At 37.5% G+C, this 144,179-nt stretch overlaps 1 protein-coding gene across 1 annotated transcript; it reads left to right on the forward strand.

Moving 5' to 3' along the window:
* Positions 1–63,629: 63,629 nt before the first annotated feature.
* On the forward strand, positions 63,630–66,268 carry LOC131636120 (protein NRT1/ PTR FAMILY 5.10-like). The gene is made up of 4 exons (XM_058906770.1): positions 63,630–63,907; positions 63,992–64,209; positions 64,356–64,900; positions 65,001–66,268. Exons 1-4 carry the CDS (start codon positions 63,781–63,783, stop codon positions 65,821–65,823), a joined length of 1,713 nt encoding a protein of 570 aa, XP_058762753.1. The 5' UTR covers positions 63,630–63,780; the 3' UTR covers positions 65,824–66,268.
* Positions 66,269–144,179: the final 77,911 nt, after the last annotated feature.

A 144,179-nucleotide genomic window follows, 5' to 3' on the forward strand; every position in this document is an offset into this window, starting at 1 on the left:
AGACTCTATCCTACGCAAAGACTGCGCAAACAACTCAAGAACCCTCTGGTCTTCAGTTTGTTCAGCCATGAAAGCTTGAAAACTCTTCATGCCTGTCCAGACTAGAACCTCCACTGTAGGAGAGATCCAAGAGACCAAAGAGGAAGTGAGGGACAGTTCATAGACAGGGAGCTAATGTTGCAAACGGGCTCCAGTGACTCAAGAAGGTCTTCTTCCTTTGGATAAATGTTGATAACAGCATTGAAGAAGAGATCTGTCTTGAAAGAGACTTGGAGAGCCATCCCAAGATATGCTTCACATCCTGTAACTGATTAACCCTTCCATCTGTTCTCATTGAGTTGAAAGGATTCATGATGAACGCTAGGTTGAAGATGAATGAACTAGGGTTTATGCCAAAGAAAAACTTTGTTGGACAAGAGAGAAAAAGAAACAGAAAGAGAGCCAAGACTTATTGAAAAAAAAATGCAACGAAATGAAGGAATAAATAGAGGGAAAAAGAAGAGGGAAACGTTCGAGGAATATAAAAAAGAAAAGAAGGACAATGAAAGAAATGATGAATGACATTTAATGTAACATGACGTGAGGAGAGATAATAATGACAAAAGACGAGATTTGCACAGTTACCTAAGTAGACGTCCCCTCAACTGCACGCACGCTTGTCCAGAAATAGTGAACACGTGTTTACCATCTGGATAGCCAGTTACAGCTGTTTTGCTTTTAAAGAGATTCTGAATCAACTTAGACAATGAAACGTTAGTAATAACTGAATCACAATTTCTAATTGATTTCAATCAGAACTTCTTAAAAAAAATCCAATTTCATTTCAGAAGATACTCATACATAAGATCTTCTCATCTTCTCATTCTGGGCATAAATCCATACTGATATTCTTCAGAATGAACTTAAACCTATCTTCAGCAAGGAGTTTTGTAAAGATATCAGCCCATTGATGGTCTGTATCCACAAAGTTTAAAGATATAACACCCTTCTGAACATAGTCCCTTATGAAATGATGTTTAATCTCAATATGTTTAGCTTTTGAATGTAAAATAGGATTCTTAGATAAACATATAGCAGAAGTATTATCACAGAAAATAGGAATGTTAATCTCATATATCTGATAATCTTCCAGCTGACTTCTCATCCAGAGCATTTGTGTGCTACAACCAGCAGCAGCAACATATTCTGCTTCTGTTGTTGAGAGGGCAATAGTAGCTTGCTTCTTGCTGTACCATGAGATCAGATGACTTCCAAGAAATTGACAACTTCCAGAAGTGCTCTTTCTTTCTATTCTATCTCCAGCATAGTCAGCATCACAGAATCCTACTAAGTTGTAGTCTTTAGATCTTCTGTAAACTAAACCAACATTAGTAGTACCTTTCAGATACCTTAGAATTCTTTTAACCGCTATTAAATGAGATTCTCTTGGATCTGATTGGAATCGAGCACACAAACAAACACTAAAGAGAATGTCAGGTCTAGAAGCAGTTAGATATAGAAGAGATCCAATCATACCTCTGTACAACTTCTGATCTACCTTCTTACTTACCTCATCCTTACCCAGTACACATGTTGGATGCATAGGAGTTTTGGCTTCTTTGCTTTCAGAAAGATTAAACTTCTTCAGAAGTTCTTTCACATACTTCGTTTGATGAACATAGGTTCCATCGGAAGTTTGGTTGATTTGAATCCCAAGGAAATACTTGAGTTCTCCCATCATGCTCATTTCAAATTCAGCCTGCATAGACTCAGCAAACTCCTTTCCAATTGTAGCATTAGATGTTCCAAAGATAATATCATCAACATATATTTGACAAATTAAAATATCCTTTTTAAATGTTTTACAAAAGAGAGTAGTGTCCACTTTTCCTCTAGTGAAATCATTTTCCAGAAGGAAAGAACTCAAACGTTCATACCAAGCTCTGGGAGCTTGTTTCAGTCCGTATAATGATTTCTTTAATTTGAAAACATGATTTGGAGACATGGAGTCTTCAAAACCAGGAGGTTGGTGAACATAAACTTCTTCATCTATATAACCATTTAAGAAGGCACTCTTGACATCCATCTGATAAAGAGTGATGTTGTGTTGAGTGGCAAAAGAAATTAATAGACGAATAGATTCTAACCTGGCCACTGGTGCAAAGGTTTCTGTATAATCAATCCCTTCTTGCTGACTATAACCCTGAGCAACCGGTCTGGATTTGTTTCTTACCACTTCACCTTTCTCACTTAGCTTGTTTCTGAAAACCCACTTAGTACCGATGATGTTAAATCCTTTTGGTCTAGGAACCAAGTCCCATACATCATTCCTTGTAAACTAATTTAGTTCTTCTTGCATGGCAATTATCCAGTCTGGATCTTCTAGAGCTTGATCAACAGAAGTTGGCTCGATCAAAGAAACAAGACCTAATTGACATTCTGCATTGTTCTTAAGGAATGCCCTTGTTCTGATGGGATCATCTTTCTTTCCAAGGATCACATCTTCTGAATGAGCTGAGGCAAGTCTAGGTGATCTTCTGATAGTTGGTTCTTCAGAAATCCTAAGATTCTCTAAAGATGCAGCAACTTGATCTTCTGATCCATTGCTTCTGAGACTGCCAGCTTCTGCAGCTTTGCTTCTTGATTCTTCAACTTCTGATATATCAATATCAAAATCTGCAAAATTCTCAAACTGCTTTGGTTTTTCAAGACCAAGCTTATCATCAAACCTGATATTGATTGATTCTTCACAATCAATGTTTCAGTATTGTATACTCTGTAGCCTTTAGAGCGTTCAGAATATCCAAGAAGGAAACATTTTTGTGCTTTGGAATCAAACTTACCAAGATGATCTTTAGTATTCAGAATAAAACATACACATCCAAAAGGATGGAAATATGAAATGTTGGGCTTTGTGTTCTTCCACAACTCATAAGGAGTCTTATTTAGAATAGGTCTGATAGAGATTCTATTCTGAATATAGCATGCAGTGTTAATTGCTTCTGCCCAGAAATGCTTAGCCATATTGGTTTCATTGATCATGGTTCTGGCCATTTCTTGTAGAGTCCTATTCTTTCGCTCTACAACTCCATTTTGCTGTGGAGTTCTGGGGCAAGAGAAATCATGGGCAATACCATTTTCTTTGAAGAACTCCTCAAAGAATCTGTTCTCAAATTCGCCACCATGATCACTTCTGACCTTTATGATTTTACACTCTTTCTCAGATTGAATCTGAGTGCAGAATTCAAAGAACACTGAATGAGACTCATCCTTGTGTTTCAAGACCTTTACCCACGTCCAGCGGCTATAATCATCAACGATGACTAATCCATATTTCTTCCCTCTGACATATGCTGTTTTGATTGGGCCAAACAGATCAATGTGTAAGAGTTCTAACGGCCTTGAGGAAGAAACAACATTCTTAGACTTGAATGCAGGTCTGGAGAACTTGCCCTTCTGACATGCTTCACAAAGAGCATCTGATTTGAATTTCAGATTGGGGAGTCCTCTGACCAGATTTAGTTTGTTAATCTGAGAAATCTTTCTCAAACTAGCATGTCCTAATCTTCTGTGCCAGACCCATTGCTCTTCAGAAACAGACATAAGACAAGTCACCTTCTGATTCTTAAGATCCTGAAGATCTGTCTTATAAATGTTGTTCTTTCTCTTGCCTGTAAATAGGATTGAGCCATCCTTCTGAATTACAGCCTTGCAAGACTTTTGATTAAAGAATATGTCATAACCATTGTCACTTAATTGACTTATGGACAATAAATTATGAGCTAATCCATCTACTAGAAGAACATTAGAAATAGAAGGAGAGTTACCAGACTTTATAGTTCCTGAGCCAATAATTTTGCCCTTCTGATCTCCTCCGAATTTCACTTCTCCAGCAGATTTAAGCACCAGGTCTTGGAACATAGACCTTCTTCCTGTCATGTGTCGCGAGCATCCAGAGTCCAGGTACCATGACATGTTGTGCTTTTCCTTCTTTGCAGCCAAGGATATCTGCAATAGGAATAATCTTTTCCTTAGGTACCCACATCCTCTTGGGTCCTTTCTTGTTAGTTCTCCTCAAGTTCTGATTGAACTTGGGTTTAGCAAAATATTTAGCAGGAGGAACAGTATGATACTTCTTATTCTTAGTTCCATGATATTTCTTAGGTTGTGTCACATGCTTCTTGGTGTGTGTTATGTGAAAACTTTGTGCATGTGATGTGTGCTTAATATCATGGGAGTGGCCAAATTTAAATTGGTTATACAGAGGCTTGTATGATATTTTCATATCATCCACATATTCAAGCTTGTATGGGATTTCACCCTCATAACCAATGCCAACTCTCTTGTTCCCAGACACAGCATATATCATAGAAGCTAGCTGAATTCTGCCAATACTTCTAGATAAGAACTTCCTGAAACTTAAATCATATTCTTTCAGAATATGATTCAGATTGGGAGTGGATTTTTCTGAATCAGAAGGAGATCCAACATTATTGGATAATTTTAAAACTTTTTCTTTTAATTCAGAATTTTCCAACTCAAGCTTCTTAGTTTCAAATTCAAATTGCTTTTTCAGCTTTTTGTATTTAATACTAAGATGAGCTTTTAATTCAAGAAGCTCTGTTAGACTGGAAACTAACTCTTCTCTAGATAGTTCAGAAAATACCTCTTCAGAATCTGATTCTGATGTAGATTCTGATCCATCATCTTCTGTCGCCATCAGCGCAAAGTTTGCCTGCTCTCCTTCAGAGTCTGATCCTGATTCTGATTCAGAATCATCCCATGTTGCCATAAGACCTTTCTTCTTATGAAACTTCTTCTTGGGATTCTCCTTCTGAAGTTTCGGACACTCATTCTTGTAATGTCCAGGCTCATTGCACTCATAGCAGACAGCCTTCTTCTTGTCAGATCTTCTGTCACCAGAAGATTCTCCTCGTTCAAATTTCTTTGAACTTCTGAAGCCTCTGAACTTCCTTTGCTTGCTCTTCCAGAGTTGGTTTACCCTTCTGGAGATCATGGACAGTTCATCTTCTTCTTCAGATTCTGATTCTTCAGGATCTTCTTCTCTAGCCTGAAAAGCGTTAGTGCATTTTTTAACATTAGATTTTAAAGCAATAGACTTACCTTTCTTCTGAGGTTCATTAGCATCAAGTTCAATCTCATGACTCCTCAGGGCACTGATCAGCTCTTCCAAAGAAACTTCATTCAGATTCTTCGCAATCTTGAATGCAGTCACCATTGGGCCCCATCTTCTGGGCAAACTTCTGATGATCTTCTTTACATGATCAGCCTTGGTGTAGCCTTTGTCGAGAACTCTCAATCCAGCAGTCAGAGTTTGAAATCTTGAAAACATCTTTTCAATGTCTTCATCATCCTCCATCTTGAAGGTTTCATACTTCTGGATTAGTGCAAGAGCTTTGGTCTCCTTGACTTGAGCATTTCCTTCATAAGTCATCTTCAAGGACTCATATATGTCATGGGCCGTTTCCCTGTTAAATATCTTCTCATACTCAGCATGAGAGATAGCATTCAGCAAAACAGTCTTGCATTTGTGATGATTCTTGAAATCTTTCTTTTGATCATCATTCATTTCGCTTCTCGTGAGCCTTACACCAGTAGCTTTAACAGGATGTTTGTAACCATCCAACAGAAGATCCCATAGATCAGCATCCCGACCAAGAAAGTAACTTTCTAATTTATCTTTCTAATACTCAAAGTTTTCACCATCGAATATTGGTGGTATGGTGTAACCATTGTTACCATTACCATTGTAGTATTGCTCAGCTGAGCCAGATGTAGATGTTTGAGTTTCACCAGCCATCTTTTACTGAAGCGTTTTTCTCTTCCTGAATCTTTTCTAAACACGGTTAAGTGCTTGCACCTTAGAACTGGCGCTCTGATGCCAATTGAAGGATAGAAAAACACTTAGAAAGGGGGGGGGGGGGGGGTTTGAATAAGTGTAGTCTTAAAAAACTTGAACGGTAAAAATAAATTGCACAGTTATTTTTATCCTGGTTCGTTGTTAACTAAACTACTCCAGTCCACCCCCGCGGAGTGATTTACCTCACCTGAGGATTTAATCCACTAATCGTAACAGATTACAATGGTTTTCCACTTAGCCCACGACTAAGTCTTCTAGAGTATCCTGATCACAACCTGATCACTCTAGGAACAAATGCTTAGACACAAGCTAAGACTTTCTTAGAGTATCCTGACCACCACATGATCACTCTAAATACAACTGCTTAGACACAAGCTAAGACTTCCTAGAGTATTCTGATCAACACTTGATCACTCTAGTTACTTACAAATTAATGTAATCAATTCTAAGAGTATTACAAATGCTTTTGAAAAGCTATAATCACAACAGTGATATTTCTCTTAAAGTTTAAGCTTAATCTCACTAATATATTACAGCAGCAATGTAGTGAGCTTTGATGAAGATGAAGTTTCTGAGCTTTTAATTGAACAGCGTTTCAGCAAGTTAATATTCACAGAATTTGGTTCAGAGTTGTTGTTGTTGTTCTCCTTGCTTCTCATCAGAACTTCATATATATAGGCGCTTGAGAAGATGACCGTTGGGTGCATTTAATGCTTTGCGTATTCCGTACAGCATTGCATTTAATGTTTCACGCTTTTGTCAACTACCTCGAGCCTTGTTCACGCTGTGTCTACTGACGTTGCCTTTAATAGCTTCCAACGTTCCTTTTGTCAGTCAGCGTAGCCTGCCACTTGTACTTTCTTCTGATCTGATGTTTGAGAATACAACGTTTGAAAATCATCAGAGTCAAACAGCTTGGTGCAAAGCATCTTCTTGTCTTCTGACCTTGAAGTGCTTCTGAGCGTGATACCATCAGAACTTCAGTGCTACTGCTTCCGATCTCAAGTTCTTCTGATGCTTCCATAGACCCATGTTCTGATTTTGCCTTGACCATCTTCTGATGTCTTGCCAGACCATGTTCTGATGTTGCATGCTGAACCTTCTGAGACAAAGCTTCTGAGCGCTGATTTGTGCATACTCTTTATATATTTCCTGAAATGGAAATTGCAATGTATTAGAGTACCACATTATCTCACACAAAATTCATATCCTTGTTATCATCAAAACTAAGAATATTGATCAGAACAAATCTTGTTCTAACACATTGTACATACACCTTTTTGTACATACCTCGATCAATTTGGTTTTTAACTTCGAACGACAAATCAAAAAATGAAGGTTTTCTTTAAATCTTCCCAAAAATACCATGGGCCTCCACATAGGTATAAGTCCCAAGCCCTTTTGTAAATACCTGTTTACATAGCTTTTGAATAAACTCAAGTGGGTCTCTCCTCGAGTATAAGTCCCGAGCCCCCGTGTAAACAAATGGATCATGCTTACAGGTATATTTCCTTCATAAACTCCATTATATACACACACCTTGTCATATATATGTGCTTGTTCATACTTGTTCATATTTGTTCATGTACTTGTTCATATTTGTTCGTACTTGTTCATATTTGTGATTGTGTTATATATATGCTTGTTCAACTTAGTACAACACTAGGTTCCTGTCATACCCTAATTTTTGACCCCCCTGAGATGACATATCTTTAGGATTTTCATCAGGTCAAAGCAAGTACCCAGAGCAGTCACTTCTTCATCTGGCATTTAATCAAGGATGCTCAAAAACAAGAAAACTCAGGCAAAGGATCAATCAATAGAAGGATTAGTCTCTAAGACTCAAGAGCTTCATTATTTCACCTATGATTGATTAGACACCCAGCCATCTAAGTACAGAGTTACTCAGGTCACCAGACTAGGGCTTTTTTTTTTGAGCCTATCAAGGACTAAACTCAGGGATCACCTTTGGGAAACCCTAAAAATCCTTAGGGGACCATTCAAAGACATCAATCATCTTCAAATAACTCATATGCCAAGATCCACTGGACATTACACCTCAATTCAAAGTCTACAGTCATCATTGTCCTCTGGTCGACAATTAGGGTTTTTGACCTAATTCCCCAAGATAGTTGACTTTTTAATCAGGGCATGGATCCAAAACTCAATAAATGATTCAAGAGTCTCTACTACCTCAATATAATCCATTTACATCATTCATTTGAGGAAAAGATCTTGATTCTACACAAAAGTCCAAAATCTCACCATATCTGGAAAAAGTCAACTGTATGGGATCACCATTGACTTTTGAGATTTTTGGTCAAACCATGGCTTTCAAGGATCAATATCATCAATATATGGATATTAAAGTCATTTGACCAAAGAAATTCAAAGAAATTCATCAAGGAGCGAAAAGTCGGGAATTAGGGTTTTTTGAGGCATGGTGAGAACTCAAAATTTCACCTACACAACTCAAAAAACTTCCAACATGAAAGTTGTAGATCTTGCAAAATAAAACAACATCTTACAATGGAACTTTTTTCAAAAGATCAATCATTTAAGAGTTTTGGAAATTTTGAAGTTTTAGGTCATAAACACTTAGAAAATTTTCTAAGTGTTTTAACCTAATTTTCTTCCAACTTTGGCCTCATTTTTCACAAATTTGCCAAAGGATTCTGAAGAAACTCCAAACTAATGATTTGAAGTAGATGTTTAGGGCTTTCCAAATTGTGTTCAACCTTCTCCAAATTCATTTTGAGCTAGGAGTTATGCTTGTTCAAAGTTGGCCTCATGAAGTAAAATTATAGGTCATGCATCATTTTGGAACTTTGCAATTTTGTGCATATGACCTCAATTATGGATGCTACACGACCCATAACACATCTGAAAACATGCCATGCATTCATTTTCACCATGCCATGATAATTGAGGAATATTCTAAAAACAAGAACATGTGATTATGTAATGATTACATTTGAGAATTTATGGCAAATTGATGAATCACCCAAGGAATCTTCTCACCAACCAATTAGAGCTCACTTTGTATCTGAAATGTTCCCTAAGATCAGATAGAATCAATGGATAGGGAGCTGGCTCGAAAATGCAATGATCACACTTGGATATTCTTTGAAATTTCTTCATGGCTAAGAAACCAAATTCACTTCACTAAGCAAGCTCACTCTCTCAATCAGTACTGAATCATTTGCCTATAAATAGGAGAGCATACCTCAGTAGAAAAACACACCAAAGCAACCATATTCCTTGCTTTCTCTTTCTCTTCTCATGCTTATTATTTTTCAAAGTTCTTTGGCAAGAAGAATCGTTTTCTTCAAACCAGAGCTTATCTTTGGAAAGTAAGCATTCTAACATCTCAAGGGAGGTCATTTGAGGTGATACAAGCACTTGGATCACTTCTGTAAGTGGAGGAACACCATTGTTGCTCTCACTTTGGAGCAGTTGCAGTTGGAGGTCCATAGTGCAATTCAGAAGGTTTCCAATCAAGCCAAGCATCCAGGCACGTTCCATAGGAGGTAGTGAAGCTGTTCAGATGGTTGCAGCTCATCTGTAACTCAAGAATCATCACTCTCCATGTTCACTTGAAGCTCAAATCGAGGGAGGTCCATAGAACAATTCAGGAGGATTGAGGTTACAACAAGCATTCAGTTAGCATCACTGAGTCACAAGGAAGCTTTTGGGATCATTCATACAAGCCCAGTTGCTCTCTATCATCCTCACGACCTCCATTTTCAGAGGTAAGTTTCTGAACTCCACCTCTTTAATTTAAGCATTCTTTTAGAAATAGCTCGATTCTATCTTGTTCAGCATCATCAGAGGATTGAAAACCCTCTATCATCATTCATTTATCTTTCAGTATAGTCATTTAATTTGATTTTTAAATTTTAGGGTTCTTCACGATTTCTGGTAAATTAGTTAGATGTAGTTAATATAAATATATATTAGTTATACATTTAGAACCATGAGTGAATTTAGAACAAGTTTCATGTTTACACCTGGACCATTGGTTGAGATTTGAGAGAATCAGAATTTCAAAAATGTTGGAGCTTGAGGTTGAAGACGAAGATGGAGGGTGGCGCCATTTTTTAAATCTCTGAACAAAGTTTATTTTATTTTGAATGGAATGCGTTTTACAAACGAATTCATCGTTTGCCCTAGTGGCCTCACATACGCCCTTAGTCTCCTCATGCCTCAAGTCTAGGGTTCGAATCCCCCTCGCCCCAGACTTTTTGATTCTTTTATTTTTCAATGATTTATCACTTGTTTTGAAACATAACCAAATGAGTGAGAGTTGCTATCACCATGCGCGCGTTGGCTCAGTGGTGTGGTTTTGGGTGTGTGACCTAAAGGGCGTGAGTTCAAGCCTTGGTGGAGACATTTCTAAATTTTTTATCACTTTTCACACCTATTCTCTTCACAACTTCACATGATTATTTAACCTATCAAATTAAATCATTTTCACTTCATTTTTCACACACTTTTTATTTAATATACCTATTTTGTGAATAATCAAAAAAATCATAAAAATATTATTTATTTCATGTATTTTAATTAGGTTTAACATAGTATGTTTTAAAGTGTTTTCTTAAAAACTTTAAATATATATATTCATTTTGTTTTAACCTAATTATTTTGAAAATAAGTTTATGATAAAACCCTAATTGTTTAGGTCTTAATTAGGCATAGATCTTTATTCTTTACCTTAATTAAGTTGACTTTTTGTCAATTTTCAAAACTGTTTTCAATCTCCGTTTAAATCAAATGATTAAGGTTTTCAAACAACAAAACCTTATATCATTTCAAATCATTTTCAAAACTGCTTTTGTAACCAGTACTGTAAAGTACTGGGCCTCTAATAGAGTGTAAGTCCCAAACACCTTCTCTTCTTAGCTTGTTTTCAAAACTGTATTTTCAAAATCTCCTTTCTGTTTTCAAAACATTCTTCTGGTATTTGAAGGGCATTATTCCCGGTGAAACTCTTCAGATACCTATGTGACCTTTGTCCATCTTCACTTCTTCTGTTTTCAAAAACCCTTAACTATTTATAATAAATATTCAATTGTTATCAACAAAACAACAAAAATATTGTTGAGGCTCTGTACATACTTCTTCAAAGGCCTCCACTCCATCCAGGTTAGGCTTTACAAGCTTTCAATTTACAGTCTTTGTTTAAATTACTGTCAAATATAAACTGTGCATATATATTAGTTTAGAACTACGTTTGAGTATAAACCTTAGGACAGTTAAACTATATATATATTATAGGAATATGACCTAGGATTGAGAATGTCTTCCCGGTGAAGGCTCTTTCCTAATTAGAGATCTGTAGTTCAAACCCCCAAGATGAATTATTCCCGGTGAAACATCTTGGCAAAAACCTTAGAATCCAAAAAAATAGGACACATCCACCCAAAGAGGAATTATTCCCGGTGAAACCTCTTACCCATTTGCTTAGAGCCAAAATAAGTTCAAAACTACATAGCTTTCTCTTGTGCTATAACAAGGACCCTCGATTAGCCTCCTCTTGGGCTTTGTACAAGGACCCACAGGCTTCTTAAAAGCATTTCCAGCTTCCTCTTGAGCTTGTATACAAGGACCCATCAGGTTTCTTATAAACATAGGAACAGGTCTTTAGTCACCTTTTAGCCTACCCTGGTGAGTTTCTTCCAATTTAAACCAGACTTTAAACAAGCTAAGATTGTCTCAATTTTACATTGAGTACCCCTTTTGGAATGAGAGACATGGACAGTCTCTGTCACCCTTATCTTCATCAATTTTTCCTTAGCAGAGTCTAGGATCCATGTTGGATCATCCTCAGCATGTGTCAGCCTTCATCTTGGGCTTTAAACAAGAAGTCTCCATTAGATAATCTTTCTGCCATCATTTTAACAAAAACCCCTGGAAAGGGTTAGCCTCCAAAGTCAATTAAAATCAATCTATCACTTCAGTCAAAAACCCCTGGAAAGGGATAGCCTCCAAAGTCAATTAATAAAAAATGTCAAAAAAAACCAATTAATTCATTCTCTTAGGAGATAATTTCCCCAAAAGAGTCAAAACCCCTGGAAAGGGTCAGCCTCCAAAAAACATGATAAAGTCAGTCTTTTAACAGACAAATTCACCACCTGAGTCAAAACCCCTGGAAAGGGTTAGCTTCCATCAAAAAACAGTCTTTTAATAAATAAAATCTCAATAGAGTCAAAACCAACAAAAACAGTTAGCCTCAACCTTGGGCTTCATACAAAGCACCAAACAATAAAACTCTCATGTAAAGAGTCTGCCACAACCTTGGGCTTTGTACAAGGCAGAAAAATAATGTTTTCCCTAGCTAGAGTCAGCCATAACCTTGGGCTTTGTACAAGGCACACAAAATAGAGTCATTCATAGTCTCAAAAATTCAGTTATCTTCAGCAGTCAGCCACAACCTTGGGCTTTGTACAAGGCACACAAATATAGTCTCCCTAAGTAGAGTCAGCCTCAATTCTGGGCTTTGTACAGAACACCAAATAAAAATCCATCAAATAAACACTCTCCAAATAGAGTCAGCCTCAATTCTGGGCTTTGTACAGAACACAAATACCCTGTAATTAATCCCCAGTGGAGTCATCTCCCAAAGTCAATATATTAATAAATCAATCAAAAAGCCTCAAGCTTGGGCCTCATACAAGCCAGCTAAACTCAAATATTTTATACAGTAGATAGACATAGCTTATCTCTATAGAGAGATATTTTTACTACTCTACCACATTCAAACAAACAAACATTTCAAACATTTCAATTTCAATTTCAATTTCAATCAAGTCTCCCATTTAGGATTTTGAAAGGCATGAGCTGGCAGTAAAACCCAGACATGTGGTAACTTTCCCTAATTTGGATGAGCATCTTTCTTTCATTTAAGAGGCATCTGACTTGCATACTTGCACACACACAAGTAAGGTCCCCCTCTTGAATGAAATGAATCCAGTTATTCTGTCACTCTTTTAAATGTTTGTGGTAGAATAGTACAAATACCTCTCTGTAAAGATGATTTCATGCCTCTTTACTGTAAACAGAGATTTAATTCAAAGCTTCAACCTTGAGCTTCAAGCAAGGCACCAAAAATAATTAATTTCCCTAGTTAGTTCCCCGAACTACATTAAGCTCTGACTTCCACTAGGGATATGTAGGCATGAGGTTCACAAGGAATCTCAGCGAGCTAATAAAATACCAAAAATAGTCAGTTTGTCTGTCTGTCAGTCTTTCCAAATCAATTCAATTCCTTCTCCTAACACAAAGGAGAAACTTTCCCAATCATTAGCAGCAAACACAATCACAATGACACAGAGAAAGTTCCTGTAGAGTACTACAGATATGTAGGGTGTTTAAACACTTCCCTATGTATAACCGACCCCCCGGACTCCAGAATTTCTAGTCTAGGTGAAATCCCCACACTTAGCAAACTCCTAGGGTTTAGTTGAGATATTTTTTCCCCTTTCCTACTTGTAGGACAATAAGAAAGTTCGTGTGATATCGTAGGAAGAACTGAAATAAAATTCATCCCACCACGGGCGCATTCTCCTTCCAAATTTCGCGTGAAGGGTCTAGCGTGCCGTCCTCCCAAGTGAAACGGGGAGGTAAAAAAAACGACAACCACAGAAAAATGGAGACTCTGTTGGGGATATAAGTGTTCAAAACCTTGGTTTTTCATCCAAACCAATGGTTGACCTGTTGCTGGTCCAGCCCCAATGAGGAATTAGGGATGCCAAATTCCCCCTCAAACAAGAGAGGTCCTGCCTAACCTCTATGTCATTTCATGTGTTTGCTGCATTTATATTTGTTTATTTTGTTTATTCTGTATCGGGAAAGGGCTTGATTCCCCCTTGTGGTGAGAAATCCTATACCCGGATTTGAGTGCAACATAAGATAGGATGGAGGATGTCTTCCCGGTGAAGACCCTCTAATCTTGGTTTCCAAGTCTACTCTTGGGATTTGCCTGGCTGGTTGTGATTAACTGCGCCACTGCATTCCGAGACTGATTTGTACCAGGAGGACCTAGAAACACATTAACCCCACTTAAAGCCTTTTTTAGGACGTAGAGCGGTGATTATGAAAGTAATTGTCACGCAGATACTACACTCAGAGAAAACTCTCTTATAGATACCAATCAACGTATCTTTAAGGTTGAGCAAAAACTCTGAGACCCCTAGAACCCGTTCTACAGGTACAAAAATCCTTAACCTTAGTTTACCATTGGGGCGAGGTTTGCGTTTAGACTTCATGACCACTATACCCTTCAACGCCATGTTTGTTTAAAACTCTTATGTGTGCATTCATGCATTCATGCATCATTCATTAATAAACAACCAAAAAACAAAAAGAGTCTTTTTCGAGTCGTTTTTCAAGGAAACTAAATAACGAACATTTTGAACTTCAGAGAAAGAGAGAAACGGAGAAAGGACTTAAGGATCTATACCATAGATTATGGGAGAAAGAGAGCTAGGAAATATACCTTCAAGATTCCCCAGGTCGAGGAACTGGGAAAGCTCGGAAAACTGGTGGTCAACCCCCAGGCTTTCAAGGAGAAGTATGGAAAACTTCTGCCTTTGCTCAATACCAACATTGTGGATGGGATCCTTCCCACCTTGGTACAGTTTTACGATCCAACGTATCACTGCTTCACCTTTCCAGATTATCAGCTCATGCCTATGTTGGAGGATTACTCTCGTCTAATTGGAATACCCGTGTACGCGCAAGATCCGTACTCCGGTTTGGAAAAGAATCCTGACGACATTATCATCGCTGCAACTACTCCTTTGAACGTAGTCGACATCAGAACTCATATGGTGAGTAGAGGAGGAATTCAAGGATTTCCCTCCAAATTCCTGTTTGATCAAGCTCGGTACTTCGTCAGCATCCAAGATATGAGCGCATTTGAGGAAGTCTTGGCTTTGCTTATCTACGGATTGTTTTTGTTCCCTAACATTAACGATTTCGTCGACATCAACGCAATTAAGATCTTCTTAATTGGAAATCCGGTTCCAACCTTGCTTGCGGATGCTTATCACTCTGTGCATTCAAGAAACCTGCAGCGAGGAGGATTAATCACATGCTGCGTACCGTTGTTATACGAATGGTTCGTTTCACACCTACCAAAGTCTAGCACTTTCTGGAATATGAGGGATGGCCTTTACTGGTCACAGAAAATCATATCTCTCACTCATACGGACATTGAGTGGTGTAGTCCTGACAACGACGAAACCAAGATCATCTTCAGTTGCGGAAGTTTTCCCAACATACCCCTTATTGGAACTAAGGGAGGAATCAGTTACAATCCAGCTTTAGCCCGTCGTCAATACGGCTATCCCATGAAAAATATACCAAGTAACATTCAATTGGAGGGTCTGTTCTTCAAGAACATCGACGATCATGGCAACATGCTGAAGAAGGAAATTGTCCAAGCCTGGCGTCTTGTTCACAGCAAAGGGAGAAGATTGTTAGGAAAACATCTTTGCATCTCCCTGGATCCTTACCTTCAATGGGTACGCGTCAGAGCATTCAAGCCCAGGATGCCATATCAACATCAAGAACCTATTCCCCTAAGGGAACCAATTTACCTTTTTTCCACCGATGTTGAAAAACTGCAAGCGGCATTAAACAAGGTATGCCAAGAAAGGAATGCTTGGAGGAACAAGTATCGAGTCGTCAACACGGAAAATGTTGAGATTCAAAACATCCTAAGAAGGAAGGATGAGTTACTTGAAGTGCTCGATCGACAAGTGACACAATCATCACTTTCTCATCATATCCCTCCTGCTTCCTGGATTATTGATCAGCTCACGTCAGAGAACGCTCAACTCAAGAAACAGAAGAAGATGTTAGAACGTGAAGTCGGCTCTTCGTCAAAGTTTTAGAGTCCTTTCCCTCTGTTTCTCTATATTTCCCTTTTCAAAGTGTGTAAAAAAACGGCGTTTTCGCTTAATTAATAAAAGTTTGATGTTTCATAACGTAATTATGGTGTTTCCTTGAAAAATATTAACTTAATTGCATATCATACATCGCTTTAGTCGTACGCACTGACACGAGAATTGTCGCGGATCTAATAGTCACTTTCCTTTCTCCAGAAAGAGAGGAGGAGAAGGAGGTGAACCAAGACTTTCAAGCTGTCTCATCCATACAACACTCGTTCAAGTCGCAAGAAAAGAATGGAAGACTTTGAGCAAGAGAATGGAGAACTCAGAGAAGAGATTAATACTCTCAAAGATACTGTTGAAAGACTCAATAGTATGGTAGAAGCCCTGGTAGTTGCGCAGAATCGACCAACGCCAGAAGAACCACAAAGGACTGTGGTTTCCGAGATCGTTTCTACTCCTATTCCTCAGTATACCATGCCGCTTGATCGACCTTGGGGCATGCCATATAACTTTACTCCAGAAGGGTACATACCTCCAGCTTATGAAGCTCCAAAAGTCACCATGGATATGCGTCCACCGGAGGGTTACAAACCTCTGGAAATTGAAGTTCCAAGAGCAACGGCAATGGGTTTCGCACAACAGAATACTGAGATTCCAAGATCTGCTGTCATGGCTTCTCCACGACCAATTATGCATACTTTTCCCTCGCAGGGCGGACAAGTATATCATCACGCTCCCAGTGAGGATGCTGGCGTGTATGAAAGATTGGACGAGTTCTAGGAACAGTTTATGCAAATGCAGAAGGAACTCAAGACTCTCCGAGGACAAGATCTATTTGGAAAGAATGCTGCAGACCTCTGTCTAGTTCCAAATGTTAAGATTCCTCACAAATTCAAAGTACCGGATTTCGAGAAGTACAAAGGGAATTCATGCCCACAAAGTCATCTCGTGATGTACGCTCGAAGAATGTCAACTCAGACTGATAATCAACAATTACTCATTCATTATTTTCAAGACAGCCTGACTGGTGCTGCACTCAAATGGTACATGAACTTGGACAGTTCAGAGATTCGTACTTTTCGAGACCTTGGAGAGGCCTTCGTCAAACAGTATAAGTACAATCTGGATATGGCTCCCGACAGAGATCAACTCCGGGCCATGACTCAAAAGGATAGAGAAAGCTTCAAGGAATACGCTCAGAGATGGCGTGAAGTTGCTGCTCAAATTTGTCCACCACTTGAAGAGAAAGAAATGACAAAAATCTATCTCAAAACTTTGAGTCCATTTTACTACGGACGAATGGTTGCAAGGGCACCAAGTGACTTTACCGAGATGGTAAACATGGGTGTACGTTTAGAAGAAGCAGTTCGGGAAGGACGCTTGAACAAAGAACCAGAATCTTCTATTGGTCCAAGGAAGTATGGAAGTTCTTTCCAGAAGAAAAAGGATCAAGATGTCAGCAATGTCTTGCACTAAATCAAGAAGAAATTTCAACCTCAAGTTGCAGCAATAACTCCGGTGGTTAACTCAGCGCCAGCTTATCAACCTCAGGTTTCGCAACAACAAATTCAACAAAGGTCGCAGCAACCTCAGCAGCAGGTTCGACCTCCAAATTACAACAATCGGGCTCCAAGGTATCCTGCCTTTGACCCCGTACCAATGCCGTATGCAGAATTATTTCCAACATTACTGGCAAAAGGACTCATTCAGACGAGAAGTCCTCCAAATCCTACAAACAGTTCCTCACCATGGTATAAGGCTGACCAATCTTGTCCCTATCATCAGGGGGCACCAGGTCACAATATTGAGAACTGTTTCTCTTTCAAGATTGACGTCCAACGATTAGTGAAGAGAGGAATGCTATCCTTCAAAGATACTAGTCCAAACGTCCAAGCAAATCCTTTGCCGCAGCATAAAGAAGCTTCAGTAAATCTGATAGATCAACACCCTAACGTCATTCAAATCTACGACATTCGTCAGATAGGGGAAAATCTTGTCAAGATGCACGCTAAACAAGCTGGGTACGGCCACGTACCACCACACAACTACTTCACATGTGAAATTTGTCCAAAGAATAATCAAGGATGTGCCGTAGTTCAAGCTGCATTACAAGAACAAATGGACTTAGGATGGATTCAACATATCCGAGTCAGGACTGAACATGACATCAACATGGTTCAAGGATGTCCAGGAGAATACAAAATCTACAAAGTTGAAGATCTTGAAGGATCGGTAGTCAGGTTCCATAAAACTTTAAATGGACTTGCCTACTTTGGAACAGATTTCCACGCTTACAGTAGATGTAGAATTTGTCGAAGAAATTCACGAGGATGTTTGCGTGTTCGCAACGACATTCAAAAATTGATGGATGATAATACCATTACTGTTCTTGCCAACAGAGAAGATGATGAAGTCTTTACCGTATCTCCTCAAATTAATCAAGTTGAACTAATGCAAGTTAAGTATGATAGCAGGAAGACAGCAATTGCTCCGTTAGTCATCTACTTACCAGGTCCTGTACCATATGAGTCCAGCAAGGCTATACCATACAAGTACAATGCTACATTCATTGAAAATGGTAAGGAAATACCATTACCGTCTGTTGTCAACATTGCTGATGTTAGTCGAGTCACCAGAAGTGGACGAGTCTTCAACAGAGCAACAGAAAATGTGGAGAAACCTTCGGAGGAAGTACCACATAGGCAAGACAATCATCCGACCAATGCTGTTCAAGCGAAAGAAAATGATGAGATCTTGAAGTTAATCCAGAGGAGTGAATACAACATTGTAGATCAATTACTACATACTCCGTCTAGGATATTTGTTCTCTCCCTGCTATTGAGTTCTGAAGCTCATAGGGAAGCTCTACAGAAAGTTTTGGAACAAGCTTTCGTAGAACCAAGTGTTACTATAAGCCAATTCAACAACATCGTTGCCAACATTTCCGCCGGAACTAACCTAAGTTTCTGTGATAAAGATCTTCCTGAAGAAGGAGTAGACCATAATCTTCCACTTCACATCTCAGTTGGCTGCATGGGTGATACACTCACAGGAGTCCTAATAGATAATGGATCCTCTCTCAACGTCATGCCTAAATCAACATTGTCAAGATTATCTTTCGAAGATTACCCTCTAAGAAAAAGTCATGTCATCGTCAAAGCATTTGATGGATCAAGAAAGTCAGTTTTTGGAGAGGTAGATCTTCCCATAACTATTGGACCTCAGACGTTCAAAATCACTTTCCAAGTTATGGATATTCCAGCGCAATACAGTTGTTTGCTAGGTCGCCCGTGGATTCATGAGGCTGGGGCAATTACTTCAACACTTCATCAGAAACTGAAGTTCATAAGAGATGACAAATTGGTAACCGTATGTGGAGAACGAGCTCTGATCGTCAGCAACCTGTCATCATTCTCCGACATAGAACCAAAAGAAGTTGTTGGAACTAAATTCCAAGCACTTTCCTTGGACAAAGGAAAGGAGAAAGCAGCGTCTATCTCTTCATACAAAGATGCAATCCAAGTTGTAAAGGATGGCACTACCAGTGGTTGGGGGCACATTAATATTCCTACCAACAACAAGAACAGAACAGGAGTTGGATTCTTTCCAACATCATCAAAAGCTATCCCAGGGATTGAGGTAGTTCTCCCTATTCAAGAAACTTTTAGCAGTGGAGGTTTTCTTCAACCTGTTCAACAAACAGTCAATACCATCGGTACGGAAAACACCGATGAAGAGGAATGGTTATCCTATCTTAACAAAGCAGGATACATCTCCCTACCAGAGTATGATTCACCTTACTGTTATCCGACTAAAGGATCTGAAAGTAAGACTCAACCAAGCAGTGATGAAGTTACTGACAGCTTCACCACCAGAAGTCATGGTTCATCAGAAGAAGTTCCTCCTATCCCCGAAGAGACTTGGGATACATTAGGAGAACCAAGCGGAAAATTCGACTACATGGTAAAATACTCCGCTCCTGAAAGTTCAAGAATCTCTCTTGAAGATATTGTTCCAACTGGATGGAACAGTGATTTTGAGTACCTCTCTCAGCCAAAAGAGATGTATAACCCTTGCTATTCATCATCATCAACTGGTGAAATCATCATTGAGGATTATATCCCCAAGTCACCTTCCGAGGCTACGGATCTAGAGTTCACATATCTAGTCAATGCCATCTTGGGAGAAGAGCAAGACCAAAATACAGAAGAGGATGATCTCGAAAGTGTCTCCGACAACGAGTCTCTCCATTCAGAAGATTGGAAGTTTCCTCAAAAGAAAGTCCGACATACTCCACTTAGAAATGGGTATGCTCACACCGCTCAGTCTGCTGAAGTAGAAGAAGATCGTCTGAGTGTTGCAAAGACAGTGGTTGGTAAATCAAGACCTACCATAGGCCAGCTTAAGCCTAAGGTTCCAGATTACTTAGTGCACAATGGGGTTCGCCACTACTGGACAGCTGTTGAAGTTACAACTGTTGTTCGCACTCCTAAGTAGGAACTTTCACCGTTATTTTGTCCTCTCACCATAGCCCAGGGTGAAGAGATGTTTCATAGGGCTTTGCATTTTACTATTTCTTAGGAAAATGTCCCTCTTTGCTTCGCCCAAAGCAATAGAGTTTTTGTTTTATAGGGTCTTTGTTTCAAGAAATGACTGTCCATAAATAAAAATGTCATTCTGTTCCTTCGTTTAGTTTTTCCTTTTCTCTTTTTCGGAAATTGGTAATCCTAAAAAACACCCTAAAAAACATCAAAATATTTCATTAACTGCATACACCGAGTCTTCCCTCGTTGTCTAAATAAAACTTATCACACATATGCAGATTAATCATAAAATACCCCGTTGAAACGTGCGACCGTATGACTTCTCCAAGCTTTGAGTTTCCTGTATTCGAGGCAGAGGAAGAAGAAGACGAAGAAATATCAAAGGAAATTTCACGATTACTTCAACAAAAGGAAGAGGCCATTCAGCCATACAATGAGCCTCTAGAGATCATTAACCTTGGTTCCGATGGAAACAGAAAAGAGGTTAAGATTGGAGCTTCGCTCAGTTCAGAGATCAGAGAGAGTTTGATACAGCTGCTCAAAGAATTCTCAGATGTCTTCGCTTGGTCTTATCAAGATATGCCAGGGTTGGATACCAGTATAGTGGAGCATCGCTTGCCATTAAAAGAAGAATGCCCTCCGGTCAAGCAAAAATTAAGAAGAACTCATCCGGAGATGGCCATGAAAATCAAAGAGGAAGTTCAAAAGCAGATCAACACAGGTTTCCTCGTCACTTCAGAATACCCTCAGTGGTTAGCTAACATTGTTCCCGTTCCTGAGAAAGACGGAAAAGTCCGCATGTGCGTCGACTACAGAGATTTGAACAAGGCTAGCCCTAAGGATGATTTTCCTTTACCACATATTGATATGTTGGTAGACAGTACAGCAAAATCCAAAGTTTTCTCATTCATGGACGGATTTTCGGGATACAACCAAATCAAAATGGCACCTGAAGACATGGAGAAAACAGCTTTCATCACCCCCTGGGGCACGTTCTGCTACCGCGTTATGCCTTTTGGACTAAAGAACGCAGGGGCAACTTATCAAAGAGCCATGACTACACTTTTCCACGACATGATGCATAAAGAAGTGGAAGTCTATGTGGACGACATGATTGCCAAATCAAAAAATGAAGAAGATCACATACAAAATCTGACAAAGTTATTTCAACGCTTACGGAAGTTTCAGCTTCGCCTGAACCCCAACAAGTGTACCTTTGGTGTCTACTCAGGAAAACTCCTTAGTTTCATTGTCAGCAAACGAGGAATTGAAGTAGATCCAGACAAAGTCAAGGCAATTCAAGAAATGCCTTCACCCAGAACCGAGAAACAAGTTAGAGGATTTCTTGGACGTCTGAATTACATCTCGAGATTCATATATCTTATGACTGCAACTTGCGCTCCTATTTTCAAACTTCTACGGAAAAATCAAAGTTGCGTCTAGACAGACGATTGTCAGCAAGCGTTCGACAACATTAAAGAATATCTGCTCGAACCACCCATTTTGTCTCCTCCAGTGGAAGGAAGACCTTTGATAATGTACTTAACCGTCTTAGATGATTCCATGGGTTGTGTCCTTGGACAGCAAGACGAGACGAGAAGAAAAGAGCATGCCATTTACTACCTAAGCAAGAAATTCACTGACTGTGAATCCCTCTACTCCATGCTCGAGAAGACGTGTTGTGCTTTGGCCTGGGCTGCCAAGCGTCTCCGCCAGTACATGATTCGACATACTACTTGCTTGATCTCTCATATGGATCCAATCAAGTACATCTTTGAGAAGCCTGCCTTAACTGGGAGAATTGCCCGTTGGAAGATGTTGTTATCAGAATATGACATTGAGTATCACGCACAGAAAGCCGTGAAGGGAAGCATTCTAGCTGAGCACCTGGCTCACCACCCACTAAATGGTCATGAATCAACCAGTTTCGACTTTCCGGATGAGGACGTCATGTACCTCAAGATGAAAGATTACGACGAGCCACTACCAGACGAAGAACCTGAGATAGGATCCCAGTGGGGCTTGATCTTTGACGGAGCTGTCAATGCTTATGGACGAGGAATTGGGGCAATCATTGTTACACCTCAGGGTACCCATATTCCATTTACTGCCAGATTAACTTTCAAATGCACAAACAATGAGGCCGAATATGAAGCTTGCATCATGGGTCTCAAAGAAGCCATGGATCTAAGAATCAAACACTTGGATGTATACGGAGATTCTGCTTTGGTCATCAATCAAATCAAAGGAGAATGGGAAACACGCCAACCAGGGCTAATTCCTTACAAAGACTACGCGAGAAGATTTTTACCATTCTTCGACAGGGTAGATTTTCATCACATTCCTCGTGAAGAAAACAACTTGGCTGATGCATTAGCCACACTCTCTTCCATGATTAGGATAAATCATTGGAATGACATTCCTCGGATCGATGTTATGCGCCTGGATAGGCCCGCTCATGTTTTCACAGTAGAAGCAATCATCGACGACAAACCGTGGTATCACGACATCAAGAACTTTCTTCAAAAGCAAGAGTACCCTCTTGGAGCATCAAAAAAAGATAGAAAGACTTTGAGAAAGTTAGCTTGTAGATTCTTCCTGAATGAAGATGTTCTGTACAAGAGAAACTTCGACATGGTTCTGCTCAGATGCGTTGACAGAAAAGAAGCAGAAATACTCATGAGAGAAATACATGAAGGTTCCTTTGGTACTCACGCCAATGGACACACCATGACAAGGAAAATACTGAGAGCAGGATATTATTGGCTGACAATGGAGTCAGATTGCTATCAGTACGCAAAGAGGTGTCACAAATGCCAGATCTACGCCAATAGAATTCATGTGCCACCATCTCTTCTCAACATACTCTCTTCCCCTTGGCCTTTCTCCATGTGGGGAATCGACATGATTGGAATGATCGAGCCAAAAGCGTCCAACGGACATCGCTTCATCTTGGTATCTATAGACTATTTCACCAAATGGGTTGAAGCAGCTTCATATGCAAACGTTACAAGACAAGTTGTCGTCAGGTTTATCAAGAATCACATCATCTGTCGCTACGGCATTCCTAGCAAGATAATCACTGACAATGGGTCAAATTTGAATAACAAAATGATGAAGGAGCTTTGTGAAGAATTCAAGATTGAACATCACAACTCATCTCCTTACAGACCAAAGATGAATGGAGCTGTAGAAGCAGCTAACAAAAACATCAAGAAAATCATTCAGAAGATGGTCATCACTTACAAGGATTGGCATGAAATGCTCCCGTATGCTCTTCATGGTTACCGTACATTAGTACGTACTTCGACCGGAGCAACTCCTTTCTCCCTTGTATATGGCATGGAGGCAGTCCTACCTATAGAGGTTGAAATCCCATCAATGAGAGTCTTGATGGAGGCAAAATTAACAGAAGCCGAGTGGTGTCAAAGCATGACAGCTTTATGACTCCCCAACAGAGTTTACATCTTCGACACTATTATTTCTCCAACAAGTTGCTCTTCTTCAACATGGTCCATTTATATCTCTAAATCAGGGTGCATCAAATTACTGATCATCCCCCAAGCAGAAATCATAAATCCCCAGCTGAGCACCTTTCAAGACAAAATCAAACATCAAGATTAACATCTGAAGATTTATTTTCTTGACAACATAAATCATATTCGCATACCATATGACACAAACATATTCATACATTGCATACATCGCTGCATAACAAATCCATAACATGCAAAGTTTCTCATTTATTTTGAGATATTCATTGCATAAACACATGCATCATGACATAAGAAAACTAACCTCTACTTTTCAGGATATTACTATCTCTATTTGCAAAAGAGTTAAGTCGACACCTTTGACGGTTCCTTAAAAAATCTATTCTAAGGTATTAAGTCGACACCTTTGACGGTTCCTTAATACATCAAGAGTTAAGTCGACACCTTTGACGGTTCCTTAACAACACACTTCAGATATAAGTCGACACCTTTGACGGTTCCTTATACAATCTATCTGCATATCTGAGTCGATACCTTTGACGGTGCCTCAATGATATGCTTCAAAGTTAAGTCGACACCTTTGACGGTTCCTTAACAACCCACATCAAAAGTTAAGTCGACACCTTTGACGGTTCCTTAACGACACACTTCAGATATAAGTCGACACCTTTGACGGTTCCTTATACAACCTACCTGCATATCTGACTCGATACCTTTGACGGTGCCTCAACAATATGCTTCAAATTTAAGTCGATACCTTTGACGGTTCCTTAAATAACCCAACACAGATTTGAGTCAATACCTTTGACGGTTCCTCAACATTCAAAAGGGGGAAGACAACAAAAGCAGAAACGTTGCAACAATCCATACTCCAACAACTGCCAGATGGCATCTACAAGCCCATCTCCGACAAAGGTCCCTACTTCAGCTAGGGCAAATTTCTTGGTATTCTAGTGTTCAATCATCTTCCACCTTCAGATACCGACTGGCATACAAACCACTCTACATCTTCAGGTTTAAGATAATTGAACAGGGGCAGCTGTCATACCCCAAAATTTGCCCTCATCATTTTATTTCTACAGTTTTATGCTTTGCATATCATTTGCATACTTCCATTAGGACATTAACATAAATTCGCATTTATTCAAAAATCATCAAAAATTCCATGCATATGTTCATTCTACGCATTTTAATTCTATTGAACGACTTTATAGTTCTTTGGATTTATAGTTTTAATATTTAATTCAATTTTAACGGAAGTTGAATTTTAAATTAAAACTATTAAATCATGTTAATTTATCATACTATTCTTGTCCTTTTATTTTTTATAGATGCAATTATCAAAGGAATATCAAAAGGTCCATTATCCATTTTTGGGTGAGGCCCAATTTGCACATGAGAAAACCCTAAAGCTTATGCTATAAAAAGGACCCTTGCATAGTCTATCGAAAAAAGGAACCCTTATTTTCTACAACCTCACATGTACAAAGCTCTACACTTTAACCCGGCTACACATCCAGAGTACATAAGAAGAAACACTGCTCCAACATTCATTCACACAACCCGCAACGAGTCGACAACAACAACGATTCAGAAAACCTCCACGAACAGCACTACCTCATCTTCATCGTCACAACAACAGCGATAACTTCAATCAGATTACAAGCTTCAGGAAAGTAGATCGAATCGGAGTAACACCGAATCCCCGGGTATCCACCATGGCCGACGAGGCAGCCTCGGATGACGGCGAACAACAACTCGTCCGCTACAACAAAGATACACAGAAGCCGCGAGAACTCACCCCATCAATGCAAAACCGGAACGCCAATCGCTCCGAGCAGCCACCGCGTTCTACGCCGTGAGAAACAACTCTGGCTGCTCTCCGTCGAAGCAAGTCGCAACCACCGCTCTCAGCCACCATGAGCACCGCCACCACTTGCGGTTCTCCGATCCACCGGTAACATTTTTTCTGATTCTTAGTTTTCAGGATTTGTTGTTGTTGTTGTGTTAAGCTTTGGCTTTTATGGTGATTGAGAATAAAGAGATAAAAGAACATGAAAAGAAAAAGAAACTATTCGGTAGATCTGATGTTAATTCTTTTATGCTAGTACTTTTGCATTACAATTTCACTTTCTTTTAATTATTCTTATCAAATGACACTTGTCGCGTTTGAATTGGTGGATATATTTCAACATGGTGTAGCCAAGTCAAAGTTCATGGTTTTCAAATTACTGTTTGATTTTCAATTAGAAAGAATGACGTCCCAGTTGCTAGTAATATGGTATTTTCTAGTTACTATTATTTTGATAATTTAATCATCTTCTCATCTCTCTTTTATTTTTAGAATTAAATTAGGATTTTCCATGGCTTAAAGGTATTTAGCATCCTAATCTTCATGACTCGTTTGTTCGGCATTATTTGGTCTTTCTGTTTAATTTAGATTTTAGAGTCTATTTAATTTAATTCTCGTTTTTTTATTTAAATTAGCTTCCTTGTTGCCATAAAAAATATTGAAAAGTACAAAACATGTAATTAAATTTTCTTTCTCATATTAAGAACACAAAAAATATGTTATTTAATTTTTAATTCTCTTTTAGAATTTAGAAAGCCTATTGTCATATGTTTTTAGTACTAACCATTTTCGTGTTTTTGCGAGGTAATACCATCGTGAGCATTGGATTCGACCATACATGATTCTAGTCACAACAAGTTTTCTTAATAAATAAACCTTAGGGGTTTATTGTTAGGGTCTGCATTTCCGGTTCTCTCCTTTGTGTCAAATTTTCAGAGTTGCTTCAAATACACTCCGACTGCACGCCACGTCAAATTAAAAGCTAAGTCCTATTTCATATTTATTTTAAATATTCATTCTATTTTATTTTTGTTTCTTCCCTCCAAATTAGAGTTAGCCTTAATTGTTGTTGAATTAGCCATACACTCACTGTATTTTATTCTTCTGTCAATTCTCAGATGGTCAGAGTCAATGCTTCAGGCTACCTCCGACTATCAACCTTCGTCAATCAAAGCTAAGTTTCTTTTACCCTTTTTCTTTTATTGTTATTTTATTGATTAGAGTTAACTATGATTGTTTCTGAACTAATAATGCACTCACTGTACTTTGCCTTCTTGTTCTTCCTCCTTTTCAGGTTTATCAATTGCCAAAGCTACGTCATTGGTAACCCTAAACCTCATTTTATTTTATGCCTTTTATTATTACTTATATCAAACCCTATTAAGGGATCCGCTGGTTACAATTTCCCTCCCCCATATCTGTTTTGGTTATATTATTTAAATGCGTGGTTAGTAATCCTAGGGAGTGCAACCTTTGAATTGAACATAGAATCACTAATTTTACAAGATAATATATTCGAATATGATCACGTGATTGATGCACACACGCACGCTTTTGGGTAACCTCTCTGTTGCCTTGTTGCCTGTTGCCTTGTTGCCTGTTGCCTTGTTGCATTGTATTTTGTGCAGAATAGCCAGTCCCTCGAATACGAGGATACCTCAGCCATGTTGCCTCGATTAAAGGTCATGGTCCCTAATGATGCTGACTTCGATACACAAAAATGACCTCGACCCTCGGAAGTTGCCTATGGAAAAAGGCTGAGGTATCTTCTGGCTGCCTACGAAATGGCTTATTCTGATCCTTGCCTTAGACTACCTGCCCTTCTATGGCATGGGACAGTCTTATGGCAAAGGATGCTTCGATGACCCTTCAACCTCCAAACGAAAGGCTTCCTGCCCTCTTATGGCAAGGATAGACCCTTTCATTCTGAAAGGCTAAAAAGAGACCTATCATCTGAGTTTAAGGTAATTGCCCCTAATTGCCTTGCAATGCTCAAACCTTTTTATTATATTCTTTCTCATAATTTTTCAAAAGGGCAACGCTTATTCACAAGCTAAAGTCCCTATCTCTTTCATCTACATTTTCTAAACAAACGAGCAAGCAAAGCAATTAAGAGCCCATGGAAAACCATGGATGCAAAGGGTGCCTTACACCTTCCCTTTGCATAAATTACCCCCCGAACTTAGATTTTCTTTAAAGTTTTTTTATGTTTCTTTTTGCCTTTCCGAATATTGTTTGGATAAAATAAAAGTCGGTGGCGACTCTTGCTTACCGTACATTTCAAATAAAGTCAGTTCACCGTATTACAGAACTGGCGACTCTGCTGGGGATAAAAATTCGATAAAAGAGGGGTTACCTTAAAAGTTTAGGATTCACTTTAATTGCTTTCTATTGTTTGTTTTGCTTGTTTTAATTTTCAAGGCTGTTTTGGGAATTCTGCTGTGTGAAAGGTCCTACACCCGGATCTAGTGTACCTTAGGTATGTGGCATTAGACCAGGGAGGCTGTACGACATGTATCGTTATGGTTGAACTGGTGGCCACCGTTAGTGCGACGCTTTGGTTTGTCCTGATGGCCCTTGAATCTGATCGAGGAGACGTTTGGCTACCGCGTGGTGTCATAAGCACTAATTCGCCCTTAGAACCTTAGTTGAACTTGACTTTGGCCTATAGGAAGTAGCGAGATGGCTGGCTTTGGATTCCTGACTGAAGCTGGTTGATACTCGATGCTACACTCATTGAGATTGGACTCAAGGGATGCTTTTGGCTGGCCGATTGTGCGCTATGTTGAGACAATGCCCACGAGAAAGATCAGGGATATGAGCACCATAGAATCCGGTTACTATTCTAGGACAGGTGGAACCAACTAAACGTCAGTGGGGAGGGTACTTACCTACGAACTTCAAGCAAGCCTCTAAACCTAAGGGCACTTGTGTGACTTGTTTGTGTTTGCTACTAACCTCTGTTTCCTTGCAGGTTTTTGTTAAAGTACTTGTTTGCCCTCACTATTCCATGTTGTGCCTAATGAGCTGCATTCACATGACATACTAACTTTTTTTTCTTTTTTCTTGCAGGTTTTGTTAAAAGACGTGTTTACCCTTACTATCTCACACTAAGTCTAATTCGCATAACATCATGGCATCATGACATCATAAGCATGACATAATCAACTAACCCTTTCAAGGATCTTAGGAATTTAGGGCGCGCAATTTCAGGTGCTCTTATCAAGGACTGAATTCCTAATCAAGGGGCGAGAGGATTTATTTTCCTCAAGCCGCATGCCTTCCAATTCAAAGACTCAATACCTATCAAGGGGCAAGAGGATTTATTTTCCTCTAGCCATATATCTTCAAATTCAGAAGTGTCCCGAATCAGAGGCGATGACCCACTCGATATGGTGAGCTTGATTCTCAAAGAAAGACGTTCAAAGACAAAGTTCAGATTTCTTCAAATAAGGACGCGGTCAAATCATTTTCTAATGTTGCTAACTAAATGCCTAAAGATCCTTGAAAGTATTGCATTTGCATTCATAACATCGCATAACAGGTTTCTTACCACAGGTTCCTCACCTCCTCGCTGTTTATTTCAGCATCACGAATCTCGAGCAATCAGTCAAAAATCTTCAGGCTCAGAATAACCAGTTCCAGAAAATAATTTTTCACTTGGCCAAGGGGCAGGAAGAATTGAAGGCACTTTTGATAGAGAAAGAGAAGAATCAATATAAGCATCAAGGTGGTCAAGATAATCAGAGATCCAAGCCTAAGCGGTCATTTACTCCATTACGTATACCGCTGTCTCAAGTTCTCTAACAACTGCTCAATCAGAATTTGATAACTCTACTACCTCCATATTCATTTCCTACCAACCCCACTCCTGAGTATAAGTACCATGCGAGATGTGCTTATCATTCGAATAGTCCTGGTCATGATACAAAGGATTGTTGGCAATTAAAGCACAAGATTCAAGACTTAATTGATGAAAAGATCATTGCCTTCAACTCATCTGAAAAACCTCACCTGACTAATGTTGAGCACAATCAGAAAGGTCGCAATGAACAAAACCAATCTGTGGGGACAATTTTGATCCCTACACCAGTTCCGCAACAAAGACGCAAGTCAGATGTACCTAAGCGTCAATTCACAAAGATCAATATGTCATTGGCTCAATCATTACAACACCTACTGAAGTCGCAGTTGATCACTTTAAAGGATCCCTCTAAGAATCCTAGTACTTCTGCTCGTAGCTATAATCCTAATGTGAGATGTGCATATCACTCTGATAGTCCTGGTCATGATACAAATAGTTGCTGGTCATTGAAAAACAAGATTCAAGACATGATCGATGTTGGAGAAATTGAATTCAACCATCCGAGAACTCCTGTGGTGATCACCGCTCCTATGCCTAGTCACGACAAGACTAACTAATGTCTGAAGTGGATGAACTTTTAATCATTAGCTTTACTTTCATTTGCAATTTCTATTCTGTTTGTTTAAACATTCGAATTATGATAGACATTATATATTTTAATAATCATCATCAGTGCATTGCATATGTTTGTCTTGAATTAATTATTTCGCTATCACTCATTTTAAATTATGTCTTTACTTTGCATATGTTGTGTGATATTCAACTCCTGCTAAAGTTGTATACCTTTTGAGGGAGGATGACGAAAACGATACCGCAACCTTATACAGTATGCTTTTGAACAGACTATGTTGACGATGTACAGGCATTGTTTCAATTCCTAAAATAACGAAGATATAAGGATGCTAATCCCTTGTCAACCACTTTGAGCCTTCGAAGTAGGAGTTTCTTTCTGTACAAAAAACCGCATTTTTAACCTGGGGCAGGGTAGTTCTCAGTTAAGTTGGTTATGCATTCTATTTTAAGAGAATCATTCAGTACACATTTCAACAAAGGTTTCAATCACAAGCGTTCATCCGCACACATCAAAGAAGTGTTGGAGATGTCAATCAAAAGACAATGACGGTTCATCAATCAAACAAGGCAGTCATTATCTTTCAAAAAGGAAAAAACGAAAAACATATATACAAAGAAAAGCCTGCTAAGTCAAAAATAAAAAAGATGACTTAGGCAAAAATCAAGGCATCCCGCTGACTGTAAGCTCACAATAGACAGTTCAGGCAAAAGTTTGGGATATCAAAAAGATGAAAAAAGAGAAGTCAATAAATTCTTGAACAACACAAAGTTGTGACTACCAAAAGGAAGAAATGACTGCCATATCAGATGTTCTCATTACTTGCGAACCATAAACATTATCGAAGGCGCAAATCCATAGATCTCTTGGGACCTGAATGCATAAGTTGAATTAACTGAGCTTAGGATCGAAGAACATCACGAAGAGGGGTGGGTACAAAAAACTTTGAGCCTTTATCCTTTGTTTCTTAAACCGTGAACCAAGCCACGTTACAACCCTTGAAAGTCCTAATTGAAGCATGGTTAGTTCGAAAGCATACTGTCACCAAAAAGGTATCCCGACTCCTTAAGGTTTACTACAAATGTTAAGTTGATATCCTGTTTTTTACAAACATCATGTTTTATAAATATCATGATTTTACATCTCCAGTTTTAATGTTTTTCAAAAACTCAAGACAGACGTATGCATTGCATCCCATGAATTCATTATTAAACATATTCTGCTACATAATTTCAAATGTTAGCGTCAGAATAAATTTGCACAGGGTAGGGCTAATGACTGAAAGTTATCCCGACAAACAAAGATTACACCAAAGAAGCAATGTCTCCTACGTATACAAGGGACATGGCACGTTTTGCCCAATCAATCTGGGGCAATCAAGTCAAGATTCCAAGAATCTCTCAAATAACAAATAGTCAAAGGCATATATCCCAAGAGGGTTTCAAATTATTCCCACGATCAATCTAGGGCAATCAAGTCAAGATTCCGAGAATCTCTCATGGATGCTCGAACAATCAGGGGCATACATCCAAGTATATCTAAAAGCTACTCCCCAATCAACGTGAGACATTGTCACGAGCCTATGATTACTGGGGGCATATCGCCCATATTGAACATCTCATAAAGTCCTCGCAAGGCGAATCTTTCCAAAGTTCCTGCTAACTGGGGCAAATCTATGCAAGTCCAGTTTGACATCTTGATCAATACTCAGCGGTGTGTCCTAATCAAATCCAGGAATGGTAGTTACTATAATACTGGGGGCAATGTTCAAGGCATCCATGCCTTCCCACAACTCTGGCTTCACAAGATCATATCCCCACAGAGTAATCATTAAGAAGATATCTTCAAACATACTCGTCCCGACAAAGACATGACTCCCCAACAGAGTTTACATCTTCGACACTATTATTTCTCCAACAAGTTGCTCTTCTTCAACATGGTCCATTTATATCTCTAAATCAGGGTGCATCAAATTACTGATCATCCCCCAAGCAGAAATCATAAATCCCCAGCTGAGCACCTTTCAAGACAAAATCAAACATCAAGATTAACATCTGAAGATTTATTTTCTTGACAACATAAATCATATTCGCATACCATATGACACAAACATATTCATACATCGCATACATCGCTGCATAACAAATCCATAACATGCAAAGTTTCTCATTTATTTTGAGATATTCATTGCATAAACACATGCATCATGACATAAGAAAACTAACCTCTACTTTTCAGGATATTACTATCTCTATTTGCAAAAGAGTTAAGTCGACACCTTTGACGGTTCCTTAACAAATCTATTCTCAGGTATTAAGTCGACACCTTTGACGGTTCCTTAATACATCAAGAGTTAAGTCGACACCTTTGACGGTTCCTTAACAACACACTTCAGATATAAGTCGACACCTTTGACGGTTCCTTATACAATCTATCTGCATATCTGAGTCGATACCTTTGACGGTGCCTCAATGATATGCTTCAAAGTTAAGTCGACACCTTTGACGGTTCCTTAACAACCCACATCAAAAGTTAAGTCGACACCTTTGACGGTTCCTTAACGACACACTTCAGATATAAGTCGACACCTTTGACGGTTCCTTATACAACCTACCTGCATATCTGACTCGATACCTTTGACGGTGCCTCAACAATATGCTTCAAATTTAAGTCGATACCTTTGACGGTTCCTTAAATAACCCAACACAGATTTGAGTCGATACCTTTGACGGTTCCTCAACATTCAAAAGGGGGAAGACAACAAAAGCAGAAACGTTGCAACAATCCATACTCCAACAACTGCCAGATGGCATCTACAAGCCCATCTCCGACAAAGGTCCCTACTTCAGCTAGGGCAAATTTCTTGGTATTCTAGTGTTCAATCATCTTCCACCTTCAGATACCGACTGGCATACAAACCACTCTACATCTTCAGGTTTAAGATAATTGAACAGGGGCAGCTGTCATACCCCAAAATTTGCCCTCATCATTTTATTTCTACAGTTTTATGCTTTGCATATCATTTGCATACTTCCATTAGGACATTAACATAAATTCGCATTTATTCAAAAATCATCAAAAATTCCATGCATATGTTCATTCTACGCATTTTAATTCTATTGAACGACTTTATAGTTCTTTGGATTTATAGTTTTAATATTTAATTCAATTTTAACGGAAGTTGAATTTTAAATTAAAACTATTAAATCATGTTAATTTATCATACTATTCTTGTCCTTTTATTTTTTATAGATGCAATTATCAAAGGAATATCAAAAGGTCCATTATCCATTTTTGGGTGAGGCCCAATTTGCACATGAGAAAACCCTAAAGCTTATGCTATAAAAAGGACCCTTGCATAGTCTATCGAAAAAAGGAACCCTTATTTTCTACAACCTCACATGTACAAAGCTCTACACTTTAACCCGGCTACACATCCAGAGTACATAAGAAGAAACACTGCTCCAACATTCATTCACACAACCCGCAACGAGTCGACAACAACAACGATTCAGAAAACCTCCACGAACAGCACTACCTCATCTTCATCGTCACAACAACAGCGATAACTTCAATCAGATTACAAGCTTCAGGAAAGTAGATCGAATCGGAGTAACACCGAATCCCCGGGTATCCACCATGGCCGACGAGGCAGCCTCGGATGACGGCGAACAACAACTCGTCCGCTACAACAAAGATACACAGAAGCCGCGAGAACTCACCCCATCAATGCAAAACCGGAACGCCAATCGCTCCGAGCAGCCACCGCGTTCTACGCCGTGAGAAACAACTCTGGCTGCTCTCCGTCGAAGCAAGTCGCAACCACCGCTCTTAGCCACCATGAGCACCGCCACCACTTGCGGTTCTCCGATCCACCGGTAACATTTTTTCTGATTCTTAGTTTTCAGGATTTGTTGTTGTTGTTGTGTTAAGCTTTGGCTTTTATGGTGATTGAGAATAAAGAGATAAAAGAACATGAAAAGAAAAAGAAACTATTCGGTAGATCTGATGTTAATTCTTTTATGCTAGTTGTAACACGGTGAACTGACTTTTTATTAATCGGAATGTCGCGGTAAGCAAGAGTCGCCACCGACTTTTATTTTATCCAAACAATATTCGGAAAGGCAAAAAGAAACAGAAAAAAAACCTTTTAAAAGAAATCTAAGTTCGGGGGGTAATTTATGCAAAGGGAAGGTGTAAGGCACCCTTTGCATCCATGGTTTTCCATGGGCTCTTAATTGCTTTGCTTGCTCGTTTTCAGAAAATGTAGATGAAAGAGGAAAAAAATGGACTTTAGCTCGTAAATGAGCGTAGCCAGTTTTTGAAGAATTTTGAGAAGGAATATAGAAAATAGAGCATGGCAAGGCAATTAGGGGCAATTACCTTAAACTCAGATGATAGGTCTCTTTTCAGCCTTTCAGAATGAAAGGGTCAATCCTTGCCATAAGAGGGCAGGAAGCCTTTCGTTTGGAGGTTGAAGGGTCATCGAAGCATCCTTTGCCATAAGACTGTCCCATGCCATAGAAGGGCAGGTAGTCTGAGGCAAGGATCAGAATAAGCCATTTTCGTAGGCAGCCAGAAGATACCTCAGCCCTTTTCCGTAGGCAACATCCGAGGGTCGAGGTCATTTGTGTATCGAAGGCAGCATCATTAGGGTCGTGACCTTTTTATCGAGGCAACATGGCTGAGGTATCCTCGAATTCGAGGGACGTGGCTTATTCTGCAAAAAACACAAAGGCAACAGGCAACAAGGCAACAGGCAACAGGCAACAGAGAGGGTTACCCAAAAAGCGTGCGCGTGTGCACCAATCACGTGGTTCAGTTCAGTTATTTATCTTGTAAATTTAGTGATTCTATGTTCAATTCAAAAGTTACACTACCTAGGATTACTAACCACGCATTTAAATAATATAATCAAAACATATATGGGGGAGGGAAATTGTAACCAGCGGATCCCTTAATAGGGTTTGACACAAGTAATAATAAAATAGGGTCGAGGTTTTAGGGTTACCGACTATTCGAGCTTTGGCAATTGGCGAACCCTGGAAAGAAAGAAACATGGCAAACAACAAAAAAAGGGGTGAGTGCATTGTCGGTTCGAAGGCAAACTTCATTAACCACAAAGAAAATAGAATAATAAATTAAAAGTAGAAATAGAGATAAGATACTTAGCTTGGCATTTGCCTGACAGGGTTGAGGGCAAGGTTTGCCAGAAGCATCGACTCTGACCATTAGGAATGAGCAAAGAAACAAATAAGGCGTGAGTGTATTATCAGATTCGAGGGCGAAGGGATTAACCCTAAAAATAAAGAATAAATAAATATAAAAATGATAGTAAAAACAAATGAGGGTACTTAGCTTTGTATTTGATCTGATATGGTTAGTAGTTGGGAGAGATCTCAGGGTTAACCCTGAAAAATACAAAGGCAAAAGAAGGAGTGAATGCATGCACAGTTCAGAAATATAAGGGCAAACCCTAAAATTAAAAAGGAAACAACATAGACTTCGAATAAATAAAATACTTAGCTTTTGTATTTTGATCGGGCGCACAGTCGGAAGGCACCTGAAAAGTCAACCCTGAAAAGACACAAAAGAAATATTCAGCGTAGTGGGATGTTCGTCGTAAACCTTGATTAGGGTACGAATTTAAATATGAAAATATAAATGATTTAATTAATTATTGGTCTCGCGACCTAATTAATTAAATCAGGATAAGAAAATAGAATCGAGTGTAAAAAATATTTTTTATGAATTTTTTGAATTAAAATAAAATATATGTGAATTTATTAAAGATACAAAGATGAATAATCTATTTAAAACAATTTTACAAATTAAGAAAATAAATATCCTAATAAAATAAATAGGGTAAGAAGTAGATAATAGAAATATTATTAAAATAACTAAATATAATTAGAAAACTAGATTTTTATTAGTAAAAAACAAATAAAACAAATATATATATATATATATATATATATATATATATATATATATATATATATATATATATATATATATATATATATATATATATATAAAAGGAATTATGCAATTGAAAGTAAAAAAAAATTGGAAACTTAGCGTATGAATCAGGTGCTGCGCATGCATGGTGGTCTTTGGTGCACCGGCGTATTCTGGGCATTGGATTGAGTGAACGATCAGATGAATGGCCAGGATGATGAAGGTACACGCTAGTGCGTGTTTCATAACGCACCGGATCCCAGAACATAGAGACTTCTTCAGCGCGCGCTTTCTGTTTGAAATCAACCAATCACAGGACGACGCGTGGTCACCCCCAACCTCCAGCCGTCGTATTAGGTCTGTAAATGGTCTATGGCTACAGACGCGTTCGTAGCTACAAAGTGCTTCATGCGAATACCTGCAAACGTACCTAAAAATATTTCGCGAGGCCATGGACGATCTCGTCTTGGTCTCACGAATCCAACCATAGCCTTAATTTGGCGTGAAAGTCCCTGTACAGAGAAACCCTAAAACGAAGCCCTAACCTCCTACAATGGCATATCTCGATACGAATGTGCAAACAATATATAAACTATACAGAAACGTTAAGCACAACATAACAAACATTATGATGCAATCAAAACATGCGTATGAGCCATGGATTAGAGTAATCGAGCCAAAAAGTTTCGTGACGTACCTCTGTTAATAGGAGACAAATCTGGGGGTATTGGTTGTTTGCAAATATCCAGGCTCCTTCAGTGATCCTCAAGGAAAGTATAGCAACGCTCAGAATCGGTTGAATCACCTTCAATCCTCAAAATCGAATTGGAGTCTTCCTTGTTTTTTTTAAGCTCGGGTGAAGGGTTTTCTGCAGCCAAATTCCAACCCTTATGATCTGAATTATTCATGTACTTATAGGAGATTGAGATTAGGTCAAAACTTGGATCAAATTTTAACTAAATCTTGAGATTGAATCTTGAGAAATTTGATTTATGGAACTTTCTAAACTTGCCCAAAATTGACTCAATCTCTCTCAATTCCCCTATGCACGAAATTATATGGATATTTTGATATAAATGTAGATTGGATTTGATTTCAATAAGATCTTTAAGTGAATATTTGAATTCCATATGATTTATATAAACTAATTATCATTTTTTAAATGATAAAAAATTCATAAAAAATCAAATATTATTCAAAAATTCGTGGTAATTAAATATGAGATCTTGGATAACTTGTGGACCAAGATTGGGCCAAAAGAACCTGGACATGTTTGAAACAAAATCCATTTTGAACCACTTTTCTTCACATTTTTCTCTTCAAAGTTAGTCAACTTTGACAAGGCGTATCTCCCTCAATTTTTGAGGTATGGGGGTGTTCTAGGACATTTTGGAAACCTTAGAGAGTCTTCTAACCGCTGTCTTTGGTCCCATATCAAAATAATTTTCATTCTCATTTTATGACCTTTTGAAAAAAGTGTCTTTTTGTTGACTTTTGAAGAGGACCTATAATGTATGAAGCCATATCTCCTGAACCATTGATCTATGAGCTTTGATTCTTGGATCATTGGATAGAGGAATGAATTCTCTTCAAAATGAGCTTTGGTGGGAATTTTTCTGATGAAGTATGAATATTTGGTGAATTTTCAAAGTTTGGTTGACTTTTTCAGTTCATGCCCAAAATAGTAACTCTTGACTTTTGACTTCTCTGATCTTTCCTTGCATCATCATGATCAACCCTTGATCAAATGATGATTTTAGGGTTATGAGAATGTTGTTGACCAAATATCTTGAGTTTTGACTGTATAATGACTGTTTTGCCCTTGGGAGTCGACTGTTGACCTAATCAGGATTTGAGGGACTAAATTTGCTCTGTTTGACTTGAAACTTTATATGGAGATACTTTGGGATGTTAGTGACCCTATGGAACCACCTTGAGCCATTGATTCAATGATTTTCCTCTGAATTATTCAAACCCTAGTTTAGAACTTCTGTGTGGGAGACTGTGTTTTGGAGCTTTGTCTTTTGATTTGGTTTTGTGTATGAAAAATAGCATGGGCAAATTTTGGGGTATGACAGCTGCCCCTGTTCAATTATCTTAAACCTGAAGATGTAGAGTGGTTTGCGCGCCAGTCGGTATCTGAAGGTGGAAGATGATTGAACATAAGAATACCAAGAAATTTGCCCTATTTGAAGTAGGGACTTTTGTCGGAGATGGGCTTGTGGATGCCATCTGGTAGTTGAAATTTGAGAAGATGTTGTTTGCGCGTTGACCGTGTCATTACCGTTCGTGGTAGATGAATTAGATCCTTGGGAATTGATCGTGTCAGTATCGTTCGTGATACTTGAATTAGATCTTGGAAAGATGATCGTGTCTTCATCGTTCGTGATGATAGAATTAGATCTGAGGAGATAATCGTGTCTTCATCGTTCGTGATGATAGAATTAGATTCTCTTGTCGTGTCAGCACCGTTCGTAGTGACTGAATTAGACTGGGAAGGCCAGTGATCGTGTCCACACCGTTCGTGATGATAGACTTAGACCTCTGAAATTTGATCGTGTCAGTACCGTTCGTAGTATCTGAATTAGATCTTCTGTCGTGTCAGTACCGTTCGTAGTAGCTGAATTAGACTGAGAAGGTCAGTGACCGTGTCTACACCGTTCGTGATGATAGAATTAGATCTCTGAGAGTTGATCGTGTCAGTACCGTTCGTAGTATCTGAATTAGATCTTCTGTCGTGTCAGTACCGTTCGTAGTAGCTGAATTAGACTTTGAAAGTGATCGTGTCATTACCGTTCGTGGTAAATGAATTAGATCTTTGGGCGTTGATCGTGTCAGTACCGTTCGTGGTAGCTGAATTAGATCTTGAAAATGATCGTGTCATTACCGTTCGTGGTAGATGAATTAGACCTTGGAGCATTGACCGTGTCAGTACCGTTCGTGGTAGCTGATTTAGATCTTGAAAATGATCGTGTCATTACCGTTCGCGGTAAATGAATTAGACCTTGGAAAGCTGGAGTTTTCGTTCGTTTATTTGTACCTGTATTCTGCAAAGGTAAAGTTAGATTTATGCAATGTCATGATGCATGGGTTATGTAATGAATCCCTCAAAATAAATGAGAGCTTTTGCATATTATGTATGAGTTCATTATGAGGTAATGTATGCAGTGTATGAACATGTTTATGACATATGATATGTGAATATGATTTATGTTGTCTTTGATTAAGAAAGTAGATCTTTATGTCCTTGTAATTGTACTGTCTGATCTTGTCTTGAAGATGCTCAGCTGGGAATATATGATTTCTGCTTGGAGATGATCAGTGACTTGATGTTCCCTGATTGGTGATAAAGATATTGATAAATCATGTTGGAGGAGAGCGACAGTGTTGAAGATGTAAACTCTGTTGGGCAGCCATGTCTTTATCGGGAGCGTCTGAAGATATCTTCTTAATGATTACTCTGTGGGGATATGATCTTGTGAACCCGGCTTTGTGGGGAGACATGGGTGAAAGTTGCCCCCAGTATTATAGTAACTACTACTTGATTTAGGACACGTCACTTAAAATGCCAAACTGGACTTGTATAGATTTGCCCCCAGTTAGCAGGAACTTTGGAAAGATTCGCCTTGCGAGGCCTTTATAAGATGTGCACTTTAGGAGACATGCCCCTAGTAATCATATGCCTAATATGATGTCCTATGTTGGTTGAGAAGTAGCTTCAGATTTTCTTGGATGCGTGCCCCTGATTATTTTGGCATCCTTGAGAGGTTCTCGGAATCTTGACTTGATTGCCCCAGATTGGTTTAGCAAAGCATGCCATGCCCCTTGTATACGTAGGATACATTGCTTCTCGGCGTAATCTTGTCTGTCGGGATAACTTTCAGTCATTAGTTGTACCCTGTGCAAGTTCTTTCTGATGCTAACATTTGAAATTATGTAGCAGAATATGTTTAATAATGAATTCATGAGATGCAATGCATACGTTTGTCTTGAGTTTTTGAAAAACGTTAAAACAGGAGATGTAAAGGCGTGATATTTGTAAAAACATGATATTTGTAACAATGTGATGTTTGTAAAAACGTAATATCAACTCGGCATTTGTGGTAAACCTTAAGGAGTCAGGATACCTTTGTCGTGACAGTATGCTTTCGAACTAACCATGCTTCAGTTAGGACTTTCAAGGGTTGTAACGTGGCTTGGTTCACGGTTTAAGAAACAAAGGATAAAGGCTCAAAATTTGATTGTACCCACCCCTCTTCGTGATGATCTTCAGTCCTAATCTCAGTTAATTCAACTTACGCATTCAGGTTCCAAGAGACTTTTGGATTTGCACCTTTGATAATGATGATGGTTCATAAGCAGAGAGAACTTTTGAGATGGCAGTCGCTTCTTCCTTTTGGTGGTCATAACTTTGAGTTGTTCAAGAATTTATTGAATTCTTTTTTCATCTTTTTGATATCCCTAACTTTTGCCTGAACTGTCTCTTTTGAGCTTACAGTCAGCGGGACGCCTTGATTTTTGCCTAAGTCTTTTTTGACTTAGCAGGCTTTTCTTTGTATATATGTTTCTTCCATTTTATTTTTTTGAAAGATATTGACTGCCTTGCTTAATGATTGATGAACCATCATTGGCTTTTTGATTGACATCTCTGATACTTCTTTGATGTGTGTAGATGAACGCTTGTGATTGAAATCTTTATTGAAAGGTGTACTGAATGATTCTCTTAAACTAGAATGCACAGCCAAATTAACTGAGAACTACCCTGCCCCCAGGTTATGATCAAAGGTTTTAATTAGTATAAGAAAGAAACTTCTACTTCTTAGGCTCAAAGGGGTTGACGAGGGATTAACATCCTTATATCTTCACTGTTTAGGAATTGAAACAATGCCTGTACATCGTCAGCATAGTCCGCTCAAAAGCATACTGTATGAGGTTGCGGTATCGTTTTCGTCATCCTCCCTCGAAAGGCTTACAACTTTAGCAGGAGTTGAGTATCACGAAAACATATGCAGAATAAAGATATAATTTAAAATGAGTGATAACGAAATAATTTATTCAAGACAAATATATGCAATGCACTGATGATGATTATTAAAACAAATAATGTCTATCATAATTTGAATGTTTAAACAAACAGAATAGAAATTGCAAATGAAAGTAAATCTAATGATCTAAAAAGTTCATCCTTCTAGGTATTAATCAATCTTTTTGTGATTAGGCATAGGAGTAGTGATCACCACAGGAGTCTTGGGATGATAGAATTCAATTTCACCAGCATCGATCATGTCTTGAATCTTGTTCTTCAATGGCCAACAATCATTCGTATCATGCCCAGGGCTATTGGAGTGGTATGCGCACCTCGCATTGGGCTTATAGCTGGGAGCGGAAGTGTTGGGCTTTACAGGAGGACCCCTCACAGTGATCAAGTTTGCTTTCAACAAATGTTGTAATGCCTGAGCCAGTGACATGTTGATCTTCGTGAATTGTCTTTTAGGCGCGTTATGCTTATGTTGTGGTTGTGATGCTGATGTGGAGATCAGAGCTTCCCCAACTTGTTGTTTACACATGGTATTGGCCATGTAAGGCCCCCCAGTTGAATTGAAGTCAATGATCTTGTTGTCAATTAAGTCTTGGATCTTATGCTTCAATGGTCCACAATCCTCTGTGTCATGGCCAGGGCTATTCGAATGATAAGCACATCTCGCATGGTACTTATACCCAGGAGCAGGATTTGTAGGGATTGAATGTGAAGGTAATAAGGTTATCAGGTTCTGGTTGAGCAGTTGTTGCAGAACTTGAGACATCGGCATGTGCAACGGAGTGAATGATCGCTTAGGTTTGGATTTCCATTTATCTTGCACACCTTGCTCCCTTTGTTGGTCCTTCTCCTTCTCGGACAGAAGTGCCTTTAATTCTTCTTGCCCCTTGGCTAAGTGAAAGATTATTTTCTGGAACTGGTTATTCTGAGCCTGAAGATTTTTGACAGATTGTTCGAGATCCATCTTTCTTGCTGAAATAAACAGCGGAAAGATGAGGCATTTGTTTTTGTGAAACCTGTGATGCGATGTTTATGAATGGTATGATTATGCATATGCAATGTTTTCAAGGACCTTAAAATTTAAATTCACTTTAAACAAGAAAGAAAGAACAAGCTTTGTTAATAATAATAATAATAATTAAGTTGTACTTTAGTTTATGGTTCTTTGCCATTTTGGCTTACAAAAGTAAATATGTAAACAACTAGGAATAATAATAACAATAAACTAGAATTTCTTCAAGCTTCCCATGGACGCTTCCTCTTTGATCCGATGAAGTTGTTGACGTTCTGTTCTGCTTGAAGTAGCCTTGTGAGTTCTAACACTTGTTTCTCTTTGGCGCGGAATTGAGCCTCAAAAGTATCCCTTTCTTCTTTCAATTGGACCCATGATTTTTGTAGTTCTTCTAGATCAGTGGGCATGTCTGGATGGAGAACAACTAAAGGAACCTTTTCTTCACATTCAGGTTCAACAATCACAGGTCTAACATAAGGATATGGCATGACAAAGCGTTGAGCGCGAGTGCGTACCCATCTAAGATAAGGTTCCGAGGGAAGGGAGTTCTTTTGCCCCCAACTTGTGCTATCCACCCTGTACACCTTGTTCCAAGCGCGTATGAACTCTTGGCGTTGATTACGAACATCTTCTTCATAATTGAAAACAACCCCTTCAATGAGCAAGTGATGAGGACCATCCCTTCGAGCATAACCAAATTGTCGTAAAGCTAATGAAGGATTGTAGGTGATTCCTCCTCTAATGCCAAGGAGAGGCACATTAGGGAATTTCCCACAATGATCAATGATAGTGACGTACTCTTGAGACATAACATGCCAACGGATATCTGAATGAGAAAGTGACATGATTCTTCGAGACCATTGCATCTTTTGATCGTTTCTGACTACTGAGCGTGGAAGGTGCGAAATAAACCACCTAGCCAGCAAGGGTGTGCAACACATAAGAGTCCCTCGCTTCTTCATGACACGAGAGTGAAGGGAATGTAGAATATCTCCAAGTAGCGTAGGCACGGGGTTGTGAGTCAGAAAAATCTTGATTGCATGCACATCAATAAATTGATCAGGATTAGGAAACAAAACCAAACTATATATTAATAAAGCCAAAACATCTTCAAAAGCATGGTAGCTCATGGCCTTCAGAAATTGTCGAGCTTTTCCAAATAAGAATTTGGCTGAGAGACCTTCTACTCCATTCTTGGTGTCCCAGTTAGAGGCGATGTCGGATCTCTTTAGGTGAAGTGCAGCAGCAATAGTCTCGAGTTTCGGAGTGCTTTCCAATCCAGTAAAGGGCAGATGCTTAGATATAGGTACACCAAGTAAGTTTGAGAACTCCTCCAAAGTAGGTACCAACTGATAATCCGGAAAAGTGAAGCAATGATGTTCGGGATCAAAGAATTGGCATAAGACTCTCATCATATCTTCTTCAAATTGAGAGGTGACCAGTCGAAGAAGATAACCATGTCTTTCAGCAAACTTAGAGTCTCCAGGGACTTCCAAGGCGAGCTCCTTAAGCTCAGAAGGTATCCCTACAAAGTTGAGTCGTACATAATCTCTGGTAGAAAAAGCCATGTCCTACAAAACAGTGTAAATATAAATTTCTCGGTCCTTGAAATTTGTTAGTGGTTATGATATGTCATGATGTTATGATGTTATGATGTTATGATGCCAAGTAGATAACAAACACAAACAAGTCACACAATTGCCTTAAGGGTAGGCTTGCATGAAGTTCATAGGTATATACCCTTCTTCCTTTCGTTTAGTTGGTTCAACCTGTCCTAAAAAGTAACCAGGTTCTATGGTGCTCATATCCCTGATCTTTCTCGTGGGCATTGTCTCAACATAGCACTCAATCGGCCAGCCAAAAGCATCCCTTGAGTCCAATCTCAATGAGTGTAGCATCGAGTATCAACCGGCTTCAGTCAGGAATCCGAAGCCAGCCATCTCGCTACTTCTTATAAGCCAAAGTCAAGTTCGACTAAGGTTCTAAGGGCGAATTAGTGCTCATGACACCACGCGGTAGCCAAATGTCTCCTCGATCAGATTCAAGGGCCATCAGGACAAACCAAAGCGTCGCACTAACGGTGGCCACCAGTTCAACCGTAACGATACATGTCGTACAGCCTCCCTGGTCTCATGCCACATACCTAAGGTACTCAGATCCGGGTTAGGATCTTTCACACAACAGAATACCCAAAACAGCCCTGCAAAAGTAAAGCAAGCAAAACAAGCAATAGAAAACATTTAAGTGAATCCTAAACTTTTAAGGTAACCCCTCTTAATCGAAATTTCCCCAGCAGAGTCGCCAGTTCTGTAACACGGTGAACTGACTTTTTATTAATCGGAATGTCGCGGTAAGCAAGAGTCGCCACCGACTTTTATTTTATCCAAACAATATTCGGAAAGGCAAAAAGAAACAGAAAAAAAACCTTTTAAAAGAAATCTAAGTTCGGGGGGTAATTTATGCAAAGGGAAGGTGTAAGGCACCCTTTGCATCCATGGTTTTCCATGGGCTCTTAATTGCTTTGCTTGCTCGTTTTCAGAAAATGTAGATGAAAGAGGAAAAAAATGGACTTTAGCTCGTAAATGAGCGTAGCCAGTTTTTGAAGAATTTTGAGAAGGAATATAGAAAATAGAGCATGGCAAGGCAGTTAGGGGCAATTACCTTAAACTCAGATGATAGGTCTCTTTTCAGCCTTTCAGAATGAAAGGGTCAATCCTTGCCATAAGAGGGCAGGAAGCCTTTCGTTTGGAGGTTGAAGGGTCATCGAAGCATCCTTTGCCATAAGACTGTCCCATGCCATAGAAGGGCAGGTAGTCTGAGGCAAGGATCAGAATAAGCCATTTTCGTAGGCAGCCAGAAGATACCTCAGCCCTTTTCCGTAGGCAACATCCGAGGGTCGAGGTCATTTGTGTATCGAAGGCAGCATCATTAGGGTCGTGACCTTTTTATCGAGGCAACATGGCTGAGGTATCCTCGAATTCGAGGGACGTGGCTTATTCTGCAAAAAACACAAAGGCAACAGGCAACAAGGCAACAGGCAACAGGCAACAGAGAGGGTTACCCAAAAAGCGTGCGCGTGTGCACCAATCACGTGGTTCAGTTCAGTTATTTATCTTGTAAATTTAGTGATTCTATGTTCAATTCAAAAGTTACACTCCCTAGGATTACTAACCACGCATTTAAATAATATAATCAAAACATATATGGGGGAGGGAAATTGTAACCAGCGGATCCCTTAATAGGGTTTGACACAAGTAATAATAAAATAGGGTCGAGGTTTTAGGGTTACCGACTATTCGAGCTTTGGCAATTGGCGAACCCTGGAAAGAAAGAAACATGGCAAACAACAAAAAAAGGGGTGAGTGCATTGTCGGTTCGAAGGCAAACTTCATTAACCACAAAGAAAATAGAATAATAAATTAAAAGTAGAAATAGAGATAAGATACTTAGCTTGGCATTTGCCTGACAGGGTTGAGGGCAAGGTTTGCCAGAAGCATCGACTCTGACCATTAGGAATGAGCAAAGAAACAAATAAGGCGTGAGTGTATTATCAGATTCGAGGGCGAAGGGATTAACCCTAAAAATAAAGAATAAATAAATATAAAAATGATAGTAAAAACAAATGAGGGTACTTAGCTTTGTATTTGATCTGATATGGTTAGTAGTCGGGAGAGATCTCAGGGTTAACCCTGAAAAATACAAAGGCAAAAGAAGGAGTGAATGCATGCACAGTTCAGAAATATAAGGGCAAACCCTAAAATTAAAAAGGAAACAACATAGACTTCGAATAAATAAAATACTTAGCTTTTGTATTTTGATCGGGCGCACAGTCGGAAGGCACCTGAAAAGTCAACCCTGAAAAGACACAAAAGAAATATTCAGCGTAGTGGGATGTTCGTCGTAAACCCTGATTAGGGTACGAATTTAAATATGAAAATATAAATGATTTAATTAATTATTGGTCTCGCGACCTAATTAATTAAATCAGGATAAGAAAATAGAATCGAGTGTAAAAAATATTTTTTATGAATTTTTTGAATTAAAATAAAATATATGTGAATTTATTAAAGATACAAAGATGAATAATCTATTTAAAACAATTTTACAAATTAAGAAAATAAATATCCTAATAAAATAAATAGGGTAAGAAGTAGATAATAGAAATATTATTAAAATAACTAAATATAATTAAAAAAACTAGATTTTTATTAGTAAAAAACAAATAAAACAAATATATATATATATATATATATATATATATATATATATATATAAAAGGAATTATGCAATTGAAAGTAAAAAAAAATTGGAAACTTAGCGTATGAATCAGGTGCTGCGCATGCATGGTGGTCTTTGGTGCACCGGCGTATTCTGGGCATTGGATTGAGTGAACGATCAGATGAATGGCCAGGATGATGAAGGTACACGCTAGTGCGTGTTTCATAACGCACCGGATCCCAGAACATAGAGACTTCTTCAGCGCGCGCTTTCTGTTTGAAATCAACCAATCACAGGACGACGCGTGGTCACCCCCAACCTCCAGCCGTCGTATTAGGTCTGTAAATGGTCTATGGCTACAGACGCGTTCGTAGCTACAAAGTGCTTCATGCGAATACCTGCAAACGTACCTAAAAATATTTCGCGAGGCCATGGACGATCTCGTCTTGGTCTCACGAATCCAACCATAGCCTTAATTTGGCGTGAAAGTCCCTGTACAGAGAAACCCTAAAACGAAGCCCTAACCTCCTACAATGGCATATCTCGATACGAATGTGCAAACAATATATAAACTATACAGAAACGTTAAGCACAACATAACAAACATTATGATGCAATCAAAACATGCGTATGAGCCATGGATTAGAGTAATCGAGCCAAAAAGTTTCGTGACGTACCTCTGTTAATAGGAGACAAATCTGGGGGTATTGGTTGTTTGCAAATATCCAGGCTCCTTCAGTGATCCTCAAGGAAAGTATAGCAACGCTCAGAATCGGTTGAATCACCTTCAATCCTCAAAATCGAATTGGAGTCTTCCTTGTTTTTTTTAAGCTCGGGTGAAGGGTTTTCTGCAGCCAAATTCCAACCCTTATGATCTGAATTATTCATGTGCTTATAGGAGATTGAGATTAGGTCAAAACTTGGATCAAATTTTAACTAAATCTTGAGATTGAATCTTGAGAAATTTGATTTATGGAACTTTCTAAACTTGCCCAAAATTGACTCAATCTCTCTCAATTCCCCTATGCACGAAATTATATGGATATTTTGATATAAATGTAGATTGGATTTGATTTCAATAAGATCTTTAAGTGAATATTTGAATTCCATATGATTTATATAAACTAATTATCATTTTTTAAATGATAAAAAATTCATAAAAAATCAAATATTATTCAAAAATTCGTGGTAATTAAATATGAGATCTTGGATAACTTGTGGACCAAGATTGGGCCAAAAGAACCTGGACATGTTTGAAACAAAATCCATTTTGAACCACCTTTCTTCACATTTTTCTCTTCAAAGTTAGTCAACTTTGACAAGGCGTATCTCCCTCAATTTTTGAGGTATGGGGGTGTTCTAGGACATTTTGGAAACCTTAGAGAGTCTTCTAACCGCTGTCTTTGGTCCCATATCAAAATAATTTTCATTCTCATTTTATGACCTTTTGAAAAAAGTGTCTTTTTGTTGACTTTTGAAGAGGACCTATAATGTATGAAGCCATATCTCCTGAACCATTGATCTATGAGCTTTGATTCTTGGATCATTGGATAGAGGAATGAATTCTCTTCAAAATGAGCTTTGGTGGGAATTTTTCTGATGAAGTATGAATATTTGGTGAATTTTCAAAGTTTGGTTGACTTTTTCAGTTCATGCCCAAAATAGTAACTCTTGACTTTTGACTTCTCTGATCTTTCCTTGCATCATCATGATCAACCCTTGATCAAATGATGATTTTAGGGTTATGAGAATGTTGTTGACCAAATATCTTGAGTTTTGACTGTATAATGACTGTTTTGCCCTTGGGAGTCGACTGTTGACCTAATCAGGATTTGAGGGACTAAATTTGCTCTGTTTGACTTGAAACTTTATATGGAGATACTTTGGGATGTTAGTGACCCTATGGAACCACCTTGAGCCATTGATTCAATGATTTTCCTCTGAATTATTCAAACCCTAGTTTAGAACTTCTGTGTGGGAGACTGTGTTTTGGAGCTTTGTCTTTTGATTTGGTTTTGTGTATGAAAAATAGCATGGGCAAATTTTGGGGTATGACACTAGTACTTTTGCATTACAATTTCATTTTCTTTTAATTATTCTTATCAAATGACACTTGTCGCGTTTGAATTGGTGGATATATTTCAACATGGTGTAGCCAAGTCAAAGTTCATGGTTTTCAAATTACTGTTTGATTTTCAATTAGAAAGAATGACGTCCCAGTTGCTAGTAATATGGTATTTTCTAGTTACTATTATTTTGGTAATTTAATCATCTTCTCATCTCTCTTTTATTTTTAGAATTAAATTAGGATTTTCCATGGCTTAAAGGTATTTAGCATCCTAATCTTCATGACTCGTTTGTTCGGCATTATTTGGTCTTTCTGTTTAATTTAGATTTTAGAGTCTATTTAATTTAATTCTCGTTTTTTTATTTAAATTAGCTTCCTTGTTGCCATAAAAAATATTGAAAAGTACAAAACATGTAATTAAATTTTCTTTCTCATATTAAGAACACAAAAAATATGTTATTTAATTTTTAATTCTCTTTTAGAATTTAGAAAGCCTATTGTCATATGTTTTTAGTACTAACCATTTTCGTGTTTTTGCGAGGTAATACCATCGTGAGCATTGGATTCGACCATACATGATTCTAGTCACAACAAGTTTTCTTAATAAATAAACCTTAGGGGTTTATTGTTAGGGTCTGCATTTCCGGTTCTCTCCTTTGTGTCAAATTTTCAGAGTTGCTTCAAATACACTCCGACTGCACGCCACGTCAAATTAAAAGCTAAGTCCTATTTCATATTTATTTTAAATATTCATTCTATTTTATTTTTGTTTCTTCCCTCCAAATTAGAGTTAGCCTTAATTGTTGTTGAATTAGCCATACACTCACTGTATTTTATTCTTCTGTCAATTCTCAGATGGTCAGAGTCAATGCTTCAGGCTACCTCCGACTATCAACCTTCGTCAATCAAAGCTAAGTTTCTTTTACCCTTTTTCTTTTATTGTTATTTTATTGATTAGAGTTAACTATGATTGTTTCTGAACTAATAATGCACTCACTGTACTTTGCCTTCTTGTTCTTCCTCCTTTTCAGGTTTATCAATTGCCAAAGCTACGTCATTGGTAACCCTAAACCTCATTTTATTTTATGCCTTTTATTATTACTTATATCAAACCCTATTAAGGGATCCGCTGGTTACAATTTCCCTCCCCCATATCTGTTTTGGTTATATTATTTAAATGCGTGGTTAGTAATCCTAGGGAGTGCAACCTTTGAATTGAACATAGAATCACTAATTTTACAAGATAATATATTCGAATATGATCACGTGATTGATGCACACACGCACACTTTTGGGTAACCTCTCTGTTGCCTTGTTGCCTGTTGCCTTGTTGCCTGTTGCCTTGTTGCATTGTATTTTGTGCAGAATAGCCAGTCCCTCGAATACGAGGATACCTCAGCCATGTTGCCTCGATTAAAGGTCATGGTCCCTAATGATGCTGCCTTCGATACACAAAAATGACCTCGACCCTCGGAAGTTGCCTATGGAAAAAGGCTGAGGTATCTTCTGGCTGCCTACGAAATGGCTTATTCTGATCCTTGCCTTAGACTACCTGCCCTTCTATGGCATGGGACAGTCTTATGGCAAAGGATGCTTCGATGACCCTTCAACCTCCAAACGAAAGGCTTCCTGCCCTCTTATGGCAAGGATAGACCCTTTCATTCTGAAAGGCTAAAAAGAGACCTATCATCTGAGTTTAAGGTAATTGCCCCTAATTGCCTTGCAATGCTCAAACCTTTTTATTATATTCTTTCTCATAATTTTTCAAAAGGGCAACGCTTATTCACAAGCTAAAGTCCCTATCTCTTTCATCTACATTTTCTAAACAAACGAGCAAGCAAAGCAATTAAGAGCCCATGGAAAACCATGGATGCAAAGGGTGCCTTACACCTTCCCTTTGCATAAATTACCCCCCGAACTTAGATTTTCTTTAAAGGTTTTTTTCTGTTTCTTTTTGCCTTTCCGAATATTGTTTGGATAAAATAAAAGTCGGTGGCGACTCTTGCTTACCGTACATTTCAAATAAAGTCAGTTCACCGTATTACACCTTGTACTAAAAAAGATTCAATCTTTTCTCACAGATTCGAGAGGGAAATGGACTCCCAATTATGACGGCCCCTACGTGGTCAAGAGAGCTTTCTCAGGAGGAGCCTTAATACTCACGACTATGGATGGAGAAGAATTCACCCGTCCTGTGAACGTCGACGCAGTCAAGAAATACTTCGCCTAAATAAACAAAAGAACAGCTCGCTAAGTTGAAAACTCGCAAAGAGCGACTTAGGCAAAAAAGAGCGTCTCGGTGAATCGAAAACCCGAAAGGGCGATTCAGGCAAAAATTAGAGACATAAAAAAAAATATATATATATATATATATATTAATCAATCCCGGTAGACTTAAAACCCGAAAGGGGTAGTTTACGCAAAAGTTAGGGATATATGGCAAGTAACTGTGTTCAGGACAAACTTGATCATTCAAAATCCATAGCGGAGTATTCATCAGCAGTAGGTCATCTTCTACGAAGCACGAATACAGCGCAACTCGGAGTGGAAGGGAAAGATAACGGTCGTCACGTTTCATCGTAGCCCTTTTCCTGAAAATTACCAATTTCCAACTTTGTAAATACTCCATGGAATCAAGCATTTGGCTGATTACCATTCCATATATAATAATTTGAGCCTTGTGCTTTTCTTTTGCAATCTAGTCTTTTTGAGTTTCTTGAAATGCATTTTGAATTTAAACAGTCAGTTTCTTGAAATAAATGTTTTCATAAAATAAAATGAATTTACTTGCAAAAATAAAGGTGAAATTTCTTTCTAAGGTTTACAAACAATAGGAAGAATGCAAACAGTTGCTCCAAGAACGGTTGAGACTCCGGGAACCAATATTTCCCCATGAGGTCGCTTTGCGAACATCTCCCAATGACGGATCTTCAATTCAATTCGTATTACTCACTTCGGACAGCGGACAGCTGATAACCAGATCTTCCCAACAGAGTTCGAACTACAAGAAGAGGACATCTTCTGATCAACAAGAATTCAAGTCGTATCATAGGATTTTACATCCGCGACAATTCCATTCACATTCACTTTACATTTTATCATTGTCATAATATTCATGCATACATTACATCATAATTGCATAGTCGAGTCAGGCTTTGATCATGTGAATGCCTAAGTCATTAAGGCATGAACTCAAGTTTCCCCTGCAAGTTCCGGAGAAGCTTTTTCCTTCGAGACAACAGTTCATACACGAGGATCTCCCCAAGCAAGTCAACAAATGGTAGTCTCCCTCAAAGAGATAGTTTGTTCACTTTTGGAATTCCTCAGCCGAGATTCTCCTGCAGAGCGACACTCGACAGTTTTCTTCAGATAAGATAGTCTGTTTCGCATTTTGGAATTCCTCACAAGGCCGATGAGCGGTTTCTCTTCTCCGAAGAGTATGGATTCCTCGACATAATTGACAAGTGGTAGTTTTTCCTCCTGAAAAACAGTTTGGTATTTCCCCAGCAGGGTCAAGAGATGCCACTTATTCGTCAAAGAAAATAATTCAGAATCTCCCAGCAGATTGACAAATGATTCCCTAGCGGAATCAGTGAATGCTAGTCTTTGTCCAGAAGATAGTTCAGATTCCCCAGCGGAGTCAGTGAATGGTAGTCTTCGTCCAGAAGATAGTTCAGATTCCCCAGCGGAGTCAGTGAATGGTAGTCTTCGTCCTGAAGATAGTTCAGATTCTCCAGCAAAGTCAGTGAATAGTAGTCTTTTTCAGCGAGAGACAGTTCACTTACTTTTTCGAGCAGAAGTAACGAATGGCAGCTTTCTTCATGAAGACAGTTCGTTTCGCTCAAAGATTCCTCAACAAAGTCAGCAAATGGCAGTCTCTTTCAGCAGAAGACAGTTTGCTCACTTTCTTTCACGACAGTCGGCAAATGGCAGTCTCCTAGTAGAAGACAGTTTGTTCCCCTAGCAATTGGCAAATGGCAGCCTTTCCCCAAGGAAAGACAGTTTGTCTGTTAAATACTTAAGAGATCGACAAATGGCAGTTTCTTCAAACAGTTTGTCTGTTTCTGGGATGTTTAGTTCCCCACAGAGTCGACGAATGGCAGTTTTCCTCTTAGGAAAACAGTTTGTTGGTTCCCCGGCATCAGTCGACGAATGGCGGTTTTCACCCCGAAAACAGTTCGTCCGCCTTCAAACAAAGTCATTAGCCCCTCAAAAGAGCGCGGGACCATATGACAATCCTTCAAAGACGTCAAGTCAAAAGGGAAGATGGTGAAGTTTCTCTACTACCATCAAATGGTGTCTCATCTCCAAGTGCTGATGAGAAGTTTGATGAGGAAACAAACCTTTGATGTTTCTTTATTACCATCAAATGGCGTCTCATCTCCAAGTGCTGATGAGAAGTTTGATGAGGAAACAAACCTTTGAAGTTTCTTTATTTACCGTCAAATGGTATCTTACCTCCAAGTGCTGGTAAGAAGTTTGATAAGGAAACAAACCCTTGAAGTTTCTTTATTTACCGTCAAATGGTATCTTACCTCCAAGTGCTGGTAAGAAGTTTGATGAGGAAACAAACCTTTGGAGATTTTCTCTTTATCTGAGATATTGTCCAAACACAACTAAGACCAGTTTCGAGATTTGGACATCCGGAACGAGAGGAGGTTGTTTACCTTTTTCTAAGTATTAACACTTAGTTAAGGAAGATGGGTTGCGCATCCTACACTGTCATCCATTCTCCAGAATCCACATCAAGTATTTCTACAGGAGTTTGTCTCCTCATCCCCGCCGAGTGCGACAACGGGATCAAAGTCATGCAAATATTTTATCAATTACAACATCTCAAGAGCGCCCAAAATTCGGGCATTCCTCGATATTTAAGTCTCTTTTACGCAGGAAAGATCGAGATATCAATCTCTCTCCCTCCAGATAAAAGAAACTTAAATAGGGGCATCTGTCATACCCTAATTTTTGACCCCCCTGAGATGACATATCTTTAGGATTTTCATCAGGTCAAAGCAAGTACCCAGAGCAGTCACTTCTTCATCTGGCATTTAATCAAGGATGCTCAAAAACAAGAAAACTCAGGCAAAGGATCAATCAATAGAAGGATTAGTCTCTAAGACTCAGGAGCTTCATTATTTCACCTATGATTGATTAGACACCCAGCCATCTAAGTACAGAGTTACTCAGGTCACCAGACTAGGGCTTTTTTTTTTAGCCTATCAAGGACTGAACTCAGGGATCACCTTTGGGAAACCCTAAAAAGCCCTAGGGGACCATTCAAAGACATCAATCATCTTCAAATAACTCATATGACAAGATCCACTGGACATTACACCTCAATTCAAAGTCTACAGTCATCATTGTCCTCTGGTCGACAATTAGGGTTTTTGACCTAATTCCCCAAGATAGTTGACTTTTTAATCAGGGCATGGATCCAAAACTCAAGACATGATTCAAGAGTCTCTACTACCTCAATATAATCCATTTACATCATTCATCTGAGGAAAAGATCTTGATTCTACACAAAAGTCCAAAATCTCACCATATCTGGAAAAAGTCAACTGTATGGGATCACCATTGACTTTTGAGATTTTTGGTCAAACCATGGCTTTCAAGGATCAATATCATCAATATATGGATATTAAAGTCATTTGACCAAAGAAATTCAAAGAAATTCATCAAGGAGCGAAAAGTCGGGAATTAGGGTTTTTTGAGGCATGGTGAGAACTCAAAATTTCACCTACACAACTCAAAAAACTTCCAACATGAAAGTTGTAGATCTTGCAAAATAAAACAACATCTTACAATGGAACTTTTTTCAAAAGATCAATCATTTAAGAGTTTTGGAAATTTTGAAGTTTTAGGTCATAAACACTTAGAAAATTTTCTAAGTGTTTTAACCTAATTTTCTTCCAACTTTGGCCTCATTTTTCACAAATTTGCCAAAGGATTCTGAAGAAACTCCAAACTAATGATTTGAAGTAGATGTTTAGGGCTTTCCAAATTGTGTTCAACCTTCTCCAAATTCATTTTGAGCTAGGAGTTATGCTTGTTCAAAGTTGGCCTCATGAAGTAAAATTATAGGTCATGCATCATTTTGGAACTTTGCAATTTTGTGCATATGACCTCAATTATGGATGCTACACGACCCATAACACATCTGAAAACATGCCATGCATTCATTTTCACCATGCCATGATAATTGAGGAAGATTCTAAAAACAAGAACATGTGATTATGTAATGATTACATTTGAGAATTTATGGCAAATTGATGAATCACCCAAGGAATCTTCTCACCAACCAATTAGAGCTCACTTTGTATCTGAAATGTTCCCTAAGATCAGATAGAATCAATGGATAGGGAGCTGGCTCGAAAATGCAATGATCACACTTGGATATTCTTTGAAATTTCTTCATGGCTAAGAAACCAAATTCACTTCACTAAGCAAGCTCACTCTCTCAATCAGTACTGAATCATTTGCCTATAAATAGGAGAGCATACCTCAGTAGAAAAACACACCAAAGCAACCATATTCCTTGCTTTCTCTTTCTCTTCTCATGCTTATTGTTTTTCAAAGTTCTTTGGCAAGAAGAATCGTTTTCTTCAAACCAGAGCTTATCTTTGGAAAGTAAGCATTCTAACATCTCAAGGGAGGTCATTTGAGGTGATCCAAGCACCTGGATCACTTCTGTAAGTGGAGGAACACCATTGTTGCTCTCACTTTGGAGCAGTTGCAGTTGGAGGTCCATAGTGCAATTCAGAAGGTTTCCAATCAAGCCAAGCATCCAGGCATGTTCCATAGGAGGTAGTGAAGCTGTTCAGATGGCTGCAGCTCATCTGTAACTCAAGAATCATCACTCTCCATGTTCACTTGAAGCTCAAATCGAGGGAGGTCCATAGAACAATTCAGGAGGATTGAGGTTACAACAAGCATTCAGTTAGCATCACTGAGTCACAAGGAAGCTTTTGGGATCATTCATACAAGCCCAGTTGCTCTCTATCATCCTCACGACCTCCATTTTCAGAGGTAAGTTTCTGAACTCCACCTCTTTAATTTAAGCATTCTTTTAGAAATAGCTCGATTCTATCTTGTTCAGCATCATCAGAGGATTGAAAACCCTCTATCATCATTCATTTATCTTTCAGTATAGTCATTTAATTTGATTTTTAAATTTTAGGGTTCTTCACAATTTCTGGTAAATTAGTTAGATGTAGTTAATATAAATATATATTAGTTATACATTTAGAACCGTGAGTGAATTTAGAACAAGTTTCATGTTTACACCTGGACCATTGGTTGAGATTTGAGAGAATCAGAATTTCAAAAATGTTGGAGCTTGAGGTTGAAGACGAAGATGGAGGGTGGCGCCATTTTTTAAATCTCTGAACAAAGTTTATTTTATTTTGAATGGAATGCGTTTTACAAACGAATTCATCGTTTGCCCTAGTGGCCTCACATACGCCCTTAGTCTCCTCATGCCTCAAGTCTGGGGTTCGAATCCCCCTCGCCCCAGACTTTTTGATTCTTTTATTTTTCAATGATTTATCACTTGTTTTGAAACATAACCAAATGAGTGAGAGTTGCTATCACCATGCGCGCGTTGGCTCAGTGGTGTGGTTTTGGGTGTGTGACCTAAAGGGCGTGAGTTCAAGCCTTGGTGGAGACATTTCTAAACTTCACATGATTATTTAACCTATCAAATTAAATCATTTTCACTTCATTTTTCACACACTTTTTATTTAATATACCTATTTTGTGAATAATCAAAAAAATCATAAAAATATTATTTATTTCATGTATTTTAATTAGGTTTAACATAGTATGTTTTAAAGTGTTTTCTTAAAAACTTTAAATATATATATATATATTCATTTTGTTTTAACCTAATTATTTTGAAAATAAGTTTATGATAAAACCCTAATTGTTTAGGTCTTAATTAGGCATAGATCTTTATTCTTTACCTTAATTAAGTTGACTTTTTGTCAATTTTCAAAACTGTTTTCAATCTCCGTTTAAATCAAATGATTAAGGTTTTCAAACAACAAAACCTTATATCATTTCAAATCATTTTGAAAACTGCTTTTGTAACCAGTACTGTAAAGTACTGGGCCTCTAATAGAGTGTAAGTCCCAAACACCTTCTCTTCTTAGCTTGTTTTCAAAACTGTATTTTCAAAATCTCCTTTCTGTTTTCAAAACATTCTTCTGGTATTTGAACGGCATTATTCCCGGTGAAACTCTTCAGATACCTATGTGACCTTTGTCCATCTTCACTTCTTCTGTTTTCAAAAACCCTTAACTGTTTATAATAAATATTCAATTGTTATCAACAAAACAACAAAAATATTGTTGAGGCTCTGTACATACTTCTTCAAAGGCCTCCACTCCATCCAGGTTAGGCTTTACAAGCTTTTAATTTACAGTCTTTGTTTAAATTACTGTCAAATATAAACTGTGCATATATATTAGTTTAGAACTACGTTTGAGTATAAACCTTAGGACAGTTAAACTATATATATATTATAGGAATATGACCTAGGATTGAGAATGTCTTCCCGGTGAAGGCTCTTTCCTAATTAGAGATCTGTAGTTCAAACCCCCAAGATGAATTATTCCCGGTGAAACATCTTGGCAAAAACCTTAGAATCCAAAAAAATAGGACACATCCACCCAAAGAGGAATTATTCCCGGTGAAACCTCTTACCCATTTGCTTAGAGCCAAAATAAGTTCAAAACTACATAGCTTTCTCTTGTGCTATAACAAGGACCCTCGATTAGCCTCCTCTTGGGCTTTGTACAAGGACCCACAGGCTTCTTAAAAGCATTTCCAGCTTCCTTTTGAGCTTGTATACAAGGACCCATCAGGTTTCTTATAAACATAGGAACAGGTCTTTAGTCACCTTTTAGCCTACCCTGGTGAGTTTCTTCAAATTTAAACCAGACTTTAAACAAGCTAAGATTGTCTCAATTTTACATTGAGTACCCCTTTTGGAATGAGAGACATGGACAGTCTCTATCACCCTTATCTTCATCAATTTTTCCTTAGCAGAGTCTAGGATCCATGTTGGATCATCCTCAGCATGTGTCAGCCTTCATCTTGGGCTTTAAACAAGAAGTCTCCATTAGATAATCTTTCTGCCATCATTTTAACAAAAACCCCTGGAAAGGGTTAGCCTCCAAAGTCAATTAATAAAAAATGTCAAAAAAACCAATTAATTCATTCTCTTAGGAGATAATTTCCCCAAAAGAGTCAAAACCCCTGGAAAGGGTCAGCCTCCAAAAAACATGATAAAGTCAGTCTTTTAACAGACAAATTCACCACCTGAGTCAAAACCCCTGGAAAGGGTTAGCTTCCATCAAAAAACAGTCTTTTAATAAATAAAATCTCCTCAATAGAGTCAAAACCAACAAAAACAGTTAGCCTCAACCTTGGGCTTCATACAAAGCACCAAACAATAAAACTCTCATGTAAAGAGTCTGCCACAACCTTGGGCTTTGTACAAGGCAGAAAATAATGTTTTCCCTAGCTAGAGTCAGCCATAACCTTGGGCTTTGTACAAGGCACACAAAATAGAGTCATTCATAGTCTCAAAAATTCAGTTATCTTCAGCAGTCAGCCACAACCTTGGGCTTTGTACAAGGCACACAAATATAGTCTCCCTAAGTAGAGTCAGCCTCAATTCTGGGCTTTGTACAGAACACCAAATAAAAATCCATCAAATAAACACTCTCCAAATAGAGTCAGCCTCAATTCTGGGCTTTGTACAGAACACAAAAATACCCTGTAATTAATCCCCAGTGGAGTCATCTCCCAGAGTCAATATATTAATAAATCAATCAAAAAGCCTCAAGCTTGGGCCTCATACAAGCCAGCTAAAGTCAAATCTTTTATACAGTAGATAGACATAGCTTATCTCTATAGAGAGATATTTTTACTACTCTACCACATTCAAACAAACAAACATTTCAAACATTTCAATTTCAATTTCAATTTCAATCAAGTCTCCCATTTAGGATTTTGAAAGGCATGAGCTGGCAGTAAAACCCAGACATGTGGTAACTTTCCCTAATTTGGATGAGCATCTTTCTTTCATTTAAGAGGCATCTGACTGGCATACTTGCACACACACAAGTAAGGTCCCCCTCTTGAATGAAATTAATCCAGTTATTCTGTCACTCTTTTAAATGTTTGTGGTAGAATAGTACAAATACCTCTCTGTAAAGATGATTTCATGCCTCTTTACTGTAAACAGAGATTTAATTCAAAGCTTCAACCTTGAGCTTCAAGCAAGGCACCAAAAATAATTAATTTCCCTAGTTAGTTCCCCGAACTACATTAAGCTCTGACTTCCACTAGGGATATGTAGGCATGAGGTTCACAAGGAATCTCAGCGAGCTAATAAAATACCAAAAATAGTCAGTTTGTCTGTCTGTCAGTCTTTCCAAATCAATTCAATTCCTTCTCCTAACACAAAGGAGAAACTTTCCCAATCATTAGCAGCAAACACAATCACAATGACATAGAGAAGGTTCCTGTAGAGTACTACAGATATGTAGGGTGTTTAAACACTTCCCTATGTATAACCGACCCCCCGGACTCCAGAATTTCTAGTCTAGGTGAAATCCCCACACTTAGCAAACTCCTAAGGTTTAGTTGAGATCTTTTTTCCCCTTTCCTACTCGTAGGACAATAAGAAAGTTCGTGTGATATCGTAGGAAGAACTGAAATAAAATTCATCCCACCACGGGCGCATTCTCCTTCCAAATTTCGCGTGAAGGGTCTAGCGTGCCGTCCTCCCAAGTGAAACGGGGAGGTAAAAAAAACGACAACCACAGTTCCCCATAGCCTCCTATTGGGCTTCGTGCAAAGAATCTCCCTAGTTTAGGTTAGGACATAGAGTATGGTTTCCCGGTGAAATCGCTCTAAGAGCTCAAACCAACTATACCACGCCTCCTCTTGGGCTTTGTACAAACGACTTGTCCCTCCCATAGCCTCCTCTTAGGCTTACAATGCAAGGACCCTCGATTGTCCCTCCCATAGCCTCCTCTTGGGCTTACAATGCAAGGACCCTCGATTGTCCCTCCCATAGCCTCCTCTTGGGCTTACAATGCAAAGACCCTCGAATAGCCTCCTCTTGGGCTTCGTACAAGGACCCACGGGCTTCTTATAAGCATCCCCAATATCCAAATCAAATACCCTAGGAGATTAGACATTTATCATCTCTATGATAGGAGTATCTCATCTATATCATCACAAACAATCAATCAATCAATCAATCAACTTAACTTTTTTGCCACAAGGCTGGCTGATCAATCAAACCTTTTTGCCACCATACTGGCTGATTAATCAAAGTTTTTGTCACAAGGCTGACTTCATTGAAAATTTTGCCACAAGGCTGGCTGATTAATCAAAACTTTTTGTCACAAGGCTGACTTCATTGAAAGTTTTTGCCACAAGGCTGGCTAAAAAGCATCTTTATCATTCTAAGCACCATAAGTGGCATGGCCCAGGGCTTATAATGAAAAGATTTTCAAACAAAAATCAAACAGATGTATGTGATGATATAGATTAGATACATCGAACATTTAGATGACATTTGTCTCTTTTCCTTTGCTTTCACTAGCATAAGTGGGAACTACGATTGCTCTGACTTTCTTAACATCCCTTTGAGAATACGTAGGCACAAGGCCGTATCCTTGGCGAGCAAAACTTCTCCCTCAAACCACTCAAACCTTAGCACCCGTAGACCCGAGCTACAGATGCTCTGATTCCCTCTAAGGGATATGTATGCAGAGGATCGCGATGATCTTTGCGAGCATAATCAAACAAACACCTTAGGTCCCACCTATTTCAACAGAACCTCTCAATAACATGGAATGAAAAACACAACAAAGAAGCCTATAGAGTACTATAGATACGTTGGGTGCTAATACCTTCCCTTCGTATAACCAACCCTCTTACCCAAGATCTCTCCCCCACTTTTTAGGTTATTGCAACTTTTTTCCTTTTCCTATTCTGGAAACAATAAAAAGTTTGGTCGAAACAAAGAAAAATCATTTTTATGAGCACTCGAGCCCAAAGAAGGCATCAGGTGTCTCATTCGAAAAAAAGATAACGATTTTTCCCCGCGACAGTATCTTTTGAACCGTAACTCCTTTTTAAGTGCCGTTTGAACCTACGTGAAGCCCTAATTGATGTCTTTCCATTGAATATGCTTAGTGTAACTTTGAATACTCTTGGAATCTTCTTGCATTAGATTTTGTTGACATTGGATATCCGGAATTGATTATGTCGTTTAAGTTGATCATGTCGTTTACGTGGATTGTGTTGTTCGAGTCGATTATGTCGTTAAGTGTGATTGTGAATGTGCATCATTGAGTCACATTCATTGCATTGTTTGAGACGGCCCTTGTGGCGAATGTTTGAGACGGCCCAATGGCAATTGTTTGAGACGGGAGTTTTACTCCAATGGTACCACATGCATTTGCATTGTTCGAGTTGCATAAGTAAAGTCGTGTGATGAGTCGTATTTGAATATTCGTGTGTGCATAACATGAATGTTATCTTGTGTCGATTTGATGGTTGTTTCGTTGAGCATATGTGATAAATGCCTATGTATGCCTTAATTGAGATTGATATTATTGTTGTTGGTAAGATGTTGAATAATGTGAATAGTAGTAAGTGATATATGTTGAGAAGTGGTGACCGATGTATGATTATTTCTCCGCTTTGAATATTATCATACGCTTCTTTATAATGAATGATATCTCACCCCTTCTGTTTGAATGTTGCCCTCCGTTGGTAACGTGCAGGTAATGACGCGGAGTAGTCGTGTACCTATAGCTCGAGTCGGTGTGTGTCAATGCTCTGATACGTAGCACTCGGGGAACGTTGGATTACTTGTTTACGTCTTGTTTCTTGTGTTTATCCTTGTTGAACTTTGTCCTTATGTTATGCTAAGACTTGTTAGATGTATTGAGCCGTGTTTGGCCTTGACATTATGAGTTGTATTGTTGTTGACTTATGATTTTCCGCTGCGATGCAAGTACTTGATTGGCTGACAATGATTAATGATTCCGATATTGTTCTCCTACATGTGTGTTATGTATCTAAGTGATTGAGCATGATATACGTATGCGATGTTTGTTGTTTAAATGTGACGCTCCGAATCGTTATGTTCTAATTGTTTGGAATTTTGTACTCTGATATTCCTCTTTAATTGCGGGGTAGATTTGGGGTGTTACAGTGGATAACACGACACTTGCTTGTTTCTTGCTATGCCATGAGACAAGCGAGTTCCCAAGTAAGTACCATGTACCGCTGATACTTTTCCTATCTAATCTACACCTAGCAAAATCGAAGTCGGAGTACCAAACTAAGTTACATTTCGTCCCTTTGGGGTACCACAAACCCATGTGTTGTGTGCTAGAGAGATATCTCATAATGCATTTTACTACACTGGGATGTGATTCTTTTGGGGATGCTTGAAAGCGTGCACACATACATACAACAAACACTATATCAGGACGAGATGCAGTTAGATAAAGAAGAGAGTATATCATACCTCGATATTTTCTTTCTTCAATTTGTTTTTTATTTTCGTCTTTGTCGAGGTTACATGAGGTTGACACTTGTGTGGCTATTATTCTAGACTTCTCTATGTCAAATATTTTTAGTAAATATTTGCAGTATTTAGCTTGATTTATGAATGTTTCCTTTTTAGTTTGATGGATTTAAAGTCCTAGAATGTACTTTAGGTCTCCCATCATCGATATTTCGATCTTAATATGCATAATCTTGGAGAATTCATTGTTTAAAGATTCGTTAGTAGCACCAAAAAATAATGTCATCGAATTAAATTTGAACTAGTAGCATATCATGCTTAATTTTCTCGTTGAAGACAGTTTTATCAACCTGTCCTCTCTAGAACATGTTTTCATGCAAGAATATACTTAGCCCTTCATACATGCTCTAGGAGTTTATTTTAGCCCATGTAGTGCCTTCTTAAGTATGAAAACATGATCTAGAAAAGTTGGATTGATAAAATCGGGAGGTTGATAAACATATACCTCTTGTTGGATGTAATCATTTAGAAAAGCACTTTTTACATCCATTTGAAATAGTTTGAGGTTCATGATGCAAGAGAAGGCTAATAACATCCTTATGGCTTCTACTCTAGCTACAAATGCATAATTTTCATCAAAATCTATTACTTCCTGTTGATTGTATCCTTTCACAACGAGTCTGATTTTATTTCTTAAAACATTTCCATCTTCATCCAGATTGTTGCAAAAGACTCACCGGGTTCCAATTACTAGATTAACTGAAGCTTTGGAAATGAGTTCCTAAACGTTGGTTCGTTCAAATTGATTTATCTCTTCTTGAATAGCATAAGCCACAAAGTTATTTATTCTTGTTGGCTCAATTTGTGAAACAAAAGCCACAAAATTACAAACCTTATTGAAAGATCGTCTAATGCTAACTCCTTCGAATATATCTCCGATAACACTCTGGATCAGATAATCTTTTGCTAGTCTCCAATATTTTGGGATATCTAAATGTTCTTATGTAGTGTCTAGGATTTGATCCTTGACTGATTCTTCCTCTATGACTTGATTTTCATTTTGCTCTTAATTCAATTCTTAATCCTCCTCCAAACTTGTCTTTTCTAGGATAACTGCACAAGCAACCACTTCTATTTCTATAAATATAAGATAATTTTTAATCAAAGATAACATAAATTTATTCTTCAATTTTTACTTGAAATGTAATATCTTATGAATACACCTTCATCAACTCATGGGAAAAACTTATATAATTGTTATAAAAAAAAAGGTTAATGAACTTTTTCGTCCCTTTAAATATTTCAAATTTCGTTTTTAGTCCCTCCAAAATTTTCCTTCAAGAAATCGTCCCTTCAAAATTTTTCTTCTGAACTATTGGTCCCTAACGTCAAATTTCGTAGCTAATCGATGGCTAAAGTCGTAGCTAATCTCTAGCAAATTTGACGTTAGGGACCAATAGTTTAGACGAAAAATTTTAAAGGGACGATTTCTTAAAGGAAAATTTTGGAGGGACTAAAAACGAAATCTGCAATATTTAGAGGGACCAAAAAGTTCATTAACCCTAAAAAAAATTGATTTGGAGAAGAGACTCCACCAAAACTGGGGGACCCACTTTACTTTCTATACCTAGTATTGTTGTCCAAGAGTTAGGAACATGTATTCAGTATGAATATTTTCACACTTTTTGTACGGTACACATCCCTTTTCCATGGAAATAACAAATAGCTAACCCTTTTCCAATAAAAGAAGAACTACACTCTTACACAACACTAACAATCATCTTTAATAGTGAAGAAGAAGAAGAAGAAGTGAATCAACATTAGTTTGATGGAGAATCCCAACGACACTTTGTTAGAAGTTGAAACCACTCTTGTAGATGGTGCCGTTGATTACAGAGGACAACCAGCCGTTAGATCCAAATCTGGTTACTGGAGATCTGCTTGGTTCATCATAGGTACTTCATTTTCATACTACAACATTAACATACAGATTCATCTTCTTGATTTGTTATTTGAATTTGTAAATGTTACCTTTGTAGGTGTGGAAGTGGCAGAAAGAATTTCATTCTATGGAATTCAAGGGAACTTGATATCGTATCTTACAGGACCACTCAACCAGAGCACTGCAACAGCTGCAAAGAATGTGAATATATGGGTTGGAACATCTTCACTTCTTCCTCTCTTAGGTGCTTTTCTTGCTGATTCTTTTCTTGGACGCTACCGTACAATCATACTCGCTTCTCTCATCTATATCATGGTCAGTTCATTTCTTATCTTAGAAGTATCTGAGTCGTGTTCTGGTGTCTGTGTCAGAGTCCGAGCTTTATAGAATAAATATATGATAACTCTATTGGTTTGACTCATTGTTTTTAATGTTGATCATTGGCTTAATATGAATAACAGGGACTGGTGTTGTTAACATTATCAGCTATGCTTCCTTCCCTCACCAAATCTAAATGCCAAGTTGATACTAAATTCATAGTATGCTCCCAACATTCACAAGTAATCTTATTCTTCATCTCGCTCTATCTAGTTGCCATTGGACAAGGCGGACATAAACCTTGTGTTCAAGCTTTTGGCGCGGATCAATTCGACGAACAACATCCGAAGGAGCACAGAGCCAGAAGCTCATTCTTTAATTGGTGGTATTTTACGGTGCTTGCAGGTTGCACGTTAATAATCTCGATCTTGAATTATATACAAGATAACTATAGTTGGGTTCTTGGATTTGGAATCCCTTGTACTGTAATGACCATTGGTTTGCTTGTTTTCTTGCTTGGATCAATGACCTATAGGTTTAACATTAAGGATAATAACAAGAATCCTATTCTTAGAATTGGTCGTGTATTTGTCGTGGCAATAAGAAATTGGCGAAATGCCTTATCCAACTCATCTATTGAAGAGGAATGTGATGGAATGCTTCTGCGTCGAAGTTCTGAACAATTCAGGTAAGAATAACCATTTGATTTATGATTGTTTTTCAATTCTAACAACAGCCCAAAACGATTATGACTATTTTGATCTAATTTGCATTTTCTACATTGGTAGCTTCCTCAACAAGGCATTGCAAACACCAAAGGGATCCAAAGAAGGTAATACTTGTAGCCTTGTTGAGGTGGAAGAAGCAAAGGCAATACTAAGGTTGGTTCCAATTTGGACTACATGTTTGGTTTATGGTATTGTCTTTGCTCAAGTCTTTACATTCTTCACCAAGCAAGGTAGATCTATGGAGAGAACAATATTTCCCGGTTTTGATATACCACCCGCTTCATGTCAATCGATTAATGGCATCGCAATTATTCTCTTCAGCCCTGTCTATGATCGCATATTCGTGCCAATAGCACGAGCTATCACTGGAAAACCCTCAGGCATTACAATGCTTCAAAGAATTGGAACTGGAGTTTTTATATCCATGTTCACAATGGTAATCGCAGCATTTGTTGAAACTAAAAGACTAAAAACAGCACAAGAGTATGGTCTTGTTGATGATCCAAATGCAACAGTTCCAATGAGTATATGGTGGTTGATTCCTCAATACTTTTTGTTTGGAATTTCTGAGGTTTTTACAATGGTTGGTCTTCAAGAATTTTTCTATGATCAAGTTCCAAATGAACTAAGAAGCATGGGACTTGCACTCTACTTGAGTATTGTTGGTGTTGGAAGCTTTTTAAGTGGCTTTCTCATTTCTCTGATTGAAAATTTGAGTGGCAAAGATGGTCATGAAAGTTGGTTTTGTGATAATATCAATAAGGCACATCTTGATTATTTTTATTGGCTTCTTGCTGGATTAAGTATGGTGGGCTTTACTTTGTTCCTTTATTTTGCAAAATATTACACTTATAATCACAAAGGTACCATCAGACAAGCATAATCACTCTGTAGTTTTTCTATTTTATCATGTTTGCCTACTTGGGCTGTTTGGTATCATTAGACAAGCATTTACTTGGCACTTTGTAGTTTAGAACATTTAGAGAGGCTGTAATGATGTCATCGGTGGTACAAAAACTGTAAAAGAGGTGGAGAAGAGTATAATGGTTGAGGTACATCTGGGTGAATTCATGCACATATTAAGGTTGATTATGTTTTAAGAAGTGATTAGTACCCGGAAATGATATAAAAGCATACTTTCGTGGAATTCGCAGAAAAAAAGTTTGTTGTATATAGCATTATTCTAGTATAATAATATTCTCTAGGTTTGGTGATGCTCATATTAGAAAACATTAAATAGATAACTTGTATCTTGTCAATGTAAAAAGTTTTATGAAGTGAAATTATGAAAATAATTAGTTAGAGAAAAGAGAGGAATTGGAGATGATTGAAAGAAATACTTAGAGAAAAGAAAGGAAGTTTTTTTTTTTTTTGCATGGAGTCCGTTTTCATCGCTTTCGCGCCGTCCCCGTCAGTCAAACTATTAGATGGAGGTGCATCTAAGCCTCGTAGACAAACGTTTTAGGATATTTTCACTGAAGGTCAAGGGGCCACAACCATGAAGGAGAGAGTTGACATGATTGAAAAGGGACTTATGAAAGTCTCTCTTGAAGGAGAAAATCGATTGCTACCAAAGGTCACGATGGATGAGAAGATTTTTCAAGAACTGTGCAATCCTTGGAAGGAGGCGCTTATGGACTATCATTTAATAAAGCATAGGTTGAAGCAGATGGGGAAACTAATCAGAGGTATTGAGATCATGGACGTCGATAATGGTTTCTTTATGGTCAAGTGCGAACTGCTCGCAAATATGGAGAAAATTGTGTCAAAAGGCTCGTGGATGTCGATTGAACATTATTTGGAAGTGGCTCAATGGACTCCAGACTTTGCATCTCCAATCACAAAAGTGGAGAATACTCTAGTTTGTATTTCATTTCTAGGGCTTAACTTATTGTATTATGATGAAAGTGTCCTTCTTTGTTTGACATCTATTATGGGTACTCCTGTTAAGGTAGATACTAGCACCTTGAATGTAAAGAGGGGAAGGTTTGCGAGAATGTGTGTGGAGATTCATACGACCTTTCTGGTTGTCTGAAAGGTCAATGTTAATGGCCATTGGTACAACATGAAATATGAAGGTCTTCACATTATTGCTCCAGTTATGGCTGCTATGGACATAACAAGTGTGATTGCAAGAAAACACCAGATAATATGATGCAACTAGGCATTCCTACGATGGCACAACCAAGAGGCCCATCGGAAAACTATATTGTCCATGAGCAAATAATATCATAATTACATCATGAAGTAGGCGATGATAGCACCGAGATTGTAGCAAAAAATATGGAGAAAGAAATTCGGGTCATGGTGATTGGCTGGTGGTACAGAGGAAAAAATGGGGAGTTCTAAAATCTACAGGATTGATGTTTCTTTAAAAGGAAAAAGCACTGACAGCAAAACTGTTGGACCTAGTAAACTTAACGCGATTTTCTAACATGTAGAGGGGATCCATGCGCCAAGGCCATGTCTTCCATTTTGGAACCACATCTTGCTCTTAATGGACCTTCACACACAATTGGGCCATCTTTTAATTCCTGCCCAACAAAATGGGTATGCTTAGTACTGCTAAATACACCTATATTGTTCCCATGAAAAATTTAGGTTAGGAGACCACCACGCTGTAATACGGTGAACTGACTTTAAAGAAATGTCGCGGTAAGCAAGAGTCGCCGCCGATTTTATTTTATCCAATTGAAAAGGCAAAAAGAACAGGAAAGACCTTTGAAAGATTTTGAGTTCGGGGGGTAGATTATACAAAGGGAAGGTGTAAGGCACCCTTCGTATCCATGGTTATCCATGGGCTCTTAATTGCTTAGCTTACTTGTTTGTTTGATTTGTTTGAAAATAAGTGTAGTGTGTGAATAGAAAAGATTTGAATAAGGACTTTAGCTTGTAAATAAGCGTAGCCTTTTTGAATTGTTTTGAAAAGGAGGTGTGAAAAGCATTTGAAAGTTTGATTTGAATATGAGCAAGCAATTGAGAACTACCTACCCTAAGTTTGTCTTTCTTGTTCTTTAAGTCTTTCGGGCGAAAGGGTCTATCCATACCATGAGAGGGCAGGAAGTCTTTCAATTGGATATGAAAGGGTCATCGAGAGTATCGTTCGCCATATGACTATCCTTTCCATAAAGAGGGCAAGTAGTCTAAGGGAAGGATATAATAGTCATTAATTTTTTAGGCATCATGCGAGGATAACTTAGCAATTGGGACAATCATCTTATTTCGAGGCAGCATTAAGGGACAAAATATTATATGATGATTTCAATCTTTAAAGACAACCTTGCTTTAGGTATCCTCGGAATCGAGCGACTTGATTATTTTTAGTATAATTAGAGGTAACAGGCAATAGTAATAAGGCAACAAGAGGGATAACCTTAAAGGTGTGCGTGTGGCACAATCACGTGATTAACTTCGATTACATTTATCTTGTAAATTAGTGATCTATGTTCAATTCATGGTTGCACTCCCTATTTTACTAACCACGCAGTTTAAAATTGTAATTATATTGTACGAAAGTTTAAAGGCAGAAAAATAAAAGTCCTACGCTATTACAATAAACACCCGTGGGCAGAAAAATAAAGGCGGAATTTAAAAGGCAGAAAATAAAAGGCCCTAATTACTATTACATCAAAATTGAATAGGCAACCTATACACCTTCTAAAATTTAAATAACAGAAATCAAATAAAAATAAAATGAAGGCAGAATAAAAGGCAAACAATTTAAATAAGGAGGAAAATTAAATAGAGATCATGCGACAATCAATGGAGTATGGGATGAGAAGAGAAGATCGCGAATAAAAATGTAGTTCAGGAAAATCAAGGTTAAACAACCTTATGGCTAAAATTTTTAAAGGGTAAAATCCTAGTTGACGGACAACACCTACCAAATATGTGATTTAGGGTTAGCTATGGTTTGTGAAGTTTAGGGTAAACCTATAATTAAATCAATCACTGGTTAGAAAATTAATTAAAATTAATCCCGATTAAATTAAAATATAACCCTAAATTGTTTAACCTAAAAATCTAATTAATTAATTAAATTCTTAAATTAAATTGTTTTAATTTCAACCTAAACTAATTACTAAATAAATTATCCTAATTAAAATTATAATTCTAATTATCTTAGTTTATTATCCTAATTAATTAAATCTAATTACTAATTAGTTTAATATAAAATACATAATCAAAAGAATATATTTAAATAAAAACAATTGAATTAAAAAACTAAAAAAGAAAGAGAAACCTGGCTGCTGGGATCCAGTATTATGCGCTGCGGAAGGTTCATGGTGGAGTTGCGTGTTGTGGAGCGCCGGATCAGTCTTTGGCGTGATCTGACGGTGAATGCATGAGAGTGTACCGTGGATTGGCGTTGATCATATGCGCTGGATCCATGTTCAGGTTGTTTGAGAAAAAAATGTCTTGCATGGGGATCGAGCTCAAGCTCTCTTGCATTCCAATGTGTCCAAACAGCCTAGCCACCCAGACAACTCATCTTAATTGTTAATAAATAGGCAGAAGCAATTAAATATAAAGTAAGAAAAATAAATAGATTTTCAGAAAGAAGTCAAAGCCTGGGCCCCAGCGTATAGTCATGCACCAATTAACGAGAGAGAGAGAGTCAGGAAGTGTTGACCACCCACTCAGGGGATGACACGCGTGGAGGGAGAGGATGGTGTGGCTGACCAGCGAACGAAACACTGCCACGTAACGGTCAAAGTTTCCAGATTCCTATTCATCTTCTTCCCCAAGTTTTCTTGTGGATTTTGCTTTGGAACCAGCTGCGATTTTTCCTGCGTTTTTTGCATCGAATTCCTGGGCTCATGGAAACCTGCAAAACAACGATCAAGCAAAACACAAAACGAGCCAGATCACATAATTAAGGTCCCCTGAGTTGGTTGGTGGTGTTAGTTTGGCCAGAAACATCGCGCATCATCAAAAACAAACACCTCCATTGTTGGTGCCCTAACAATGGTGTGATCTGATCCAACCCTTAAAACTCCATGCCAGTGGTTCGAAGCTCTTCTACTCAACACCAGGAACTCATATAAATGATCATATTGAATTGAAACACGTTATATTGTTAGATACAAAAACCAGAAATATTTATGAACATGATGATCATAGGATGAATGTTTCAAGCCTTTTCACGTGCTTCTATTCATAAATACTTACTATACCTCAACTTGAGAATAGAATAGAATCAATTTTCAGCCTTGAGATTGATTGGAGTGATGGATATGAGAATTCAACTATTCTTGAATATTTGGATCTTGGAAACCCTAGTCTTCCTTGGCCAATTTCGTCCCCCTTATGTTTTGGAATGTGCCATGTATTTATAGAGGTGCAAATTAGGTTAAGGACTTGTCTTGAAATTGAATCAATTAGGTGATGTGGAAATTTGAAAAAAGATTTATATTAAATCTTTCTAAAATTAGACACCATTCTATTCCATGCATATTTTGCTTTTGATCATGGCCATTGGATGAGATATGATCTGATTAAATCAAGGAAAAAGTTTGGTATATCTCTTATATAATTATTTCATGATTATATTGGATTTTATTTGGATTTTAATGAATAAAATCCCATATAAATAAAATAATATCACAAAAAATAATTATATTTGGCCAATAGACTCTTCATGGGCTTTAAATCATGTGGATAGTTTGAAATTATAGGCCCATTTAGTTAAAAACTCAAAATTCTTCACTTTGCCTTTTGTGCATTTCCTCAAAATCGCCCAACTTGTGCAAGCCATAACTCTCTCAATTTTTATCATATGGAGATGTTCTAGGACTTTTTGGAAAGCCCAAGATGTCTTCTTCAAGCCACTTTGGAACATATTTTTCATTTGGAGATTTTATCTTGATGATATTGCTCCTGACAAAAAACAGCTTTTTGCGATCTTCTAGAAGGACCTGCAATGTATTGGCTCATATCTCTCAAATGAAGCATTTTTGGACTTGGCTTGTGAGAGACAAAGTTGTAGAGAATTCAATTTCATTCAAATTGAGCTTTGGATGGAAAATTTTTGATGTTCCATGTGAAAGTTATGGCTGGTCAAAGTTTAGTTGACTTTCTCCTTAAAAACCCTAATTTAGAAACTTTGGTTTTTGATGATTTTGGAGCTTTCCTTGATGAATCATGATCAATCATTGATCAAATGATGAATGATACTTCATAATGAGGATGTTGACCAAAAATCAGAAGTTTTGACTGTGGTTTGACCATAGTTGGACTTTTAGGTCAACCAGTCGACTGTTGACCATTTGAACTTTTGACTGAGCAATCCTATGAACCAGCGCTTGCAACTTGGCATGAGGATTCTTTGAGGTATATGAGAGACCAAGGGTTCCATTTGAGGTCTTAGAACTCGATTTTACTTTGAAAAGATCAAAACCCTAGTTTGGGGGGTTGTTGTTTAGGAGAGTGTGTAACACCCTTCTAAACCCCGCGGAAATTAACATTAAAATCAGAGTAAAACATGAAGAAGAGTATTACAACGCCAACAAAATAAACAATATTCATGTCATGCCATAAAGGAACGATAAACCAAAAATTATTCAGGTAGCATGTTAACACAGCGGAATATTCTTAACAACTGAATAATCAAACATCTGGAGTCGAAGACTCATAATTCAACCATAAACCATAAACAAAACAGAAGTTTATCAGCCAATCCTAAAATAACGTTCCCGGTGTTACACGACCAGAGCATGACACTGACCCAACCGACTCTAACGAACTACTTGACGAGCTAATCCTCACCAAGTACACCAGCTACTCCTCAATCTGAAAAATAACAACAGTAAGGGTGAGTTTCATTCGCATTAACAAATGTTATAGGTATATAAACAATACAACTTCATCCATACATTATTCACCCAAATCAATTATATTCAGATAATATAGCAACATTCATACCAAAATACACACAAATCATAACATTGGACAACTTCCATTCATGTTACAATTATACACAACAACCTAATGCAATGCAACTAAATGCATGTGGTACCAAACATGGGATAACCCATCTCACCGATCCACCACCATAAAGATTCGGCTACTTCTCTCACCAATTCCACACAATGGGAATTAGCTACCGCTGTCCCACCACCATAAGGGATACAGCCCACAACATGATTATGAAATGCATGCATCACATACCGCATGCTAATCATCAACACCAAACAACTGAACAATCATAATCATCAGCCAATGCAATAACAATATAAACCACCACAACCAATTAAATCAAGTGTTTAAATTAAATTCGAGTCACAACTCAAACACTGTTTTATTACATGTCTCACCGAATTAGTCTCATTATGTTCGAAACGGCACATCAAACGGACTAACAGTTAAAAAGTTATACACCGTTAAACTTTAACAAAAATCTCAAACAGCACAGCACGCGGCGCCAACATCCACACGCGGCGCGAAACGAGGAAAAATTACGCCTTCGCGGCGCCAACCCCTACACGCGGCGCGACGCGAGGAAAAGTTACGCCTTCGCGGCGCCAACACAGGTACGCGGCGCGACCTGTGCGTATCAAAACATCTTACCATTCAGTCCACCTGTTCGCGGCGCCACCCTGTGCACGCGGCGCGAACCGGTGATTTCAGAAATCCCAACCTGCAGAAAACAGCATTCTATGCCTCCCAAATACTCTCAAATCATACCAGTACGAATTTCAGCAGAATAAACCACACATACGACATAAAATGCACGTTTACACATACTTCTAATCAGGTTTAACATCATTGTTCATCACCAATCATCATTCACAACCTAAATTGAATCAAAGTTCTATAAACCCCAAAACCCCAAACCGACATATAATCCGATTCGAAATCCTAACATACAAATTCCATCGAATCATTCATACATCCCATAATAGAGGTTAATGAGAAGAATCCCCCCTTACCTCGATGTCGAATTCTTGAATGCTCTTCCTCTTCGCACTTGCTCTTCTCCCAATTTCACGTTCAATCTCCTCTGCTCCCTTTTGGTTCTTTTTTCACAAAAATACTCCTCTTTTCTATTTTTATGAAAATATAACTTTATTTTAGAAAAAGGGCTTTGCAACTGATACACCCCCCAACTGCTACTTACAACACTGGCCCATTAGCCTTATTTCATCCCTATTCCCAAATAATTCCACTTAATTCTAATATTTAATAAAAAATTTATTAAATTAAATAAAGAATTTTATGGGGTGTTACAACTCTCCCCCACTAGAAAAGTTTTCGTCCTCGAAAACATACCTTAGGCAAAGAGTTCTGGGTAGGAGTCCTTCATCTGGCTCTCCAATTCCCATGTAACATTTCCACCGGCTGGTCCTCCCCAAGCTACTCTGACCAACGCTATCTCCTTGCCACGCAATTGTTTCACCTTCCGATCTTCAATCCTCGTAGGCAAAGCTTCAACTGTCAGATTATCCTTTACCTGTACATCATCCACTTGGATAACATGTGACGGATCAGCAATGTATTTCCTCAACTGCGACACATGGAATACATCATGCAGATTCGCAAGTGTCGGTGGTAACGCAATGCGATACGCCACCTCTCCCACTCTTTCTGAAATCTGAAACGGACCAATGAAACGCGGAGTTAATTTCCTTGACTTTAGAGCTCGTCCGATACCAGTCATCGGTGTAACTCTCATAAACACGTGATCTCCTTCTTGAAACTCAAGAGTTCTCCGTCTCTTGTCATGATAACTCTTCTGACGACTCTGAGAAGCCTTCATCTTCTCCTGAATCATCTTAATCTTTTCTGTCGTTTCTTGAACAATCTCTGGTCCAATCACCGCACTTTCGCCAGATTCATACCAACATAAAGGTGTTCTACATCTCCGACCGTACAAAGCTTCAAACGGAGCCATACCAATGCTCGAGTGAAAACTATTATTGTAGGTAAATTCGATCAAGGGTAGATAACTATCCCAAGTACCACCTCTTTCCAACACACAAGCACGCAATAAATCCTCTAGCGATTGGATAGTTCTTTCTGTCTGTCCGTCCGTCTGAGGATGATAAGCAGAACTCAATCTCAGCTTAGTACCCAAAGCCTTCTGCAAACCTTCCCAGAATTTGGATGTAAACCTTGGATCTCTATCTGACACGATACTCGAAGGAATACCATGTAAACTCACTATCTTCTTAATGTACAATTGAGCCAGCTTCTCCATTGAGTAATCCATCCTCATTGGTATAAAGTGAGCAGACTTAGTCAACCTATCCACTATGACCCAAATGGCTTCATAGTTCTTCACCGTTCTCGGCAATCCAGAAACAAAATCCATAGATATACTATCCCACTTCCATTCCGGAATAAATAACGGTTGCATAGCTCCATATGGTTTCTGATGCTCAACCTTCGACTTCTGACAAGTTAAACAAGCATAGACGAATTCAGCTATTTCTTTCTTCATTCCAGGCCACCAAAACAGCTTCTTCAAATCATGATACATCTTGGTCGCACCAGGATGTATACTCAATCCACTACGATGTCCTTCTTCGAGAATACTCTTCCTCAATTCAGAAACATTAGGAACACAAACACGATTACCAAACCTTATAATACCATTCTCGTCGATTCTGAATTCACCTCCCTTGCCTTGGTTAATTAGAGTCAATTTATCCACTAACTCTACATCAACTTTCTGACCCTCTCGAATCTCTTCCAGAATGCCACTAGTCAACTTCAGCATGCCCAACTTAACACTGACAGGAGTGTCTTCGCATACTAAACTCAAATCTCGGAATTGTTCAATTAAATCCAATTCTCTCGCCATAAGCATAGACATATGCAAGGACTTCCTACTCAAAGCATCGGCAACCACGTTTGCTTTACCCGGATGGTAATTCAGCCCAAAATCATAATCCTTGAGGAACTCTAACCATCTCCTTTGCCTCATATTCAGCTCTTTTTGATCAAATAGATACTTCAGGCTCTTGTGGTCACTAAACACTTCAAATCTTGAACCATACAGATAGTGTCTCCACAATTTCAACACAAATACCACTGCTGCCAACTCTAAGTCATGAGTCGGATAGTTTCTCTCATGTACCTTGAGTTGCCTCGACGCATACGCGACTACCTGTTGATTCTGCATCAGTACACCTCCTAATCCTGACAACGAAGCATCACAATAAACAACAAAAGATTCCGCCGGATTCGGCAAAATCAAGATTGGTGCACTAGTCAATCTCCTTTTCAACTCTTGAAATCCTTCTTCACATTTCGAATCCCAGATGAATGCTTGACCCTTCCTAGTCAACTTAGTTAACGGTAACGCTAACTTTGAGAAACCTTCAATGAACTTTCTATAGTAGCCCGCAAGACCAAGGAAACTACGGATTTCGGAAACTGACTTCGGAGCTTCCCATTGAGACACTGCTTCTACTTTCGTTGGGTCAACGGCAATACCATCTTTAGAAATTACATGTCCAAGAAAGCTTACTTCACTTAGCCAGAACTCACACTTTGACAGTTTCGCATAAAGTTTCTTTTCCTTCAGTAGTTCTAATACCACCCTCAGATGCTCTGCATGTTCTTCTTCACTCTTAGAATATATTAGAATGTCATCGATAAATACCACCACAAACTGATCCAAATAAGGATGGAAGATCCTATTCATATATTCCATGAAAACCCCCGGCGCATTAGTTACTCCAAATGGCATCACTGTATACTCGTAATGACCATACCTCGTTCTAAATGCTGTTTTCTGAATATCGTCCGTCTTCACCCGAATCTGATGATATCCCGACCTCAAGTCAATTTTGCTAAACACACTCGCACCGACCAGTTGATCCATTAAATCATCAATCCTCGGTAATGGATACCGATTCTTGATAGTAACTTTATTCAGCTGTCTATAATCCACACACAGTCTCATAGAGCCTTCTTTCTTCTTTACCAACAACACCGGCGCACCCCACGGCGACACACTAGGACGAATGAATTCTTTTTCCAGTAACTCTTCCAGTTGACTCTTCAATTCTGCTAATTCAGATGCCGACATACGATACGGCGCCATCGACACAGGACTAGTCCCAGGGACTAACTCAATAGCAAATTCTACCTCCCTCTCTGGCGGTAACTCTCTTACATCTTCTGGAAAAACTTCTGGAAATTCACATACTACTGGTAAATCACTACTCACTGCTTTCTTCTTCACTTCCATGGATGCAATCAACATAAACACGGCGGCCCCGTCCTTCATGGCTTCATCCACTTGTCTAGCAGTCATTGCTAAATCCTCGACTCGGACATCTTCAGGAAAAATAACTGTCTTCGTGAAACAGTTGATATGAACCCGATTAAATTGCAACCAATTCATACCCAGGATGACATCAAGTTGTTCCAACGGAAGGCATACTAAGTCCATTCCGAACTCTCTACCAAAAATATCAATTGGACAGTTCAAACAGGCAAACGAAGTAGTCACTGAACCCGACGCAGGAGTGTCAATGATCATACTTCCACGAATATCAGATATTTCCAAGTTCAAACGTTTAGCACAATCCAATGAAATAAACGAGTGAGTTGCTCCAGTATCTATTATTGCAATTAAAGGAGTGCCATGGATAAAACACGTACCTTTAATCAATCGATCTTCCGGAGTAGTCTCTGAACCTGATAAAGCGAAAACTTTACCCCCAGTTTGATTCTTCTTTGGCTTAGGACACTGTGGACTGATATGGCCCTCTTCACCACAGTTATAACAAGTCACAGTCCTTCCCTTGCAGTCAACAGCAATGTGGCCTGCTTTACCACACCGGTAGCACTTCTTCTCCTCACTTTTGCACTCGTGAACACGATGTCCAGGCTCCCCACACTTAAAGCACTTAACAGGAGCACTAGAGTCTCCCCCACTAGGCTTCTTCCAACTTCCAGCTTTATAATTACCTCTACCATATGGTTTACCACGGTCCATAGGCTTCTTCCCTTTCTTGTCAACTAACTCACGGGAGTGAGATGACTTCAGCTTCAGGTTGTCCTCTTCGTAGATTCTACTACAATCTACCAGGTCAGCAAACCGACGAATCCTTTGGTACCTGATTCCCTGCTTAATTTCATCACGGAGACCATTCTCGAACTTAACACACTTCGAAAATTCGCTCGCTTCATCATTGTTATAGTGAACATAGTATTTGGCCAGCTCAACAAATTTTGAAGCATACTCCGGTACCGTCATATTACCTTGTGTCAGCTCCAAAAACTCAACTTCTTTCCTGCCCCGAATATCCTCAGGAAAGTACCTCCTCAGGAATTCTCGCCTGAATACCGCCCAAGTGATCGCTACACCTGCAGATTCAAGTTCATCTCTACTAGCCATCCACCAATCATCAGCTTCTTCAGACAGCATGTGAGTCCCATACCTCACCTTCAGATTTTCAGCACAATCGATCACTCTGAAGATCCTTTCGATTTCCTTCAGCCACTTCTGAGCACCTTCGGGATCGTGCGTGCCTTTGAACAAAGGAGGATTGTTCCTCTGAAAGCTATTCAGCTGCCTGTCAGCACCAATACCAGCTCCATTGGCATTCCCTCCCAGCACACCAGCAATCATGCCCAGAGCCTCAGCGATCGCGTCGTCATTTCTTCCCCCTCTCCCGGCCATTGTTCTGCTAAATATCAGACAATATTCATTAGAACAAGAAGTATCGACAGTGTCAATTTTACACTAATCGTATACGAAGGATTAACCGACACTAAGACTCTGACTCAAACGACCGACTATGCTCTGATACCACTATTGTAACACCCTTCTAAACCCCGCGGAAATTAACATTAAAATCAGAGTAAAACATGAAGAAGAGTATTACAACGCCAACAAAATAAACAATATTCATGTCATGCCATAAAGGAACGATAAACCAAAAATTATTCAGGTAGCATGTTAACACAGCGGAATATTCTTAACAACTGAATAATCAAACATCTGGAGTCGAAGACTCATAATTCAACCATAAACCATAAACAAAACAGAAGTTTATCAGCCAATCCTAAAATAACGTTCCCGGTGTTACACGACCAGAGCATGACACTGACCCAACCGACTCTAACGAACTACTTGACGAGCTAATCCTCACCAAGTACACCAGCTACTCCTCAATCTGAAAAATAACAACAGTAAGGGTGAGTTTCATTCGCATTAACAAATGTTATAGGTATATAAACAATACAACTTCATCCATACATTATTCACCCAAATCAATTATATTCAGATAATATAGCAACATTCATACCAAAATACACACAAATCATAACATTGGACAACTTCCATTCATGTTACAATTATACACAACAACCTAATGCAATGCAACTAAATGCATGTGGTACCAAACATGGGATAACCCATCTCACCGATCCACCACCATAAAGATTCGGCTACTTCTCTCACCAATTCCACACAATGGGAATTAGCTACCGCTGTCCCACCACCATAAGGGATACAGCCCACAACATGATTATGAAATGCATGCATCACATACCGCATGCTAATCATCAACACCAAACAACTGAACAATCATAATCATCAGCCAATGCAATAACAATATAAACCACCACAACCAATTAAATCAAGTGTTTAAATTAAATTCGAGTCACAACTCAAACACTGTTTTATTACATGTCTCACCGAATTAGTCTCATTATGTTCGAAACGGCACATCAAACGGACTAACAGTTAAAAAGTTATACACCGTTAAACTTTAACAAAAATCTCAAACAGCACAGCACGCGGCGCCAACATCCACACGCGGCGCGAAACGAGGAAAAATTACGCCTTCGCGGCGCCAACCCCTACACGCGGCGCGACGCGAGGAAAAGTTACGCCTTCGCGGCGCCAACACAGGTACGCGGCGCGACCTGTGCGTATCAAAACATCTTACCATTCAGTCCACCTGTTCGCGGCGCCACCCTGTGCACGCGGCGCGAACCGGTGATTTCAGAAATCCCAACCTGCAGAAAACAGCATTCTATGCCTCCCAAATACTCTCAAATCATACCAGTACGAATTTCAGCAGAATAAACCACACATACGACATAAAATGCACGTTTACACATACTTCTAATCAGGTTTAACATCATTGTTCATCACCAATCATCATTCACAACCTAAATTGAATCAAAGTTCTATAAACCCCAAAACCCCAAACCGACATATAATCCGATTCGAAATCCTAACATACAAATTCCATCGAATCATTCATACATCCCATAATAGAGGTTAATGAGAAGAATCCCCCCTTACCTCGATGTCGAATTCTTGAATGCTCTTCCTCTTCGCACTTGCTCTTCTCCCAATTTCACGTTCAATCTCCTCTGCTCCCTTTTGGTTCTTTTTTCACAAAAATACTCCTCTTTTCTATTTTTATGAAAATATAACTTTATTTTAGAAAAAGGGCTTTGCAACTGATACACCCCCCAACTGCTACTTACAACACTGGCCCATTAGCCTTATTTCATCCCTATTCCCAAATAATTCCACTTAATTCTAATATTTAATAAAAAATTTATTAAATTAAATAAAGAATTTTATGGGGTGTTACAGAGTGTACAATTAGTCAAGTCTTGAGCTTCTGATATTCAAATGAGCTTGAGTATAAAAATGATGGGAAAATTTTGGGGTATGACACACGCGATACAAAAATTCACATTTTGAACTGACATTAAGTCTGACAGATGAAAATAAGAAATTCGCTTTGGATGAGGGTGTTACTCAAGAAGAGAAATTTATTCGCGAAACTCCCATTAAATGGGAGTCGACTATATAAGTTGTCTTGTGTTTGGTACTTGCTTTATTACCTCAATCAACTTGACTAGTTATGTTTAGGTTTCAAAGAAATCATTGTTCTCTCTTGGAATATCTAGGGAGCCTCTAACAATAATGCTAAACGACACATGATGAAGTTGATTAGAAAACATTCTCCAACATTTCTAATCGTTATGGAAACACATATTGGTTTTCATAGGACCAAATCTTTCTGGGATATAGTTGTATATGTAAGTGTTCACTACATGGATGCGCGTTGTCAATCTGGGGGCATTTCGGTGTTAATGCAGAATGGTCATGCATGATGTCTTTATGGATACAATTACTATCAAGGTATCAGTTGGAACTTTCTCTTGGTATGTAACTGGAATAATGCTAGTCTTGTGTACACTTCTCATCTTGGCCTATGGTTCCATTTCATTGGCTAGAGGAACAACGTTGATGGTCCTTCGATGTTAATTGGAGATGTTAACAACATCATTCATCTGAGTGAACAAAAACGAGGTAATTTTAATCATTTTGGGGCAGCTGCTTTCTTGAATGTCATTGACAAATGTAATTTAGTTGAAGTAGATATGAGGGAGAGGAAATTCACTTGGAATAGGCCTTATACTTGTAATCGAATGGTCTATCACAATTTGGATAGGGCCCTGGTTGACGTTTCTTAGCGCATGGATTTTCTTGATGCGTATGTTGAGGTGTAGTGTAAATTTCATTATGTTTACAACCTCATTCTCCTTGGGCGTGGCCTTCCCTTCCAAGACTACGAGCCGCATCCTTTTAGGTTTGAGGCAACTTGGATCACTCATCCAGAATACTCTAATATTGTCCAGAATGCTTAGGGGAAATCCCTATATGGCATTGTAAATTGTCTCCAAAATGTGCAACATTATTCTATCCTTTTTAATAGGGAAACTTTTGACAATATTAGTAAACAAAAGCACATCATTGAGAAGACACTCAGGAGTATCCAACACTTTTTGGATAGAATAGATTCAGCAAGACTATTTTATCTCCAATATGAGCTTCAATAGGAGTATGATGACATCTTAGCACAGGAAGAGATTTATTGGTATCAAAAGGCTAGAGATGATAGGATTAAATTAGGAGATCGTAACACCAAATTTTTCATACCAAGATGGTAATCAGGCGAAAGAATAATAATGTCCATGGCCTTCATATTTCCAATGGTGTTTGGTGCAATGGTGATACTATTCTTAGGGAAGAAACACAAATTTTATTAAAGGTCTTTTATGCCCTACATCTCCTACACTCCCCGCTAGTATTGGGTGACTCAACTATGGCTTCGATCCTTACTAGAGAAGCCCTTCAATGCGCTTGGCCCTGATTGATTCCATGGTATTTTATTTAAAAAAATTTGGCATATAATTTGGAAAATAGATTGAGTACCTTGACAATTTTAGTCAATACCATTCTCATTCCTTTGGATTTTTCAACAACAACTTTAAGTAATCAATCAATGGATACCTCAAGTGTGTGTGATAACATGTGTCACAAAAGACAAGCAAGTGAATATAACAAAGAAGTCAATGTAAAATCAAATGATAATGGATAATAGAGGTTTAATACCTTTGGATCATTTCATGTATGAATGAATATGATGTGATGATGGATGGATAAATATCTCATGCATGTGGTTAGTAAACAAAGTATATACAATGATAATACAATGGATAACATGTACAAAAATACAAGTATGATAATCAACAAGTGTATGTACACAAACAAAGACAATGATCAAAGCAACAAGTCACATTTAACATGGATAAGCAAAGACCAAGAGTTTCAATTTAGGGTTTTGAAATTAGGGTTTTAGAACTTACACCTAAACCTAATTGATTTTTTTTATGATTATGATACCAAATTCTAAAAGAGAATTGGTCTAAGGGTACATGGTACAATTAAAAGGACATTAGCCTAACCCTAGACGTGTTCCCACAAAAATATTGACAATTTATTTGAAGAGAAATATTAAAAGAAAATGATTTTTTTTTTGTATTTTTAAACACATAAAAGGACTTGTTTTGATTAATTTTTAAATGAGGAAATAAATAATATTTTTTGGGATTTTTAATCATAATATAAAAATAGACAATATAAATAAACAACGCAAAAAAAATCAAATAAAAAAGATCAATTATGCTATTTTTAATGATTTTTTAGTTTGAATAAAAATGAAATAAACAAGTGCTAAAAAATAAGGTTTTGTTGCCAATGGGGTTTGAACCCATGCCCTTCACATTGCAACTCAAAACCTTAGCCACTGGGCCAGGTGCGTGCTTTGATCACGAGGCCCAAACAGTTGGTAAAATAATGAGGCAAGTGATAAATGGCTAAAATGAAAAAATAATTCACAAAAGTCTGGGGCGAGGGGGATTCGAACCCCAGACCTTGGAGACACGCTGCAAACACACACACAACCAACTGAGCTATCACGATGTAGTCATTAGTAAACACACACCAATAAATATATTATGAAACATGCGCAAAAATTCAAATTTTGAACCCATCCATCTTCATCTTCTTCGCTCAGCAACAACATCACTAACAATGGCTTGATTTCAAACTCTCTCAAATATCAATCAATTTTAACAAAATAAAAGTGAAAAATGCTCAGTATGTCATCACGAATCCAACCATATAAGTAATATTCATTTATTTAAACTCAAACTCATGAATTTCTGGAAAATGCTCAAGAACCCTAATTTTTCAATTTAAAATTAAATGATTGATATGAACAATTAATCCCTAAAACCTTAGGGCTTTTACTCCCTACATTGTTCTGAGTAGAATGGTATCAAGTTTTATTCAGAAAGATACCTAAATAAATGAGCTCGAGTTTGAGTTTGTACCTCTAAAAATGGAGATCAAACCCTTGCTTAAAGGTATTATAGAACTGTTGCAATGATCTGGATAGCTTCCCTAACTTCCAAGGATGCTGACTGAGTGCTTAGAATGGATTGAACACCTCTAGAACTTCAAACCCGATAGTACCTACAAAGCAAGAAATTGAAAATGGAACTTGAGGTTCCAAGTGTTACAGTTGTAAATCAATGGTTTAGATAGCTTCTATATGGTATATAGAAGGTATCCAAAGTGATAGTTTGGTCAATGTGTGTATGGAATGATAATTGGAAGGTTAAGGCTTCAAAAGGTTCTTTAATGGAGGTTTGAAGGTGATTTTTGGTTAGAGGTGTTTTTGAGGGTGGTGGAGATGATGTACAACTTCTAAATGATGATTATTTTGGATGGTTGTTTGACACTCAAAACTTGAGGAACTCAAATTGGCTAGTGAAATTTAAAGATGAGAAAAATGAGAATTTCAAGTAGGGTGGTCACTTGGAGAATCCTGGTGTGTTTGATGAAATGGACAATGCTCTCTATTTATAGGCATAATTTAGGGTTTGTGGAGGGAAAAATATGATCAATTGGAGTTCACATGTGATACTTGTACCATCTTGCTTCTTCATGAAGAAATGTGAATTCCATAGTTCCAATGGAAGGTACAAGCATGCCTTGGAGTTGTTGGTTACTTTCTCAGCATTGTGGAGACTTGCTTGTGACTTTCAAGTTACTTTTGTTGCTGAAGAAACAATGTAGTGGCTCAAGAGAAGAGTTGTTGTGATTAAAGCTACTTTTCAAGAATGGAAGTGTGATCTTTATGCCATTAATGGAATGATCACTTGGATAATGCATCAGACACTTGGATTATAGCTCAAACGCAAGTGTAATCTTCTGAATTTAGTGTTTGGAACAAGTTACATGGGCTGCAAGAAAGGAATCTTTGCATTTGAAATAGTTTTGGTTCATAACTTCTTGGTCTAATATCTCTCAAATTAATCACTTTTTTGAAGAAATGCTATTAGTGACAAAGTTGTTTATTTGATCAAAATCTACAACTTTCATGTTGGGAGATTTTTGAGTTTGTAGGTGAAATTTAAAGTTCCCAAAATGAGGTCAAAATCACTTAAAACCCTAATTTTGACTTTTGTTGACTTTTTGATTTTTGACTGATTTTCTTGATTTTCATTAGTCAAATGACTTTAATAATCATATGTTGATGATTTTGATCTTCAAAAGTCAATAGTTGACCAATTTTCTAAAAAGTCAAAGGTTAACCCACACAATTGACTTTTTCTAGATGAATTGCAATTTTGTGGACTTCAATTGAATTAAGCTCTCCTCTTCAAATGAATGATATGAATGGATTATAATGTTGATTTGGAGACCCTTGAATCATATTTTGAGCCATAGAGCTATGTCCTGATTAAAAGTCAACTCTCCAGATGAATTAGGTCAAAACCCTAATTTGGGCACCAGATTGTTGTACCCCAATTTTTGACCACTGAGATCCCACCATATCTTAAATATTAGGATCATCATTATCATCATAATCACCATGCATTTATCATTTGCTAACAAAAAATACAAAAATTGTTGTTTGTTGCTTGTGTCCCAAGATAGGAGACTGATTAGGAAGAGGCTGGGCAAATTAGGGTTTTGAGGCCCACAAAGGAATTCAACATTCTTCTATGATTCAAAGGGTTCCCTAATCAATCTCGAGGTCCAAGATGGTTCAATGCAAGATCAATCACCTTCAAATTCATCAGAAGCTCCAATTAGGGTTTTTGACCTAATTCCACTAGAGGGTTGACTTTTAATCAGGACATGGCTCCAAGACTCAAACCATGATTCAAGGGCATCCAAATAAACATTATAGTCCATTTATATCATTCATTTCAAGAGGAGAGCTTGATTCATATGAAATCCACAAAACTGCAGTTAATTTGAAAAAGTCAATTGTGCAAGTCAACCTTTGACTTTTTAAGAAAAATGGTCAACTATGGACTTTTAAGGATCCAAATCAACATCATATGGATATTGAAGATATTTGATCAAAGAAAATTCAAAGAATTCATCAAGAATAAAAAAGTCAACTAAAGTCAAAATTAGGATTTTTAGTGATTTTTAACCTAATTTTGGGAACTTCAAATTTTGCCTACAAACTCAAAAATCTTCAAACATGAAAGTTGTAGATCTTGACAAAAAAACAACTTATCACAATGCAACTTTTGGCTAAAAGTGATTATTTTGAGAGATTTTGGATTAAGAAGGTTTATGTCCAAAAGACTTGGAAAAATTCTAAGTGTTTTCACCTAGTTTTTTCTTAACTTTAAGCCTTTTTTCTCCATGTTCCCAAAGGAGTTTGAGGAAACTTTTAACAAGTGAATTGAAGTATGTAGAAAGGGATTTCCAAAGAGACCAATAGCATGAAAAATCCATGGCTTGAGCTAGGAGATATGATTTTGTCAATATGGCTCCATAACGCTTGAATTCAAGCCATTTCCATGAAGAACATGAAAAACAAGTTTGAGATTTGCTTCAAATATGTGGGAATCTTCAAAGTACAGTCCCTCTAACTTGTTTAAGAGGCCATAATCAGAATATTACACTCTCTTTTGAGCTATGGATCAAGTGTTTTATGCATTGTCCAAGTTTCATTCCATTTATGTACAAAAGCTAAGACTTCCATTCTTGAAAAGTAAGCTTTATGCACAAAGTCAACGCATTGAGCTCCTAACTTGTTTTAATCTGATCACAAGCAACCCTAAAGCTCAGACACAACATGTTTAAAGTGTCTAACAACTCCAAGCATGCTTGTACCTTCCATGGGAATCCAATTTTCTCATTTCTTCATAAACAAGCAAAGAGGTACAAAGGTCACATGGGAGATCAAAACTCTGAGATTTTTCTCTCCATAAACCCTAATCCTTGCCTATAAATAGAGGGTATCACTTCCTTGATCAAACACACCCGAATTCTCCAAGTCACATATCACTTGAAATTCTCCTTTTCTTGCTTCTTGCATTTTCTATATGATTTTGAGTTCCACAAGTTCTGGGTGTCAACCAAAGGTTTAGACAACTTCTAAACATCATTTAGAAGCTGTCCATACCTTCCTCAACCTCTCAAAGGTCTCCTAACCAAAAATCACATTTCACCCCCCCCATTAAAGGTCTTTTTAAGGTCTCAACCTACCAAAATTAAAACCAAACACTTACCAACCAAATTAGCCTTTCCAATAGCTTCTATTTATCATATGGAAGCTATCCATATACTCTAAACACTTACCAAAAGCCCCAAACAGAAAATCATTTTTCAAAACTCCATTAAAGCACCTCTTTGAACCAAAGTTGTCAAATTCAATTTGGCTCGTGCGTTTTCAGACCTTTTGTGTTAGATACCTTCTATATCATATATAGAAGTTATTCAAACACCTGTTTCAGATCTGTAACACCTAGAACATTGAGTTCTAGGCATAAATTTTTGTGTTTGTAGGTGGTATCAAGTTTGAGGAAGGAGTGGTGATCAAAGCTTACCGAGCATTCCAAAAGCTTCCTTGAAGGTCTCTGAAGCTTTCCAGATCCTTAAAGTATCTCTGTAACACCTCTAACATAGATTCATAAATCAATTTTCAGAGGTAAGAACTTTGAAATCAAGCACACTCATTTAAGCATTGTTTGTTGTGTTTCTTGTTACCATTCTACTTGAAATCATGTAAGGAACAAAAGCCCTAAGCTTTTAGGGATTGATTGTTTGAATTCAGAGTTTAATTTGAAATTTAAGTTTTAGGGTTCATACCAAAAATCCAAAAATTCATGAGTTTGGTTATGATTCAATTAATGTTAATCATGTGGTCGTGTTCCTGTGTTAATTCTGATCATTTTCATATTTTAGTTTGTTAAATTTGGTCGAGATTTGATGAATTCAGAAATCCACCATGAATGATATTGTTGTGTTCTTCAACGAGGAAGATGAAGTTCTTGGTGGGAAATTTGAATTTTCAGAGTTTGTTTAAAATAAAACAAAATGGAAGCATGTTATTGTTGACTACATCGTAATAGTTCACTTGGCCATCACACTTGTACCTAACCTATCCCATAGATCTGGGGTTCGAATCCCCCTCGCCCCAAACCTTTTGTTTCTTTTTTATTTTTCATGTTTCCAACTTGTTTTACTATGTATTGAAGTGTTTGGGCACTATGATCTGCTTACGCGCCTAGCCCAGTTGGCTAAGGTTTTGAGTTGCAATAGAGAGGGCCTGGGTTCAAGTCCCTTTGGGACCAAAACCTACAATTTTATTACTTTTTTTTTTAGTTTTCTTCACAACTTCAAAAAATCATTAAAAATAGTAAAATTAGTATTTTTAATCCCTTATTTTTTGTGTTATTTATTTATTTTGTGTATTTTCATACCATGTTAAAAAAATCCCAAAAATATATAATATTTTATCATTTAAAAATTAAATAAAAAAACATGTCTTTTATATTGAAAAATCAACTAAAATCTCTTTGTTTTTGATTATTTCTTTGAAAGAATTTTGCGTACCTTTGTAAATATTTGTTTAGGGTTAGAATAGGATGTCTTTGACTTCTTCATGTACCCTTAGACCATTTCTCTTAAAGAAATTGGTATTTAACAATTAAATTCAACTAGGTTTAGGTGTTTATGATTAAACCCTAATACAAAAACCCTAGGTTTAAAACCCTAACCCAAAAAGAAAAAGAAACATGTTGATCTTTGTTTATACATGATTAATTAAGTTTGTTATCCTATACATACTTGTTGATTTAATCCTTGTTTTGTACTTGATTGTTATTTTAACCATTATCTTGTTAATATCTCATATGTGTTGTTTATCTAACCCCATGTTTATTCATCATATCAATCATTCATCATTCATACATGAGTTTGAATCCAAGGGTTTATATACATCCATCTCTCTTATTTGTTGATTAACATACTCACTTGTTTGTTCTTGTGTCACATTGTTGATTGCTTAAGCTTGTTGTTTTTGTCCAAAAGGATGGGAATGATATTGACTAAAATTGTCAAGGTACTCAAACTCCCTTTCCAATCTCTTTTATCTTGTGTTTAAAAGTATTGTTAAAGCTTTTACCTTGTCTTTTAAAATGGTTTTGTAATGTTAAAGCTTAACCAAACCCTTTTGTTTTGAAACCTTGGTACTAAAGAATAAAATTATTCCCGGTGAAACTATTCTTAGTCCATTGACCTTGTATTGTTAAAGCCAGGTCTTTTGTTTTAAAACCTTGGTGTTTAGAGAAGAATTATTCCCGACGAAACTTCTCCTAACCCATGGACCTTGTATTTTAAAGCTTGGTCCCTTTTGTTTTAAAATTGTTAAGTATTTGAAAGCTTAACCTTTTAAACTTATTAGGTATTTTAAAGCCTAATCTTTTTCAAAAATGTTTTGTTAAGTATTGGTAAAGCTTAACACCCAAAAAAGATTTTGGCCACTTTGGCCCCCTTTTAATTTCCTTTTAAGAGGAGCTACAAAAGCTCTGACTTCCCTATTGTTAAAGGGGAATGTAGGCCTAAGATACGATGTCTTATCGAGGTCACTTTCAAAAACTTCTTTTCCCATCCCCACACTCTTTTTAAACAAGTTCACATATGATTTTCAAAATATTTACAAACAAAGACAATAACATTTTCAAAGAGGTTCCCATGGAGTACCATGGATATGAGAGGTGCTTAAAACCTTCCCCTTGTATAACAAACCCCCTTACCCAAATCTCTGATAAGTTTATTAGTTTTGATTTTAAAAACTTGTATGGGTTTTATTCGCTCTTTATCCCATTCCTTTTGGAAACAATAAAGCGCGGTGGCGACTCTGTTTAAAACAAATGAGCTAAGTCTTTTCCATGACTTTAGTCTCACCAATTTCACCGCTACAAAAAAATGGCGACTCTGCCGGGGATACTGATCAAATTATTGGTGTATCTTTGGAAAGGGTTGACCCTACCTTTGTTTTTGTATTTATCTTTGTTTTTGTACTTAACCTTTCATTTTTTTCTTTTACTTTCCTATGTGAATATTTGTTACTTTTAATATGTTGTATTGGGAAAGGGCTTGATTGCCCTTGTGGTGAGATAAATACTAACCCGGATTTAGAGTGTAAACTTATTATAGGAGACTGGTATAGTCAATTTGAGATCCATCGCTCAGTGGAGGCCTCTTTAGAAGTAACTTTGTTGACCATGTAGTTGGGAATACATCGTTGTGTTCAACTAGGCTGTAGAAGCTGGGGACCTAGAAACCCTTAACAAATCTTGGCCATTAAGATGTAGTGTGGAAACTATGTCTGATTCATTTTCAGAATAGTTGTTACACGAGGCTACGCTCAGATGAGGTTCTATTGGATTTTGTTTACATGAGTATGTTGATACAGAGTTTACAATCTCCAAGTTGGGCTACTTGAGTCTGGGAAACAAAAGAACCTTGATCTACAGGTACAAAATAACCATAGTACACACCTTTGGGATGGGTAGACCTTTGGCTCCATGCTCGTGACGTTGAACCCTTAAACCCATGTTTTTGCTATGTGTGCATTCATTCATGTATCTTAGAAAACATAATATCTTTCAAGGAATTAAAAGAAACCTTTTTGTTTTGTAAATATTATAGGGATGAAACCTGAAAGAAGAAAAACCAAGAAATATACTTTCAAGATTTTAGAGGTGGAAGAATTAAGAAAGCTAGGTTCTTTGATTGTTGATCAAGACAAGTTTTGTAGCAAGTATGCAAGATTATTGTATCTCCTCAGAACCAAGATGGAATAAGGAATCCTCTCCACTTTGATCCAATTCTATGACTCATTGTAACACTGCTTCACCTTTCCGGCTTATCAACTATTGCCTACCTTGGAAGAATATTCAAGCATCATTGGGTTGCCAATTACTGGAAGAATTCCTTTCACTGTTTTAGAACAAGATCCCAAGCGTTATGAGATTGCAAAGTCCACTTATTTGAGAAAGGAAGAAGTGGAAAAGAACATGGTTACTAAGGGAGGATTACCTGGATTACCTGCTTAGTTCTTAATTGAGAAAGCTCTCACCTTGTCACAAGAAAGAAAGGAAGAAGACTTTGAAGCTGTTTTTGCCTTGTTGGTGTATGGGTTGTTCTTGTTCCCTAACATTAACAACTTTGTTGATATGATTGCCATCAAGATCTTTGTGAAGAAGAATCCTGTTCCTACCTTACTTGAGGACACTTACTATTCTATTCATCTCAGAAATTCCTATGGAAAGGGAATGGTTACCTGTTGTACTCCTTTGTTTATACCCTAACCGTTTGGTTTCCTCGCAGGATTTGTTTATACCCTAACTGTTTGGTTTCCTTGTAGGATTTGTTTATACCCTAACTGTTTGGTTTCCTCGCAGGATTTGTTTAGACCCTAACCATTTGGTTTTCTCGCGGGATTTTTTTATACCCTAACCGTTTGGTTTCCTTGCAGGATCTGTGTGTACGCTAACAACTTGAACTCTTTGTAAGACTTACTCGTCCTCCTCACCTAACTAACCTTTTTCAAGGATCTCAAGTATTTAGGGCGCGCAATTATAGGCGCCATCATCATCAAGAGCCAGATTCCTAACAAGGGACACAGGGATTTATTTTCCTCAAGCCCTATGCCTTCAAATTCAGAAGTACCCCGAATCAGAGGCTATGACCCACTGGATATGGTGAGCTTGATTCTTATGGAAGGACGTTCGAAGATGAAAGTCAAAGTTCTTCAGAAAGTTGTGACCAATTCAATTTCTAATGCTGCATACTAAAAGATCCTTGAAAATATTTCATATGCATTTACATACATATCATTGCATAACAGGTTTCCAGACAACGAGTTTCTCATCTTCTTCCTCAAAACCCTAAAGCTGAAGTTTCAAATACGAAAGCTTGATTTGTTTTCCACTCTGGGGCACTTGGTGAGTCGATCGATGATTGTTAGCCATTTCGAAACAAAGTTCAGAACATGATTGATGCAAAGGCTATCACCATTCATACCTGAAGGCCAGATTTGAAGTTCTCTTTTGAATCAATGGATCTTCTGAAGCAATAAGTCCATACGGAGAGAATCTCCTCAACGTTGACAATCTTTATATCGTCATGCATTTTCATGCGTAATCGTTCTTGTTTTTGTTCAATACTGTTTATATGCAATACTTGTTTGTTTTTGAACTATAATAATGATGTATTGGATATGTTTGTCTTGAAAAAATTTATTCTCTCTCGCTCTAATATGTTTTTCTTTGCTTGTGATACCAAACTCTCGGTGATAAAGCATGATGACTCTGAAGGGGGAATGACGAACATATAATAACCATAATCTCAAATGGTGTGCTTTCGAGTAAAACATTGTTGATGATATACAGACATTATTTCAAATCCCTAAACACTGGAGATATAAGGAAGTTAATCCCTTGTCAACCCCTTTGAGCCTTGAAGTAGAAGTTTCTTTTCTATACGAAAAAACCCTCACATTTAACCTAGGGGCAGGGTAGTGTTCAGTTAACCTGATTGAGCGTTCAACATTCATCAGGAGCACGCATCAAAGGATACAACAATGGATATCCTTCAAAAGGTTGAGGGAAAGTTAATACCACCATGGTCATCCCTCGTCAATCAAAAAATGAGGTAGTCACAATCTTTCCAACGAATCGAAGACGTCTCAGGATCATACGACTTGTTCAAAAAAAAGGAATGAAACGAAAAAAGAAAAGAAAAAAGAAAGCTCGCTAAGTCAACAACTTGAAAACAAGTGACTTAGGCAAAAATTAGGGCATCCCGCTGGACTGCAAACCTGAAACTCGAAAGAATTTGTCCAGGAAAAGTTAGGGAAATAAAAAACAAAAAAGATCCTTAGGAAAAAGGCAAAGTCGCGTGACTATAAATTCAAGATCATGTGATCAGACACCCAATACAAAAAATAATGTGACCGCCATGTCCAAACACCTCATTGATTCCTCAATCGTCTCAAACTCCTCTTGAAGGATGAATGCTCGCATTGAGTTAACTGAACTTAGGTTGGAGAACATCACGAAGGGGGTGGGCACCAATAAAATTTTGAGCCTAAAAATCCTTTCTTAAAAAAAACCGTGAACCTGGCCATGTTACAACCCTCAAAAGTCCTAATTGAAGCAGGGTTAATTCGAAAGCATACTGTAACAAGAGTACGGTAAACTGACTCCTAGGAGTTTTGCTAAACGCTTGAGTGGGTATCACACCATCTTTCAAAAAAATAGATGTTTTGACATCCTTTCAAAAAGTTTCTTTTAAACTCGAAGACAAACATGAACTTTGCATTAGAATCATATTTCTCATAATAAACATTCTTTGCATATGAACAAGTACTTGACATCAGGAAAGCTTCCATCATGAACTGCAGATGAAAAGTTTAATCCTCTCAAGGGACAAGTTGTCTTCAGAACTCCGTTGAGTTCAAGCGAGAATGTCTCAAATTTTAATCACCCTCAGGGGCACAAAAGCAGTTGGATACTCCGGTGAGTAATAGTTCAGTCAATCCGGGGCAATCAGGTCAAGATTCAAAGAATCTCTCAGATGTGTTGAACAATCAGGGGTATTCACCCAAGCGTAGTCGAAACTACCGTCAACCTTGACCAATCTGGGGAATTGTTCCTAAGTTCATGATACTGGGACATGTTGCTTATGATAGCATAAATCTCAGAAAGCCTTCCCGATAGACAAAGTTGCTTCAGAAGTGCTCCAAAAAGCAGATATATTTCCCACGACTGAATCAGTTGGCTAAAACGCCAATATGTACAAGGGGCATGACATGTTATTGTCCAATTCATCTGGGGCAGTCAAGTCAAGATTCAAATAAATCTCTCAAAGGCGCTGAACAGTCAGGGATTTATTTTCCCCGCAAAACACTGCTACAATTTGCATTCATACATCATACACCTCATGGCATATGCATAACACTCTCATTCATTTAAAAAAAACATACAATACATGCATCATGACATTGCATAAAACTAACTTTGTCTTTCAGGTCGACCAATCGATCAAGCAAGTATCATCAACGAATCAAATACAACCTAAATGTGTGGTTTCCCCAAATATAGCCTAGTGTATGGCTCACCTAATGTATGGCACCTTCTGATACAGCCTAATGTATGGCTCGCCTAATGTATGGCCCCTCCTGTCATAGCCTGATGTATGGCTCTTTCAAATATCGCCTAATGTATGGCTCCTCTCGACATCGTCTAATGGACGGCGCATCCTGGTATAGTCTAATGAATGACTCATGCTAGTACAACCTGATGTACGGTTCATTTTGTTATTCTCAACAAATGCCTAGTGTATGGCTCATCTTGACATTCTGGAAAGCATATCCCTCCAGATATTCTGAAATCCTCCATCAGATGCATATTCTGGAAGCTCGACCCCCAGACTTCTGAAACTCTCTATCAGATATACATTCCAGAAGCATGAACCCCGGATATTCTGAAGATACCTATATCAGATATACATTCTGGAAGCTTGACCCCCAGATATTCCTCACTCTCTATCAGAAACGTTCCGGAAGTCTGAACCCCGAATGTTCTAAAATCTCTACGCCAGATATGTTCCGTGTAACACCCTTCTAATACCCCGCATAAATATTAAACAATAATCAGAGTAAAACATGAAAAGGGCATTACAACTTCCATATAATCAAAACAATAGTCATGTCATGCCATAAAAGAGAACGTTAAATCAAAATTATTCAGATCATCATGTTAACACAGCGGAATATCTTTAACATATGAATAATGCAACATCCAAAGTCATAGACTTAAAACACCACCATAATAAAACATCCAAATAAAAGAGTTTAACAAGCAACTCTAAACAACGTCCCCAGTGTTACACGACCAAAGCATGACACGAACCCAACTGACTCTAACGAACTACTTGACGAGCTAATCCTCACCAAGTACAAGAGCTACTCCTCAATCTGAAAAATAACAATAGTAAGGGTGAGTCTCATTCACATTTAATCAATGTTATAGGATATAGATAATAAAATATCAATCACATGCTATTCACCCAATTACAGTTACGATCAGATTCACAACCACACAATCAATACAACAAACACACAATCAACACATATTATAACATTGGACAATCTTCCATTCATGTTATAATAACACAAATAGCCTAATGCAATGCAACAATCAATAGCCACATATAGTTTATGCTATCCTCAACCATAACAAGACACATATTTTACATCGACAATATATGTATATCAACCACCAGTTACAATCACAACATCATAACAGGTAAAACATTCATTAGTGTACCTGTAAGCATAAACCACCACAACCAAATAAAATCGAGTATTTTAAAATAATTTCGAGTCACGACTCAGAACACATTTTTATTATGTAAATTATTTGCTTAGCTTCACCATGCTCGAAACGGCACCAAAATCCGGTTTACGGTTTCAAAGTTACACATCTTTTAATCTTTCCCAGGAAAACATCTATCGTTACAGCACGCGGCGCCATACAAAGTTCGCGGCGCGGAACGAATAGAAAACACGCCTTCGCGGCACAAACAAAGGTTCGCGGCGCGAAACGAGAAAGAACTACGCCTTCGTGGCGCAAACAAAGGTTCGCGGCGCGTACTGAGTTCACCAATTTTTCCCTACACCTTCTGCCAAGCAATTCGCGGCGCCAACCCCTAGTCGCGGCGCGAACTGGTGATTTTCTGGAAGCCGAATCGCAGAAAACAGCCTACGATTTCGTCCTTCTTTCACCGAATCATTACCAAACCAATTCCATTTCGACTAGATTTCACGTACAGTAAAACAACACATATTATAACACATTTATAATACATTTCAACCATCCAATTAACACAATACATGATCAATACAACATTATCAATCAATTCTCCCAAAACCTAACATTTCTACAACCTAAGCATAACTCAATTGACATAAACAACATGATCAATTCTATCCTACTACCTATAACCCCATGATAGAAGATAAATGGAAGAGTCCCCCCTGACCTGAAGGTTGATTCTTCGCTCTTCCCTGTCGCCCTTCTCTGCTTCTCTTCTCTCTTCACGTTCAGACTCTCTCTTCTCCTTGGTTCTATTCCTCTTTTTCACAATTCTCTATTTTGTGAAAAATAAAATAAAACTATCTTAATTAGTAATAGGGCCTACCAATGCACCCTCTCCTTTACTAATCACGACTCAAGCCCATCTGATTAATTTCTCAATAATTCTCAATAATTCCAAATTATTCCCATAATCCAATTAAATTAATTGTAAATTAAATTATGAAAATACGGATTGTTACAACTCTCCCCCACTAAAAGAGTTTTCGTCCTCGAAAACATACCTCAGGCAAATAACTCTAAATAGGAATCCTTCATCTGACTTTCCAGTTCCCAAGTCACATTCCCACCCGCTGGTCCTCCCCAAGCTACTCTGACCAGTGCTATCTCTTTGCCACGCAATTGTTTCAGCTTTCAATCTTCAATTCTCATAGGCAAAGCTTCAACTGTCATGTTATCCTTTACCTTCACATCATCTACCTGGATCACATGAGATGGATCCGCAATGTATTTCCTCAACTGTGATACGTGGAATACATCGTGCAAATTCGCAAGCGTTGGTGGCAACGCAATACGGTAAGCCACCTCTCCAATCCTTTTTGTAATCTGATACGGACCAATGAAACGCGGAGTCAACTTCCGTGATTTCAGTGCTCTACCAACACCACTCGTAGGAGTCACCCTCAATAACACATGATCTCCTTCTTGAAATTCAAGTGTCCTTCGTCTTTTATCATGGTAGCTTTTCTGGCGACTCTTAGAAGCCTTCATCTTCTCCTGAATCAATTTAATCTCCTCCATAGTCTCTTGTACAATTTCTGGTCCAATCACTGTACTCTCACCAGATTCATACCAACACAAAGGTGTTCTACATCTCCTACCATACAAAGCTTCAAATGGAGCCATACCAATGCTCGAATGAAAACTATTGTTGTAGGTAAATTCAATCAACGACAAATAACTATCCTATGCACCACCTTTTTCCAATACACAGGCACGTAACAAATCTTCCAATGACTGAATTGTCCTCTCAGTCTGACCATCAGTGTGCGGGTGATAGGCAAAACTCAACCTCAATTTAGTACCCAAAGCCTTTTGCAAACCTTCCCAGAATCGAGATGTAAACCTTGGATCTCTATCTGATACGATACTCGAAGGAATACCATGGACTTACTATCTTCTCAATATACAATTGAGCTAATCTCTCCATCAGATAATCCATTATCATCGGTATAAAGTGAGCAGACTTCGTCAACCGGTCCACAATAACCTAAATAGCTTCACAATTCTTCACCGTCCTCGGAAAACCAGAAACAAAATACATAGATATACTATCCCACTTCCATTCAGGAATAAATAACGGTTGCATAGCTCCATACGGCTTCTGATGTTCAATCTTCGACTTCTGGCAAGTCAAACAAGCATAAATAAATTCAGCTATCTCCTTTTTCATTCCAGGCCACCAAAACAACTTCTTTAAGTCATGATACATCTTGGTAGCACAAGAATGAATACTCAATCCACTACAATGTCCTTCCTCAAGAATACTTCTTCTCACTTCGGCAACATCAGGAACACAAACACGATTACCAAACCTCATTATACCATTCTCGTCGATTCTGAATTCACCTCCTTTACCTTGGTTAATCAGAGTCAACTTATCAACCAACTCTACATCAGTCTTCTGGGCTTCTCGAATTTCTTCAAGAATACCACTAGTCAGCTTCAGCATACCCAATTTAACACTGTTAGGAGTGTCTTCGCATACTAAACTCAAATCTCTGAATTGTTCAATTAAGTCCAACTCCTCCACCATTAACATAGACATATGCAAAGACTTCCTACTCAAAGCATCAGCAACAACGTTTGCTTTACCCGGATGGTAATTCAGTCCAAAATCATAATCATTGAGAAATTATAACCATCTTCTTTGTCTCATATTTAGCTCTTTTTGATCAAAGAGATACTTCAGACTCTTGTGATCACTAAATACTTCAAACCTTGATCCATACAGATAATGCCTCCACAGTTTCAACACAAATACAACTGCTGCCAACTCTAAGTCGTGAGTCGGATAATTCTTCTCATGCACTTTGAGTTGTCTTGACGCATAAGCGACTACCTGTTGATTCTGCATTAGCACACCTCCTAATCCCATCAATGAAGCATCACAATACACAACAAAAGGTTCCGCCGGATACGGCAAAATCAAGATCGGCGCACTAGTCAGCCTTCTCTTCAGCTCTTGGAATCCTTCTTCACATTTCGAATCCCAGATGAACGCTTGACCCTTCCTAGTCAACTTAGTTAACGACAACGCTAACTTTGAAAAACCTTCAATGAAATTCCTGTAGTAACCCGCAAGACCAAGGAAACTACGGATCTCGGAAACTGACTTCGGAGCTTCCCACTGAGACACAGCTTATACTTTCGTTGGGTCAACGGCAATACCATCTTTAGAAATTATATGCCCAAGAAAGCTTACTTCACATAACCAGAACTCACACTTTGAAAGTTTCGCATAAAGCTTCTTTTCCTTCAATAGTTCCAATACCACTCTAAGATGATCTGTATGCTCTTCTTCATTCTTAGAATATATTAGAATATCATCGATAAATACCACTACGAACTGGTCGAGATAGGGATGAAAGATTCTATTCATATATTCCATGAAAACACCAGGTGCATTAGTAACTCCAAATGGCATCACTGTATATTCGTAATGACCATACCTCGTTCTAAATGCAGTCTTCTGAATATCGTTTGTCTTCACCCGAATCTGATGATATCCTGACCTCAAGTCAATTTTGCTGAACACGCTTGCCCCAACCAGTTGATCCATCAAATCATCGATCCTCGGCAACGGATACCAATTTTTGATAGTAACTTTATTCACCTGTCTATAATCCACACACAGCCTCATCGAGCCTTCTTTCTTCTTTACTAGTAACACCGGTGCACCCCACGGTGAAACACTAGGACGAATAAATTCCTTCTCAAGTAACTCTTCCAATTGACTCTTCAATTCAGTCAATTCTGTTGCCGACATACGATAAGGTGCCATCGACACAGGACTAGTCCCAGGATTTAACTCAATAGCAAATTCCACTTCTCTCTCAGGTGGAAACTCTCTAGCATCATCTGAAAAGACTTCGGGAAAGTCGCATACTACCGGTAATTAACTTCTCACCACCTTCTCCTTCACTTCCATGGATGCAATCAACATAAACACAGCAGCCCCGTCCTTAACTACTTCATTTATCTGTCTAGCAGTCATCGCCAAACCTTCCACACTTTCATCTTCAGGAAAAATAACCGTCTTCGAGAAACAATTGATATGAACTTGATTGAATTGTAACCAATTTATTCCCAGAATAACATCGAGTTGCTCCAACGGAAGGCACACTAAATCCATTATGAACTCTCTACCAAAAATATCAATTGGACAGTTCAAACAAGCAAACGAAGTAGTCACTGAACCCGACGTAGGAGTGTCAATGATCATACTCCCATTAATATCAGATATTTCTAAATTCAACCTTTTAGCACAATCCATTTAAATAAAAGAGCATGTCGCGCCAGTGTCTGTAATCGCAATTAAAGGAGTGCCATGAATAAAACACGTACCTTTAATTAACCGATCCTCTGGAGTAGTCTCGGAACCAGATAAGGCGAACACCTTACCACCAGCTTGATTCTTCCTCGGCTTAGGACATTTAGGACTAATATGGCCCTCTTCTCTGCAGTTGAAACAAGTTACAGTGTTTCCTTTGCACTCAATAGCAATGTGACCTGCCTTTCCACATTTATAGCACTTCTTTTCTTCACTTTTGCACTCGTGAATGCGATGTCCAGGTTCTCCACACTTAAAGCACTTAATAGGGGCACTAGAATCTCCCCCACTAGGCTTCTTCCAACCTCCATCTCTCTGGTTACCTTTACCATACAGCTTACCACGATCCATATGCTTCCTCCCTTTCCTGTCGACCAACTCGCGAGAGTCTGACGACTTCAGCTTAATATTGTCCTCTTCAAAGATTTGGCTGCAGTCAACCAAATCAACAAACCTGCGAATCCTCTGATATCTGATACCCTGTTTAATCTCATCACGGAGACCACTCTCAAACTTAACACACTTCGAGAACTCGCTAGCCTCATCATTGTTGTAGTGGACATAATACTTCGCCAACTCAACAAACTTGGACGCATACTCCGGCACGGTCATGTTACCTTGCGTCAGCTCCAAAAATTCAACCTCTTTCCTGCGTCTAACATCCTCAGGAAAGTACCTCCGCAAGAATTCTCTCTTGAACACAACCCAAGTAATTGCAACACCAGCAGCTTGTAGTTCATCCCTACTAGCCATCCACCAATCATCAGCTTCTTCAGGCAGCATGTGAGTACCATATCTCACCTTCAAATTTTCATCACAATCAATCACCCGGAAGATCCTTTCAATTTCCTTCATCCACCTCTGAGCGCCTTCGGGATCGTGAGTGCCTTTGAACAACAGAGGGTTGTTCCTCTGAAAACTGTTTAGCTACCTGTCCGCACCAATTCCAGCCCCATTGGCATTCCCTCCCAGCACACCAGCAATCATACCCAGAGCCTCAGCAATCGCGTCGTCGTTTCTTCCTCCTCTTTCGACCATTATTCTGCTAAATATTAAAACAATATTCATTAGAACAAGAAGTATCGATAGTGTCAACCTTACACTAATCGTATACGAGGGATTAACCGACACTAAGACTCTGACTCAAACGACCGACTATGCTCTGATACCACTATTGTAACACCCTTCTAATACCTCGCATAAATATTAAACAATAATCAGAGTAAAACATGAAAAGGGAATTACAACTTCCATATAATCAAAACAATAATCATGTCATGCAAAAGAGAATGTTAAATCAAAATTATTCAGATCATCATGTTAACACAGCGGAATATCTTTAACATCTGAATAATGCAACATCCAAAGTCATAGACTTAAAACACCACCATAATAAACATCCAAATAAAAGAGTTTAACAAGCAACTCTAAACAACGTCCCCAGTGTTACACGACCAGAGCATGACACGAACCCAACTGACTCTAACGAACTACTTGACGAGCTAATCCTCACCAAGTACAAGAGCTACTCCTCAATCTGAAAAATAACAACAGTAAGGGTGAGTCTCATTCACATTTAACCAATGTTATAGGATATAGATAATAAAATATCAATCACATGCTATTCACCCAATTACAGTTACGATCAGATTCACAACCACACAATCAATACAACAAACACACAATCAACACATATTATAACATTGGACAATCTTCCATTCATGTTATAATAACACAAATAGCCTAATGCAATGCAACTACATGCATGTGGTACCAAAATCTGGGATAACCCATCTCACCGATCCACCATCGTCAAGGATACGACAACACCCACTCACTAATTCCTCACAATGGGAATTAGCTACCACTGATCCACCATCGTCAAGGACCAGCAACATAATGATTATGAAATGCATGTATCAACCATAACATGCTCATCATCAACATTAATCAACGAGATATCATAATCATAAACCAACACAACAATCAATAGCCACATATAGTTTATTCTATCCTCAACCATAACAAGACACATATTTTACATCGACAATATATGTATATCAACTACCAGTTACAATCACAACATCATAACAGGTAAAACATTCACTAGTGTACCTGTAAGCATAAACCACCACAACCAAATAAAATCGAGTATTTTAAAATAATTTCGAGTCACGACTCAGAACACCTTTTTATTATGTAAATTATTTGCTTAGCTTCACCATGCTCGAAACGGAACCAAAATCCGGTTTACGGTTTCAAAGTTACACATCTTTTAATCTTTCCTAGGAAAACATCTATCTTTACAGCACGGAACGAATAGAAAACACGCCTTCGCGGCGCAAACAAAGGTTCGCGGCGCGAAACGAGAAAGAACTACGCCTTTGCGACGCAAACAAAGGTTCGCGGCGCGTACTGAGTTCACCAATTTTTCCCTACACCTTCTGCCAAGCAGTTCGCGGTGCAACCCCTGGACGCGGCGCGAACTGGCGATTTTCAGGAAGCCAAATCGTAGAAAACAACCTACAATTTTGTCCTTCTTTCACCGAATCATTACCAAACCAATTCCATTTCGACTAGATTTCACGTACAATAAAACAACACATATTATAACACATTTATAATACATTTCGACCATCCAATTAACACAATACATGATCAATACAACATTATCAATCAATTCTCCCAAAACCTAACATTTCTACAACCTAAGCATAACTCAATTGACATAAACAACATGATCAATTCTATCCTACTACCTATAACCCCATAATAGAAGATAAATGGAAGAGTCCCCCCTTACCTGAAGGTTGATTCTTCGCTCTTCCCTGTCGCCCTTCTCTGCTTCTCTTCTCTCTTCAGGTTCAGACTCTCTCTTCTCCTTGGTTCTATTCCTATTTTTCACAATTCTATATTTTATGAAAAATAAAATAAAACTATCTTAATTAGTAATAGGGCCTACCAATGCACCCCCTCCTTTACTAATCACGACTCAAGCCCATCTGATTAATTTCTCAATAATTTTCAATAATTCCAAATAATTCCCATAATCCAATTAAATTAATTTTAAATTAAATTATGAAAATATGGAGTGTTACATTCCGGAAGCCTGAACCCCGGATGATCTGAATTCTACGCCAGAAACGTTCCGGAAGCCTGAACCCCGGATGTTCTGAAATCTACGCCAGATATGTTCCGGAAGCCTGAACCCCGGATGATCTGAATTCTACGCCAGAAATGTTCCGAAAGCCTGAACCCCGGATATTCTGAAATCTACGCCAGATACGTTCTGGAAGCCTGAACCCCGTGTGTTCTGAAATCTACGCCAGATATGTTCCGGAAGCCTGAACCCCGGATGATCTGAATTCCACGACAGAAACGTTCCGGAAGCCTGAACCTCGGATATTCTGAAATCTACGCCAGATACGTTCCGGAAGCATGAACCCGGATGTTCTAAAATATCTACGTCAGATATGTTCCGGAAGCCTGAACCCCGGATGATCTGAATTCTACGCCAGAAACGTTCCGGAAGCCTGAACCCCGGATATTCTTAAATTTACGCTAGATACGTTCCGGAAGCCTGAACCCCAGATGGTCTGAAAATCTCTACGCCAGGTACATTTCGGAAGCCTGAACCCCGGATGATCTAAAAATATCTACGCCAGATGCGTTCCGGAAGCTTGAACCCCGGATATTCTGAATCTCTACACCAGTTGTACTTCGAAAGCTTGAACCCCGAATATTCTGAATCTCTACGTCAGGTATACATTTTGGAAGCTTGAACCCCAAACGTCATTAAATTCTATCATATGCACACCCTGGGAAGCATGACCCCCCAAGCGTCAACTACAGCAAGCATCTCCATCAAATATGGTCTAATGTATGACTCGTTCTGACACCCTCCTTCAAATACGGTCTAACATATGACTCGTTCTGATATTCTTCCATCAGATATGGTCTAATGTATGACTCGTTCTGACACCCTCCTTCAAATACGGTCTAACGTATGACTCGTTATGATATTCTTCCATCAAATATAGTCTAGTGTATGACTCATTCTGATACCTCCTTCTGATATACACTCCTTCAGATGTCTCCAGACACGGTCTAATGTACGACCAATTCTGACATTCCCTGTTAGATGACATCTTTAAGCCCATCCCCAATAACATTCTATCAACACCTGAAAGGCATCTTTAAGCCCGATCTCGACGCAATCAATCTCACATACCTCACTGCACTGGCGAGTGCAAATTTTTGGATACTTTAGTGTTCAATCCTCTTCCACCTTCAGATCCCGAGTGGCGAATATGCCAATCTACATCTTCAGGTTTAAGAAGATTGAACAGGAGCAGCTTTCCGAAGGGACTATCATCATTTACCGAAGGCAACCTAAGGGACAAGATCATATTACCTTAGGCAACATCGAAGGGTCATCGAGGGACTTATGATCTTTTATCGAAGGGACAATGATGATTTTATTTGATAAGAGTCTTTGCTAAGAGTACCCTTACGCTCGAGGGACACGACCATTGTTTATTCGTAAGGCAACCAAGAGGGGCGTACCCTAGGTGTGAGTGTGTGAAGTGTATTAGATTCGAGTTATTTATCTTGAATTAAGGTTAGCTAACGTTTAATTAGTTAATTAGTCTTGTCATACACACCCTAATACACACCCTAATTACTAGCATTTATAAGAGTGCAGAAAGTAAATTGCGGGAAATAAAGTCCTAAATTATTACATGGCTTTGGGAGAGATACATAATAGGAGGTGCGGAAAGTAAAACCCTAATTAAAACTATTACATCCCATGAACAGTTACATAATTGGTAAAAAATTGTGCGGGGAATTAAATGGTAAATGTACAAAAATGGAATTCAAAAATGTCCACAATAGTCCGGAAGCTCAAGATAATACCTCACAAGAACACCAAAATGTTAGTACCGATATATACAAAATGATGTATGAGAAATTGTATTAACAAACGATCAAGACAAACTAAAAAGCGTATTAAAATTTTAAAAGAAAATAATATTTTTTATATTTGTAATAGGGAAAAGAAAAATCTAATTAATGCAAATCTATTTTTTTTTTTTTTTGTATTTTTGATGTTTTTGTTTGAAATTTTTAAAGAAATTAAAGTTAGCATATTCATATTAAGAACAAATATTCATATTAAAACAAATGAAGAACTTAAAATAAAAAATTAAAAAAAAAAAACCTTGGGCAAGGTTGTACGCAAAAGCCAATATCACTTCTTTTCATATTTTTTTATTTTTTTTCATGGCATAAAAATATTAAGTTAAAAAACTAGTGATGAATTTGTATAGAAAAAGGCAAATAGAACAAGTCAAACACAACTCTTCTCTCTACTGTTAAATTTAAAACAGAAAGAAACAAAAATAAATAAAACTTTGTAAGAACTTCCACCTGTACTCTTTCTTCCCATTGTTAAAACAAATCGAAACAGAGAAACTCTCTCACAAGAATAGCAAGCCAAACACAAAAATTAATGGGGTGGAAAGTAAGAAAAGCTACCCCATGAGATCTGAAAATTCCGACGGCGGTGAAGCGGAGGGGATTGAGCCGGACGCTTGCGGTTCGTAGTTGAGCGAATCCGGTGAAACAGTGCTAAAAAAATGGCAGAAAGTTGGAAACAATGAGGGAAATAATATGAGAATTTTAATCAAACAGTTGTGCTACAATAACAATTCAGATGTGAAAAGAAAGCTTAAGGGAGAAGAATAACAACTTTACTCATGACATACATATTACCTAGCCCTAATTCAATATAAATAGCATATTCAGTCCTTCACATATTTCTCCCACATGCTGTGCGGTTTGCGTGGCCTCATTCCTACACGTCGTCCCGTTAATTCCGTGTTATTGTTAGCTATATCTCTTTCCTGCATATTTGGTGGGTCCCCCAACCGATTTGCTGACTCAGCTGCTTCTAGAATCTGTTTCTCTTTTGGCTTCATTACAATACCATCCCCATTAAAAGCAACCTTGTCCTCAAGGTTGAAAGAAGGAAACTTCTGTTGCAAGTCATTGATTTCTTCCCAAGAAGCCTCCGATACGTCATGCTGATCCCATTGGATTAGGACTTGGTGAATTGTTTGGTTGCCTTTGATGACAGTTCTGGCTTGCAACACTTCAATAGGATTTATAATAGGACCGCTGTCAGACATTGTTAACGGTAGCGGCATGTATTGCTCCTGGAGAGTTCCTTTGAATGGTTTAAGCTGAGAGACATGGAAGACAGGATGTATTTTAGCATGATCTGGCAATTTGAGTTTGTAAGCAACAGAACCCACACGAGCTATGATCTCAAAGGGTCCAAAATAACGCATTCCTAACTTTTGATTCTTTCTCAAGGCCACGGACTGTTGTCGATATGGTTGAAGTTTCACCAACACTAACTCTCCCTCCTGAAAAGTCACATCCCTTCTGTGCTTGTCTGCTTGTTTCTTCATATATTGCTGAGCCTTCGCTAAATTTTCTTTCAGTTGTTGTAAAATTCTATCTCTCTCCATCAACTCCGCTTGAAGTGCTGGAGAGTCACTAGCTTGAGGTTCATACCTTACTAATGCCGGCGGTTCTCTCCCATAAAGAGCCTTGAAGGGCGTCATACCAATGCTGGTTTGTAAGGATGTGTTGTACCAATATTCCGACCACGACAAAGCCTTGTACCATGACTTAGGATTGTGAAACGTGAAGCACCTAAGAAATAGTTCCACTGCCTTATTCAGCACCTCAGATTGCCCATCAGATTGGGGATGATAAGCGGAAGACATAGCCAAACTCGTACCTTGTAGCTTGAATAAGTGTTGCCAAAAGGAACTCGTAAACACTTTATCCCTGTCGGATACAATGGATTTGGGCATTCCATGTAATTTGACAATATTGTGCATAAAGATTTCAGCAACCGACTTACTAGTGTAATCAGTTTTCATCGGAAGGAAATGAGCATACTTTGATAATCTATCAATGACCACCAAGATCGTAGTATAGCCATAGGATACCGGAAGCCCTGTGATAAAGTCCATAGCCACATCTTCCCATACTTGTAATGGTATTGGCAGTGGTTGTAGTAACTCAGCAGGTAATGTGTTAGAGGTTTTAGCTTGTTGACACACTACACAACTTTGCACATATTGATAAATTACCTTCTTCATATCAGGCCAATAGAATTGGGACTTTATTCTAGCCATAGTTCTAGTAAAACCAGCATGACCTCCAAGTGGAGAAGTATGGAATTCATGTAAGACTTGCTGCACCAAATCATTGTGTTGCGGAATCACAATTCTCTGCTTCCGATATAACAATCCATCTCTGAAATATAATGGTGATATGAATTACCTTGGCCAGTACACTTTTGTATGATATCACTCCATTGGGTATCACCTTTCAACACATCTTTCACTTGTTGAATGAATTGACACTGAGGCTCCGACCAAGACAAGGTCATTAGCCTAGACAATGCATCAGCTGCAAGATTCTCTTTGCCAGGTTTATACTCTAACAAAATCATAACCCAAAAACTTATGTAACCACTGCTGCTGTTCCGGGGTCTGTAGTGATTGGTCCATCAAACTTCGTAAACTCTTTTGATCGGTTCGAATAATGAATCGATGACCCATTAAATAGTGTCGGAATTTGGCTATAGCTTCAGATATGGCAAGCATTTCTCTAAAATAAGCCGATTTCTTTTGGTTTCGAGGGACTAATTTCTTGGAAAAATAAGCAATGGGGTGACCATCTTGGTGCAGCACTGCACCAACTCCTACCCCTGACGCATCTGTTTCCAAAATGAAGGGCTTATTGAAATCGGGTAAGGCCAAAACAGGAGCATAAATCATTGCCTTTTTCAACTGGTGGAATGCCATCTCAGCTTGGTCATTCCACATATAACTCTCTTTTTTAAGTAATTCAGTCAATGGTGCCGCTAACTTTGCATATGATTTTATAAATCTCCTATAGTACCCTGTGAGCCCTAAAAAGCCTCTTAATTGCTTTATATTCTTAGGTAGTGGCCAATCCTGCACAGCTTGGACTTTATCTTTGTCCATTGCCACTCCTTGACCAGTAACTCTGTGTCCCAAGTATTCAATTTCCGAAACTCCAAATGAACACTTAGATAACTTGACAAATAGAGTATTGTCATGAAGTATTTTTAGGACTACATTTAAGTGGTTCAAGTGTGCTTGCCAAGTAGGGCTGTATATGAGAATGTCATCAAAGAAAACCAAAACATATTTTCTCAAGGCATGTTGAAAAATATGATTCATTAAGCTTTGAAACGTAGCTGGAGCGTTGGTTAGTCCAAAGGGCATCACCAACCACTCATAATGTCCTTGGTGTGTTCTAAAAGCTGTTTTATACCTGTCCTCCGGATGTAACAATATTTGATGATAGCCGGACCTGAGATCCAACTTTGAAAAATACTTAGCCCCAAATAACTCATCCAATAGCTCATCTACTGTAGGAATGGGAAAGGAATCCTTAACAGTGATAGTATTTAGTGCCCTATAATCTGTGCAAAACCTCCAGGTACCATCTTTCTTTTTCACCAATATGATTGGTGATGAAAATGGGCTCGTACTTGGTTGTATGATGCCTTGCTGCAACATTTCATAGACCATTTGCTCAATTTGTGTCTTCTGGCTATGAGGATATCTATATGGTTTAACTTTGACAGGATTTGAGCCCTCCATTAAAGGAATATGATGGTTGTGTGACCTATCTGGCGGTAACGCAACCGGTGTGTTAAATACCGCTCTGTATGTATGCAGCAACATAGCAATCTCAGGTTCGATCCCTGTAGTCAGATCCTTGAACAAGTCTTCAGTAACATTTGCTTTGAGCCATTGAATCGTAAAACATTCCGCTATCGCATCCGTGTTATACAATCTCTTAAAATGGTGGAGTTGAGCAACTGCAGGTCTGGGAATTTTCTCACCTTCTAATGTAACAAACTTGCCATTTAGAAAGAATTTCAGTGTCAGTGAAGCATAGTCAGCTACATGTGGCCCATGTGTTGCTAGCCAAGATGCACCCAAAATCATATCTGCCCCAGCCACAGGTAACAGAAACACCGGTACCTTCAGTTCATTGCCCTGTATCTTAACTGACAAGTCTGAAATTACCCCTTCTGCGTTCATAATTTCTCCATTGCCAACCAAAACTCTGAACACCGGACCGGGTTCTATGGGTAATTTCAGAAACTTAGCTATTCTTGGCTGCAAAAAATTGTATGAACTACCTCCATCAATCAACACTTGCACCTTAATGTTCTCAATTAACCCATAAAATCTTAGCACACCCATATGCGAATCTCCTTTCATTGCATTTAAAGACAAATGATGCTCTGGCTGGCTGGTGGTAAAACTTTCTGTGGTTACATCAGGTGATTTAAGGTTATCCTCACTGAGTTGGTCATCCTCAGTATCATCATAATGTAATAGCATAAGTTGTCTGTTCGGACATTTGTGAGTAAATGAGAATTTGTCATCGCACCAATAACAGAGGCCTTTGTCTCTCCTAAGTTGCATCTCCGCAGGGGAAATGCGTTTGATATTGGGGTTCTTTTGGAATTGGCTCATAGGTCTAGTGGGGGGGTGTGTTGAGGATGGGGGTCGTGTTTCTTTGATTAATTTCTAGTTTGGGTGAATTGAAGGGTGGTTTAGTATAAGCAGATGGGTTGGCTCTTTGTGGTTTGGTAGTTTGAATGTATTTTTCCTCATAAACTTTGGCTAGAGATACAACTTTCACAATGGAGGTTGGTGTGTGAATTAACACATCACGACGGATGTCGGTATTGAGGCCACTTATGAAGCAATCAATTAGGGCATCGTTACTTAAACCATAAACTCTATTAGCTAATGCTGTAAACTGAAGATAATATTCAGAAACAGATCCTGTTTGATTCAATTTAAACAAGGTAGCGCGAGGGCATTCATATATGGATGGACCAAAATCCAGTTCTAAAGCACGAGTAAATTCTATCCAAGAATGAAACGGATTAGAACGTTGCACCATTTGAAATCAAGGAACCACATCTTTATCAAGATGCACAGATGCAATAGTTAACCTATCATGATCAGGTGTATCATAGTACCCAAAAAACTGCTCAGCACGAAAGATCCACTCATGTACGTTAGTGCCGTCAAAACGAGGAAACTCGAGTTTGATATTTCTCACCTGAAACGGAGGTCTGTTGTTGAGTTCTGTACCATGGCGTTGCTTCGACGGTGTTTGTTGGATGAGGATGTCAAGCGCTGTGTGAATCTCATCAAACTTTGATGCGTTACCAGCTTCTAGTCTTTCCATACGCTCAAGAATTTCAGTCTGAAACAACCTCATCTCCTCTCTATTGCGCTTGATATCATCTTGTATCTCTTTGGATTGTTGAGCGGCCATGGTTGATGAAAGCACCAATGAAACAGTGCTAAAAAAATGGAAGAAAGTTGGAAACAATGAGGGAGATAATATGAGAACTTTAATCAAACAGTTGTGCTACAATAACAATTCAGATGTGAAAAGAAAGTTGGAAACAATGAGGGAGATAATATGAGAACTTTAATCAAACAGTTGTGCTACAATAACAATTCAGATGTGAAAAGAAAGCTTAAGGGAGAAGAATAACAACTTTACTCATCACATACATATTACCTAGCCCTAATTCAATATAAATAGCATATTCAGTCCTTCACATATTTCTCCCACATGCTGTGCGGTTTGCGTGGCCTCATTCCTACACGTCGTCCCGTTAATTCCGCGTTGTTGTTAGCTATATCTCTTTCCTGCATATTTGGTGGGTCCCCCAACCGATTTGCTGACTCAGCTGCTTCTAGAATCTGTTTCTCTTTTGGCTTCATTACATCCGGTGAGACTGATGGCGAAGTGGTGATGACCGGCCGTTGTTGAAGGCTTCCGTAGGTGTGCCGTGTGCGGATGACTTTGTGTCAGCTTTCCGGCGGTACCGTTTCGGCTCTGTAAAGATGATTCCTCCTTGAAAGTTCTTCTGTTCTTTTCTTTTTCTGCAAAAACAAAACAACTGGAAAAAACAATGATTATTGATGATAAAGGTTTTGTCTGATTTATGGATTTATTGCATTGTTGAATATGACTTTTGAAATTGAAGATTTATGTTAATGAATCATGTTGTTTATCTTGAATTGATGTTAAGAACTTTCATAGTAAAATATATACAAATGGATTCACAATTGTTAGTGAAAAGAAATATAGAAAAATTAGCGTAATGAGAATGGGTTTATGTGAATAAGAGTGACTGTTGTTGGATGGAGTTTATCATTTTGAAGTTGTGGTGTCGTTAATGGTTGGCAAGGTGTTGAAGGTTTAGTAGTTTAGAGTATGGTCTTTGAATGGTGTAGAGGTTGGATATTGGATTTGATGTTGTTTTACAACGGAGATGTTTGGCCAAGGTAATATTCACAGGTTTTTTATATGAAAATAGTGGGAAAATATGTATAAGTTCTATGTGTGAGAATGAATTGGTAGAAAGTGTTGTTCGTGAAGAAAAGCTTAGGGTTGGAAGTTGTTAGTTTTGTGGATTTTTAGCCGTGTAAGGTTGTAGAATAAGGGTTAGAAAAAGGTTAGGAATTGTTAGTTTTTCTAAAAAATAAAAGTTTTATATATATAAGATGAGATTAGGTTAAATTAAAATGGAAAGAAATCATCTAATCAATCAAAATAATAAGGAAATTTCTTTACCCACCTCCTAACCTTCTTGCTCACCCCTGGTGAATTTACAACACTACCCCTTGTTTCGGAAGTTCATTTCCGAAAAGGTACTTTTTTTGAAAAAAAGGTGTTTTCGGAAATGAACTTCCGAAAACGTGTTTTTTTTAATATAAAATATTGATTTCGGAGATGCATCTCCGAAATAAAGTTATATTTTCAGAAAATGTGGTGTTTCGGAAGTTCATCTCCGAACTCACCCCCCTTGGAGGAATTCGGAAATGCACTTCCGAAAAAAGGTCTGGACAGAAGAAAAATAACAAACAAGAACGATTCGCTTTATTTAATCGGATGAAGACGATGGAGGAGACGCTGCAACAGGTTAGAAAGTCATGATCCTCTAGAAATCCATACCACATTGTAACTTACCAACATAATAAACAACAACAAAAAACTTATGAGCAAACTATACTTACATCATAGTGGTGTAGATCCTTATCAGCCACTCGCAACTGAAAATGATTAGCACGAACTTGAATTTTCCTTCCCAATTTTCCTTCTGAGACGACGGAGCCGACTCTAGAGTAGCCTTCTGTTTAACTTCGGCAGTCAGGCTCTCGATGGAGATCAGAGCCGAACTCAAGGAAGCAACCGGCGCTGCGACAGATGGAACAAACGGCGCTGAAACAGATAGACGAACAACCGGAGCTGCAACAACAGACGGAGGAGAGGTAACCGGGGCCGGAGCATATGACGGAGGAGGTGGATGTCCGGAGGAAGAAGGATTGGAGGTACGTCCACCGCGAGAGCCACGACCACCACCACCACGGCCTGATCCTACAGCATTGATGGATGATTGTTGAGAATGTGCAGGAGATGGTTGACTCCGGCGATTTTCGGGATGATTTCCTCCACCGCGGCGAGACATTGTGATGAAAGCAGTAACAAGAGATAGAAAACGTTAAAGCAAAGAAGAAGACTTAGGATCGAAAATGATTTGGGATATTTTGAAAGAAAAATGGGTGAGAAGCTTTTAAATAGGAAAGTGTTTTAGAAGTTAACCGTCTGAGAGTGGTGGGGAGAAGGAAAAGGGAACTTCGAAATTTCAAAAGGTTTTTTATTCTTTTAAATAGGGCGTGGCTGTGGAGCTTCCCAATTTTTGTTACGTAGGCTTTTAAGTAGGAAAGTGTTACCACATTTCTTAGAAGGTAACCGGAGCTGCAGGCTTACGTAGGCACATGTGTCCACATTTCTTACCTGATCAGGGGACGTCATTACAAAAAAATCAAACAAAGGGGTGCGCTGGGAAAGTCAAAGTTCTATGTTTATAATCCAGAAGATGGATAGTGTTCGCGGCGATGAAATCCAAGAATCTACATATTGAAATCAGAACAATCCAAAAACTAAGATGATAAATCCAATACAAAAACACTGTGCGACACAATCCGAAATCAGAACAAAACAAAACAAAACACGTCAAACAAAACAAAAACACGTTATTCTTCCCGACGAGCGTTACAAAATACACATCAAACAAAATAAAAACACGTTATTCTTCCCGACGAGCGAACTCCTCCGAATGAAGATAATTATACCAATCCTCATCCCACTCAGTATCAGAACCATCAGCGTTGATCACGCCTGAAGACTGAGTCTGCACGTCCGAGCCATGGACCCCCAGGGGACGAGAAGCAGAACCAGTCAAAACCTTCTTCTTCTCCTTCACCTCCTTCACCTCCTTCTTTGAAGAACCCTTTCTTCCCTTAGCGCCACCCATTCCTGCGTAAAAATGAAGAAAGAAAGGTCCATGAGACCTCCTTTTATAAAAGAAGAAAGGGACACAAACTTCAAAGAAACAGGCACAATAAACAAAGGCGTTAAAAATAAAGTACTTGCAAATTAAAACGGACACTCCCTACCCTCTCTAGAAGACGCAGTCCTGCGTGCTGGTTGATTGTCTGACATGTTCTTGTAAACAATTGAAATCGATTAATATGCGAGACAAAATAAAAAACAAAAAAATTTGAACTTCTGATACATTTCGGAAGTTCATTTCCGAAAACTGGGATGGAGGTGTTTTCGGAAATGAACTTCCGAAACACCCCTGCGATGGAGTTTTCTGCAACTTCCATGGCAGACCCCGAAATCAAACTTCAAACCAAATCAAAATGCTTCTAAACAACCTAAATACTACTAACAACCTAACCATATATCATTTATGCAATTAAAACCCTAAATAACATGCATTTGAATAATAGATCTAAAAATTTCAAAACTTACAAAGTGTTAGGATTGAGGGCTTTTGAATGTTGTTTAGCAGTGTGATTGGAGCCTTGATGCAGCTTTGGACTTCTGTTTGCACAAATTTTCGCCTTTGCCACTTTTTGTTTTGATTTAGGGTAAATGATTGGGGGAGGGGGAGTGTTTTGATAAATCTGCAGAAATCGCAGTATTTCGGAAGTGAACTTCCGAAATAATGTTTTCGGAAATGAACTTCCGAAATAAGTCAATTTTTTCAAAAAAAGACACTTTCGGAAATGAACTTCCGAAGCAGGGGTATTTTGGAATTTTCGCTGGGGTGACCCCCATAGGGAGGTGGCTAAAGAAATTTTCAATAATAAAACCCAAAAAATTAAATATTATTTAATTTTATGACTTAAGATTATTTTAAATAATTACTATGATTTTTTTCTAAAATATGGATTCCTACCTAAAATGAGAAGGAAAACTAAATCTTTTTATATATTTATGATTTTTGGTTATTTTTTGAATTAAAATGGGAAAAAGTGAAAAAAAAAACATTTTTTTAAATAATAAATAAATAAAATACGAAAATAATGTTTAATTATTAAAAAAACAATTTTTTTTTGTGATTTTTGAATAAAAGGTGAAATAAAGTTAGAGATAAATTCAAGAAGCAAATAAAAGGAAAAATGTTAGAAGTGGGATTTGAACCCGGGATGTAACGCCCGTAAATGTGTTTTTCTGATTAATTGTGATGTTTGCTACATTTCCTAAATTTTACCGTTTTTGAGTCGAGTCAGTCGGTAAATATGAATTATGCTAATATTTTAATTATTACTTTCCATGTGTGTAATTATTATGTTTTGGGTGTTAATTGGTTAGAATTAATGTTTAGTAACATTTGGGCCAAAATTGGAATTAATGAGAGTTAAGTGGGTGAAAATGATAAGTAGAGAAATAGAAAGAGTTATAGAGAGAAAAAGAGATATTTTGGAGAGAAAGAAAGAAAACTTGTGAAGAGAAGAGAAAGAAGAGAAAAACAAAGAGAAGAAGAGAATTGTAGAAATCCAAACCAAGCTAGAATCAAGATTAACCAAGGTAAGGGGGTGAATCTAGTTTATCTTGATGGTATGATCCTTATAGTTTGTTCTTGTTCTTGTACATTTTCTATGCTTTGGCCAAAAATATTAGGTTATGAGTTTTGTGAGTTTTGAAGTTATGAATATGATTTTGTGGTGTGTATGTGTTGTATGATGATAGATATCTTCATTGATCATGGTTGCTTTACATTTCTCCATGTTTTATTATTGATGAAGGAATTATTAGGTTATTTACATTTAGTGAATGAACCATGAATCATTGGTTGTTAGCATGAATATATGGCATGTATGGATTGTGTAGGGAAGTTTACCTGAGGTTTTGAGAGGGTTGATTTGGGTTTAGCAGGTCTGTTGCAGAACTGGTTTTTCTGAGTTTTCGCAGGTTCGCTAAGCGGCCCTGGGTCCGCTAAGCGGAAGAAGATATTTATGGAAATTTCGCAGGAACCGCTAGTGCGCCGCTAAGCGGAGCTTCTTGCATTTTTTTTCATTTTGCTACTGGAATGTTCGCTAAGCGACCCGTTGCGACCCACTAAGCGGCCAGTGCTGAAACTTGTTTTTCCAAACTTCGTTTTGCTCTATCTTTTGAACCGGAGGTCGTTTCTACATGCCGTTCGAAGCGTTATGAAATTTATTGAGCATGCTTTATGATAAAGAGGAGTGTATTGGTGGTTGAATGAATTTTTCATAAATGTATTTTGTGAAATGATATTTGCTAATCGAGTATGTTTTGATGGTATATGTGTGCTGTGTGAATTTGAACGCCTGAGTGGCAATTTTGGTGATGTATCAGTGTGGATTAATATAACCGGTGTGATGTGGATATGTGACCGAGTTATATTATTGTTGTTGTTGTTATGTAATCGAGTCGTTTGTATGCACAACATAACATTTCAATACGTTAATGGCGGAATGCTGTTAACAGATGGCCTGCGGGCATTGGTTACCAGTAGGAGCTTAATGCTCGGTAACGGTATATTAGCCTGAGTGACAAGAGGTCATCAGTGGGAGCTAAATGCTCGATGACGACAGCCTGCTGGCTTCCTGAGTGGAATAAAGTCCCAGCATAATGCTCGGCAAGGTGTATTTGTCATAATGACAAGGAGGAGTTTTACTCCGGATTTGGTACCACATGCATATGCATAGTCGAGTCTCATTCATCATCGTCTGTCTTTATAATTTATGTTATCATTCATGTGTCACATTACTTATATATTGATTGTGGTTGACTTAGTGGATTACTTTGTTGTATGATTCTTGATGATACTTGTTGGCATTACTATATTTATCATGCTTTTCATTATGAATTATATTCTCACCCTTCTGCCTTAATGTTACCTACTCGTGGGTAATGTGCAGGTGATCCGCAAGTGTAGGTGCTCTTTTAGTAATCGTTCGTTTTGGTGTCGTCCGGTCGTGATACGTAACACCTAGGGGGGATCAAACACTTATTTTGTAGATGATGCTTATAGGATCCTTTTGATGTACATTTGATCCTTGGATGTATTCATATTATGCATTTTGAATACCTTATCATACGTTGTATTTTGGAGGAATGTTGTTGATATTCTGTTTACCGATGCATATATATAAGTATGAATACTATCAAGTGTTTATGAGAACCCTTCCTCTTTGATTATTTGTGTTACGCATCTTTTACGAGTATGTTATGTTTGGTAATGTGGTTACTTAAGTGTAATACCCTAATTGTTTTTATGAATTTAATTTTATACTCTGATATTTGTACCTATATGCCTGGGTAGAATTGGGGTGTTACACGGGACCTATCGCTCCTGTACCTCTCACTCTCAAAGCCTTACCAATTATGCCATGTCACTTAATCGAAATAAAATGACATTTGTAATTATATGAGGGCAAATTTTGGGGTATGACAAAGGGTATAGATTGTTGGTTTTGCTGCAGTTTCAATAGTTGGGGCCGATTCCTCGTCGTCGTCTCCTTCCATAAGCATGACATGAAATTGTTTATTTGCACACACATGACCCGGAGCAAATTTTTATCACAATAAAAACATAGATTTTTGGCCATTTTGTCCTGCATTTCCGCCTCTGTAAGGCGGTGAAAGGCTCGCCCACAAGAAGTAGTTGCTGGTCTTAGGTTAGATGTCTCAGATGTAGTAGGAGCAGCCACTGTTTTAGAGTTGGATACCTTGTTGTTGGAGTCCCAAGTAATAGTGCAGTTAGAAGGATAACCTTTGATGAAAGGATTAGAATAGGTGTTAGAGGAAGTTCCTTTGTCAAGGATGATATTCTTTTCATCAATTTTCTGGGTGAAATCCATCATATCGGCCAAGGTTGTAACCGGGTGTAATTTTAATTATGCTTTCACCCTATCTTTTAACCCATTGAGAAAAATTCCCTTAAGATAATCTGGTTCTGCACTTCTAAGTGGGTCTGCATACAATTCCAACCGGTCACTATATTCTTCCACCGATCCCGCTTGTTTAAGGATAAGGAGAAGTTCATAGGGACTTTGAAGCATTGACAGTTGAAAGCGCATAATCAAACCAGCCTTAAAATTGTCCCAATATGGTGAGGGAGAACAAAATCCCCACCATTGATACCAAGTGAGTGATTTTCCTTCCATGGCTATCATTGCAGCCTGTACCTTTTCCTCATCACTGACTCCCCTTAAATCAAAATAACGCTCTACACGATTAATCCAACCAAAAGCATCTTCACCCTCGAATATGGGAATCGTAAGTTTCCTCCATTTTTCATCAGAGTTGGGGAGATTTTGTCCAATTACAGGGGTACCATAGCCTAGGTTGTCTTTTCTAATGGTGAGACTGTGAACAGTTTCAAGCAATTCGTCAATTCGGCGTTGCGATTCATATTTCTTAGTTTCCATCAGATTGCGCATTTCCTAAATTTCTTCTCTGGTTGCGATAAAACTTTCATACGCCCTTTCTAAAAAATTCAATCTAGCTTCCATTTTTCGACGCATGTGGACCATTAACCAGTGCCAAGGATCGGTGTCTCTGATACCAATGATAAATTCTAAATAGTACTGATAGATAAAGATAGAATAATACACCAAACACAATACTTTATTACAATCATGCAGAGAATAGTTTTCTGTAGTAGCAGTTACAACTGCAACAGTAGTTATACAAACATAATTAATTGTATACAACCTCTAGGATTAAAGAGCCTAGTCTCTCCCAAACCAAACCAACCAAACAACAAACTGAATGAGACTTTCTCATTCTTTATTCTACTTAAATACATTACATTTAATTATATAATTTGGGCCTAAATTACTTGGCCTTGGGCCTACGCCTAACATATACATTAGTAATTTGAGGTCTACTAACAGAAAGCATCAACACCTTTTAAGTGTTACTCATGCCCTTCTATGTCAATCCCTCTTACCTAAAATATTTTGGGTTCATGCCCATCACATGTTGTTTTTCTCATAAATAAATGCCTTCGAAACATTTACTATATAAGTCTCCTTTTACTTTACTGCTTCACATTGTTCTTGATTACAAAAGACATGTTCCACTAGTCCCAAAAGATAGCAAAACAAACTTGATATTAGATATCGCAAATGTCTATACCTTGGCAACTAACATGGTGTCAAAGGACACGTTCCATTTGACATTCAAACAAAAAAAAACTTTTTTTATCCCATGACACCATTTTCTTTGAAAATATTTACCCATACCAAACACATAAATAAGATACCAACAATGTTACCCATCCTACCTTACCTCCCAACCAAGACTATTTCCATGACAACCTTGAAGACCACACTCCCCATACAATAACCAATAACCCAACCAATGAATCCTAACACACAAACCCCTCCAACATCACATTCCCCTTTATCCACTCCTGAACCAATACCTCACATTACCTCTTGTCCACCACTTTCATCTATAACCAATTCTGACCCCCATCCATCCAACATTCTCCTGACCTTCCTAAACCTCCTACCATTAGGAAATCCATTGGAACCTCAAAACCCCATCCTGCTTTAGAAATTTTCACTATGGCATGCTAACAGGTAACACCCTTCATCCCAACCACTCTCCTTCAGGTACCCCTTTATACCTTATCTCTAATTTTATTTCATATTCTAATTTATCCCAACAAAACAAAATTTTAATCTTAAATTATCTTCTCAAATTGAACCCTCCTCTTATTCTCACTCCTCTTCCCCCTAATAAACATGTCATAGGCTGTAAGTGGATTTTCAAACTGAAATTCCAAGCCAATGGTACCATGGAAAGGTATAAAGCTAAGCTCTTTGCCAAAGGCTTTAATTAAACTGAGTGTCTTGATTACCATGACACCTTTAGCCTCGTGATAAAAATGTCTACTATTAGACTCCTTCTTTCTATTGCTTCTACTCAAAACTGGTTTTTACAACAACTTGACATAAACACAACTTTCTTACATGGGTGACTTAAAAGTCTATTGCTTAAATTTCCTAACAAAAACCTTATGTGAAAACTTAAGATATCTATTTATGGTCTCAAGCAAACTAGTAGACAATGGAATCATAAATTAACTACCACTCTCATTTCCTTAGGCTATTCCCAATCCGAAGCTGACTATTATTTATTCACTAAGAAATCTGAAATTTTTTTTTATAGCTATACTTGTATACGTTGATGATTTAGTGCTTGCAGGTAATAGTCTACTTGAGATAAATCACATTTAGGAAGACTTGGATACTACGGTCAGTCTTAAAGACCTGGGAAATTTAAAATATTCTTTAGGTTTTGAAGTTGCTAGATCTACTCAGGGTATTTACCTCTGTCAGTGCAAATACAACCTTGATCCCTCTAAGAATCAGGGCTACTTGCTACAAAGCCTACCACGACACCCATGGACCCGAGTCATAACTTACACTGTGCATAATCAATTCCTCTTTCTGATCCTACTCTCTTCAAGAATCTCATTGGTAATTTGATTTATTTAACCCACTCCTGCCCTGATATCAGTTTCTCTGTTTTCAGATTCAGTTATCACCTTGTAGCACAAACTAATCTACAATCTACTGTGACAGCAGAAGTGCCATCCAAATAGCCATCAATCATGTCTTCCATGAGCGCACAAAGCATATTTTGAAATCAACTTCCACGTCGTGCGAGATAAAATCGTTGATAACACTATCCATCTCATGCCCATCGATTTTGCAAACTAAGTTGCAAATATTTTTTACTTCTCTCCACTTGGGTTCTTTCACTAACCTTTTTAGCAAACTAGGATTACTTGACAATCCATTCTAGTTTGAGGGAGGGTGTTAAATTGTAATACTATATTTCTTTTTTGTCCTTTAAATTCCTTTTGTGTAACAATATAGTTGTTACATTAGTAACAATATTGACTTTTTTGTAGCTACCAAACAAACTATTTATAGTAGGCATATTGCCACTTATTTAGTATGAATTCTGATTATTATTCTGAATCTTCAATAGTATTTTCTTTTTTTTCCAGATGTTAATAATTATAAACTAACTAGTCTACTTGCATGATTTTCTTGAGTGTGGTAATTGAAGAATTTACATAACTTATTTGCATGTTCCAACCATTCATCAAGATAACTTATTTGCATGTTCCAACCATTCATGAACATAACTTATTTTTGTGTTCCAACCATTCACCAATATCAGAGAAGCATTTATTTTTTGTGTAGGTCATGCCTAATCTCTGACATTTCAACATTCATAAGAACATAATTCTTCGTTGTTTTGATTTGTTGTCTGCTTTTACTATTTGTAATAGTTATTAAACATTATTCTTCTACAATTTGCAATAGTTTATTAAATATTGTTTTTGACAGGACTGTAGAAGATTATAAGGATGAAACAAAAGCCCTTCTAAATGGTATGAAAATTTCATTTTGTAGTTTTCACTACTCTCATTACTCTAAGACATCTTTGTCGTAGTTTTAACTTTTCTGTAAGACATATTTGTTGTAGTTATTAACACTTTAAATATTATTATTGGGTGTGTTGCTGACAATGAGGCGGTCCGCAATCAGAGTAGTAAGAGTAGTGAAAACTACAACAAAGATGTGATGTAGTGATGTAGTGAGGGTAGTGAAAACTAAAACATGGCACTTCTAGATTTTAAGGCAGTTAAAACTACAACATGGCACTATTAGAAATATTAAGAAGGTATTTACCTGGAGTAAAGCTACAAAGAATGCGGTGACTACTATCAAACCTAAGAAGGTAGCTACACAGAATGCGCTGACTACTAGCAATACTAAGAACGTTACTTGGATTAAGCCTAGCTATGTTGAAAAACGTAACCCTGCTGTTTTCCCCTAACTAACTGAGGTTTTGGTTAAAATAATATAATACGAGACAAGTATCAATGTAATTGAAGCAGAACTAATGCGTGTTTCAGATACCTTAATGAAGACTGCTAAGAATCTTAACGTCGAATAGTCATCTTGCAGTTAGAGAATGAATCTTAGTATCGAATAATCATCTTGCAGTTAGAGAATGCTTTGTAAAATAGGTATAATGTTTGCTTTGCTGTTGTAACATCCAAATTTTAATATATATATTATTTTCATTCTTATAGTAAATTTTTATTATCCATTATTTATACAAAAACTTATCTTATGTGTATAATTTTATTTAATTATTTATAACTATTGTCATACTATGATTATTAATCTTATAAATAAATATCATGATTAATTAATAATATTGTGATGAATTTCTTTAATTGTGTATCACTATATTGTATTAATTTTATAAATGAATTTATTAAATTTAATAACTAATATTAGAGTTTAATGGCTATGTAAAATTTGTTACACTGTTAATGTATCACAATCACTCAACTATATTATTTTTAAGAAAATTAAAATAAAAGTCAAACACTTTGAACAAATTAACGGTTGTGATTTATGAATGGTGTAAATTTTTTTTACACCGTCCGTGTATTCTAATTAAATTCTTAATATTGAGTGAGTATTTTATTAATTATATTTTATATTCTAATAACTTTCTAAATAAGATATTATTTTAATATAATAATATAATTAAAAGTTAGTAAAATAAACGAGTGTTAAAATTATTTGAACCAATAGTTAAAAATAAAAAGAATGTGAATTAGCAAATAAACGCAAAAAAACCTAACTAACAATAAAAAAAAATTCACTACATAAATGAGAGAAGATTTCTTTTTAAAAACCAACTTTTAAAAAAAAATATACAAAACTAACTCGTATTTTAAAAAAACTACCCCAATAACTATGTTTGAGGTGTTTTACACCTAGGCGCCATTCCACATGACGCCTCTTATTTTTTTTTAAAGTTTTTACAGTTACCTGCGGATTTACTGTTACCTGCGTATTTACCTGCGAATTTACCTGCAAAATATTTTAATGTTTGGACTGAAGGTAAATCCGCAGGTAACAGTAAATACGCATATAACTAGAATGTAATTTTTTTTGAAATATGAGTTTGTTTTTATATTTTTGTTTTAAAAGTTAGTTACTCTCTCATTTCTTAACCAAATCAGATGATGTAAACATCAAACTTGTTCCATTTTCTCTCACGATCTCAAATATATAATTATCACAAACTATAATTAACTATAGCTACTGAATTACCTAAAATACGTGAAGAACCCTAAAATTTGAAAATTAAATTAAATGACTATACTGAAAGATAAATAGATGATGATATAGGGTTTTTAATCCTCTGATGATACTGAATGAAATGGTATTGAGTTTTAACAAAAAGAGTGCACAAATTAAAGAGGTGGAGTTCAAAAACTTACCTCTGAAACTGAAGGTCGTGATGATGATGGAGAGCCTCTGGCTTTGAGTGAATGATTGCAACATCTTCCTGGGACCTTGATGATGCTATCTGGGCACTTAGATTGCTTTGAAAACCCCTGAAATGATCTACTCGACTCCTCTTACTTGAGCTTCAAGTAGGAATTGAAGATGATGATTCTGCACCTACAGATGAGCTGCGACCATCTGGATAGCTTCACTACACCCTAAGGAACGTGTATGAATGCTTGAATTTGTTTGACACCCTCTGAATTGATCTACAGACCTCCAATTGACTTTGCTCCAATTTGAAAGTGAAGATGGTGTTCTTGCACCTACAGAAGTGTTCCAGGTACTTGGATCACTTCTAATGAGCCTCCTTGAGATGTTAGAAGGCTTACTTTCAAAAGAAGAGCTCTGGTTTGAAGAATTCGATTCTTCTTGCCAAAGAACTTTTGAAAAAACATAAGTAAGAGGGAGAGAAGGAGAAAGCAAGAATTGGATTTGCTTTGGTGTGTTTATTACTGATGTATGCACTTGTATTTATTGGCAAAGAGTTCAGTGTAATTGCAGAGGAGTGAGCTTGCTTAGTGAAGTCATTTTGGTTTCTTGGCCATGAAGAAATTCAAGGAATCTTGCAAATGTAATCATTGCATTTTCGAGCTAGCTCCCCATCCATTAATCTCTTATGATCTTAGGGGACAATTCTGATGCAGAGGAGATCTTCAATTGGTTGGGAGAAGATTCCTTTGGTGATTCATCCATTTGCCATAAATTCCCAAATGTAATCATTACATAATCACATGTCTTTGTTTTTGGGAATATTCTCAAATCCTTATGCCATGGTGAAAATGAATGTATGGTATCTCTACTGATGTGTTATGGGTCATGTAGCATCAATTGGTAGAGGCATTTGCACAAATTTGCAAAGTTCCAAATTGTACATGACCTATAATTTCTCTTCATGAGCCAAACTTTGAACAAGCATAACTCCTAGATAAAAATGAATTTGGAGAAGGTTGAGCATAATTAGGAAAGCCCTTAACATGTACTTCAATTCATTAGTTTGGAGTTTCTTCAAAATCACTTGGGAAAATTGTGTAAAATGGGCCTAAAGTTGGAAGAAAACTAGGTTAAAAACACATAGAATTTTTTCTAAGTTTTTATGACCTATAACTTCCAAAGCCCATATCTCTTAAATGATTGATCTCTTGAAAAAATTTCCTGTTTGAGAAGATGTTTTATTTTGAAAGATCTACAACTTTCATGTTGGAAGCTTTTTGAGTTGTGTATGTGAAATTATGAGATCCATGAACTAGGTCAAAATGCACTAGTTTGACTTTTTGTTGACTTTTTAATCCTTGATGAATTTTCTTGATTTTATTTGGTCAAATGACTTCAATAATCATATATTGATGATATTGATCATTAAAAGTCATGGTTTGACCCAAAATCCTAAAAGTCAAAGGTGATCTTGTACAGTTGATTTTTTACAGATGAAGTGAAATTTTGGATTTTTGTGATGAATCAAATTCTTCTCCTTAAATGGATGATATGAATGGATTATATTGAGGTAATAGAAGTCCTTGAGACATATTATGAGTTGTGGATCCAGGTCCTGATTAAAAGTCAACTGTTCAGGTGAATTAGGTCAAAAACCCTAATTTGCAGGCCAGATGAAATTGATGACTGTAGATCTTGAATTGATGTACAATTCCCATTGGATATTATCATATGGATCATTTTAAGATGATTGAAACCTTTGAGTGATGTCCTTGAACTTTTTAGGGTTTCCCAAAGGTGGTTCCTGATTTTATTCCTTGATGGGCTCAAAACCCTAGCTTGGTGAACTGAGCAAACCTGAGTCTAGATGACTGGTGTCTAATCAATCATAGGTGAATGAATGAATCATTTGAGTCTTGTGATTGTATTAGAGGTTAATCTCATATTGATTGGTCCTTTGCCTGAACTCTTTTATCTTTGAGCTCCCTCGATTGAGTACCAGATGAATAAATGACTGCTCTGAGTGCCTGTTTTGGAATTGATGAAATGTCTGGAGGTGTGATATCTCAAAGGGTTCAAAATTAGGGTATGACACTTACAGCTAATATCTGGAGTAAGCATTGTGTGAATTCTGTTGAAGTATGGCTATTTTCCTCTGCATAGCCTCTGTGCAACCCCAATTGTATAAGAAAGATTCTAGGGTTATGTATATTCAACAGAATGTATGGCAGAATCTATAGCTATAATTAAAGTGTCAAAGATACTTGAGTAATCTCTCAAGTCCACTCATAATGGCATGGTTTATTAGAGCTGTTGAATATCAACTGATCAATGATATTCATAATCATCTGCAAGTGTGAACCTTGAAAAATTTCAAGGCTGGAGTGTTCCTAGAAGGAGGAACAGATGTCCTACCGGATGTTAGGACATTAAGAACTGGTATGCAGCTACCAGCTGAAGAACAGATGTTATGGTTCTAAACTAATGTAGTGTGAGAACATTGGTTTGGAACCTACTCTTGCTCTGGAAGAGGAGACATCTGGCTACAAGTTAATCAGGACACAATTAACATGTGCTTCTACTCTAAATATGTTAGAAGTAAAACGCTCAGTGCCAAAGAAAACTCATGAAGGTATTCATTTCTGATCCTTTATGTTTAAATCAAGAAGAGCTTACATCTGGTATGTTCCTCTGATCAATGGAACCAGATATGTGTATTTTCATTCATAACCATAGAGCAGTTGTTGGAGCTGAATACTGTGTCTCAACCACAGTGAAATATGGTCAAGAATGTTTACTGCCCTAGTTGTTATCCAGAAAGGGCAGTATTGTTTGGAATCAAGGTAGTCAGATGGCTCGGGAGAATCTGACTAATTTAGTGTTATGCTATAACTAAGTCTGTTCCAGAAACCTAAATGAGGGAATCTCCTCTATAGGTATAGACTATGGCATCCATCATCTCAAAATCAGAATGGAAGTCTGAAGAAAAGCTTATTGAGATGATGGCTATTGTATCCCTTGATATGTCTGGATATTGCTGATAATTGCATTACTCTATTTTCACCCCAAGTGTTATGAATTAGATGTTAAAGGTGTTAACCAAGAACCATGAAGGATGGTATCACATCAGATGTTACAACATCATCTCAAGATCTTCAGTTTCTATGTATTATATTTGCCAAGAGAAGAAAGTATAAATGTGAAGAGGTAATCAGTCAGAATGGCCTAGTGTGAGTAGCAAATTCTAACTGAATAACTGATAAATACTTTGACGGGAGACTTAGTACCTATTAGATGAGAAGTCCTTCTAGTTATGTATTCAAGAACTAGTGTGAACCAACGGTCCATGTTCACTATTATCTTCACATATTAAGGAAGTGTGGCAAGAGTATCTGGTGAAGGATGTTGACTCTGTTAAATATCTTGATGGGAGCTGGATATTTACAATGTTTGTATGAAAAGAATCATACATGTATTCTGAAGATTGATTTTTGGTTATACAATCATAGTTTCTTCTACTTCAAGTTGCAGAGTGTGGCAATCTGAATCTTGTGTAGCAAGTAGACTGAAGCTTCTGAACTTGGAAACTGTGGCAAACTCCAACTGAAGGGAACTTCAAGGATGAACATCAACGATGTCCTAAATTTGTATAACTTAGGGGGAGTAAGAGAGTATGAAGATCAACAAAGACAGTGTTATTCTGCTTCTATCCAAATGTAAAGTCTTTCATAGACTATTCTTTAAGCCAGAAGAATAATGTCACACAAGATATCAGAACATAACTCAAGTCATATTTATTCTTAAAGACCATCAAGGAATATTCTTTGCATTATCATCTGAGGACATGAATTGATGGTGTGTATCACTTGTTCTGACTTAGTGCATGATCCAACCTATGCACAAGTCCACCTGGTGCAGTTCCTCCTCAAATAACATCTCTTGATCGAGACTTTGGTTAAAGTCCAGGTATGTTGTTTAAATTGCTCATGTTTATAGAGTCTTTTCGTTTGAGTCTTGTTTAAGTCTCTCATGTTCTTCTTTCGGATATGAGAAAAATCTAGAGTCTAGGTTATGATTGTCAAATTGTGACAATCATAGGGTTTAAGGGTAGTGTTCAGACATTGTTAAGTCTGAGGTCATTCTTTACAGCTGTTTTGTAAAGAGTAGAGTCTTGTTTCGTGTCGTGAACACAAATTGTTTCTTGTGTTCCAAGTCATTCTATAGAGACGTGTTATCTCTATGGATAGTCAGAGTTTGTTTGAGTTTGGGGTTTAGACGAACTTATGTCTTGAGTGATGTCAACATCACAATGTGCTATTATCCTAGAAGAAGGTCTAGGAATATGCATGCGAAGTTTGAAAAAGCGACATTATTGTCTAAAGTGGCAGTCCAGACATAATGTGGATTAGAATGGGCAGGTTCTGATCTGGTGTTAGTAATTTGTTCTGGCAATACATAATTACTTTCATAATGAAGACTTCACTTCGTGAATATGACTATGAAGACAAAAGTTCTATGATCTGATCAACACAACCGAGGATAAAGGAGGATCCTTCCGGTTCAAGGAGCATGTTAATCAATGTGTGAGAGTGAGAAACACCATATCAATAAGGATTTCAAATTTTCTTAAGCAAATCATGATCTGACCCAAACATGGTAAGGTTATGCTCAACAAAGTACAAGAAGTGGAAGTTCTTTATGTTGAGATTGTGGCAACCTCTCTGTGTGTGCTTCTAATGTCAAGAGGTCATCAGTTGATCATTTCTGGAGGAGATAAGTTGGTAGACAAAGGTCTGTTGCAGAAAGAGATATGAACCTTGTGGAGTATACTGGTAATACAAATGTCAGACACAATGTTATAACATCTTATTTCTGCTGTGAGTATTTAATGTAAAGGAGCAACATTGCTACAGTGAGTGTGTTCAGCAGGATCGTTGAACAGAGGGTGGGGCTCTTGAAGATATTAAGATGCATCTTATATTTTCCATTCACCATTTCAAGTTTATTCCTTGAAGAAGCTCAGACTATCTCAGATAGGGGGAGTGACTTCTTATGTCAAGAAAAGTATCTTGATCAAGAATACTTTCACATCATGAAGAAAATGTCACATTATAGTCAGTTATTTGTGAATGGTTGAATCTAACCATGTGCAACTGGAATCCACAATTCTCTCTCTACACTAATGAGGTAGCTGTATGTCTAACAGTCTCAAGGTGTTCAGAACAACAGAAGTCTATGTCTATGACTAGTGAGTCAGAAGAGTAAGTGGGGAGTCTGTTACTTGGTCTATAGGATGCTTTGTCTTAATCTTTTGAAGAATCTTGAGCTATGTGCTTAAAGGGAAGAAAAGTGACAATGTCTGCAGGATGTCATGACATGTTTAAAGACATTGAATCTTCTAAGTCAAACAAGGAAATCTGTCTTGAAGTTTATCTACACATCAATGGTCGGTGTAAAGTACAATCAATGACTATGCATGCACTGGTATTCTAAGATAACTCCTATCAGAAAAACAGTCAAAAACTGCTTTGGAAAGAGCAATTGCTTTTGGAACTGTTTCCTTATTAATCGTTTGACCCTTGAACAAGACCAAAGACCATCGTTATTTCCTATAATCTCCAATGGCTATATCATGGCGTCTCCATAGATTACAGAAATCAAACTCTCTCAAGATGTCGTTCGTGTGTGTTCTTATGAGTCGTGTCTGGGTTTGGTATTGTGATGGGTTGCTTTACCAAAACCTCTTCAGAAAAAGAAAAACACGGGCTGGGGATGTTGATGGTCTCTACCATGGGTTTTTCTGCAATAACAACAAAGATGTTCCATCATATACAACCTTCAGTATAGGAACTATTTTCGTTGTGGTTTGTGATCGGAGTTATGAATACAATTGTGATTTGTGTTATGAGTTACTAGGACTGGTGGACAGTTTTCACTCAAGTCCTCTCTCAGGTTCTAAGCTAGGATTTGGTTTCTAGTTCAAAACTGAGTAAGGGTTCTCTTATGCCACCATTGGTCCTCCAAGACAAAGGCCTTCTCCTATCGTCTTCCTCGTGTGCATCAGTGTTGCATGAAGATGTTCCATTGCATATTATGGCATCGGAAAATTCTTTGTCATAATATGACTAAAAAGGGGGAGAGGAATATCATCTTCTGATTTTGCTACTGTAAAAAGAAACAAAGGATTTTGTAGCAGACTGGAGATGTTATGATGTGGTTCAAGACCTGAAGAACAGAAGATATTGATTAAAGCCCAATTCTAAGAATGTAAAATTTTGTTCTTCCTTGTTGTCTTGAAAGTTGAAGCATTTATGTTTTGCTGCATTTTTAATGAATGTATAGTTTTAGCCAAAATATGCCAAAGGGGGAGATTGTTGGTGCTTTTATTGGCTGATTGGCATCTATGTTTGGCTAAAACATAATAGCAGCAAAATGTAATACAATGTGTAATCTTGCAAATATAAAAGAACAAATAAGGTACAAGCAAGATGTTATATGGAATGTCATGACATCAACTCATGACATCGCGCTTGCAGAACTGGAATGAAGATTCAGTCTGATGCTCAACAGATACAGGATATTCGTGGAATATTTTGTAATCCAATATGGCGCAGATTTAAAGGTCAAAAGAATCAAGTCAGAATATTGAAGAATCAGATCAGAAGATTGAAGATTCAACAGTTTCTAATTTAGGAGATAAATTAGGAAACTCATGATTAAAAGACCTTGATTGTAGCAGAAGATTTCTGCAGATTTGTAACAGCAAGGAGTGCTGTGATTTGTAAGCCCAAGTCCAATTGGGAATAGGTTATAAATAGAAACCTTTGTAACCTAGTTTTAAAATAAAAAACCTTGTTTAGAAAAGATGTAGTCATTAGGGTTTCTATAGGTAGATCACCCAGGTTGTGGGATGGCTGCCATGTCCTTCTCGAAACCTGTAGGTAAGAGAAGTGATTGTTCTCACTTGAAACCTGTAGGTAAGAGTAGAGTATTATGTTCTTGATTGAAGCTGTGAAGCAAGATTAAGTTATTGTTCATTGTTAATTTGTGTAAATAAATGTTACAGGATTGTAACAGTTAGGTATCACTAGGGAGTGAGCAGAGGTTCTCTTGTCTTGGATGGATATCTGAGATACAGGTTGCATTGGGTAGTGACTAGGTAAACCAGAGGTTGTTTATCTGTAAACCAAAGGTTGTTTACATAAAATAGTACTACTGATAGTGAAATCTTCTTCCTGGCTTGGTAGCCCCCAGAGTAGGTAGTTTAAACCGAACTAGGTTAACAATTAACTATGTTATTTATCTTCTGCAATGTTTTGTTTGTTTAGTCATGGATGTTGTGACATCATGTATAACATCAGGTTCAGGTTTGATAGTGGTTCCTCTAAATAACCAATAAAGTTTACAATTTGGTTATGTGTACTGAACATATATGATCCCAGTTCTCATTGACTCCTCCTTAAGGGTAATTAACAATTAGGGGATCTTTCTGTTCTGCCTCTGCCACGTTAATAACAGATCAGATGTCTTGACATCGTGAATGACATCCTGAGTCTGTCATACCAGAATTTCAGACTAGGAAGCGGTGAACTATATGTTCATATTTTGAGGGCTTTGATCTTGTCCGGATCTAAAGTGTGGCTCTGGTTTTTAATCGGGAGAGGTGTTCTTGATACTCACATGGTATCATATGCATGAGTCACATTAATTTTCATTTCGAGTCGCGTTGTTGATATGTAAGTGTTTGAATTGATGTACTTGCTTGTGTGGTAATTGTATTTGTGATATGTGCAATACTTATGAAACATGTTCAAATTATGAAGTGTGATGAATGATGATGTGGATTCTCACCCTTCTGTTTGAATGATGTTAATTGTGACATCGTCCAGGTTCCGACTAGTAGCGTGCTTCACGAGGATTTAGCCGAGGAGTCTTTCGGTTTTATCGTTTGTATTAGATAGTGAGTCAAATGCTCTGATCATGTAACATTGAGGGGGTTTGAACTTATGTTTTTAATGTTTGGATATTGTTATATTTATGGTGTTTAACTTGATATTTTGGATATAATATGTTGATGAAATTACCTTAGATTTATTAGTCCGCATGCGATATGCATAATGTATGAAAGCATGAAGTTTTAAATTATGTTATAAGGTGATCAGTGCATGTTTGTATGATGAGATTTTGGGTTTTCATTGCTATGGAAACAACATGTGACGCCCTTTTGCTTATGCATTTTGTCATACCCCAAAATTTGCCCATCTCATTTCACCTTCCAAACTCGTACCAAAGTTCAAGACTCAAAGGCATACTCTCCAAAACAATTAATTTCTCAAAATGTCAACATTTGACTAGTTTGACCTAAAAGTCAACAGTGGTCAAAGTACATTCAAAATTCCTGATACTTTGTCAACATCCTTATTTTGAAGTATCATTCATCATTTGATCAAGTATTGATCATGATTCATCAAGCAAAGTTCAGAAATCAACAAAACCTAAAGTTTCTAAATTAGGGTTTTTTGACTTAAAGTCAACTGAACTTTGACCAGCCATAACTTTCACATGGAACATCAGAAATTCTCCATCCAAAGCTCAATCTGAAGGAAATTGAATTCTCTACAACTTTGTCTCTCACAAGCCAAGTCTAAAAATGCTTCATTTGAGAGATATGGATCAAACGATTATAGGTCCTTTTTGAAAGTCAACCAAAAGCAGTTTTTTGTCAAAACATATATCATCAAGATAAAATCCTCAAATGGAAAAAAGATTCCAAATTTTCTTGTAGAGGACATCTTGAGGTTTCCAAAAAGTCCTAGAACTCTTCCATATCTTAAAAATTGAGAGAGATATGCCTTGTCAAAGTCGGACAATTTTTAGAGAAAAATGTGAAACAAAAAGGCTTCAAAATGGATTTATTTGCAAAGAGGCCCAATATTTTATGGTCCAATCTTGTTCCCCAAGTCATCAAAGAGATCCAATCCCAAGGCCACGGATTTGTGTTGATTATTTGATTTTATATTGAATTTTATTCATTTAAAAAGTGATATAATTCAAATAAATAAGAGAATTAACAAAGATTTGATTAGAGAAAGCATTCCAATCATATTTAATCATCAATTAGACAATATATTTGATTCAATTTCGTGGAAAGAATATTGGAAAAGATTGGATTGAAATTGGCCTATTTTAGAAGTTTTTTCAAATCAAATTTTCCAAATTTTCAATCAAAGATTTAAAGAGATTCCATCCAAGTTTGTTAACCTAAATCTTTCTATGATAAATAGTGAACAATTGCAGACCCCTGGGACGGTTTTTTGCAGCTTCACAAACGCTAACCCGAGCTCACAAGATTCAAAGAAAATTAAAACTGTTCTTGGAGATTTGGGTTAGTTCAAGGAGGGTTCAAGATTCCAACACGTTCTCAGAGTATCACTAATTGTTTCCCAATCATTGGCAGACCCTGAAGCGTCCAGAATCGCCTTCAATTTCCTCACGGTTTGCTCAAACAAACTTGTTTTCGTTTTCTTAGATTCATCATGCATAAATGATTTTTGATTGAATATTATTGTTTGTTGTGATGTTTAGAAGGATTCTGGGTCTTTAATTTGATCGTTAAGTGTTTATATCAGGGTTTGCCATTATAGGGTTCGAAGCTTCTCTTTGGGGGTTTCGTTTTTAGGTTAAATCGGGCAAAGAAACCGCTACCATTGAGTTCAGAATGTTGAGCTTGATCGATCTATGGTTTTTATTTGTATTATCATGGGTGCTGTGTGTTTTTTTAGTCGCAGGTGATTTCGCTACGTTTTTTGGTCTGTAGGTAAAGGTTGTTGGCCAAAACGACGGACCAACGAGGAAGATGATCTCGTGGCGTCGTTCGATTGGTCCAATTTGAATTCAAGGACCATGCAAGCGCTTTCTTTTGACGTCCAATTTACCTCCTTTTTTTCGTTCATATTGACGCAAGGATGGATAAGGGACAACAATAACACGCTAGCACAAGTGGCCACGCACGCCTTCAGTGACCCTGGAGGTCTCCAGTTCGAACCCAGGCGTTTTACAGTTTTTTTCTGTGATTTTCCTAGTTCGCAGATCCAGTACTCACGGCCAGCAAGGGTTTACGATACGCCTTCAATCACTTGCCATTGGATTCGTACTAAAGCAACATCTGAAGGACTAAAACGCATGCCTACCATGAACACTCAGAAGTCATCCAAACCTAATCAAAGCTAAGTTTTTTAATTAATTCTTTGTCTTTTCTTTTTAAATTCCATTTAAAATTGTTTTCTTTTCTTTAATTCTTTGATTTATTCTTCTCTAAAATTTGTTTTTTTCACTAATTAAATAATACTATCTTTTGATAATTATTTAATCGAAAACTCGATTTTTCTTATAACATTAAAAATAATTGTTTCTAACCATAAATATTATTATTTTTTATATACTTTTAATTAATTAAATAATTAGGATTTAATCCAATAATTATTTAATTGTTATATTTAATCAAACTTTTAATTTTTCTTAATTTTAATGTCTGCTTAAAAAATTAATTAATTTACTTAAGCCATTTGTTTAAACCCTGATTTATCCCGATAAATTAGGGTTGTCGATCTTTAATTCACTAACCTTTCTCTTCTTCAATTTTAATTTTTCAGGGTTGATCGAAGGTTCGATTGAAGGCTCAGGATATTTAAATAAGTTTGAATTAATTATTTTTCCCTCTTATTTTCTGCCTTTATTTCCCCTTCCCCGCAGGTGTTTATTGTAATAGCGTAGGACTATTAAACTGTTTTACTTTTCTGCTGTGGTTTGTAACCCTAGGGAGTGCAACCTTGAATTGAATTAGGATAACTAATTATAAGATAAATACCACTGAATTGAACCACCTGATTGTGCCACACACACACACTTTTGGGTAACCCCTCTTGTTGTCTGTTGCCTTATATTGTTGCCTTAATTAAATAGTCAAGTACCTCGATTCCGAGGATACCTAAAGCAAATGTTGCCCCCAGTTCATTCATCATCAATTTTGTCCCTTGACGTTGCCTCGGTAAGTGATGATTTGTCCCCATTGCTAAGGTATCCTCGCATGATGCCTAAACAGATTAATGACTATTATATCCTTCCCTTAGACTACCTGCCCTCTTTATGGCAGGGACAGTCTTGTGGCGAATGATAACTCCGATGACCCTTTACCTCCAATAAAAGGACTTCCTACCCTCTTTATGGTATGGATTGCCCTGAAAGGCTAAAAGAACATTTTTTAACTTAAAGGGTAATTACCTCCTAATTGCTTGCTCTGGTTTAAATTCAAACTTCTTTTCTTTTCAAAAACCTTCAAAAAGGCTACGCTTATTTACAAGCTAAAGTCCTTATTCAAATCCTTTTTCTAAACACACACGACACTTCCAACATTTCAAACAATTCAAAAGTGAGCTAAGCAATTAAGAGCCCATGGATAACCATGGATACAAAGGGTGCTTTAAACCTTCCCTTTGTATAATTTACCCCCCGAACTCAAAATCTTTTTAAAAGGTCTTTTTCTGTTCTTTTAGCCTTTGTATAAATTGGATAAAATAAAAGTCGATGGCGACTCATGCTTACCGCAACATTGCTTGCTTAAATATAAAAAGCCAGTTCACCGTATTACAGATTTTAATTACTCTAAGAATATGTATGTGCATATTTGGGGTTAAAAAAGGGGTGTTACATAGCCAATAGAATAAAACATCAGTTGGAGGACTTTTCTAGAATTTCCAGAAAGATTGGCGGCTTAAAAGGTAGTGGGGGACAAGATAGTATGCCACGTTCGTACTTTCATGGTAGTGGAACGAAACATTCGCTTGTACCTTGTACCTTGTACTATGCAACATTAGCTTCTATTCTTCTTGAACTTCAGAGGCTTCTGAGAGCATGAGTTGGAAGAAAGAAAATAAGCCTTGGGTCTTCAGAACTTCAAGTCTTCAGAATCTTCAAAACTCCGTCTTCAGAGTCTTCAACACTTGGTCTTCAGTACCCTTTGTCTTTAGAAACATAAGCCTTCAGAACTTTAAGTCTTCAGAACTGCATCTTCAGAGTCTTCAACACTTGGTCTTCAAACTGGTTTCTTAGACCGTGTATTAGAGTCTCAAACTTCAGAGTCCTTCTGAAGTGGTTCGCTAATGTTCATCAAAACTTTTGTAGCGTAGAAGCGGAACTTGGTATCATCTGATGTGTTGACCATGCCTTTCATCAAATTCATAACCTATTTGTTAAATGCTCATAGTAATAAACATTAGAGTACCAACATTGTTCATACAAACATACTCATTGTTATCATCAAAACTCAGAGATATATTGTAGAACCAAATCTTGTTCTAACACTACTAACATGTATTGTATGTTTTTTTCTACTGCATCTCGATTGTGGAAATTCTGTGGTATTCTCTACAGGGTTGAGAATTGTTTGTATGTTTGATTTATTTTCAAACATTGGGTCGTTAAGTTATTTTAGCCAAAATAAGGTAAAGAGTGAGATTGTTAATTCTCCGTGTTATGATTGGCATTATGTTTGGTAAAAATAACTTATGGGAACATGTTGAACAAATATGTTCTATTCACTTCAACTAAAGAAGGCATGTCGAGAAATATGTCTTATACAAATTTCATTCAACATTACGTCTGTTATGATTGCAGCTGCTTCTGTTGAAATCAGTTTATGTACAGGTGCAAAATATTTTTGAATATTATGCAATCTTATGTGGAGCTTGATTTAAGGGATAAGTGATTGTCTCTGTTTCAAGATATTGGTTAGTTACTAAAGATGGAGAATATTTAGGAATCTAATGATTGGAGCCCTATCTTCATGGAGAAGATTTTGGAAGATTTTTTGGAGTGCCCTACAGCGATTTGAAGCCCGAATCCAGTCGAGAAGACTGTTATAAATAGCAAGCATCAAACCTATTATTCTGTGGAACTTACATTGTAATTTGTGTTAGGGTTTGTGTAGTCTTGTATATTCTAAGACTCTCTAATATCATATTGATAGAAGAGTTTGGTGTTTCCATTGAGTTGTAAGTTTTTTGTTCATTCATAAGCTTTTAAGCATTGAGTGACTGTGTTTTAGAAGTGTCTCTTTTAATATTGTAATTGATCATCACGATTGGGATTGAGGGGGGCTGAGGAGGGCCTCATACTTAGGTGAGTCTTAGGTAAAAGTTAGCACGGGTAGTGATTAAGTGAGAAGTCAGTAAATCGAAGGTTGTTTACGTGTGAAACGGAGGTTGTTTGCATAGTACTTTGAATTTATACTATCATAGTGGACTTATCCCTCGCTTGGTAGCCCCTAGAGTAGGTATTGTTGATACCGAACTGGGTGAACAATTACTTCTTTTCTTGAGAGTTTTTGCACTGCATTTTTATATACTTTGTCATTGTGTGTTGTTTAAAGATCATTGTCTCGACATCTCTGAGGACATCTGAGATCTAAACACCAGAATTATCGACGACAAGACAATGATATATAGGAATAAATAAAGATTTTAGTTCCCCAACCCCCATCTGTCGATATCTGGGGTTCCCTACTCTCGAAAAGTTTCTTGTCACCTCTTCCCGGGACATTTGATGAAAAAAGTGATCCTTAAGAGCACTTAACTGCTATTAATACATACACAGAGAACAACGGTGTGACAAATTATCTCAAGTGCAAGCTTTTCTCCAAAAACATGAAGGAGGTGACCTTGCAATAGTGTACGAACCTCCCAAATTTCTCTGTAACTAGCTATCAAGACCTGTCACGAAAACTAATCCATCACTTATAAATGATTAAGCTTTGCAAGGTGTACACAACAATCTTATTCAACGTGCGTTAGGGGAAGTCCGAGTCCATGCGTGAGTACCTAACGTGTTTCAAAAAATCCACCACTAAGGTGAAAAATCCTATCAATGGAATGTTTGTTGGGGGCCTTTTAGAATATGCTCAAAGCCAGACATTTAATTAAATTTGTTTCCCAAAATCATACAAACCCGATAGAGGAAGTAATGGAAAAGACGAAATAATATGTAAAAGGCGAGAAAAGCCACGCGAAGAAGAAAGTGATAGACATGAAGGAACGTAGCAAAAGATGATTTGAATCCGACAATCAATGCAAAATCAACTACCCTCGACTAATAGGGGATGTGTGGTCTTTCAAACCTTCTAGAAGGCTTGTGAAACATCATACACCGTTCAACAACAAACAACAACAAATTTGGCGAGAGGTGTTTCATATTAGGCTATTCTCGAACCTCCAACCTCTAAATGAGATGTGATGGAAAAATGAGTCCAACAAGTCATGCAAATACCTTAACCAACCAATTTATGGATGAATGCCACGAACTGAAGAAAAAATACAACGCCCCATCAAGAGGGACTTCTAAGGTGACATGTTCATGCACGTTGTATAACTCTAGAGCGATAACACGGTCTATCAGGTGTGGTAGGCCTACAAATCCGAAATGTAAGAGAGAAAAGGAACTAGAAATAAAAATGGAGGAGAATCTAGTCTTTCACCAGAAAAATTATTTTATTTTTTTATTCCGTTTCTATTTTTAAAAAATTTTCTTTGGAAGACAAAAAAAAATATGTTTGTTTCTACATTTAGTAAAGCTTCACTTTCCGGCTACTTACTTGCATAGTTTGATTTTTTGTACGGTTAGAAAGGCTTCAGTTTCCTTCTTACTCAATCTTTTATGAATACTATCTAAAATAATATTGAACTTGTCGTCTAGCCATGCAATTCACTAGCCAGTACTATGAAAATATATTATTCATTTTTTAATTAATAATTTAAAATATTTTTATATTATATTTATTTAAATTTTTAGAATTTAATTTATTGAAAAATAGAAGTTTTGAGACATAAATTATGTGTTTCAATTTTGATAAAAACTCACGTACATTAAAATTAAACATTAATATCTGATATATTATTATTATTATTATTATTATTATTATTATTATTATTATTATTATTATTATTATTATTATTATTATTATTATTATTATTATTATTATTATTATTATTATTATTATTATTATTATTATTATTATTATTATTATTATTATTATTATTATTATTATTATTATTATTATTATTATTATTATTATTATTATTATTATTATTATTATTATTATTATTATTATTATTATTATTATTATTATTATTATTATTATTATTATTATTATTATTATTATTATTATTATTATTATTATTATTATTATTATTATTATTATTATTATTATTATTATTATTATTATTATTATTATTATTATTATTATTATTATTATTATTATTATTATTATTATTATTATTATTATTATTATTATTATTATTATTATTATTATTATTATTATTATCATCATCATCATCATCATCATCATCATCATCATCATCATCATCATCATCATCAAAGAATAGAAAGTGGCGAAGGATTGGAGATTTTGAATGGAAATTTGATGAATGAAGTTATAGGATTATACAATAGTATAGATAGATATAGATAAACTATTGCATATAGACAACAAATCAAAACGATGAAGAACCATCTTATGATTATTTTTCTTGGTTCTTGAAAATGTATATATATGTCTATGAATTTTGCATTGTGAGAGATTAGGCATGACCTACCTAGAAAACAATTGCTTCTCTGATATTGATAAAGGGTTGGAACATGCAAATAAGTTCTGTATGTTATGTAAATCCTTCAACCATCACACTCAAGATAATCATGCAGGTAATTAGTTAGTTTATAATCATCGAGTTATTATAATTTATATATCATGAATGATTCATGTAATTTATGCAAATAAGTTGTGTAAATCCTTCAACCATCACACTCACGATAATCATAATCATAATCATGCATGTAATTAAAATGAAAGAGAACGAATTCTAAGAGATTGAATCGCATCTAAAATCAATACTAAAATCAAAATTAAAAGAATCAAAATAAAAGAACAAAATAAGAGAGCCTATAAGTCATGAGACAAAGGCTATGAGCGAGAAGAAATAGTCTTTTCCTTGTTTTTGTTGGCGATGAACAAGAGCACAAGAGCGTAGCGAACAGTCTCGATCGAAAAAAAAGAGACTAAGGCTCTGTTTGGTAAAACTAACTGATAGCTGATAGTTTTTAGTTGATAGCTGGTAGCTGATAGCTGGTAGTCGATAGTTGATAAGCTAATATGAGTGTTTGGTAAATTAGCTGTTTCATTAGCTGATAGATACAAAATGTCATTAATGACATTTTAATTAATGAGGGTAATAATATATTTTAGTTAAAATAATAAGGGTATTAATGGAAGAAAAACTCATAAGCTAAAAGCTACAAGCTCAAAAGCTATTTCAAATAACTTTTGAAAAAAAAGCTAAAAGTTAGTAAAAAAGCTACAGACTAAAAGTTAAAATAGAGTTATCAAACAGAGCTTTTTTATTAATACGAGATATAAAGCTAAAAGCTAAAAGCTCTTTTTTTCTTCTTACCAAATAGACTCTAATATCAATGACAAGGACACATTCCTTTTAAATAAGTTGTTAAAAGAGTTGTTAATTTATTATTTTGTAGTAACATTTATTTATTATTTATTAATTATTCTTTTGACTGAATTAACCTTTTTATTATTTATTAATGTGCGTCTGTCTTTATAGAAAATATATCATCAACCCTTAGAAATTAGAAGTACCCTCAATTACAAGTGTTGGCCCAAGTAGAATTGGCTAGATTTGAGCAAGTTATAAGTGAAACTGGAGGTGATGGACAGGATGCAACAGTGTGCCCAAAATTAATCACTCGTTTTATTGGCGGTACAGTGCCAATGGAGCGTCGTGGAAACGGAGTAAATGAAGGCAATTTATTTTTACACCTATATACCTTCTTACAACCCGCCGTGAAAAACTCTAAATACCCCAATATTTTGGATATGCATATTCGAAGACATCTAAAAAGGTGATTTCAGATATGTATCTCCGAAGACACCATTTTTTTTAAAAAAAGTTTTTGAATATGCATATCCGAAATCTTCTTTTTTTTAAAAAAAAAAGGTATCTTCGGAGATACATTTCGAAAATTGTTGAGGTTTTTCACAAAACCCAAACAACCACCCCTTCTGTTCATTCTCTTCAAAACAAAAACTTTTTCATTTCAAACTCATTTCTGCCAAGTTGTATTCAAAGCATTGTTACTCTACAACTCCTTCCAAGCATTGATAAAGGGTTCAAAGCTCCATTCAACATCAACTCAAAGTTTCAAGAAATTGTAAGTTTCCACAACTTCACACTCTAGCTTGGAAATGTTATTAGGGATGTTAGATATTAGAATAATGTTGTAGGTTGAAGTTATTATAGGTCAATGATAGTGTTTAGATGGTAAAAATTGGATTTTGAATAAGTCAGGACAAGAAATGGCAGTCTGCAAAAATGGTTGTCCGCATGTATTTTCGGAAGTGCATTTCTGAAATCACCTCAGATCAGTTTCGAATATGCACTTCCAAAATTTGGTCAGAGTTGTTTTTTTTAAGTTTCAATTTTGTTTTCTTCATACTCTTACCAGTGGCATTTATTCAGGAAAATGATAAATAATCAGGTACCGACAGCACGACTTAGACAGGGGAGGCACACACAGACAGCCTCAGCTCGGTGTGAGAGAGCTGTACAACAAGGAGTGACTCGGGGACGGGGTCGAGTTCTAGTCCAAGTCCAAATGGATGACGCGCATGCAGGATCCTCGTCTGCATCGAGGGGTCGACTGGCTCGGGCTTCTTCCTCTCGTGAAGTTAGTCGGGAGGAGGAGGAGGTACATGAGGAGGAGGGGGTGGGACATGAGGAGGAGAAGGTACCTGAGGGCAACCTTGAGCATGATGAGGATGATGCTTAGGACGCATAGGAGGATGGCTACCCGGGAGGGCCTTCAGACACTCGATAGGGCATGAGGCATTGGAGAGATGGATCATTGAGTAGGGTGGTTCATAGGAGGTTTCCATAATACAGAGGATGGTCAGTGAGGCATCCAGTGCAGCGGCGTATAGGAGGCAGAGGAGGTCGCAAGGTGTTCGCATTAGGCATACTCAGTAGTAGTTGCCTGTTTATGTTTTATTCATGACTTTTTTCTGTGTTGTAATATTTTGACATTATGCACTCATCCGAACAAGTATTTCCATATTATGATATCGGTATTTTATTCTAGTTTACGTATTTATTATTTTCCGTTACATTTTGTCGAATAATAGGAGGTTTTAAAAGAATGATATCATTGTTTTGAAAAAAATTAATCACTTAGAGCATATTTCGGATATGCATATCCGAAACTGGTTCATGGTGTTTTTGGATATGCATATCCGAAATCAGTGAAAATGTGATAAGGGTGCCTTCGGATATGCATATCCGAAGGATATTAGGGGTGTTTTCCACCATATATGGGTGCATAAAGAAATTGTTGTAAATGAAACATTGGGCCCATATCATGTGAATGAAAATGAAGAGGTTAGCCCTGAGGTCCAATCTGAAAATTTAAATCGAACAACAGTAAATCCATCACTTTCAGAGTTTACCCCCAATATTGAAGCCTCCCCTTTCTAAGACAATATCCAAAATTGGTTGATAGAAGAACAAGTGGAGGGCGCTGCTATAATCAATGATGTAAAGAAAACAAATTCGGGAGTTTTAAGAGTAGGAAATGAAGAACTTCATTCAAAACACAAAGAAAGAAGGAAAAGAAGAGGATATATCCTTGATGAAAAAAGGAAAATAAGAGGAGATAGGAAAAAGGCTAGCGAAAAATCCTTCAAAACCAGAAAGGGTATATATTGAAGTACATGTACCATTTAATTCGTATAACACCACAATTATTGATAGCTCTGAGTGGAATTGATGGAGTCCTTGCATTTTAAGTCAAATAGAATGTGGCATTGTGGCCTTTAACATTATTTTTGTAGCCTGGGTACATACATTTCCTAGATCTTGAATGAAGTTTCTTTCTATTGGCTTTCAGTGTGGCTCCATAGCATAATGAGCCAAACATTTTGAGGTTGGACATGCTAGGTAGTGTTTGGTGAAGGACCAGGTAGGGAGATTTGTTCTTCAGGAAGAGGGTTGGTAGTCTGTTGATGATGTGAACAACATGACTAACAACGTGTGCCCAAAAAATGTGAGGTAGGTGTGCCTGAAACAAAAAGGCACAAAAGGGCTCTAGTGATTCCAAAGATATGTTGGTGCTTCCTCTCAACAATGCCATTTTGTTGAGGAGTACCAACACAAGAGGTCTGGTGTGTAATGCCAAGTTTCTGATAAAATTCAATGAGTCTGAACGCAGGGACATTGTCTGATCTAATACATTTAACTTGACCATTATGTTGTGTTCTAATCATGGCTACAAATTATTAAACAAGTGATGAGGTTTCATATTTTTGTCTCATAAGGAACAACCAAGTAAATCTACTTTTGTCATCTACAATAGTAAGGAAATATCTAAATCCCATCATGGAGGGAGTAGCCAAGGGCCCCCGTATATCCATGTGAACAAGGTCAAAAGCATTTTGAGACACATGAGTGCAAGAGAAAAAGGTAATATTTTCTGTTTGGAATAGAAACATACATCACATGGCATATTAACATTGGTGGGTTTAATAAAAGGAAAAATTTTATGGAGCTCTAAAATCTTGGCATGAGAAGCATGTCCAAGTCTAAGGTGCCATAGGCTACAATTGGAATTATGAGCTATGGAAGCAAGGACAATAGAGTTGATGACATGGTCAGGTGGTGTATGATGCAAGGTAACTTAGGGGGTCTTTAACAGATACAGTCCACCATGTAATTCAGTTGTGCCAATCATCTTTTTGGATGAGAGATCCTGTATGACACAATCAGTTTCATTAAACAAAAGTTGACATTGAATTTGTTTGGTTAATTTTGGGACATAAATGAGATTAAAGGTAAATTCAAGCATGTAAAGGACATCAGTGATGTTAAAAGAGCTTGTAAATTTAATTGTACCTGTTAAATTTGTGGAAACAAGACTGCCATTAGGTAGTTTAATGGTTATGGGCTTAATTCTCTTCAGACATTGAAAATGATTTTGAGTGAAACAAACATGGTCAGTGGCCCCCGTGTCTAAAGCAAAAGTTTCAAGATGAAAAGATTTAGAAATGGTGCAAATGATACCAGAACCTAAAACAGTGTGAGAGGTAAGGTGATTGATGCTATGAGGTTGAAATTGTGATGCATCTTGGAGTAAAGCTAGCAAGGCTTTGTGTTGTTCTGGTGTAAAAGCCAAGCCAGGAGAAGCCTGCACATTAGCTTCAAAGACATCAGCTGATTGATCATCTATCTTATTCTATAAGGCAGCACAATTAGGAGGGTATCCATGTTTTTGAAGCGTGAATCAATTGTGTGGTTAGTCATACCACAGTGAGTGCATACTCTATTACCTATACCTCTGCCACCATGAAATCTACCCCCTCTAGAACTGGCTCTACCTCGATTGTTAGGTTGAGTCCTATGTTGAGAATCATGATTTTGAGAGGGTGGATTATTGTTGGGGGTCACCAGGACTTTAGACTCATCAAGAGGAATGTTAGTCCGCCTCTCTTATTGAACTAATAATGGATAAACCTTGCATATGTTTGGCAAGGTATCCATTAGCATAATTTGTGATCGAATTGCTGCATATTGGTTATTTAAACCTTTCAAGAAGAGAATGACCTGATTACCATCTTTGTAAGCACGGATTTTGGAGATATCTTGACATGTTGTGACACAAGTACACTCAGGAATGGGACAAAAATTATCAAGTTCTTGCCACAAAATTTTGAGTTTTGTATAGTATGAAGAAATAGATGTATCACCTTGTTTCAAAGTGAAGATTTCTGACTGAATGTCTGAAATGCGAAATACATCACCTTGGTAGAACCTCTCCTTCAATTCATTCCACATGTCAGCTGCATTATCCATCCAAAGAATACCTTGAGAAATTTCATGTTCCACTGAGTTCCTTATCCATGACATGATCATAGTGTTGCATCTATCCCATGCAATCGAGTTGAAATCGAGATTGGTTGGACGAGGCAGTGCACCATTGATGAAATGCAACTTGTTTTTGGATCTTAACACCATTGTCATGGAATGAGACCAAGAGTGATAGTTATTGCTGGAAAGAAGAGGCGTGACAAGGATCAACGCAGGGTTTTCATTCAGATGCATAAAGTAAGGATTAAGGGTATCATTTTGATAGCCTTTTTGATGATTGCGAAAACCATATTCACTACCTTCAGTGGTTGTTGACATGGTGAGAAAGAGAAGAAGATTGAAGAAGAAAGAAATAGATCAATAAAGGGGCAAGAATCAGTGAAGGAGATTGAGAACCTCTGAAGCACAGCGGAAATAATGGATCACTAGACGATGATACCATGTAAACAAGAACTTCATGAATGAAGAAGAAGAAGAAATGCAACCATTGATGAATGGATAAAGCTTTGCGTATTGCATGGAAGAGAGAGAAAAAGGAAGGAAGTAAACTTTGTTATCTCAATCTTAAAAAATCGTTATTACAGTTACACATCTTATATAGCTTAACTAGATAAACAAACTCTAACTAACTAGACAAGGGTAACTAACTGGAAACTAACAACATTACTAACAACCATTAGTGGATTATGGAATTATAGTGCTTCTGGTGATATGAGTACAAGTTGGAAAAGAACATTATTAATGTTGGTAATGATGGTTTATACTCCATTATGGTTGTCGGCTATCTATTGACAAATTGAGGTCTTGATCACCCTTAATCTCTTGTTGATAGTAGACGAAATCGTGATTGGATAGCATAGACGTATCTTGCTAGCTTGATAGTGTGTAAAGGGATGAATGTTGTATCGTGAAGATAGTTGCTCCCTGGTTGGTGTGAATTAACGGAAAAGTATCCATGAATGATTGAGAAGTAATGGGCAAGTCGGAGGAGCTGGTTTATAGGCGAGATAACATCGCAAAGTGAAGGATTGAGAAGGTCGAGTGAACAAAGGTTTTGTGATAGATGTTAAAGGAAGTATGAACTAGGTTAAGACTTGTGAACCATATAGTTGTCGGAAAGATTTAATATGGACGGTGACTTAAGATGGATTATTAGAGTTGTGCAGCGGATGTGTAAGGTGGCGCAGTTGCTATGCGTGTGTGTTTATTAGAGGTGAAGGACTAGGTATCAGAAGCCTAGGAGAATGGTATGTCTTGATCTACATGTTTGATTTGGTGAGTGTTGAGATAAGGACGATGTGCTAGAATGTGGTATTTTCTATGAATACTTGTTGAGTTTATACGAATGATATAAGGGTTGCTAGTTTATAGTGAAGTTGGGTATATTCGTCGCGTAATCTTATTAAGTTGGCATTATAGTGATTTGGGCTCTGTTGTCATGATATTGTTGTTGGCCACTATAAGTAAGAAGTGATATTTCGTACTATGACTGAGTTGAGTATGCTGGCTATGTTGATGTCACTATAAGAGTGATACAACGAGGTGGAGAGAGAGTTGTTGGTGTTTGTTGAAGATTGGCATGTATAATTATGGGAATGAAAGTACGTATGTGTTCTGGTGTTGAGAATGTTGTTAATACGATAATGGTGTGGCGTTGAACACCCATGTATAAGAGGGTTATGATTGTTACTACCTTAAGAATTGATATGTCAAGGTATTGTTGAGTAGTGATGATTCGGTTTCTAAGTTAATGACGTGAGATTGTATTTCCACGTATGAGCGTGTTATAGTTGCTTCTACTTTAAGTATCGATAAGTCGGGAGATTCCTGAGGTGGTTAGTAAGTTATTAACGAGTATGTCGTAGAGATGTCGAATAATTGACACTGGATTTAAGTCATATTGAGTTGTTTTGGTAGTTGAAGTGTTGTCAAACGCAACTGAGAATCGGAGAGTTGGAAGCAAAGTTAATGATGGTTATGTCGGATAGATTTTTGAGGACAAAAATATTCTAAATGGGGGAGAGTTGTAACACCCCGAATTTAATTAATTATTTAATTAAATTAATCAAGG

The sequence above is a fragment of the Vicia villosa genome, unplaced genomic scaffold (assembly GCF_029867415.1).
Source record: "Vicia villosa cultivar HV-30 ecotype Madison, WI unplaced genomic scaffold, Vvil1.0 ctg.001641F_1_1, whole genome shotgun sequence".
NCBI classification, from domain to species: Eukaryota; Viridiplantae; Streptophyta; class Magnoliopsida; order Fabales; family Fabaceae; genus Vicia; species Vicia villosa.

Bases quoted from the DNA above. Each gene is read 5' to 3' on its own strand.
- LOC131636120 (XM_058906770.1), top strand. From the start codon at position 63,781: ATGGAGAATCCCAACGACACTTTGTTAGAAGTTGAAACCACTCTTGTA. The intron at 64,210-64,355 runs GTCAGTTCATTT...TATGAATAACAG, and splicing joins CTTCTCTCATCTATATCATG to GGACTGGTGTTGTTAACATT. The intron at 64,901-65,000 runs GTAAGAATAACC...CTACATTGGTAG, and splicing joins CGAAGTTCTGAACAATTCAG to CTTCCTCAACAAGGCATTGC.